The sequence below is a fragment of the Chlamydomonas reinhardtii genome, chromosome 6 (genome assembly GCF_000002595.2).
Source record: "Chlamydomonas reinhardtii strain CC-503 cw92 mt+ chromosome 6, whole genome shotgun sequence".
In the NCBI taxonomy this organism is placed as follows: domain Eukaryota; kingdom Viridiplantae; phylum Chlorophyta; class Chlorophyceae; order Chlamydomonadales; family Chlamydomonadaceae; genus Chlamydomonas; species Chlamydomonas reinhardtii.
Window position 1 is genome coordinate 3,460,875 of NC_057009.1, and position 123,914 is coordinate 3,584,788.

Consider the following 123,914-nt stretch of genomic DNA (forward strand, 5'->3'; position numbering starts at 1 on the left):
GCCGCGGACCACCATCGGCGTCGTGGGCGACACGGGAGCTGGTGAGTATCGACGACGTTACGGCAACGGGCACGACTTGGCTTGCTTGCGCGCTTCTGGCGCTTTGCACCCCGTTTATCACACGCCCACGCTCCCCCTCCCATCCTCTCCAGGCAAGTCCAGCCTGCTGAACGCGCTGCTGGGCGAGGAGGACATATTGCCCACCAACGCCATGCGCGCCTCCACTGGCTGCCCCATCGAGGTGCGGGGGAGGCGGGATGTGGGTCAGGTGGATGTTGCCGGGGCCGCGCTTTGCTTTCATCTGGGTTAGGGAGCGAGCTGATGCCCGTCCATACTCGCTAAATGCTGAGCGCCATGTATGCCCCGCGAAGCCGGAGACCTAACAACCCCAACCTTCCTGCTACGCAGGTGTCGTACTCGGCAACGGGCGCTTACCACGCCGAGGTGGAGTTCCAGACCAAGGTGTGTGTGCCGGCGCAACGGCTTCGAAAGGAGAGGGGAAACAGCATTTGCGGCTGAGCAACTCATCCCTTATCCAAACGCATCCACCTCGCAGGAGGAGTGGGCGAAGCACCTGGAGAAGCTGCTGAGCGACCTGCTGGATGAGAACGGTGTGATACAGGTGGTGCGCGGAGAGGGCACCGTCAGTGGGAGGTCCGAGGCGGGCGTGGCACAGGTGCGTATGCGTCTCCGCGCATGGGCGTATCAGCCGCGGGGGACAGGGACATCCGTTGGGTGCTGCGAGCTGTCAGGCATCGTCTCGGACAGCTGCAGGAATCTTGGACATCAACAAGCTCATTGCCTCCCGCTGCGCAGTCGATGCTGGAGGCGGTGTATGGGCAGGAGCTGATTCGCGCGCCTGGTCTGACCGCCGACAAGCTGCGCGCCCACAGCAACCGCGTCACGCAGCTGCTGGGCAAGGTGGAGCCCATTCGCCACGGCGATGCCAAGAAGTTCAGGTGCGCCCTGCTCAAGCGCGTTGCCATTGTTGGTCGATTGCTGTGATAACATTTCTCACGGTCTCCGTAGTGCTTGGGTGACACGTTTGCGGCGGCGATCTGGTCCGCTTCACACAACGCAGGGAGAAGGTGGGCGTGTACGTGGACTCGCACAACAAGGCCACGAGCCTGCAGGCCTGGCCCATCGTCAAGGTCTGCCGCATCGCGCACCGCTGGAAGGTGGGTGTCGCTGTCTCAGCCGCAGCAGCAGCGTGCACTAGGGAGCCTTGCCCTGCAGACGCCTCGTTGCGGCTATGACATCAATGACTCACTGACATAGCACATCCCTTCCGACCCCGTCGCTCCCTCTCCCCGCGTCAGCTGCTGGAGGGCGGTGTGGTGCTGGTGGACCTGCCCGGCACCCGCGACGCCAACGAGGCGCGCGGCCGCGTGGCGGAGGAGTACATGCGGCGTCTGTCGGCCGTGTGGATCGTGGCGGACATCACGCGCGCCGTGGACAACAAGACGGCAAAGGTGAGGCTGGGCGCAACATGCGGACCTGCGAGATGATGTTGTGGTGCTTCCCTGCCTTCCCCTTCCTTCTGGCCCACACGGCTCAACCGCACGGCACTGCCTCCCTGCACACAGGACCTGCTGGGCACGGACTTCAAGCGGCGCATGGTCATGGACGGCCAGGTGCATGCCATCACCTTCATCTGCACCAAGTCCGACAACCTGGACGTGAGTGTGCACGTGTCAGCGGCTTGCGTGTGAACTCCTGTGCCCGACCCAACCAAACCCTTGCGGTGACGCGGGGCAAATAAATGGCCCAGCTACGGTGCCCGCTGTGCTCATGTATCTCACCCAAATGTTCTGAGGCCGACGCTTGTTTCTACCGCTGCCGCTGCAGGTGTCCAACATCCTGAACAGCCTGAGTATGGACGAGGTGTGCGCCCGCAGCGGCACCGACCTGGTGGCGTTCCAGGAGCTGGACGCGGCCATCATGCGCTTGCAGGACGCGGAGCTGGCGGCGGAGAAGGCCACCAAGCAGGCCAAGCGCAAGGTAGGTGCAAGGGAGCGCCAAACGGGAGTGCCGGCTAACATTGGCTCGCAAACAGTCTTCTTGCAGGATGCCCGGTCTTGACGCAGGATCACATTTGCTTGGTTTGGCATATGAACAACTTTCTGTCCTCGTCCACCCGCGGCCCCTTTTGCCCCGCTTGGTTTTCACCAGGCCACGATGGCGCTGAACAACTGCCGCAAGGTGGCCACCGCCGCCAAGAAGATCCGCGACTCGGTCCTTCAGCGCTGCAGTGCCGCGGGAGTGGCCGAGCCGGATGAGCTGACTGACCTGATGCGCAAGGTGCGTGGCGCCTGGACGCAATGCAGGGGGCATGTGGGTGAAGCACATCTAAGAGGGAACTGGGTTCCGCTGTATACCGCCCGCGCAATCACCGCCGCCACCTCTGCGCGTGCAAATACTCCTTTGTACAGGCGGTGCCGCCCAAGGCGAAGGACAAGAAGGGGGACCGTGACGGCGATGAGGGCGAGGACGGCGAGGACGACATGGAGGAGGACAGCAGCGAGGTGGGCAGCAGGGGTACGAGGGAGGGACAAGGCAGGGAATTGGAGCCTGCCCACCATGGCGCATGAATGCAACCGTCACCATATGAGCAATGTGGGTTTGTACGGCGGCCCTCCAAGTGACGCACGCACGCCCCCGGTCGGGTCGCACGCCAACAGGAGGAGCTGACGGACAGCGACGACTCCGGCAGCGCCAGCGACAGCGGCAGCGATGGCGACTACTGCCCCTCGGAGGACGATGAGGCGGAGGCGGACAGTGATGACTCGGACGATGACGACGACGATGACGACGAGAGGCCGCGGGGAGGGCGCAAGCGGCGCAACTCTGGCGGCGGCAAGCGCAAGCGCGTGGGGGGCAGCGGCGGCGGCAAGGGCAAGAAGCAGAAGAAGACACGCGAGCCCAAGTGCGTGCTGCGGCCCATTCCATTGCTTGTACAGCAGTGTGCCGGTGCGGACGGGGATCGACAACTGCTTCCAGTCAACACCACAGATCAGACGTGTTCGGATTCTCATGCCTTCAGCTTCAGTGCAACGCGCTTGCCATGTACGTGCAGGGAGCTGCGCGGCAAGGAGGTGCCGGAGCTGATGGAGGAGCTGCGCAAGACAGTGGCGAGCATGCCGGCCCTCAAGTGCGTACTGTATGGCTGCGTGAGAGAAGGGCTGAATATGCGAATGGGCCACAGCGGCACGGCCCAAGATTGCATGTCTGTGTTGCTTATCATTTGCAAGTACAGGAACTTCCATAGTCAAGCGCCGAGCGCGCACATCTGTGCCGTCCACCAACCCAACTGCGCTTTCCTCACCGCCCACCATTGCTGCCGCCTCCTGCCTCCAGGGGCCAGCATACGGTGGCGCTGCAGGAGCTGTCCCGGGCCGAGAAGGCGCAGGCGGAGGCGTCACAGCGGCTCAAGAAGCCGCAGGTGCAGATGCGCACCATCTGCGCGGTCGCGCGCAACGACTACAGCCGCGAGCGCCTGCAGGAGGACTTCCGGGAGGGCATCACCGAGGTGGGTGGCGGCGCGGAGCCGTGGCCGCGAAGTGCTTAGCGCTATAGAGGATGGTTTTTGCTTATACTGTGAAGCCTCCTCTGTGCAGCGGCCCTGGCCCTGCTTTATCCATGGCTGCGCACTGGTGGTTCCCACAGATGCTGCAGCAGTCGGGCGACCAGGACGGCGCAGCGCCGGCCCTGGACGTGGACGCGATCGACCTGCCCGTCTTCTGCGTGTCCTCGCGTGAGGCCCAGAAGCTGGAGGGCATTGTGCGGCGTGACCGCAAGGCCAGCGTCTTCTCCAAGTAAGTCCCACCCCGCCTCTGTAAACTCAGTACCTTCAGAATCCCCGAACTCAAACCAACCCCCCCCCCCATACACGTTCAAATGGTGCCTGGCATGCACATTCGCAAGGGCACACAGAGGACAGCGAGTGCAAAACGCTGCGCGACTTGCTGTTCGAATGTGAACGTATGCGGGATGATTCTCGACGCTCTTGCAGGCCGTTCAGGCCTTCCGTGCCTGAGATCAGGAGCCCCGCATCACCGCTTATAACCCACCCAACACGGCCTTCCACCTCCCTGCAGGCTCTCCGACACGCAGCTGCCCAAGCTGCGCTCGCACGTGACACGCACCGCCGACGCGGCTCGCGTGTGCGCGCAGCGGCGGCTGGCGCAGGACGTGTACGCGACCATCGACTCGGTGGGCCGCATCCTGCTCAGCCAGGTGTGTTTGTGGGTTTGTTGGTGGTAGGGATGAGCTGGCTCGGCAGGAGGGCATCGGCACGGCTCCGAGTGCTTGTGGCGGAACTCCTTGCTCAACCCTTAGCGTATGTGCTCTTGTGCCGGCCTGATAGCAGCCCGCCATCCCTCCGCCACCCTTTGCTTCATGCTGGACAGCGGCCGGACGGCGCGCCCGACGTGTCGGCGGCGGTGCAGCGCTCTGTGGGCATGTCGCTGGCGGCGCTGCCCCACCGCCTTGACGACTGCCTGCGGCGGCAGGTGCGCGCATGCCGTATGTTGTGCAGCAAGGATGAATGCCTGTAGTCTTGAAATTGATCGCGCTCCAGCAAGGCCCCGCTTGCATTACGGCATTCCCGCAGTCCACAGGCACGGCACCGGTTAGGCCTCTGTGCCATTTGCGCACCATGCCTTCCATCCCCTGTGCCTGCAGGTGGCGCAAATGTTCCACACCTTCATCACGACGGGCCTGCAGCCGCAGCTGCAGCTCGGCTCCGACCTGGCGGTGGAGCGCGCCCCCGCCGCGGCCCGGAAGTTCGAGATGAAGCCCTGCGACCCCACCGCCCGCATGGTCTGGAGCAGCTACCGGGTGAGGCGAGGGTGACGTAGCTGTCAGCAACGGCTGCCATGCTGCTGGTGGCCTGTGTGGGCACCACGTACCGTGCTCGGTGCCATTGCGGTACATGTGCCCGTCAGTTTCGCGACTTGTCCTCGCAGCCGCAAGGTCTTTGCACCCGCACGCGTGCCCTGTCATCACACCACCTCGCGTAACATGACCAATCGCAGGCGGCGCTACGGCGCAACGGCGTGTACATGAGCGGCTCGGTGGGCCAGATCAACTGTGAGTTCCTGGTAGTGCAGCGCGCACGGCTCATGCTGTAGGCAAAGAGGAGCCGTCGCCACTCCGAACCCCGCGCTGCCGCACCAACAGCCCCTTTTCCTAACGTTACAACACAGGGAACGGCGCGCTGGCCCAGCCCATCATGGACCGCATCACTGCCACCTGGGCGCGGCTGTTCCAGGCCGAGCTGCCGCAGCTCACAAAGTAAGTGGAGGTTCGCAACCAACTACGCTACCAATCCGCAGCTACGGACGCCTGTTGCTGACATTCAATAGGCAAGCTCGCCCACCACTTTCGGTGTGTCCAATGCCTAGTAAACGCCGGTCCCTGCCAACCCCTGCGCCTACAGGGCCACGCGGCTGGCCATCCTTTCGGAGATGGACGCCTGCGTGGAAGCGGCGCGCCTGGCGCTGGGGGCGGAGCTGGCGCCGCTCAGGGGCGGCGCGGTGCTGCTGCCGGCGCAGCTGGACCGGCTGGACGAGCTGTACGGCCAGGTGTGTGGGTGTGGGTCTGCGCTGTGTGGCGGCCACTGCTGGGTGCTGGTGTGGTTGGCATTGGGGCCAGCGGCAGGGGTAACATCCCATGTCCTCGGTTATCCTGTCCGCTGCGTAATATGGTACTGCCAGTGTGCGGGTGGGCCTGCCTGCATGCCTGCGGCAGTTGCCCATGCGCGCATGCCTGCGCCCTCCCGCCTGCATGCGGCAATCGCTCGTGCTTGCGCACCTCCCGCCTGTGCACGCACAGGTCCGGCGCGACCAGGAGCGGCAGCTGGCGCAGGCGCTGGAGGCGCTGCAGTCGGGCCTGGTGGAGACCAGCAAGGCGCTGAGCCAGGACGTGGTGGAGCCGGCCGTGTGCACGGCTCTAGGCGAGATCTACCTGGCAGCCGCCAACGAGCGCGGGCCCGGCTCCTTCGCGCGGGTGCGTGCGGCGGGTGGCCCGGGGCTTCGGCATGCTTGACAGCCTGCGTCGCATTTCCGGGCGCATGAGTGCCGCATTGGGAAAGCCCTTTGGCTGAGCGAGTGTCGCAACTTCCGCGATGCCCCTGCATGGCCGCAGATGAAGGAGCACATGGAGAAGGGCGTGGCGCGGCTGGCGCGGAGCATGCTGCCGGCGGCTGCACGTAAGCAAGAAGGGCGGAAAGAGGGGTTCAGTCTTGTACTGGGGTAGCACGTGAGCCTGAGCCTGATTCTGCGTATAACGTTCTCCTGAAGTGTGGTCGGACTTCGGCGTTACCGTATCCCCTACAGAGGCGCTGCTGGACGAGGTGCAAAAGCTGGTGGCCAAGTTCGGCGACTCGGCTGCGGCCGCTACCAATGCGCTGGTGAATGCGGTGCAGACGCGCTTCGAGCTGCTGTGGTGAGTCCAACAGCTTGCGGGCGAATGCAAACTGCTGCTTGTCCCTACCCTAGACGCCATCTGAATCACGATTTCACGGCATCCCAAATACGCAACAGGGACGACGCGCCCGCCGGCTACGAGGCACGCTACGCGGCAGCGGCACAGCTGTCGCAGCTGCTGGAGCGGGCTGTCAAGCTGTGCACCCGCGCAGGCGTCAACTCCCTGCCGCCGGCCTTCGTGCTGCCGCCGCCGCCTGCGCCACGGGTGGCGGAGGAGGACGAGGAGGAGATGGAGGAGGGAGATGAGGACGCTGATGAGTACTACGAGGACGAGGGCGAGGACGAGGACGAGGGCGAGGACGAAGGCGAGGACGAGGGCGAGGGCGAGGCGGAGATGCATGACGAGGAGGGGGAGGAGGAGGGGATGGGCGACGCACACGGGGAGGCTGATGAGGAGCTGCCTGCGGAGCACCACGCGCGGGCGGCCGGTGCGGCTGCGGGCGGCAGCGGCGGCAGCGGCGGCACGGGCGCCGGCAGCGACCACGGCGTGCAGGCCATTGACCGTGAGCTGCGCGAGCTGATGAAGGCGCTGGCGGAGGCGGAGGTCGCGTACATCGAGGCCGGCGAAGAGCTGACGGCCACCATCGCGCGCATGAAGGTGGCGCGGCGCGACGGCGATGAGAGCTTTGACACCGCGGCGGCCAACCTGCGGTGCAGCCAGCTGGCGGCCCAGAGCACGCAGGCGCAGTACAAGATGGACATCCTCCACATGAGCATTAAGCAGCTCGAGGCCCAGCGGCGGGCGGCTGCGCAGGCGGTTAAGGCAGCCGCGAGCGGTGCCGCGGCGGCGGCGGCTGTGGAGGGCGCGGATGCGGTGATTACGCTGCAGCTGGTGCGACCGGGCACCAAGGGCGCGGCGGAGGCAGGCGGCCAGGCATCGGTGGGGGCGGAGGCCGTGGGCAGGGCCTGATCGGGTACTGGCGTATGTGCAGCTGATCCAAGGCGGATGAACTGACAGCTGCGACGCGGCTTTCGAATATTGTTAATATGGCATTCCTGCTAGGAGCATACGCATGCGCCGGCCAACTGCCGGATGCATCCTGCAGCGTCCATGTCCCGCATTCGTGAATTAAGGACTGAGAATAAACGTTTAGGAACCAAGGAGACTAGTCCTGCTAAGAGCCGGAGGATCATTGCACTGAAGGCGTAGAAAGCTGTTTGCGATACGAGGGTGTATTTGACGGTGTGTGTCTGGGCAGGACTGGTAGTGCGGCCACACGTGTAGGTGTCCTGCAGCGCGCCGCTAGTATTCTGGTGGCACATACTGATCACCACGGTGCAAGCCACAACAACCGCAACTTTTTCACGGGCCGGGGTTTCACAGGCTTAGGGTATCGGATGTCACAGAAGCTGCCAGGGGCAACCTCGAGCCACACAAGTGACACGATGCACTGCATGCACGGGCGCTGCCACCCTCATCACTGTATTTATACCGCCATCCCTTCTACCACCAGTCGGTTACAACAACACTTCAAATGCAGTCGCTGCGCATGCAGCGTAGTGCCACGACGGTGGGCCGCTCGCGGCCCATCCGTTTTGCACCCCGACCACTCAGCGTTCGAGTTCAGGCTGCCGCGGCACCATTTGCGACCAATGGCACCACTGATGCTTACAACCGCATCAAGGGCATCAAGGTGCGCCTGCTGTTTGAACGCGAATGTTTTACAAGACATTCTTGTGCGGGACTTTCATTAGGCGCGCCAGCTGCCTAAGCGTTACGAAACTATGAGATTTAAGACGGAACTTGCGTGGCGCAGGTCTACCGCTCGTCGGACGGCGAGCTAGTCGACCTGACCTCGCTCTGGGGCCCCAACGAGCGCGCTGTGAGTTTTGTTGACATTACAAATACTGTTATGGAGCATGCACTTTCAGCGCCATGGTAGTGGGCTGGAAAACTGGGGTTCGTGGCCCAGTGGCGCGCAGGGCGCAGCGCTGAACCCCACACACCCGAGCGCCACAACCCTACGCTGCCGACCCATTTGCATTCACCTGCAGGTGGTGGCGTTCGCTCGCTCGTTTGGCTGATTCTTTTGGTAAGTCCCTGACCCACTGAGGCGGCATGCCGTGTCGGTCCAGCTGTCCGTGAGCAGCTAGCCCTAGCCATGCCTTGTACTTAAACCCTGTCCTACTTCCTATCCACAGCTTACCTTGCTTCCTAACGGCATCCCCTCTCCCATCTCACTATCTATCAAAGCTGGGAGCTGGCTATCCAGCTCCGTCGTGATGTGAAGCCGAAGCTTGATGAAATGGTGAGCGGCCGGCTTTAAGAAAGGGGCTGTCGCGGTGAACAAGGCAACAGAGCTTGCAGGAGCGATAGGGCAGGCACACCCGCGCGTGATTGCATGTCTATAGGAGCCTGCCTGCTATTATGCGGCTGCAGGCAACGGCTTTGTGGGAACTGGGAGGGAGCATCGCGTGTCTGCAAAGTTTGTGCTGATACTACTGCAGGCCGCATCTGCCCGAGTTGCAAACCCCTCGCATGCCCAAACCTCCACCGTCGCGTCCGCCTGCAGGGCATCAAGCTTTTCCTGGTTTCCATCGGCACACATGCTCGCTCCAAGGATTTCGTGGAGGTCACTGGCTTCCCCGCGGAGAACCTGTTTGCGGGTGCGTTCGAGCCGGCCTGTCTTCTGTGTCTAGGTGTCTAGGTTTCCTTATCGATCGCAAAGGTCAAAAGGCAGGGCAGCAAGGGGGGCACACCCCGCTTGCCACTGCCAGCCAGCCTCATGTCTCCATCTCCCCATGCCTCCAGCATCCCAGCTGCTCATCCTCAGAGCCCCTGCCAAACGCTTCCTCTCCCCTTTCGACCCCTGTGACCCCTCTGACCGCCCTGACTCCATCTCCTACAACTGCTGTAAGCCCCTTACCTCCTTCAACTCCCTCTCCCCCCCCCCCCACACACACAGACCCCAACAACGACCTGTACACGGCGCTGGGGCTGATCAAGGGCGTGGGCGCGACGTTCCTGTCTGTGGAGACGCCGCTGGCCATCAAGCGGCGCATGGACAGCGGTAACACGGCCGACCTGATGGACATCCTGCCGCGCTGGCAGCCCTGGATGCCGCCCAAGAACGAGCAGGTGGGGTTGGAGGTGGAGGTCACGGTTGAAGGACAGATTGCTCAGGGGAGCTGGGTTGGGGGCTTGGGTTTATCACGTCGGCGACAACGTGCGTGGCGGGAATGCGGTGTTGTGGGTGGTGCGGCGGCGGATGACGGGCGCGGGTGTGGTGGTTGGGAGGGGGGTCACCAGAGCGCAGAGCCTCGTCGCGCGCTGCACCGTGAGAGTGCACAGCGCCTGATCCTGCCGCCGCAAACGCACACGCCCGCATCCACAGGGCCTGCAGCAGGGCGGCATGTTCCTGTTTGACGGCGACCGCACCGTGCTGACTCACTACGACAAGGGTGAGGCCGGCCGCGTGTGTCTCATGGCCGCGCCCACATTGTGCGACTCGCATGCCTAGACGTCTGGCGAGCACATGTACCAGGATGCGCGCGTACCGTATGCTCGCTCACGCGCACATGTGCAATTGTGCATGCCAGTGCGCCGTGAGCCTGACACCTGCTCCGCTTTCCCTCCTTATCACCGTTACTGCCTGAGGCTGACCCTGCCGGTCCCGCTCCCTACCCTCTTCCCCGCCCACACGCCAGCCACCTCGGACCACGCGGACCTGTCGGCGTTGTTGGGTGTGGCGGGCCAGCTGGCGGCGGACTGCGACAACGCCTGCGAACTGCCGCCGCCGCCGCCGCCGCCGCCCGCCCGGAGGTTCTAAGCGGCACGTTTTGGGACCAGGGCGCTTGGTCCACGGGATGTGTGCGTCGCCTCGACAGTTCTTGTTCGAGGCTGTGACGCATGGGCGAGGACTCAATTCGCGTTGGCAGTAGCGGTGTTTGAAGGGAGTGAGCAATGGGAGGTGAGGGCAACGGGTGTGAATGGCGATATCAAATGGGTCAGGTGCCTGTCGTGTGTGGCGGCTCAAGTGCTGAACGCCGCAGGAAGCGATAGAGACGCATAGAATGACGGATGCTGCCTTAATGATGGTTGGACGGGCGTTAAGCGCTCCCATTGATGGCGTTTCAGGGCTGTTGCCTGTCTTGGGGGGTCAAGCGCGCGGCTCCGTGGCTTGCTTACATGACGCCGCCAGGTGCGTGCCACCACACAGCAGACCCGCGCACACGCGCGGGCTGCTGCGCACCTGGCGGCTGAAGGAACCCATTCCACAACACGGAGACCGCGCGCGTCTTGGCGTCCCCCAAGCTTGGCACTGGCCTGCACGCCTGCTGCGGATGCATGTTGTGTGGGGCGCTGCTTTGTGGAGCAAGCCTACTAGAGCTAGAGTAGGCCGACGGCGCTGCAAGCGGCACGCCCCTGGGGTCCAGAGCAGGGTGTTCGTTCTCCACGTCACTGGCTCGTGAACTGCGTCAGCAGGTCCCTCTTGTAACCAATGCAATCTTTGTGGCAACCAGGGGAGGTGCGAACCAAGCTGCGGCTGTGCCACTGACGAGCTGCTTTGCAGTGTCGTCGCCGTGACCAGCTCCCCAGCATTGTAAGCTGCTGCGCCCCAGTGCTGCTGCTCATGTCCTTGCCCCTGTGCCCCATCATTCTTTCACCCCATTGGCCGTGGAATCAGATAGTCTTTTCGCATCTTCATCATTACGGATTCCCAGCTCCACCAGTATCGAGTCCGCGCGAACAGCAGCGCACAAAAGGCCAGGCACATCCCAGTCAAGCGCCTCCCTCGCATGATGTGTGCACCATGCACCGGCCCCAGCCAAGCAGCGCATCCTGCACACGGCGCAACTGCTTATCAAGCACGTACGCACACATGCACCGCCACCCACACCTCCGCCACGCCCAGGCCCCGTTCTGAGTGTTGTTGAAACTGACAAAACATTACGCACCCCGTACTCCGTACTCGTACATACGCCAAGTCCCGTGGACCCTGTGCCAGCTTTGCAGGTCCAAAGCATACGTGGCGGGCCCATCTCGCGTCGTGCTCCCAAAGCCGCCACAGCAGTACGGTACTTGCCCCCCTCCAACGTGTCTCGGTTGCGATTGCGCAGCTAGCTAACTCCGAACACAACACACACAGCACACCTATCGCTTTTCCAATCAATTGTAACTGTCAGTTCACTCTGACTAACACCGCTACCGTCGCTCGTTGTCCGGCCGTTCACACACCGATACTAGGCCCAATACGCGTAAAAGGCCACAATTCTGTCCGGAGCCACCCAAAGCACCCGGTCTGCCTTTTGCCCATCTGCACTCTGCATCACAACGTCACCGCCCCCTCCGCGCGACAGCTGCAGCCCCCGTCGCTCAGCAGCAACATCAAGCAGCCCGGCCAAACAACCCCGGCCGGCTGGGAGGGACGCTGCAGCGCCCATTGGCTGCTCCTGACGGCCCTTGCTGCGCGAGCTCTTGCTGCATCCCAGACATCGTTGCCAGCTTCGCCAGCCCTGACAGGCGGGCTCAATCCGGGCCCACGCCGCAGCGTGGGCCCAGCCGCCGCGTTGCAACCCAACAGGCGGGCCGGCCTTGGCGTGGGCCCGTACCGACTGCCAGAGCACGCCGCCCGTGCGCCCACTGCTGTCTGCGCGCGGGAGCCGGCGGCGGCCGCCAGTGAGCCCCAACGCCGCCGGGTCCGCCTCCGCCCCCCTGTTGCCGCGCCGCCACTGTCCACCCCACCGCTGCTGCCGCCTCCATCCCATGGCCACCGCCCCGCCGCTCCACCGCTCCTCCAGCAGCTCCTCCCGCGCTCCCGTCGGCACCACCCGCCGCTGCCGCTGCCCACCGACGCCACTGCCCCCGCCAACGTCGCTGCCGCCGCCGCCGCCGCTCCAGCCGGCCACTGTTGCTTACTTGCGGCCGGCGGTGGGCTGCTTGGGCTTGGGCTTGACCTCGTCCTCCTTACACGAGTGCAGCATGATGTATGGCTTCATGGTGGTGGGGTTGTACTCGGCGTAGCCCTTGCTCCAGTCGTAGCTGAGCGCGTAGCCGTAGATGAGGCCGGTGCGGTCGAAGGCGCCGCAGGTGATGGGTGCGGGCTGGCCGTTGGGGTACATGGCCTTGGCCTGCGCCTTCAGGCGCTGCTTGGAGTCCTTGTCCCAGAAGTTGTAGGTGCCGTCGGAGCCGGCGGTGACAAATGTGCCGTACTGGTTGTGGAAGGACATGGTGTTGACCGAGTAGATGTCGGTCTCCAGGCGGTGGCACTTGAAGGTGAAGTTCTTGTCCTTCTGGTCCTGCTCGCTGAGGTGCGACACCGCGACGCGGCCCTCGATGGAGCCGACCAGGAACCCCTTTTTGTCTGGGAACACCGCGACGCAGCGCGTCTGCCATTTTAGCTGCGACGCGAGCGTCTTGATCTGCTGCGGCTGGTTTACAAACAGCGCGTGCAGGCTGCGGTCCGCCGTGCCGATGACCAGCAGGTCCTCCCGCAAGTCCATCGCGTACACCCGCTCCGGCAGCTGCCCCGTGTGCGCTGGCGTCGGCGAGCGAGTGTCCCAGTAGCGGAACGTCTTGTCCCAGGACCCGGTGATGAGCAAGTTCATCTGCGGGCACCACGCCACGGCCTTGACGGGGGCGTCGTGCATCGCCACCTGCACCGCCTGGTTGCTGGCCAGGTCCCACAGCCGGACCGCCTTGTCGCAGCCCGCCAGGAAAATGCCGCTGCCGTCATTCTTCCAGGCGCTCGCTAGCACTGGCTGAGTGCCAGCGTTCTGCGCCTTGGCAAAGGTTTGCCCTTGCTGGTTGTATTGCCACACGTAGGCGCTGTTGTTCCATGACGTGACAGCAAAGAAGTCACTCGTTGGGCTAAACGTCAGGCTGCTGATGGAATCCATGTCGCCTGGCGCCGGCACCTCCAAATCGCCATTCGGGTTGTGCGCAGGCTTCGCCTGGGCCTGGGCTCCAAACATGGTTGTCTAGTTCACTCAAATGACGCAAACTAAAGAGTAAAGGGAAGGGCTCCGGGGCCCAAGCCCGCGAAGGTCACGATCTTAAACCAGTTCCGGTCCTCGAGAACAAGTTGTTATAGGGGTGTAGATATTAGCACTGTAACAATGCAGCTTAAGGGTGCAGGGGCGAAACAAATGATACCTAGCTAGTTTTGGGCCATTTGGCGGGAGGGCGGGAGCACCAGCCTAGCCCAATGCAGGACGCGCGGCCGCTGCGGGCCCGCCAGCGCCCGGCGATGCCGTCCGCGACAACCGCACCGCACCCAATCACCATAGGCAAGCAGACTCGTGCATGTAGCATTAACAGTGAAGCAAGTACGCTCGCGGGGTGGGGCACTGGAAAGCCTTTGACCATGGAGGGATGTCCTCGGCATTAGGACTTGGCCAGGTGCATCCCATAAACGCTTTTGCATGTTTCCACTGGCTTATTGCGGCACACTCGGAGCTCATCGTATGCTGCAGCGGGCCTTGGGGGTGTGGGAGCCGCCGATGGGGGGGGCGGGGTGACGGACAAGACTGTAGGCACGGCACGGATGCGCCCGATGCAGTGACACGGCGGACTCCAGGTCAGCTCTCGAACCCCACGGCGAGTCTCCTACTCCTGCAACATCTCGGTGCAAACCACAACGATACTAAATAGCATTATTCCCGCGACTTGGTGCAAGTAGGGTCGCGACGAGAAAACGCGCGCCAGTAGTAGAGGAAAAGTCGCGGAGCTTGCGAAATGCAACCCGGGGCCTGGCTGCTAGGGCTATCGGCCCTAAGACGCCAGGGATCGTCCACACGGCACCGCACGCAAGCGTTGCTGTGCCGCGCGCGGCTGTCGCAAGCGAATGCATCGTCAGCCCCGAGCCCTAGGCCGCTGCTCGCGGCGCTGGGCTTCGCTACCTCCGCAACGGACCCCTCGCCAATGGTGAAAAAGCTTCTAGTAGCCAACCGCGGTGAAATCGCTTGCCGCATCCTCAGCACGGCCCGGAAGCTCGGCGTCCCAACTGTCGCGGTCTACAGCGAAGCAGACCGGCGCGCCAAACACGTGGAGTTGGCGGATGAAAGCTTCTGCATTGGCGCCGCGGCGGCACGTGACAGCTACCTGCGGTGAGTGCTGGGTTCCTGGGGAGCAGCCGTGTAGTATGTGTGTGTGCGTGTGTGTGTGCGGAGTGTCTGTGTGAGACGGCAGTGAAGGCGGGGGGTCGGGTTGGGTAAGGTGATGCGCTACCCCTCGCTACCGTGTTTCTCCTGCATCAACGTGCGCCCTTTGCTTCCCCTGCCCACTCCCATCCCCATCCCTCCCTCCCAACTGCACTCCCCCTCTTCCTCTTCCCCCTCCCTCCCCCCTTCCCTTCCCCAACACCCCAACCCCGCAGCGCCGACGCCATCCTGGACGCGGCCCGGCGCTCTGGCGCCGACTCGGTGCACCCCGGCTACGGCTTCCTCAGTGAGAACGCCGCCTTCGCCGAGGCCTGCGCCGCTGCCGGGCTGGCCTTCGTGGGGCCGCCCGCTGAGGCCATTCGCGCCATGGGAAACAAGAGCCGAGCCAAAGAGATCATGCAGGTGTGTGTGTGGGGAGCGTGTGTGTGGATGCGTGGAGGGGGGAGGCTAGGAAGGGGCTGGCCCCGCCTGTAGCACACAAGGCAACGCCACACACAGGCGCACGCGCATACGGTGCCCTTTAACCTCGTGCTTTCCTAACGCACTACGCAGGCGGCGGGTGTGCCAGTGGTCCCCGGCTACCACGGCGACGACCAGAGCGAGGAGCGGTGAGGGGAGGGCGAGGGGGGGAGAGCTGGGGAGGAGGGCTGGGGGCCGGACGAAGAGGATGCGCTTTTGTCCTACACGAGAGTTCTGATCTTGTCGAGCTCACCTTAGGACACAGCAAGTTGGCAAGGCTTACTGGCGACTGATATGGCAGCAGTGGATGCCCGGCGAGGAGCCGCCGCACCCAATATTTCGAAACACCCCTCTCCACCCTGCCAAGTTTGCTTCTGATACGTTATCACTCATTGAAAACAACGCGAACCACCCTCCTTTCACTTCTTCATCAATCATGAATGTAACCCCCGCCCTGCCGCTCCCCGTGCCGCGCCTTGTCCCCCACAGCCTTGTGGCGGAGGCGGGCCGTGTGGGCTATCCGCTGCTGGTCAAGGCGGTCAGCGGCGGCGGCGGCAAGGGCATGAAGCTGGCCACGGGGCCCCACGACCTCTGGGAGGCCATCACGTGGGTGGTGCGGGGTGGGGGGAGGTGGGGGACGGGAGGTGGGGCGAGGGCAGGGAAAACTAGAGGGAGCCGGAAATGTCAGTGCGCCCCCCTTGTCCGCCCCCTGCCTCTCCCCTCTCCCTCCCTCCCTCTCACCCCCAAACCCCCTTGTCCCGCCTGCCTCCCCCGTGCCTCCGCCCTCAGCTCTGCGCGGCGCGAGGCGCTGGCCTCCTTCAGCGACGACCGGCTGTTGCTGGAGCGCTACATACAGCGGCCCCGACACGTGGAGGTGCAGGTGGGCGCGGTGTGCAATGCACAACACACACACACACACACACACACACACACACACAAACACACACACACACACACACACACACACACACACGAGCTGGAGCGAAAACCCTTGCCCCGTGCATCTCCCGGATTGATTGTTGACAACCCTCTGTCAGCATCACGAGTCAGCACCACAACCACCGCCCTACCCCACCCTACCCCACCCCACCCTCTCCCACCCCACCCCACCCTCTCCCACCCTCTCCGTTCAGGTGTTTGCCGACGGGCACGGCGGCGCCGTGTACCTGTTTGACCGCGACTGCTCGGTGCAACGCCGCCACCAGAAGATCATCGAGGAGGCGCCCGCGCCCGGGCTGCCCGAGGAGTTCCACAGGTGCGTGGGTGTGGGTGGACACACGCAGCCACACCACAGCCGGCCGGTGCTGCCGCTGCAGACCTGACGGCGGCCAGCAGCTAGCTAGCAGCAGAAGGCAGTTCCACTCGCTGCGCATGATCAGGCCGCACAAGCCGTCTCACGCATGTCCTCTTGCTCACTTGCCCTCTCACACATACGCCCCCACCTCACCCCACACGCCCTCACACCGACGGACATACACACACACATATGCCCTCACACCCACACCCACACCACACACCCACACCCACACCACACATACACACACACACGCACACGCTCCCAACCACACGCGCCCAGGCACATCGGCGAGGCGGCCGTGCGCGCCGCCCGAGCCGTGGGCTACCGCAACGCCGGCACTGTGGAGTTCATCGTGGACACCGACAGCGCGGAACAGCAGTTCTACTTCATGGAGATGAACACGCGGCTGCAGGTGCGAGGTCGGGGGAGGGGGAAATGGGGGGGGTTGTAGATACCAGCCCAAACTAAAACCGAACCAAGCTAAAACGAGCGGAGCACAGGCAGAGGCAACAGTTGCAAGTGATAATGAAAATGGGATGGCGGCCGAGGCGTCGGGGGATTGAGGCGGCAAGGGCGAGTGTGTGTGCGTGTGTGTTTTGGGGGGCCTCGGGGCAGCAGTTCTATTTCATGGAGGTGAACACATAGCTGCAGGTGTGGCAGGGGCTGGCCGACTGGCTGGCCGGCAGGCAGGCGGTGGGCACAGAAAGGTGCCGGGCAGTGGGCGGAAGGGTTTTGCCAAGGGGGTTTCCTCGCTGCCACGCTGATCACGTGGGCACCCGCACCCCGCGCGCCGCAGGTTGAGCACCCCGTGTCGGAGGCCATCACGGGCCAGGACTTTGTGGCGTGGCAGCTGTGCGTGGCGGCGGGCGGCGCCCTGCCGCGCAGCCAGCAGCAGCTGCAGGTGCGCGGGCACGCCTTCGAGGCGCGCATCTACGCGGAGAGCCCCCGCAACAACTTCCTGCCGGGTGGGTGGCGCGCGTGTCGCCGTGTCGTTTCGCGTGTCGTGCATGAGAGAGATGGGGGTTCGGGTTGCCCGCGCCCAACCAAGTAGGCCGCAATAGTCAAGGGAGAGGGAGGGCATGCTGTGTTGGGGAGGGGCGGACAAGGAAGTCGATCGTGCCACGCGTGTGTGTTTCGTGTGTGCTTTGGGAGGAGGCTAAGGGTAGGGGTCCGGTGCCGGGGTGCTTGTTACACCGTATGCAGTGCCGCACGGCTTTGCCCGACTGCTGTCGCCCCATTGTGTGTGACCCACGCGACCCATGCGGAGCCTGAATGTGGCGCGTGTTTGCGTCTGCGTCTGGGTCTGCCCGGCACACAGGCGCGGGCACGGTGCGGCGGTGGCGCACGCCGGCAGCTGCCGTGACGTTTGCCAACGCCCCCGTGCGCGTGGACAGCGGCGTGCGGGAGGTGAGGGGATGTGTGGGGCAGGGAGCAGCAGCCCGTGTGTGAATAGCATTGTGGAGACAGTTTGGGGGCGGTGATGATGAGGCGGGAAGGGGGGTAGGGAGCGACTCGGGCATACGGGGGAAGCAGGCGTGGGAAGCAGGAGGACGCGAGTGCTTTCTGTCTGTCTGTGTGTCTGTATGTTTCCGTGTGTACGGCACCGCACCTGGCTACCTACCGCCTCTCCGCCCACCTTCCTACTTGCTTTCTACCTGCCTGCACTTGCATCTTCACCCTGCCTCTGCCCTGCCTCTGTCCCCCTGCCCTGGCCCCTGCCCCTGCGTCTGCCTGCCTGCCTCTGCCCCCTGCCGCAGGGCGACGCGGTGGGCACCTTTTACGACCCCATGATTGCCAAGCTGGTCACACACGGCCCCGACCGCGCCACAGCACTGGCGGCGCTGGTGGAGGCACTCAAACAGACGCAGGTGCGCGGCATTTTTAACATGTGTTAAAGTACACTAACACATGTGTGTGGTAAAGAGCACAAAAACTAACATGTGTGTGTTTGAGTGTGTATGAGAGCACGTGCGTGCGACACGTTTGCGCGTGAATCTGGTTGATAGTTTGTGCGCTCTCACTTCTGCCTATCCTCCCACTCACGCTGCCAACACCCTGCCCACGAACACACACACACACACACACACACACACACACACACACACACACGCCCCTCCACATTCACCTCCTTCACACACACACACACCGTGTGCGTGCCCCCCCCCCAGGTTGCCGGCCTGCCCACCAACATCCCCTTCCTGCTGCGCCTGGCCACCCACCCCGACTTCGCCGCTGCCACCCGCTCTGAGCTCACCACCGCCTTCATAGCGCGGCACAGGGACACACTGCTTGCGCCGCAGCCCGTGCCAGACGAGGTGGGTGGGTGTGTAACGGAGCACAAGAAAGGAAGTACGGTACGCAGGATTAAACTTGCGATGCTGTGCGATGCTCGCGGTGTTTGTGGGACGGGGCTCACTGTCAAAGCCCAGCGAATAGGTCCCATCCCTGCGGAGAGGCCAGTGGGGAGAGGGAGGGGACTGGGGCATTTGCATGTCGGTACAAGTAAGCACTCTCAAACACCGTCACAAAGCTGCCCCTTGCGCTGTGTCATGTCATGCCGGGCACACCACCACACACCAAACACACAGGTGGCGGCGCTGGCGGCTGTGGCCCGACATCTGCTGGCGGTGCGGCAGCAGGCGGAGGCGGAGGCGGCGCAGGGCCTGTCAGCCCGTCTGGGGCCCTGGGGCAACGCCGGTGGCGCCGGTGGCGCCGGCGACAGCTGGCGGCTGTGGCACAACCACCGGCGCGCCTACAGCCTGAGGCACGCTGAGGGCGGTGCGGGCGGCGCGGAGGCGGCCGGCGCCGAGCTGCACCTGGCGCTGACGGTGCTGGGCGGTGGCGACTTCATGGTGGGTGGGCTTTCTCGCGCATTGAAAAATTTGTTGTGGCTGCCTGAGATTGCTGTGAAGGATGGTCAAAGGGCCTGAGGTACTAAGATGTTGCTGGTTGGGTTGGCAAGACGTGGTAATGGGTCGGACACTCGCACCTCGAACTCCTGCGTACCACCCCACTTAGTGTGTACTCACTCCCGCTCTGCATGGGCGTCTATCCCCCCTTTCGCTGTACTCGGGCATGCAACCCCGCCCCGGCACCCCTGCAGGTGGAGCGGACCTCGGCCTCCCTCGAGGCCGCGGCGGAGGCGGAGGCTGCCAAGGCGGCCGCCGCCAAAGCACACGAACACCACCACCATCATCATCACGGGCACAAGCACGCCTCGCACACATCACCTTCCTCTGCTACCGCCACCGCTACTGCTGCTGCTGCTGCTACTGCCGCTACACCTGCGGGGCTGCGCGTGCGCGGCGCCAGCCTGTCACCTGACGGTGGCCGGGTGGTGGCGGAGGTGGGCGGGCGGCGGCTGGAGGCGGCGGTGCTGGGCAGTGCGGCGGCGGGCGGCGGCGGCGGCGTGCCGGTTGAGCACACACTGGACCTGTGGCTGAACGACGGCGAACACTTCCACTTCACGTGCGTGCTGGGAGATAGGAATTGGAAAATGGGGAGTGGGATTGGAAAATGGGGAGTGGGGAAGGGTAGTGAGAAAGGGAAAGGGGTGGGAGGCTTGCGCGTGGATGAAAGGATGCCCAGATGGGCGCATGCTCTTGTGTGAGTGTCCTGCGATCTGAGTCTCTGAGACTTGCCAGAATGCTCTCTCTCTCTGGTGCCGGGGTGACGCAGGTGGCCCGAGGCCACATGGAGTCGCAAGGCGGGCGCGGGTGCCGGCGGCGCGGCGGGCGGCAGCGTGGCGGCGCCCATGCCGGGGCGCGTGGTGGCGGTGATGGTGGCGGAGGGCGACGCCGTCAAAGCAGGTGTGCGCCCGCGTGCTGCTGCAGACTCCTTACCGAATGTTTCTGCGCGTGGCTTTAAAACGCCGCCGCATGCGTGTGCACAACAGCACCAACCGAAGCCAAAATGCACACGACGCCCCAACCCCAACCCCAAGTACAAGTATCGTGTTGCGTGCGCAGGCGCGCCGCTGGTGGCCCTGGAGGCGATGAAGATGGAGCACAGGGTTGTGGCGCCGCGCGCGGGAGTGGTGGAGTCGGTGCTGGCGGCTCCAGGTCAGCAGGTGGCTCAGGGGCAGGTGATGGTGGTCATGCGGCCGGAGGGGCAGGCGGCGGCGGCGGCAGGGGGCAAGGAGGCGGCGGCGGGCAAGGAGGTGGCGGCGGCGTGAGGCAGGATTGGGTTTGGGGTGGCGAAAGTGAGCTTGTGGGCGCGTGGTGTATTGTTTTGCGTACTGGAGGAGCGGAGGCGGTGGCTGTGGCTGTCCTTTGGTGTGGGTGAGCAAGCTCGTGTCAGGCTCGTCGGCGCTAATGCGGTACTGGGCCTTCACCACAATCGAACAGTTGGTGTTGCAGGTGGTTGTTTGCCCGTGCCCCCGTACGAAAGGATAAAGCGTCTGAGGGTATAACGCCTTGCTGTACTTTAGCACAACTGTGGAGCTGATATGTTGGCTTGTTGGGTACGCACGAGGGCTAACAATGGAGAGTGCTGCGGCAACAAGGCAGCAACACGAGTGGGGCGCGCCCATTAAAATGGGTCGGGATAGACGAGACGTGTGCGGACTGGATTGCAGCGCAGAAAGGAGGGAGTGAGATATGCGGAGGTTTTAATTTAGAAAATGCAAGAGTGGCACATGCGTAAAGGGTGGTTTGAGTTCGAGCTTCGTGGACACGCGACGGGTAAAATAGGAGGGTGTGGGGACGGTGGGCCACGGTTGCGTGCCTCCGCATTGGCAGTAGCGCACGTCAATGGGTCGGGATAGCTGTGTGTGCGATGGGACAGTGTTGTAACGCTGGTACTTCCCGTTCCTGACAACTTCGAAGGGCCTTTTCCCGTCGTTACAAGTGTTTAGGTCAGGGGTTCCCCTGGTTTAGGTTGGTGAAGTCCCGCAGAGTGGGTCGGGATAGCTGAGACGTGTGCGAACTGGACCTCCCAGCTCGACGCGCTGGCTCGCCCTTTGTGGGAATCAAAATAAGGCGTGGTACGTAGGCGTGGTACATAGTGCAGCAACACCTCCTCCGCCAGCCAAGATGCGTAGGCACGGCAGCTTAGATGCCTGGGGCCTGACCACCCGTGCCAGTCAAGATACGTGGACATGGCACCCCAGATATAAGGTTCTAGCCGAGCCAATTGCAGCGCAGAAACTGTAAAAAGAAGGGACTGAGGTATACGAGAGCTTTTAACAGTAATCCAACTTGTGGGGACATGTTGGATTCGAATTCCATGCCATGAATATTCTGTCCCTTAATCCCTTTCCTGCCACTTTCCTGCCACTTTCCTGCCACTCAACCGTCATCACGATGGGCGCAACCAAGTCGTTGCCGGTAATCGGCGAAATTCTAACTACGTTGGAGTCAGGTTGGCGCGCCGGAGCTGGAGTTGTCTGCGCTGCCGTCGGCCAGCTCGAGGCCGCTGACAAACTCTTCAAAGCAGCTGGAGAGAGCTGGAACGAGTACTCGCAACGGTCCGCCATCGGCGCCACGGTTCGCACGGTCATGCATGCCGTTGCAGGCGAGTTCGGCGAGGTGCCAGGGCTCTGGGAGAAGGTCTGGGCGAGCCACGGAGAGCTGTGCAACAGCCTTCCCCTTGTTGGCCATGCGAAGGTGCGCGGGTGCGGTAGTCCCACGTTGAGGGTGCGCGTCCGTTTCGGGTATAACGTCAGTGCCGTTGCGATGCTGCTATGGTCGGGCACACGTGCTCATTGCCTCCCCCTTACGTATTTTCGTTGCCTGGTCGTTCAGGCCATTGCCTTCTACGCGGCGGGCCGTTCTTCTGAGGGCGACGCTTGCATGCGCGCTGCAACCCGGTCCTTGGTTGTCCTGGCAGCAGGTGCGATGGGCCACGGCCCACCTCGATCGATTGTACCTACAATACGCACGTGTCCTGAGAGAGTGGTTTTTGGAAACCCAAGGGCACAACTCCAGGGCAAGCAAAGCAAGGGCAGACCGGGGCCCCATATTAACTTCTTGCGCCGCGCGCTGCCTCCGCCCGCTTCAGCCGTCACCGCGGGATACCTGGGGGCAATGGCCGCCGGCATCGCCACGGACTGCGTGACAACAGCCATTGACAGTGCTTGCAAGCGGCGCTTTGAGCCCAGGTGCGTGGGGCCGAAGGTTTTGGTAGCAAGCGGTCCCCGGCGCAGACGAGCATGGCGCACGCTTTGCTAACTTCCCTTCTTCTGACCTGCGCGTTGTTTTCCTCTTCTCAGCGGCCTACTTGGCGCAATCAACTCGGCCGTGCAGAGCGGCGGCGATGCCCTCGCGGTGGCCGACTGCCTTCTGGCAGTGGCTGCAGATCTGATCAACGCCCGCCGCCCGCTTGCACGCCACGCCGCTGCTGCGATGCGCGCCAAGGCCAGCGAGGCGTACCTGTACCGTGCTGCCAACACGGCGGAGGTGGCGGAAGCGGTGCGGAAAAATACGCTGGTGCCCGCTTTCGGCGCAAGAGGTGCGTTATCCAACCTCGTGCCTTTCCACGTGTGCTGTGGGAACCCAGCGAGGCCCCCCTCGTATCCTGCCGTGCCTGACATTGCGTGCATCCCTTGCTACACCCTGCTTTAGGCCGGCGCGCCAGCGGTCGCGCCGAGACGTGTGTGAGCGAGAGCGTAAAGCACACTGCGGATTACCTGCCGAGGCGGCAGAAGGCGCTTGATCTCGCCTATGAAGAGGGCAAACTGCCGGAGCAAGTGGAGCTCAAGGCGATGCGGCTGACTGTGGGCAAGTGAGATGGGGCTCTGGAGAAGCTGGGGATGGGATACGCCACAGGATAAGCCATGAAGGACAGGCGGATCGATGCGGTACGTTCATGCAAGCACCCCTCACACACGCACGCAGAGCGGAATGGGAGCGCATCAAGGCGAAGGCTGTCCCGCAGGAGTTGGCCAACGCCAACAAGGACATCATTCCCAACGTCTACACACGCGAAGTATTAAAGGACACTGCAGCACCGGAGCGCAAGGTGTGTGGTGGCAGGAAGCAGGGTCGGACCATTCAATAGCGGGCTGCTTGGGACAGTCTTGGAAGAATCCTCATTTGCTCGTTATTTTCTGTGGTGCTGATAGGTCAACGTCAACATCAAGAATGCCAATCTGTCCGAGGCCCAGAGCGTGGTCAAGAAGGTCGAGCAGGTGCGGAACTTGCAGGGGTTACAACAGTGAGGTCCTGCGAAGCCGCCACGCGTGATGCCCTCGTGTCCGTAGTGCTCTATAGCGCATTCTGCCCGCTGCATATAAACGGTAACCTGCTGCCATATGTCCCTTCCTGGTGGCCTTCGGTGCCCAGATCGACCTCAATGATCCCCATCACTTCCGGTCGGGACCCCGCAAGGCCCTGGAGCGCTACGGCAAGCACGTCGTCCTGGGGGCCGGCGGAGAACTTCTGCTCATGCGTCACCCATCCTACCACCAGCCGCCGCCGCCGCCCACGCTGGGGCGGGGCTGGGAGCAGCGGCTCGACGTGTTTGGGATTTAGGGGTCGCAAAGGATGGCGCTTGCGGCAACATTCAAGTGGTGCGCCCGGAGGGTCCCTACCTTCTGGACAGCGAGGCGAGGCCCATTGCATGTATTAGGGGAAGGCAGCAACAGCCTGTGCATGTAGTACAGGTAAGGCTGCGGATATCAGGGACCAGTTTGCGTAGTACAGTTTCCTTTTCAGGAAGTAAGTGCAAGGACCTGAGACGCTTCACGGGCTACACTCCCAGGCGTGCGTGGTGAGCGGCAGGTGCGTGAAGGGCATATTGGCAAGCCCAAGCATCAGTCACTGGCGGAGAAAGTCGGGGACGTAGTGGACTGCTGTGTTATGCTGGGTTATGCTGGCATCAGTTGCGTAAATGGCCATAGCGACGACGTTCATAAGCAGCAGTGTGAGGTTTGGGCTGGCAGTTCGGTTGGCTGATCTGGACCGCATGCTGCATTGCAGCTTTGTACAACTGTATTGCGTCCTTGTGTAGGAGGGGCGGGGCTGTGGGAACGGCTTGGGCGAGCGGACGTGAACTGGGTACAGCGGCGGCGCGGCAGAGGAACCGGAGTCGGGCCTGTTTTTTGCGTAGTGGTATCGCGTCTCGGGATGCGTTTTGGTAGTACGGCGGGTGGTGTTGTCGGCAGGACCCGGTGAAGCAAATCGAGTACGGTAAGCCTTGTATGGGGCCACTGCTCCATGTACGCAGGTTGCAGGCAACCGAAGTACATGCGGAGCTCTGCGGGATGAGACAGAGGCGTAGACCAGGGGAGGCGTAGACAAATAGGCGGACCGGCGTAGCGGAGTGCTTGCTCGCTGCTGGTGATTGAATGTTGCCTTTGCGTGGGATGCAGTATCGATGCCGAACTTACTTCAACCACGTCCTCGACACCGCCTACACAACCAGCGCCCCTGTGCACTTAAAACACCCATCCGAGTGCAGAGGGAGGTGCGGATGCGCGAGACGCGGTGGCGGTAGGTGGTTGGCGGGACGGGATTACGCAACGCTGTTATTCTGAACGGTGGAGACCTAGGCACACACACGATTTTGAGACTTATAGTATACCCTGCAAAGCAACACGAGTGGGACGGCGCCCATAAATAGGTCGGGATAGACGAGACGTGTGCGGACTGGATTGCAGCGCAGAAAGGAGGGAGTGAGATATGCGGAAGTTTTAATTTAGAAAAAGCAAGAGTGGAACATGCGTAAAGGGTGGTTTGAGTTCAAGCTTCGTGGACACGCGACGCGTAAAATAGGCGGGGGCTGAGGGTGTGGGGACGTTGGGCCACGGTTGCGTGCCACCGCATTGGCAGTAGCGCACAGAACAAGAACCCATTTGCCAAATAATACTTGTAATGTTACTTACATGACACACTGATAAATCCTGTGAAGAAACACTAGTGTTCCTTGGGGTAACGTTCACAGTTTGCAACATCGTTCGGAGAGCGAGCGCTTACCTGTTACCAACATGACCGGCGATAATTATGCTGCATCGTTGGAGGACATACAGGCAGCGCAAAAACGAATCGCGCCCTTCGCACACGTCACATCAGTCCAAACATGCTCTGCACTGAACGAGCTAGCCGGCGGGAGACAACTATTCTTCAAGTGCGAGATATTTCAGCGGACGTAAGTTTAGTTTCTAGGCTGTTGCCGTCTAGCGAACCCCGGAAGGTGCCGCTGGCCATACTTGAGTCGCACGCGAAGTCTGCAAAGCTAGCGCGAGTGATCTGCCTCAGGGGACAGTGCCTTTCCGTAGTGTGGCGCCCAGCCGTGCGAGAAGAGCCTGCACGTGCAAACCACCGGCACGCCGCGTGTGTTTGGGGGCAAGTGCCAACCGCCATCTGCAGGGGCGCGTTCAAGTTCCGAGGGGCGTGCAACAGCGTGCAGCTGCTGAGCGACGAGGAAGCCAAGAAGGGCGTTGTCACGCACAGGTGCGACAAAGCGAGGTTACGGGGGGAGGCAGGGACAGGGCGCCGGCGAGACAGGCTGTGGCCACCACTCTGTACTGGCCCCCGCCGCGGGCTAACGACCAGGCACTCGGGCCCTCCGTCGTGCAAGGCTGGGCAAACAAATTGCACGCCCAACCCCCTCCCCCCCTCCCCCCCACACACATACACACACGACGCTGGCACGCGGCGTAGCTCCGGCAACCACGCCGCGGCGTTGGCGCTGGCTGCCAAGCTGCGCGGCATCCCCGCGCACATAGTGGTGCCGCACACCACGCCGCAGTGCAAGGTGGACGCGGTGCGGGCGTACGGAGGTGAGGTGGCGCGGCGGCTGCAGGCCGTGTGTGTGTGTGTGTGTGTGTGTGTGTGTGTGTGTGTGTGTGTGTGTGTGTGTGTGTTTGTATCGGGCCGGTGGTGGCAGGCGGGGCCTCGGGAGGAGCACTATTGCAGGATTCTGGAGGGTGTGCACCGCATAACCGCATTGGCATTGGGCTCGTGTGTCAGGAATCGGAGCAGTCCGCCAGTGTGTCGCGTGAGGGCGGATTCTTCAAGGGCGGCGCAACTGGCGACCGGCGGCCGCCGCCAGGTTGGCCGGCGTGCCGTGTGTTACGTGCTCAGGTCGTGGACATGGCTTTTGAGGTCCAGCCCTGCGCACTCCAGGCCTATTGCTGCTTGGCGCCCAACGCCGCCAGCTGCATGCAACCCATCCATACCACGCTCAGGCCACACCCCTGCCACGCGCATGCCGTGCTCGTGCCACTCCCTTACCAAAACCCATGCCGTACCGTCACCCCGCCCCCGCCCCGATCCCTCCTCCCCAACAGGCACGTTGTACTTCTGCGAGCCCACAGTAGACGCCCGTGAGGCCAAGTGCGCCGAGGTGGCGGCGACCACGGGGGCCACGCTGGTGCCGCCGTACAACTACGGCCCCGTCATTGCGGGGCAGGGCACCATCGCGCTGGAGTTCCTGGAGCAGGTGGGGCGAGGGGGGTGGGTGGGTTAACGTTGAGCCAATCCCGTAAGGAAACAGTCGCGTTGCAAGGAGAATTGCAGTGGGGGGAGCGGGACGAGGGTGGGTGGGGCGAGTGGGGTGGGGAGCGAGTGGGGGGGGGGGCGAGTGCTGGGTTTTACGTTGGGGTTGGGGTTGGGGTTGTGGACACGGAATGGGGAAATTGTTAACAATAGATAGACTACTTGATGCAAACACATGCTTGGGGCTGCGTGGGCGTGGGCATGGGCAAGTGTTGTGCCAACATGTGTGCGCGTGTGCTGTGATACGCGGGAGGTGCTGGGCTGTGGTGGTGAATTGCCAATGCAAGGGGTGCCGGCCCTACCTCGGCCCTCCTGTCCCTGTCTCAGCTCTGCGCTCCCTGCCTGGGGGCCCTGCCCTCACTCCTACACACACACACACACACACACACACACACACACACACACACACACACACACACACACACACACACACACGAAGGTCCCCGACCTGGACGCGCTGGTGGTGCCTGTGTCGGGCGGCGGCATGATCAGCGGCATTGCGCTGGCAGCCAAGGCGCTCAAGCCGGGGATAAAGGTGGGGGCTTCAGGGGTTGGGGCGGCGGGGTGGGGGCTGCAGGGGTGGGGGCTGCAGGGGTGGGGACGTGGGGTGGTGGCTGAAGGGGTGGGGACGTGGGGTGCGGTCAGTGCCAAGCCGGGATTGCAGATTGGGGGAGGGAGTTATCGCCAATCCCAACGAAACTGAGTCCCAGAACCGGGGGTATCCGTAGTCAAGTCCAGGCCGGGGATACAGATGGAGGGCGGGGGGTGGGTCAGGTCAGAGTTCTGCAGCGTGGGTGTGGTAGCCGCCTGGGCACTGTGCTGCGAACGCGGGGCCACCATGGCAAACCCAACCCGCAAGGCCCTCACCCGGCACCGTCACCGCCTTTGCATTCCCACCCTCACCTTAGCGTGCAGTCCAGCGCACTTCACTTTCATTCTTGAAACCCTCACCCCTTTCTCTGCCCTCACCGCTCTCACTTCCCTCGCCTCCCCCACCCGCACAGATCATTGCCGCGGAGCCGGGCGGCACCAACGGCGGCGCTGACGTGGCGCTGTCCAAAATGGCGGGCTGGGTGGTGCCGTGCGCCAAACCCAACACCATCGCGGACGGGCTGCAGGGTACGTGCTGCACAGCCGCACAAAGCCATGCGGCCGCGCGAGCCTTGCGCCCTTGGCTGCCAGGGTGTGCGAGCTGGGGGAGGGCTGTGGAGCCAGCGGCTGCTTCTTTGCGGAGCTGGAGAGCTCCGGAAGTCCGAGGCGATACGGGGTTGTATCCACACAGGGGATCACACGGCAAATCCCCGACCACTCCGACCACTCCACCCATCCCCACCCCAATCTCCCGCGCGCCTCTACCTGCTCCGCTGCGCTGCTGCTCCGCTGCTCCGCTGCCCGGCTGCCCTTGCGCCCGCAGGCCGGCTGGGCGACCTGACGTGGCCGGTGGTGCGTGACCTTGTGGACTGTGTGGTGGTAGTGGACGAGCAGGAGATTGTAGGCGCCATGCGACTCATCATGGAGCGGATGAAGGTGCGGGGGGCGGTGTGTGTGTATTTGTGTGTAGGGGTGGGGTGGGGGTTGTTTCGGCCATTCCCAGTGGGAATCCAACCGCACAACGGCGCATGAGGTCCAGAAGAGGCGGGCTGAAGAGGAAGGGCGCACACTGCTGCATGCAAGGGATGGAGCAAGTCGGGGTGGGTTGGGGTGGGGCAAGTTGTGGTGGGCACGAATGTACCGGACTCATCATGGGTCCAGGGCACTTTAGCACAGGACTGGAGTGAAGTGTTCACAGCACGGCAAAGAAAATAGGAGCCTAGGTTGGTCAGGGAACGCACTGAGTCCGGACATCCCTACTACCCGGCCTTTTCAAAACGGTACCCCCGTAAGCCCGTGTCGGAATCCACCGCCTCCCGGGCGCACCCTCCATCCCGCCTGCACCCCCGCCTGCACCCCCGCCTGCACCCCCGCCTGCACCCCCGCCTGCACCCCCGCCTGCAGTTGGTGGTGGAGCCAAGCGGCGCGGTGGGGTTGGCGGCGGTGCTGTCGCCCGCCTTCGGCGCCAGCGCGCAAACGCGCGGCTGCAAGCGGGTGGGCGTGGTGCTGTGCGGCGGGAACGTGGACCTGGGCGCCAGGGGACTGTGGGACTGCTGGATTCCCAAGAGTGCGCGGCGCGAGGACTGAGGGGCTGAGGGAGCGTGGGGCGCAGCCCCGAGTGATTGCAACGAGAGGTTTTTGTGAGGCGGGGCTCTGCTGCGGAGAGGAGTCAAGCGTGTCGGAAGGAAGCGAAGAGTCATGGGGTGGAGGCGGGTCGCGGGATCGGTGGCGCCGCCGGCCTGTCCTCGCCGAGTGCGGTCAAAGGTACCACAGGCAGTCAGGAGTCACACACGGCCATGGGAGCCGGGCTGGGGATGAGGCTGGGGGCTGGGGATGAGGACGCGAGAGCAGCGGCCCGCGCGCACCGTGCACGCAAGCTGGCAGTGGCACCGCACCTGTGTAAAGTCGAGGCAGCTCTGAGCTTTCCCTCCTCAAGCACGTCACCGCTCTGCATGAGTGTACGAGTGGATCGAGACCTTGCTTCAAACATTTATGTTACACAGGCATACTCGAGTAGGTTCAAGTGACGCGTAATCCCATAACTCGTTCGAAGCTCTAGAGTCACGGGCGCATCGTTACATCGTGCGCCACAGTCGGCGACTCAGCGCCAGGACACCGTGGGCCCCAACCCTTACCTCCATCCTGCAACCCCTTACAACTGGTCTGGTAACACTCCCGGCGGTATCCAGCTCGCGCCTCGCGGGCTTCGAAAAGTTCCCGACACCGGTGCACATCTTATTCACAATTCCACATGCCGCCGGCATAGCTCGCGTGTGCGCCGTGGAAGTACAGCTGTACGGCAAGCCCGGCGGCCTCCACTCTCGAATGGGGTCCATTCCTGCCGTTCCTGGTCCTGGGCCCCTGGCGCCATTCGTGCAGGACCGCGTGACAACGCCGTGACAACGCCCCAAACAGACAAATCCCAACGCGACCCTAAGATAAGTGCGGCAATCAGCAAACAACTGCAGCAAGTAGCAAACAACGCGCGGTGGCCCTTGCAAGGCACAACCTGCCTACCCAAAAATCACTTCGATCAAACGCGAGCAAGCACCCCTACGGCAATGACCACGGACCCCCAAACGTCACATCCAGGTCCCATCTCTTGTTTACGACACGACCCCTGCTACCAGTCGGACACCCGGGGATATCTGATGTTGCCTGCATCCTTCCACACATGTTGCTCTGCTCCCACGCTCGGCACTAGCCCTAACCCACCTTGTCTGCAGTGCAATTTGCTCAGACATCAGGACAGGGCAATTTGGCGTAGATTATTTCTGCAACAAACCAATTTCAAGATCCAAGAGCACTAGTAAAGCTCCAAGGTTACTAAACAAGTTCAGCACAAGGCCACGCCCTTTCCCGCATGTGGGGAAGCGTCGCTGTAAAATTCTCTGGAAAGAATACCACCTGCTGCTCAACAACACAATCTGCGCGCCTGTGCAACCGCCGCGTGTGTATGTACACACACACATTCGGCAGGGTACCGCCTTCTCTTTGCGCTTTCCTAAACCACATTATTGGGTGACGAGTTGCGGACCCCCTCTCCATGCGCATTCCTGTCGTATATACGACAACAAATGACCGGTGTGGTCGTACAAGGTGTGCGACTGCAATGGTCTGGGTTCGCTTCCCCAACGGTTCTGTCCTCCTGCCGGCCTTCCTCCACAAATACAAATTGGCCATGCCCACACCTCAGCACCAGCGGCCGCATCAACGCGCGGCACCCTTGGCGCCACCGCGGCGCTGACCATGGCTCCGTTTGTGCGCCGGCCGCGCCGCGGCCGCCTGGCCCTCGCCGCCTCCTCCAGTTCCCGCCACGCCCACTTGCTCCGCAGCAGGCGCAGGCGCAGCCTGCTCGCCGTTGCCGGCACCGTGGCCGTTTACGACGGCACCGGTGCCGGCGACGGGCGTGACTGGGGAGTCGGAACGGCGGGACATGGCGTCGGCGCTGGTGGCGGTGAAGAAGGAGCAGGTGGTGGCGGTGCTGCTGCCACCCTCGCTCTGCTCGCCGTCATCCTGCCAGGCGCCCTGCTCCTCGCGCTCCAGCGCCCCGGCATTGGGGTCCGGAGCGTACACAGCAGCAGCACCGCGGTTTCCTGTCGGCGCCGCCTGCACTCCTGGAGTGTGCTCCGCAGCCGCGGCCGGCTGCTGCTGCCCCTGGCGAGCGAGCCACGCGCGTCCCGCATCCGCCGCCTGCACTGCCTTCGCGTCTGCGTCCGCTTCAGTCGTGGTCTCCACCCTGCCTGCAGCAGTAACGGGTCCCGCCGGCGCATGTGCTCCCGAGATGGGCTTTGCAAAGGGCGGGCTGGCCTCCGCCGGAGCCGGCGGCTTCTCGGCGGGCGTCGGCGTGGTCGGCGGTTTGGCAGCGGTGGCCTGAGGTGCGGAAGCCAGAGCCGGGGGCTGAGGGTCGGCAGGGGCAGTGCTGCTGGCAACGGCCGCGGGCTGTTGCTGCGGTTGCTGCGTCAGCAGGCAAGCGCGGCGCGCCTTGCGGTTGCGCCCCGTCAGCAGGCCCGCCAGGTCCCAGCCCACGCTGAACAGGCCGCAGCTGATGCCCCACAGCGCGCCCAGCAGGTAGCAGGCGCCCAGAAGCGCGCCGGACTGCAGGGTGGGAGCAGTACATACCATGGCGGGTGTGAGGTGCAACATCAGGAGGGTTTGGGTGTTGCACTACCCATACGGAACGCTTAACCCGAATCGCTTTACGTCTCCAGAGATGTTGCATCACCAGCACGGTGGCTGACAGTAGGACAGCTGCTGGGCACGGAATCCGCGAACGCTCGAGTCATCACTGCGACGCTTCGCACGCTTAGCGCTTGTGCCACCCACCAGGTGGGACGGCCACGAAAGTAGTCCTACAACATCGCCCTGAGGCGCAGCGGCTGGTGCGAACATTGCTGGAGAGGGCGCAGCGAAGGACTGTGCAAACTGCTAAGTCTGGGTTGAGTTAAACCCGCGGTACTATTGTTACAATTATGTATACATTGGATACAGAGAGGCAACAGCAGGAAGGGCAGCGTGCGGAGCTAGTTGAGGACGTGCATGGACGCATGGAAATAGAAGAATCGGTCGCTCAAAAGTCAAAACAGAGGCTTTCGACGGCAGGTACCTGAGACTACTGTATGAAGAGCTGTGCATAGGCTGGTTGCAAGTGTGGCATAGATAAGTCTGCGTCAAACCAGCCTTCCAAAGACTTCTTTTCCGGCGTTTCCCTCAAACTTGCACCCCGCAAGCATATAATTTAAGCTTAGGTGGAATGGCGCGGCCCCTGCGCGTGGGCCTCGCGATTCTTTTGGCGCTGGCATCATCGACCGGCGTGAATGCTGCCAAGTGCTACCAGTACCTTTCGCAGCAGGACTATCCAACATGCTTGCAGCTGGACTCCAATCTCGTCCTGCATTATAGGACTGTGATGGATGATGGTGAGGCTGCGCAGGTGTTGAAGACAGTGATGGACGCAGGGGGCCCGGTCAGCTGCTGCAGAAGACTCAGCGCAGTCCGAGCAGCGGATTCTAGTTGTTTAAGAGCATGGTTTGGGCTGCTAGGTGTACTGCGTGTGCTCCAGCCCGGACGGGCTATGCGACCCTGGCCGGCCAGCGCAGCGAGGCTCCCGTCGCCGAGCTGTCTACCCACCCTCCCCCCGCCCCCAAAACTCAAACCCCGACTCCACCGCCTTTTCCTCACGAATATGAATGGCAGGCAACCCGAGCTCATGCCGGCGCAAACGTGCACTCCTGCAGTCCACGCTTGGTGCGAGCGCAAAACTGCCCACTTCCGCCCTGTGCTGTTGCCCCGCGCACCCGCCCCACCACCTGCAGGCGTGGAGACCCTGGAGCTAGCGCCCGACGGCGACGGCTACATGTCCTGGGTGTCCATTGGGATCTCGGACGTGGGCATGAACGTAAGGAATTTGATGGCAATCGCACCGTGGGGTCGCATGGGCAGGCACTACGGGTACACCAAGGGCTGCGGGACGTTTCCGGGGGTGTTTGCGGAGGTGGGTCACAGAGTTCGTTCGCTGAATGGCGACCCAGAACCTCTCGCCACTTAGCCATGTCCGTGTGCTTCATACTTCTTGGCTCGCGCGTGCAGGGTGTGGACATGAACGTCATCATCCGCGCCACGGAGGGCTACAACTGGATTGCGGCGTGAGTGTGCGGGGTCGCGCGCTGTATTGCGGTATTGCTGTTATTGAGTCTCATCCAGCCTGGGCTTGCCATGCACAAGGCTGCGCTCCCCGGCTGCGAGGTAGCAGAAGGCACAAGAAGACCGTGCACCGGAGTTATGTCGCCGCGCTTGCGTGTGCCGCATGATGCTTAACCCTGGCCTTCCCAACTCAATCCACATCGCACCCTGTCCACCTCCCGCTCTCGTCATGTCGTGCACATGGCCCACCCCATCCACCCGTCCATCCATCCATCCATTCATCCATCCATCCATCCATCCATCCGTTCATCCATCCATCCACCCGTCCACCCGTCCAGGGACTACTTCACCGCCAACTACTCCATGCCCATGCTGGACATGGAGCAGAACGCCGTGCTGGTGAGAGCGCGCGTGGGCGGCTGCCGGGTGCTGCCGGGTGCAGCTGCTGCGGCTGTGGGTGGCACAGAAGGGCCTACGCAGGGCGGTGATGAGCGCGCCGCGGCAGGGCGACTAGTGCCGCCACATTTCGGCAGAGGCGGGAGGGAGGAAGGGGGGGTGGGCTGCATTACACCTGCAAGCCGGTGCAGCCGCCATCGCCCCGGCGCTGCCCACCTGTGCTGCCCAACCCAGTACTCGCACACGTGGCCTCCCCATACCGGACCCACTGCTGCATCCTGCGCGTCCCTAGGTGGCCTCGCCCGACTTCGACAAGGACAACCACACGCTGGCCATCTGGCGGCGGCCGCTGGACAGCTGCGACGCCGAGGACGTGCCGGTGTTCCGGGACGTGGAGCGGACCATCATCTGGGCTTACAACTACCGCAGCATCTGGGACACGGACAAGGTGTGAGCGTTGGAGGGGGCAGGGCGGGGTGGTGGGGTAGGGTGGGGTGGTGCGGTAGGGTGGCGGGGTGTGGGTGGCGGTGTGTGGGTGGGGTGGGATGGTCGGGGTGGGATGGGGTGAGGGGGTGTACGCGGCATGCACAAGCTGAAACAGGAGGTGCTTGGGCATCGGGTCACGGCGCTTTGAGGGCGCGGTGGCGTGGGCGGCTGGGCGTAGGAGGGTGTTGAAGGCGGGGGGCAGAGGAAGGGCGGCGTGCGCAGCACCGCTATGGGACACAGCGGGGGCACGGCGGCAGAACAGGAGCAACCAGGGGCAGGCAGAGGCTTGAGCTCAGGGGCTGCGCCCGGCCGGGCAACTGGACGACGATGTGGGTGGGGCCGTCCGGAGACGCCGGCCGCCTCCCAACCAGCTGGGACCAGCACGCCGCCTCAACTGTGCGGCAGGGCGCCCCAGGGCCTGCCGTTGCACCCCCTCGCCTTGCAACAACCGGCAAAAAAACACGGCAACACCCTACCCTGTCGCTCCCTCTCCCTCTCCGCTGCGCCGCGCCGCCGCCGCTCCGCCCCTGCAGTTCTACCTGTCGCACTACACGCGCGGCGTGATGACCGGCGTGCGGCTCTCGCCCAGCGGCCTGCTCAGCTCCAACGTCACCACCGCATCCGGCGGCGCCGTCAGCGTGAGCAGCCTACGGCCGCCGCCCGCCCCGCGCGGCCGCTGGAACGTGAGCATGCCGCCCGCGCCCGCGCCGCCGCCGCCGGCGCCCGCGGAGGTGCGCATGAACCTGACGGTGGCGATGCCGGCGTTCGCGGTGCCGCAGCTGAACAGCAGCGTGGCGTGCGTGAACCTGGCGCTGCCCAATGACACGGCCTACCACGTGGTGGCCTACCAGGTGCGTGGGGGAGGTGGGGGAGGCGGGGGCTGTAAGGGGAGGCGGGGAGGGTTGATGGGGTGGGGGAGGTGGGGGTGCGGCGGGAGGTCGGAACAAGTCCGAAAGTAGTTGAGGCGCGGAAATGTGGTGGTAGGGACGGGAATAGGCAGCGACGGCCCGGGGCGCCTCCTGTGGGGCGTGCGTGTGCAAGGGCCATATTGGGAGGGCGGTACGGTATACAGCCGGGGACCGAGAGGTTGGAAGACTTGGAACACACGCCTCAGGCCAGGGCTCCGCCCCAACACCCCGCCACTCTCAGCCTTCCCCCGCTCCTCCTGCCACCACGGCTCCTCGCGCCGCAGGGCTTCAACACCAGCTCCTACGTGCACCACATCGTGGGCTACGTGTGCGCGGCCGGCGTGGTGCCGCCCACCCTCAACACGCCCTACATGTGCGGCCCCGGCCAGACGGTGCTGCCGGTGGGCTGCGAGACCGTCAACTACGTGTGGACGCCGGGGGCGAACGGCTTCACGGCCCCGCCGCAGGCGGGCTTCGCCATGGGCGCCGGCTCAGCCACCTTCCTGGTGCTTCAGGTGCACTACCTGAACGTGTTCGCCGTGGGCCAGGTGCGGCGGAGTGAGGAGGAGCGGGGAGGGGTGGGAAAGGAAGGGGAAGGGTCCGGGGGACCCAATGCACCGGACCCTATGCGAAAGAGCGAGGAGCGCATGGCCTACGCTTTGGGGGAGGGGAGGGAAGGGAAGGGACGGGTTCGCAGTTCAGGCGGCGGAGCAGGTGCCGGCGACCGCGGACTGCAGCAGACTGATGCTGGGTGATACACGCTTTGAGCAGAGCCCACACACTGAAGCCCGCATCAAAGCCCGTTCACGCTTCCCCCCCCCCCTTCTCCTCCCTCTCTTTCTCCCCCCCCTCGCGTCTACTGCGACTGTACCTGCCTACGACTTCACTTCTTAATTAATCACGAATGCAACCCCCCCCCTCCCAGGTGGACTCGTCCGGCCTCAAGCTCACCTACACCAGCACCCTGCGCAACAACAGCATGGGCGTGCTCACACTCGGAAACACCGACCTGCGCATCCCCGCCGCCGCCGACTTCTACACCGCGCTGCCCAACATCTGCCCCGCCTCCTGCACCTCCAAGCGCGTGGTCGCGCCCGTCACGCTCGTGTCCAACTTCTACATGATGAACGGGCTGGGCGTGTCGGCGCTGACGCGTCACATCCGCAACGGCTCCGCCATCCAGCCCGTGGGCCGCATCAACTACTGGGACTACGGCTACAACGTGAGATTAGGGGGGGGGAGGGGGGAGAAGATTGGGAGAGGGGGGAAGGGGAAGGGAGGGCCGGAGGGGGAGGAGGGGAGCGCGCCGTGCCGTGTTGGGGCCGTGTTGGGGAGGGTGTGCGGGTGGCGCGTGCACCCGCGTTTGTGCCCAACGGGTGCAGGCGGGGAGCCCTGAGGAGATGGCCTTCCGTGTTCCGACCGCAGGAACCAAACCCTGACCCTCCACTGCTTCCTCTGTCCCTTCTTCCATCCCCTCCACCTCACCCGCCTCCACTTCATCCCCCTCCACCTCACCCGCCTCCACCTCATCCCCCTCCACCTCACCCGCCTCCGCCACCCGCCCGCAGCTGTACCAGACGGTGTTCCCTAACAGCCGCACGCTGCTGGCCAACGACACGCTCATCAGCCTGTGCTCCTACAACAGCACCAGCCGCACGCGCGCCATGACCTTCTACGGCCTGCGCCCGACGGACGAGGTGCGCGCGGGGGGGGGGGAGAGGGGGTGCTGCTGCGTGAGCGTGTGGGGGAACCAGACCCAAAGTGCGCGCCTGGGGCCAGTCGTTGTCAGACCATCTGAGACGCAGAGCTCGTGACGGGGATGGCGCGTGTTTGCAGGGCCGCGGTCCAGTGGACTCCTCCTGCCAGGCCCCACGTGAACAACACGTAAACAGCACGCGCCCACAACGCGCCCGCGCATGCGCTCACAGCCTCCATACGCCTACAAACCCGTCCCTGACCATGTGTACACTCCCTCCCTCCCTCCCCTCCCTCCCGCGCAGCTGTGCTTCAACTACCTGACCTTCTACCCGGTCAGCGCCATGCCCGACCTGGACTACTGCGTGGCCGACACGCGCAAGAACATCACTACCTGCGCCACCCGCACCCAGCTGGCGCGCATGACTGCCGTGGGCGCCAACGACACCGTGCAACTGCAGGTGGACTCGTTGGTGGTGGTGTTGGTGGGGTTGGGTTGGGGGTGGGGGTGGTGGTCAAGGCGGTAAGGGATCGAGAGGTGGCAGTGGTGCGTGGGACGGGGAGGGGGAGGAGGGAGCTGGGAGATTGGGCGTGTTGTGGGAAGAGGTGTGTTGGGAGGTGCTGGGGGTTGGAGCGGGAGGTACCGTATGCGTGTCGGCTTCGCAACGGGGCTGTGCGTGCTGGCTGCGCCGCGGCGGTCACACCAAGAGCGAGATGCGAGACTCTCGCCGACCTTGCTGGTGCCCCTCCTATCCTGCGTCCCAGCCCTCTGCTACGCAATACTCCCTCCGCCTCCATCCGCCTTTGCGCCATTATAACATTGCCTTCTCCTAGCCAGTCATGCCTCCTAAATAGTTGTGCCTGGGATTCCCCTGCGCGCCCCCGCAGAACGGCACCAAAATGGCGGTGGGCACGCTCACCATCGCCGCGTACAAGAGCAACGAGTGCCAGCTGCACGACGCAGTGGATGTGACAGCCAAGCGCAAGCCAAACACCAAGGCAGCTGTGTCGTCCATCATTGTGGTGGGTGCTTGGGAGCCGGCAGGCGTGCGGGGCTAAGGGCTGCGTGCGGCTCGTGCGTGTGTGGCAGTGCTTTGTAGCTGCTGCATGTAAGCAAAGAAGGGCATGGCTGCCCGCGAATTGTACACAAACCGTGCCCCTGGCCCACCAGCATGCCCCCAGCTTTTACTACCGTACTTTTATACCGGAGTGTGGCAAGACGTAAAAACAAATCGCCGTGATGTGCTTGCAGGTGCCGCTGGTGCTGCTCTCCATCGGCTTCTTCTTGTGGACCAAGTACAGGTGCGCGCGTGTGTCCGTGCAGCATGGGGCAGCCGAATGAGGAGGCTGCTGCTGCGGCTGCTCCATGCCGCCCGTCCCCCCCTCCTGGCTACGCCTCAACTTCTTAAATAATCATGAATGTAAACCCCCCTGCTTGTGTACGGTAGACAGCATTGTATCTGATGGAGGCTTGCGAAGCATGACCCGCCATGAGCTATGCCCGCACCTGTCCGCTGCTCACCTTCCACAGCCGTATCAGTATGCCACCCATGTGATTGCATCCCCAACCCTCCTTACAACTTACATCCCTTCACAACACTCCCGTCATCACTTTTCTCTCCGCCCGCAGCAAGCAAGAGGAAATGGAGGCGCTGCTGGCCAAGGCGCGCGAGCAGGGCCTGGACGCGGCGCTGGCGGAAATTCCGGAGTAAAGCGGCGGCAGCAGCCTCCGATATGCGGTAAAAGCCGCTTCGGTGTGCTGCTACCTATCCAGGCAGTGGCAGTGAGCAGCATCTTGAGATAGTGGATGTGTTGCGATTTGCAAACGCGGCGTGGCGGAGGGCGGGGGCGAGGGTGCGTGGGTACGGGCGCCATGGTGTGATCTGGGGGGGGGGCACTGTGCTTACGAGTACGAGAGAACGCGTGTGTGTGATGACATTGGGAGTGACATCGAGAGCAGAGGGGCGCGCGAATGCCTGCACTGGCAAAGCCGCGCGAGGCTGTGAGCACTTGGAGCGAACCAAGCACTGAATCCGGACACAAGGGTCGTGGCTTACGAGGGGCTCACAATGTGGGATGGCGAACAGCAGGACACGGGCGCGATCAGTCATGTGCGCGTGGGAGTTACAGCAGCAATAGGCTGTGGCGGCCCTGCGTGTGTGATCAGGTGCGCCGCTATATTGGCAGCCAGCGCAGCCGGCGTGCACAGCGGCGGCTGGGATTCGTGTTGAGCACGTGGCCATGTAAGCGGACCGACTAGTCACGTGCTTCATCCCCTGTTTGCTACTGTGCTGCGGCCACGCTGACCTGTATGCGTAAAGCCCGCGGCGAAGCAGCCCGTTCCCAACTCCCAGCCCAGTCCCCTATGCCAGCCTCCAGGGCGCTCAGCGAAAGACATTCACAGCCTGTTCACAGGCACCCGGACCCGTATGCGTAACACAGGCACCGTTTGCTGAGCTCGCGTTCGCTGGTCGAGGTCCAGGAACTTAAACCGCCGGGCCAGGCCAGGGGAACCCCTGGGCAAGGCCGACCTGGCCGAGTCAACTGGCACGAGCGGTCAGGAACCCACAGGCCCCCGGTATCGCTGACCCTGCTGCCGAAGCGCTGATGTAAGTTCACGTCTCCGGCTGTCCGCCATGCGAACTACGCACATGACCGTCCGGATGAACACCTGGAACGGTGGAACCCTGGGTGGGTGGATGCGCCCTCCTTTACGCTTCCTTCAGCTTGCTCCAAGGCGGCCGAAGCGCTCACGGCACAGTGTATGAGTGCGGCAACTGCACACCAAGTCGGCGGCTTAGGTCTTAACTCGCAGAGTCCCGCTATCATCAATACCGTAATTTCGTTCAGCCAGACCCATAACCCATTGCCGGTGTCGGCTACCGTCACTGCTACCCGGGCGCCGCACCTGCTAGCCGGCCGCCGGCCGCTGGTTGACGCATCGTCGAGTGTCCCGTCCACAGCGGCGTCACAAACAACTGTCAGCGATGCAAGCACGGCGTTCATGAGTCCTGGGTTGCCACCGCTTCCATCCTACAGGCCATAGGGGTAGACCCTGCACGGCATGCAGGGGCAAGAATGCCCTGGCGCGGCGCATAACTCACGCGCTTTCCCAATCAGGACAGCGCCGTTGTGTTTGCACGCAGCCCTCCCCATTAGGCAACAGGCTTCTGGGGTTGCCGCCCCATGCCCCACAATGCCCTCGGGGGCAGCGCCATGCCAGCCCCGAAATGCACTCGTCATACAAAGCATACGCCCCACACACCGTGCGAGCTTGATGCTCCCTGTGCGCCGCCAAAAAACATGGTCCTAAGGTTCGCTAGCAGTCCGAAACCCGCCCCTGGTAACCGTCGTTGATGCAAAACAGAGCGTCGCTCAGAGCCTCACTCGCGGCACCCATTGCCCTGTGGCCCCATTGCCAAGTGCTGGCCGCCGTCCTCCCTGAACGCCGCGGCTCTTGCTGCACCCCCGTGCCCTGCCCCCTATAGGTAGCCACGCATCACGGGCCGGCTCAGTTGCCTCTGCTGGGCCCTCTCGCTCCCACGAGGGATTCCCTCTCACAGCCTCAAAACCCGCCCTCACACGTGCGACTTGCTCGGCCTCTGGGATGCTACCGTCGCTCTGCTGATCGCAGCCTGCCAGCCCCGCTCCGCTCCCCTGTCCTCGGGCGTCCTCCTCCTCTACACGCCTACACGCTCCTCCTGATCGCCTGCTCGCCCGTTCTCCTGCTGCTCCGGCTCGTCCGCTCACATGTCCTTTGGGAACATGTACTCCAGGCCCAGGAACCACAGCCCCACGCCCAGGCCCACGCCCACCAACACCACGATGATCACCCGCCGGATGATGCCTGCACGGGCACGTCATGGGAGTGCAGCGGTGAGCGGCTGGGACGCGGGTGACGGGAATACGGCGTCGTGGGAGTACGGTATGGCGGTGCGGGGCGGGGATTGGGTATGGAGCTGGGCGGCGGCAGTGGTGGGCAGCAGGTTGCTGGCGCGGAGGCCGAGCGGCAGCTGACACATGCAAACACTGACACGCACACGCGCACACAAGACACAATCGCATGCACACACACGTACACACAAACACACACGATCACGTACCCAGCACGGACGTGTCCACCTCCGCCGTGTCGCCGCTGGAGCTGCCCAGGATGGCGTCCAGGTCGGGCACGGCGCCGCCCGAGCCGGCGCGGCGGGCGGTGCTGCCGTACGGGCGCTCGGTGGGCGGGCGGTTGGCCATGGCGATGGCCAACTGCTGCGCAAACCGCCGCAGCTGGATGGTGATCTGTGTGTATACATGTTAGGAAAGCATGTGTGGGTGTTTGTGGTGGCGGCGGGTGGCAAGCGTGGTGCACAAGGAGAGCAGACAAAAGTTGAAACATGCTCCGCGGTGGGGAGCGCATGAGCGGTGGTGTGGTGGAGCTGTCACAGGAAGCACACACGCGCACGCGCACCTGCTGCGAGGTGACCATGGTCACATAGGTCGGGTCCTCCAGCGCCTTCTCATACTCCAGTCCGTTGCGGATGCCCTCTGCATACGCACACACGTACACACGGACGCACACATCCCTTCAAAACGCAGTCACGCACACAGGTGTGCCAGCGGGCAAGTACACAGGTCGCAGGATTGCCGCAAGACTGCGCGCGTATGGGTTGTGGCCAGGCGGGCCCGAGGCACAGGGCAAGCGCACGTGACAGATAGGAAGGCTCTCGGTTATCGGTTACGCCGCCAGACCCCCGCCCCTAGGCCCCCGCCCCTTGCCCCCCAGCCCCCGCGGCCAGCCTGCCACGCCCTCCTGCCTATCCCCATCCTCCCCTGCCATCCTCCCTCCCCCCTCCCTCATGCCACTTCCTCGCCTCTCCACTTCCTCCTGCTGTTGCTCACTCACCCCCTCCCTCCCCCGCGCCCGCTCACCTCGGAGGGTCATCTGCGCCAGCTCCACATCCCCAAACGAGGCGTGCACAGCCGTCACGCCAAATAGCGCCGCGCGCTTCTGCTCAATGGTCGGCTCCTGCATTCATGGGTTATGTGTTGAAATTGGTTTGATGCGGACTACCAGAAGTGCTGACTACCGGCCTTATTGCAAACGGAAACGTGGCGCCCAAGCCCAAGCCCGCGGTAGTGGTAGCCGCATGCGCATGGCTTGCCATGCAATTTGACACAAGACCGCGCCGCCCCAGCCACACGGCCCTAACGCTGCTCCTTAACCCTCCCGTGCCGACCCCGCGTCCACCTCGTTCAGGGCCGCCTCGTACAGGTTCATGGCCTGCAGGCGGTCACCCTCCTCGTACTTCTTCTTGGCCTTCTCCAGCAGCTCACCCGCCTGGCGTTAGCAGCACAGCGCCGCGGAGGCGCAAGCGAGGGGCGCGAGCGAGGCGGTGATGTGTTGAAGGGTGGTGGACGGGGGGATGGGCTGGCAGGGATATGGCAGGGCATCTTCCCCAGCCCGGCACGGGCATGCCAGACCACATCTCTTACCTTGGCGCTTGCCTGAACCGTCACCGCGCGGCATCGGCCCACTCGGCGAGCGGGAAGCGCACCACATCCTGCGTGTCGGCAACGATCCCCCAATTCAGTCCATGAAAAAGATAGCAGTGAGGTGTAAGATTTGCTTGTAATCGGGTTTATCCAAGACACGCACCAGGAACGCGAGCTGGTCTCGCGCTCGGCCGAGACGCTGCACCAAAAGGTTGGATCCTTTGTAGCTGCATGGCTGATGTGATGTATACTTACAAAAACCGGGGGGCCTACATCAAGAGACTTCATCGATCGCACGAAACAGGACATTCCGCCATGTGCCCGCAAAACAACGCGTCGACCAGTATTTCAATCTTCATCTCCGCCGCTTAATCATTTGACTGAAACGATTGCTGCAACCCTGTCTTTACGACCCACCCATCCATCCACTCGCGTGGAAGCTCTCCGCCCGTTGCCGCAATGCATAGATCGCTCGGTCATAGCTCGCCAAATCAATGGCGGGGGCAGGTGTTGGGGCGAACTGTGGCCCCGCCGCGGTGCCGCGCCGCGTCCACGCTGCGGCTTGCGTGTGACACGTCGGCTCCGCAGCGCAGCGCTGAGCGCAGCGCACCCGACGATTGCAGCACCAGCGGCCGTGACTGCGATGGTGCGAGTGAGACATGGACGCATACCGGGCGACGGGCATTTTCTCGCCGCCCTCACTTCCCACCCAAGACCCAACAGCTGGCGCGGCGGCAGCTGCTCCTAGCCACCGCCTCCGCCTCCGCCGCGTCTGTCGCAGCCGCCGCAGCGCAGCTCCTGTCCCCAGCCGCCGCCCTCGCCATCCCGGACGCCTTTGCGCCCATCCCCTCCTCCCCGCCCGCGCCCGCGCCGCTGCCCAGCGCCTCAACCTTCCTGCAGCCGCTGCTGCCGGCGCCGGCCGCCGACCTGCTTGCCCAGCTGGAGGGCCGCGCGGCCATCTACCAGCCCGGTGTGGCGTGGGCACTGCGCAATGAGGACAGGCAGCTCTACTACCCGGCCTGGCTGGAGGGGGAGTGGGAGGTGACGGCGCGCTTCGCCGCCGCGTCCTTCCCGCAGGGCCGCCAACTGCTTGGGCGCACCGTGCCAGGCGTGCTCAAGGTGAGGAGGCGGCACTGTCAGGGTTACGCGGGATTGGGCGGGACGGGGCAGGCTTCCAGGCCTAATTTGTGTCTGTGTGTGATGGAGAAGCTGAATGCGTTTGGCGCAGTGGCATACAAGGCCTCGGGACTTGGGGCGGGGGCCGCGGCTGGGGTTAGGCGGCGATGGGCGGGGCGGGGTGAGGCGGGGCGGGGTTTCAGGCACTACTATGAGTAAGCGTGTATGGTGGCAGCGATCAGCTTCCAATGTCCTGCTCCGCCTGCCTGCTACTTCGGCTGTGCAGGGCAGCATGACTGTGGCACTGCCGGACGTGGGCGCGGCCATGGACAACGACGTGCGGTACCGGGTGCGGTTCGAGCGCGACCCACTTGGAGGCGGCCGCGTGGTGGCGGACAGGTGGGTGTGGGGCCCGGAGGCGACCTGGAGTCGGCAGGGCGGGAGGACATGGGGACAGAAGAACGAAGACGCCAGGACAAAAGGATTAGGAAACAGAGGCAAGCCCCCGGAAGCACTGGCGTCATGCAGCTCGTGTAGGTGTAGGTCCGGTGGCGTAATCAGCTGTATCAGTGGTTGTGGCTATGGCGAGCGAGCTCGCGATTTGCGTCTGATCCCCACAGCGCTGGTACGTGTGCGCCAAGCCACGTCAGGCGCCGCTTACTGACACGCTGACGCACCCGCTGTGCCGCCTCCTGCGTCTTGCCTCCTGCCACGGTCTCCGTACCGCCCTTCGCAACGCCATCCGCCACACCACGTCCTTCACCACGCCGCAGAGTCTTCAACGCCAAGGAGCTTATGGTGCGTGCGTGGCAGAGCGGCGGCGGCGGGGTTTGAATACGGTAGTTGGCGGCGGTAGATGTGGGGATTAGGGGTGGTTGCATGCAACCCTACATAAAGGTGGAGGGGTCAGGGCTGGGCATGCGGGTGCCAGCAGCTGCCGCGTTCGGTCGCAGTGGCGGTCAGGGCCAGCTTCCTACTGCCGTGTTGCAGGCGCACCAGCCTTTCAGCCCTCCCGCACAGCTGCACAGGCATGCCCACTTACCGGTAGTTCGCGAACCTTTCAACTCTCCACGGCCCCTTCCGTCTCCATACGTTTACACGCCCCACCTGCGCTGCAACACGTTGGCCGCACGACCACGCGGCCCACACACCCCGCCCAAACACCACACGCCACACGCCCCCTGGCCCCCAACCCGCAGGACGCCTTCTACGGCATGGCCGTGACGCGGCGTGTGGAGTACGACCCGCGCAACCCCACCCGCATGACGCTGGTGTGGGCGACGCCGCGCAAGGAGACGTCCGTCATCTCCGAGGACCTGCGCAAGGCCGAGCTCATCATCAACAACCGCCTGTCACAGGACCTCGGATCAAACCAGTTCATCTGCGGCGAGCTGTTCCGCCAGGTCACGCAGGCTGCCTCCCAGGGCTTTGTCTTTGACTACTTTGTGATCAACAAGTTCACATTGTTGTCGCCCGGAGCAGCGGCTGTGGGAGTTGGGGGAGCTGCGGGAGCAGCGGCAGCAGGCGGGGTGCAGGCGGGCGCGGGGACGGGGTCGGGGGCGGGGGCCGGGTTGGGTTCCAGGGTTCGTGTGCTGCAGCGTGTGGGCGCCTTCCTGCAGCCCCAGGACGCGGCCTACTTCGAGGCGGGCGGGAAGGCGGTGGCGGCGTACGACTACACCTACGACTACGTGCGGGTGGCGTGAGGGGCCGTGACGTTCCGCCGGGGGGGGGGCAGGATGGGGTATTGCTCGGGCGGAGCATAGGGGAGGCGGTGGGTTCGTGTGGGGGTGGCGGGTGGTGGGGGTAGCTTGCTTGGGGTAGTCGCGGAGATGGGCGGTGACGACAGAGGAGCAGACGGCTGAAGGAAGTGCTCGTGATGGCTGACAACCGTGGCGGGCTGAGTGTGCTCTGCGTTTGTAATTGATTGGACATGGATGTAGCTGTCGGCGCGATGGCCCTGGTGGGGACACGGACGTCAGGTGTACTTGCGTCAGGGCCATCGAGGCATCGAGCAGTCAGCAACATGGTCGCTGACGCGGGGACCGGCTAGGCGGCTAGGCCGCCAGGGTTGCCAGGTGCTTGGCGCTCTCCTGCGTTCAGGGTTTTCTGCGTCTGAGACTTATTAGGGGCAGATGGAGTCATAGAGGAGTGGAAGGTGGGGATATGGTTTGAGCCTTTGGCAAGATTCCCGGAGCAATCTCCGATTCCCGGAGCAAAGCGAAGGGATGTGTCGCCCTCAAAACTGTCCGTGCGTGCGTCTGTGCGTATACGGCACAATCCCGAGAGCGCTTGCCCTTCCGCTCGCCGCGACCGCGCGGCCGCCGGTGATATGCAGTGTTGTAGCACTCGCATTATAGATATGCACGATATTAAAAATGGGGGCGCGGCGCTGGCCGCGCGCGGAGAAAAAAGGTCGCGACGGTTTCGCGAGCACAAAAACTTTGCGAGCGGTCCCGCGCGCACTCCGGCGCGAGCTCGCGCCGATATGTGCATAATATGAATTCAACATATCATTTACTGATATACAATTGCATCAGCGGGGCGCCGGGCGATCGGAAGAGCGAGTTCGGGAACGATGCTCGGCAAATTTCCAGAAGCTGCCTCGCGCCGGGCTGCTCGCCCGGCCTCCAACCCAACGCCGCTCGATGTCGAGACATGGATAGAAGCGTTTGGGCCGCTCAGCGGGCTCGGGCAGCGCGGTTCACCGAGTCGGCATTTTTAACATTTCCCGCGCCAAGGTCTGCACCGCGGCCCCACGAACGTGCCGCTGGGTCGCAAATGCTGCGAAGATATCTGTTACAGCGCGTTAAGGTCACTCGGCGCGCACTCCGAGCACTTGCGCGCCTACACACGCCTTCCCCTTTCCACCCGTCCACCCCATGGGCACCCGCACACAGAACAGGACACCCACAACACCGCGCGCCCTCCCCGCTGCCTGCATTCCGTGCCTAGCCCTCGACAGCGCTCCCAGGCGTCCGGCGGCAGCCCGTGCCAGCCAAGGAAATGCCCAAACCCACCCCCACACACGCCCCTGCACCCCCACCCTCCCCAAGTGCCGTCCAACCTGCCCCAACCTCCCCCCCCCTCCAATTTGCTCCGGGGGGATGCGTCAGCATCCCGTCATGTTCCCGGAGCAATCTCCGATTGCGGAGGGATGTGTCGCCCTCAAAATTTCACTGCGTGCGTCCGTGCGTGCGTGCGTGCGCGCCGTACACTCGCCCTTCCGCTCGCCGGGGGCGCGCGGCCGCCGGTGATATACAGTATTGTAGCACTCGCATAATAGATATGCACGATATCAAAAATGGGGGCGCGGCGCCGGCCGCGCGCGGAGAAAAAAGGTCGCGACGGTTTCACGAGCATAAAAACCTTGCGAGCGGTCCCGCGCGCACTCCGGCGCGAGCCCGCGCCGATATGTGCATAATATGAATTCAACATATCATTTACTGATATACAATCGCATCAGCGGGGCGCCGGGCGGCCGGGAGAGCGAGTTCGGGAACGATGCTCGGCAAATTTCCAGAAGCAGCCTCGCGCCGGGCTGCTCGCCCGGCCTCCAGCGCAGCGCCGCTCGGTGTCGAGACATTAATAGAAGCGTTTGGGCCGCTCAGCGGGCTCGGGCAGCATAGTTCGCCGCGTCGGCATTTTTAGCATTTCTCGCGCCGAGGTCTGCGCCGCGGCCGCGCGAAGCTGCCGTTGGGTCGCAATTGTTGCGAAGATATCAGTTGCAGCGCGTTAAGGTCGCTCGGCGCGCATTCCGAGCACTTCCGCACTTGCACACGCGTTCGCCTGTTCCCCGTTTTCACCCCATGGGCACCCGCGCTCAGAACAGGAGACCCACAACACCGCGCGCCCTCCCCGCTGCTTGCGTTCCGTGCCTGGCCGTCGAGAGCGCTCCCCCAGGCGCCCAGGCGCAACCTGTGCCAGCCAAGGAAATGCCAAAACACGCCCATGCACACGCCCCCGCACCCCCCACCGCCCCCAAGCGCCGCCAAAGCCGCTCCCGCCCCCCCCCCTCCAAATTGCTCCGGGGGGATGCGTCAGCATCCCGTCATGTTCCCGGAGCAATCTCAGATTGCGGAGGGATGTGTCGCTTCCAAAACTGTCCGTGCGTGCGTGCGTCTGTGCGTATACGGCACAATCCCAAGGGCGCTTGCCCTTCCGCTCGCCGTGGCCGCGCGGCCACCGGTGATATGCAGTGTTGTAGCACTCGTATTATAGATATGCACGATATTAAAAATGGGGGCGCGGCGCCGGCCGCGCGCGGAGAAAAAAGATCGCGACGGTCTCGCGAAATTAAAACGTTGCGAGCGGTCCCGCGCGCTACGCGGCGCGAGCTCGCGCCGATATGTGCATAATATGAATTCAACATATCATTTACTGATATACAATCGCATCAGCGGGGCGCCGGGCGATCGGGAGAGCGAGTTTGGGAACGATGCTCGACAAATTTCCAAAAGCTGCCTCGCACCGGGCTGCTCGCCCGGCCTCCAGCCCAGTGCCGCTCGGTGTCGAGACATTCATAGAAGCGTTTGAGGCGGTCAGCGGGCTCGGGCGGCATAGTTCATCGCGTCGGCTCGGCAGAAATTCTGAAAACTGCCTCACGCCGAGCTGCGCGCCCGGACTCCAACGCAGTACCAATAAATGTCGTAACATTGTTAGAAGTGTTTGGGACGCTCGGCGGGCTCGGGCAGCGCAGTTCACCGCGTCGGCATTTTTAGCATTTCCCGCGCCAAGGTCCGCGCCGCGACCGTCCGAAGCTGCCGCTGGGTCGCGAATGCTGTGAAGATATCTATTGCAGCGCGTTAAGGTCGCTCGGCGCGCATTCCAAGCACTTCCGCACTTGCACACGCGTTCGCCCGTTCCCCGCTTTCACCCCGTGGGCACCCGCGCACAGAACGGCGGCCCCACAACACCGCGCACCCTCCCCGCTGCTTGCGTTCCGTGCCTGGCCCTCAAGAGCGCTCCCAGGCGTCCGGCGGCAGCCCGTGCCAGCCAAGGAAATGCCCAAACCCACCCCCACACACGCCCCTGCACCCCCACCCTCCCCAAGCGCCGTCCAAGCTACCTCAACCTCCCGCCCCCCTCCAAATTGCTCCGGGGGGATGCGTCAGCATCCCGTCATGTTCCCGGAGCAATCTCAGATTGCGGAGGGATGTGTCGCTTCCAAAACTGTCCGTGCGTGCGTGCGTCTGTGCGTATACGGCACAATCCCAAGGGCGCTTGCCCTTCCGCTCGCCGTGGCCGCGCGGCCACCGGTGATATGCAGTGTTGTAGCACTCGTATTATAGATATGCACGATATTAAAAATGGGGGCGCGGCGCCGGCCGCGCGCGGAGAAAAAAGATCGCGACGGTCTCGCGAAATTAAAACGTTGCGAGCGGTCCCGCGCGCTACGCGGCGCGAGCTCGCGCCGATATGTGCATAATATGAATTCAACATATCATTTACTGATATACAATCGCATCAGCGGGGCGCCGGGCGATCGGGAGAGCGAGTTTGGGAACGATGCTCGACAAATTTCCAAAAGCTGCCTCGCACCGGGCTGCTCGCCCGGCCTCCAGCCCAGTGCCGCTCGGTGTCGAGACATTCATAGAAGCGTTTGAGGCGGTCAGCGGGCTCGGGCGGCATAGTTCATCGCGTCGGCTCGGCAGAAATTCTGAAAACTGCCTCACGCCGAGCTGCGCGCCCGGACTCCAACGCAGTACCAATAAATGTCGTAACATTGTTAGAAGTGTTTGGGACGCTCGGCGGGCTCGGGCAGCGCAGTTCACCGCGTCGGCATTTTTAGCATTTCCCGCGCCAAGGTCCGCGCCGCGACCGTCCGAAGCTGCCGCTGGGTCGCGAATGCTGTGAAGATATCTATTGCAGCGCGTTAAGGTCGCTCGGCGCGCATTCCAAGCACTTCCGCACTTGCACACGCGTTCGCCCGTTCCCCGCTTTCACCCCGTGGGCACCCGCGCACAGAACGGCGGCCCCACAACACCGCGCACCCTCCCCGCTGCTTGCGTTCCGTGCCTGGCCCTCAAGAGCGCTCCCAGGCGTCCGGCGGCAGCCCGTGCCAGCCAAGGAAATGCCCAAACCCACCCCCACACACGCCCCTGCACCCCCACCCTCCCCAAGCGCCGTCCAAGCTACCTCAACCTCCCGCCCCCCTCCAAATTGCTCCGGGGGGATGCGTCAGCATCCCGTCATGTTGCGGAGGGATGTGTCGCCCTCAAAATTTCACTGCGTGCGTGCGTCTGTGCGCCCGTACTCCCATGCAAAACGCGCTCGCCCCTCCGCTCGCCGCGGCCGCGCGGCCGCCGGTGATATGCAGTGTTGTAGCACTCGCACATAGATGTGATAGTATATAAAAAGCGCGGGGCGCGGCGCCGGCCGCGCGCAGAGAAAAAAGGTCGCGACGGTTTCGCGAACATAAAAACGTTGCGAGCGGTCCCCCGCGCACTCCGGCGCGAGCTCGCGCCGATATGTGCATAATATGAATTCAACATATCATTTACTGATATACAATCGCATCAGCGGGGCGCCGGGCGGCCGGGAGAGCGAGTTTGGGAACGATGCTCGGCAAATTTCCAGAAACTGCCTCGCGCCGGGCTGCGCGCCCGGCCTCCAACCCAGCGCCGCTCGGTGTCGAGACATTCATAGAAGCGTTTGGGCCGGTCAGCGGGCTCGGACGGCATAGTTCGCCGAGTCGGCATTTTTAGCATCTCCCGCGCCGAGGTCGACACCGCGGCCGCGTGAAGCTGCCGCTGGGTCGCAAATGCTGCGAAGGTATCAGTTGCAGCGCGTTCAGGTCGCTCGGCGCGCATTCCGAGCACTTCCGCACTTGCACACACGTTCGCCCGTTCCCCGCTTCCACCCCGTGGGCACCCGCGCACAGAACAGGAAACCCACAACACCGCGCGCCCTCCCCGCTGCCTGCGTTCCGTGCCTGGCCGTCGAGAGCGCTCCCAGGCGTCCGGCGGCAGCCCGTGCCAGCCAAGGAAATGCCAAAACCCACCCCCACACACGCCCCTGCACCCCCACCCTCCCCAAGCGCCGTCCAAGCTGCCCCAACCTCCTCCCCCCCCCTCCAAATTGCTCCGGGGGGATGCGTCAGCATCCCGTCATGTTCCCGGAGCAAAGCGAAGGGATGTGTCGCCCTCAAAACTGTCCGTGCGTGCGTGAGTGCGTGCGTGCGTATACGACACAATCCCGAGGGCACTCGCCCTTCCGCTCGCCACGGTCGCGCGGCCGCCGGTGATATGCAGCGTTGTAGCACTCACACTATAGATATGCACGATATCAAAAATGGGGGCGCGGCGCCGGCCGCGCGCGGAGAAAAAAGGTCGCGACGGTTTTGCGAGCATAAAAACGTTGCAAGCGGTCCCGCGCGCACTCCGGCGCGAGCCCGCGCCGATATGTGCATAATATGAATTCAACATATCATTTACTGATATACAATCGCATCAGCGGGGCGCCGGGCGATCGGGAGAGCGAGTTTGGGGACGATGCTCGGCAAATTTCCAGAAGCTGCCTCGCGCCGGGCTGCTCGCCCGGCCTCCAGCCCATCACCGTTAGGTGTCGAGACGTTGATAGAAGCGTTCGGGACGCTCGGCGGGCTCAGGCAGCGCGGTTCGCCGCGTCGGCATTTTTAGATTTTCCCGCGCCGAGGTCGGCGCCGCAGCCGCGTGAAGCTGCCGTTGGGTCGCAAATGTTGCGAAGATATCAGTTGCAGCGCGTTAAGGTCCCTCGGCGCGCACTCCGAACACTTCCGCGCCTGCACATGCCTTCCCCTTTCCCCGCTTTCACCCCGTGGGCACCCGCGCACAGAACAGCGAGCCCGCAACACCGCGCGCCCTCCCCGCTGCTTGCGTTCCGTGCCTGGCCCTCGACAGCGCTCCCAGGCGTCCGGCGGCAGCCCGTGCCAGCCAAGGAAATGCCCAAACCCACCCCCACACATGCCCCTGCACCCCCACCCTCCCCAAGCGCCGTCCAAGCTACCCCAACCTCTCCCCCCCCTCCAATTTGCTCCGGGGGGATGCGTCAGCATCCCGTCATGTGCGGGGGTAAGTGGGTAACCATGCACACGCGTGCGACGGTTGGCAGCACCTCCCCTCGGACAGGCCCGAAGCCCGCGCACGACCTGCCAACTTGCTCACGGCCCTTCCCATGGGTATAAAAAACCTCAGGCGCTTCATTTTTTTGCCTGGGCTCCGGCGGGCCCGACCCGGCCCCGTCCGGCCTGGGGGAAGCCGGGCCTCGACTGGCCTGGACCGGCCTGGGATCCAAACGCAATGGGGCCCCCATAACTAGCCCTATATATAGCCCCTGCCCTCAAGCCTCCTCTTCCTTCAAACAACCAGTTTACGAACAACCGTCTACAACTGTGAACAAACCTGCTCTCTAACGATTCAAAAGCCTCCCAACGCCCTCTGCCTGAAAGCGCTCGCAATTGCTCTTTTGCCAATCTCGCCCTGTAGGCCCGGCGTTCTTCAGGCTATTGCCCTTTCTAGCTTTAAAGGAAAGACTTTGAGTAGTTAATCCATCCACCGCTCGCGACTACTCGCCAGCTTTCCGCTCGCTCGTTCCTGAACGTTCCCAGCAGCATGCTCAAGCGTGCCCCGGCCTCTGACGACGTCCGGCCCGCCCTGAGGGCAAGGACCAGCAGCATCCAGCCGAACGCAATCAGGGCCGGAGCTCAGGCGTCCAAGCCATTCGTGCCGGCGGCATCCGCCACGAGCTTGGACCACATCGTGCGGAGCATCGACTTGGAGGGCCAGCGCGCCTTCGTCACCGCGCTGCAGAGTGACGACGCTGTGCGGTTGCGCTCTTGTTGCCGTGTGTTGCGGAATGTGGTGGACTTCCACATGACCCGTGTGCACATCACTGTCGCGGAGCCCGGCGCTGACGCCCCGGGCTCCCGCGCACCAGGGTATGCCCCGGGCACGCCCCCCGCCCCCGCCCCTCCTCCTCCCCCGCCTCCCCCGCCGCTCATGCTGGCCCCACACGCCGCCGCTCCCCATGCCATTCCCTATGCCCATGCTGTTGCTGCTGCTGTTGCTGCTGCCCCGCTTCCCCCGCCAGCACCTGCTCACGCCCTCCCCGGCGGGCTGCCCCCCGCCCCCCTCCCTCCCTCCCCCAGCCCCCCTGACCGGCACGCCGACTGGTGGCACGCCACGCTCCCCCGCCTCGTCACCTCTGCCCTCACCTTCGCCGCCAACAAATGGACTCACCTGTCGCACATCCGCCTCGACCTGCACGCCGCTTCCCTCGCGCCACCAGACGACACGCCGCCTGCCGCCGCCGCCGCCGCCGCCGCCGCCGCCGCCGCTGCCGACCCGCTCGGCCCCATCAACGGTAGCCGCGGCGTCAGCGCCCGATACGCAGCCGCCTTTGCCGCCGCGGCCGCTGCGGGTGTGCGCCTGCCCGGCGTGACGTCGCTGCAGCTGCGGGTCAGCAGTGCCGAGCTGTGGGCAGTTGCGGCGGCGGAGGCCGCGGCTGCCGCGGATGAGCGCCGCTGGCCCATGCCGGTTCCTGAAGCGACAGAGGTGGCGGCGGCGGCGCTGCGGCGGCGGGCGGCGGCGCCACTGGTGCTGAGCCCTGCGCTGGCGGCGGCGCTGGCGGCGCTCTTCCCGCGCCTGGCTGAGCTGTCGTTGGTGGGCCCCTGGGCCAGTCCTGACAAGAGCGAGGCGCACCTGCTCCACGCCCACGTGGACCCCTTCCTGCCCGTGCTGCAGCAGTTGCAGCAGATGCAGGACGTGCACAGCCGCCGAGACCGCCTGCGTGCCGCCGCCGCCGCCGCCTTCGCCGCCCTCTCCCCCGCCGCGCTGCCCGCCCTGACGCGACTGCGCCTGCCCGTGCGCGTCGCGGCCAGCCGCCACCTGCGCCTGCTCACCGCCACTCGCGCCCTCACCATCAGCGGTGAAGACCTGCGCCCGCTGCCCTCCCTCGCGGTGGAGATGGCGCGTGTGTCTGTGGGCGGCGAGGCCGGCGCGGACCCGGGCCGGCCCACTCGCAGCCAGCTGGCGCTGCAGCCGCTGACGTGTCTCGAGGAGCTGACGCTGACGCACGTGCGTGTGCATCGGCTGCTGGCTGCGGGCGGCGGGGCAGCCGAGCGACCGGCCAGCCTGCAGCGCATCCGCCTGCTGCAAGCTTCCTACCTGCTCCCTCCCGACGTCCCGACGGCTGCCGCCGCCGCCCCTGACGCCGCCGCCGCCGCCGCGCTGCTCCGCTCCGCCGCCGCCACGGAGCTCCACATCCACCACCTGCTGCTGGACTGGCCGTCGCGGCTGCTCAGCGTGGCAGTGCTACAGCCCAACACCGCACCCGCTGCTGCCACTGCCACTACTGCCGCCGCCCTCGGCACCAGCACTGGCGTCCTCCGCCTGGGCACCACCGCCGGCAACAGTGCCAGCCGCTGCCGTCGCCGCCAGCGCCACCGCCTCGGCCGCGGCTTCGGCCGCCGTGCCGGTCTGGGTGGCTTTGATGACTTTGGTCCGGGCTGGGAGCCGTCGCCGCCGCTGGATGTGCCTCAGCTGGCGGCGCTGGTCCGGTCTCTGGCGGCGCCGCTGGGTCTTGACGTGCTGCACGTGGACGCCGTGGATGTCACGTGCCGCCAGCACTCGGAGCACATTCTCACTGCCGCAGTCGCCGCCGCCGCCGCCGCCGCGGGTGGTGGTGGTGGTGGTGGTGGCGGTGGCGCAGGTGCCGGCGGCGCAAACGCCCTGCCGGTGCTGGAACGGGCGTGGCGTGTGCTTGAGGCCTTTGCCGCCGGCGGTCCTGGCGCAGTGCTTGCTCTGGAGCCGACACCTGCTCCACCGCCCCCGCAGCACCAACAGCACCAACAGCAGCAGCAGCAGCAGCAGCAGCAGCAGCAGCAGCAGCAGCAAGAGCCCTGGGCGGCGCCCATGGTTGAGCCTGTGCCGGTGGCAGGCCAGTTGCCGCCGGCTGTGCTACCGGCTGCGTTTGCGGCCGGCGATCTGCCGCTGCAGCTGCCGCCGCTGCCGCTGCAGCTGCCTGCTGCGGTGCTGCCGCCACACCTGCTGCAGGACCATCCAGCTCCCGGCCCTTTCATGTTCAACATACCTGGCCCGGCCATGTTTGTCTTCGCCCCTGCTCCTGGCATGGCCGTCCAGGCTGCCCTCCCCGTCCTCGCCCCCGCTGCCCTCGCCCCCGTCGCCGCTGCCTTTCCTCTCTTCGCCCCCGCCCCCGCCGTCGGTCAGTTTCCTCCTCCCGCCGCCCTCGCCGCCGCCGCTGCCCCCTTCCTCGCCGGCCCCTTCGCCCCCGCCCATGCCCCCGCTCCCATCCCCGCTGCCGCTGCCGCCCAGCCTCCTCCTCCTCCCGCCGCTGGCCCCGCCCCACCACTCCCTCCCCTCCTGGCCAACGTACAACTCGCAGCCAACATGGCCGTCCATCTGCTAGCCCCACCGCCGCTGCTGCCGCCGCCACCCCATGCCAACGGCGGCCCAGCCGCCGCCGCCGCCGCCGCTCCCCAGGCTCCCGCTTAGCTGCAGGGGCAGGAGGCGGCGCGTGCGCAGTTGCTTCACCTTCGCCAGCAGTACAGTCGCGGAGATGTCGCCACCATCGCAGCAGCAGCCACTGCCGCAGCTGCGGCCGCCGCCACTGCGGACCCAGCCGCCGAGGAGGCCTCCCTCCTTGCCGCCGCCGACACCGCCGTCGCCGTGGCCGCCACCGCCGCCTGCACCCTGCCCCTCCCCGTGGCTCCTACGCTCCCCGCTGGCGCCGCGCCTGATGCGCCTCACGCCGCCCCATCTGCCGCCCGCGGCGCCCGCGCCCGCGCGATCCAGCCTCCTCCTCCTCCCCCTCGCGAGCGGCTGCTGTTGGGCCGTGTAACCACTGACCTGTCCCTGGCCTCCGCCGTGCGGCTGCAGCGCCTGGTAAAAGGCTGCGGCGGCGCAGGCGGCGGTGCGGTGACGACCGTGGAGGTGGTGCCCGACAGCATCAGAGGCAGCACTGACGGGTGTGTGGAGCTGCTACGGCTGCTTCCCAATGCCGCACCCGCCCCTGGACCTGCCCCCAGTGCTACTGCTGCCGCCGCTGCCTCCGACAGTCTTGCTACTGCCAATGCGGCGGCAGCGGCGGCGGCGCGGCGCTTGCCTCGCCACCTAGTGCTGAATTGCGCATCCGGCTTTGCTCTGAGTCATGCTCATCAGGATTTGGAGTCGGATCCGGATCAGCACCAGCATCCCGCCGGCCTGCCGCCAGCCGTGGCGGCAGCATTGATGGGTCTGCGGTGGCGGCGCGGTGGCATCGATGCCCGCAGCCGCGGCCGCAGCCGCCGCCTGCCGCTTGACCTTGTGGCGGCGGCGCTCGCCACCTGGCCGCCGGGGGCCCTGCAGTCCGTGACGCTGCTGCCTGGTGCGGATCGGGACTGGCGCAGCGAGGGTGACACCGATCTGACTCTCTGCGTCGGTGAGCAGCTGCAGGACCAGGCGCGCCGTCGCCTGCACCGCCTCCACCCAGGCAGCCTCGATGTGGACGGCAAGGCCCGGCGCCTGCTGCGCCTGCTGTGTGGCGCAGCACAGCTACTGGGCCGCAGTGGCAGCGGCACCAATGGCGGTGGCGGCGGCGGTGCCATTGACACAGCCGCTGCTGCTGCCCCCTGCACTTCTCTCGCCCCTGCCCCTGCCACTGTGTTCCCTGTGTGGCTTGCCCGCCCACCCAGCCTGCAGTCCGGCACTGCTGCCACCGCGGCCGCCCACACTACCACGATGTGTGAGGCTGTGGCGGAGGTGCTGCCGCGCCTGCTGCGGCTGCTGCCCTGCGGCTGGTTCCTGTACGTGGGGCGCGGCAGCGAGCAGGAGCTGGCGCAGTGCTTGGAGGTGGCGGCGGCTGCCGCGGCGTCAAGTGGTGACCCTCGCGCCCACGACAGCCGCCTGCGCTACAGTGGGGCCGTGTGGATGGCGGTGCTTCCTGAGCACAGGCGCCAGGGCGTGTGTGTGGAGGGCGTGTTTGCCGGCAGGCTTGAGTGCGTGGGCGAGGGCCGCTGCTGCAGTGAGGGCGGCGCCGGTGCAGTGCCAGCACCGCCCGCCGGCCCGCAGCAACAGCAGCAGCAGCAGCCGCCGCAGCAGCAGCAGCTACCGCATGTGCAACTACCGCCCGGCGACCTGGCGGCGTTTGCAGCGGCGGATGTGGTTGCGGCGGCGGCGGAAGATGCAGCAGAGGTGGAAGGGGAGGTGGAGCTGGCAGGCGAGCCTGCTGGTGTGGTGGGCATGGAGCTGCTGCCTGCCGGCGACCTGGACTGGGCGGATGGAGATGGGGATGGGGATTTGGATCTGGACGCGGCCCTGAATCTGGATTTCCCGATGATGATGGCAGCAGCTGGTGGACTTGATGACAATGACGTGTGGGGAGCTGCTGCCGCCGATGGCGATGGTGACGAGGTGGCTGTCGGCGGCGGCTCTGTCGACCTGATGGATGTGGACGACGGCTGAGCCGCAGGAGCAAGTGGCGTTTCCAATGACATGGCTAGGCGCTGGCTGCGACTGTCTGCAAGGAGATTCCAAGTTGTGTTGTTGACTTGCTGTGTGCTGCTGTACCGTCTGCACCTGGATGTTTCCATGGAGACTCCCACTTGTGTACGGTGACTGACTTGCTGCGTGCATGTTGCGCCTGTGCGTAAGGAGATTCCCGATGTTGTGTTGCTATGCAGCTATGGGCATGCCGGGGCTGTTTGCAAGGAGATTCCATTAGGCTGGCATTTGTCAGGTCGAGGCCTGACGCTGTTCCGTATTGACGTGAGAAACTGAGATTGGGGACAGACCCCTAACAACACTTGGCAAAACGCCGGCCATTGTAACTGTTGATGCCAAATTCATGTTCCCTCCTGGCCTCCTTGCTGTCATGGGGTTGGGCTGGCTGGGGTTGGTGCACGGTACGGAGCATGTGCCAGGCAGGGTCGTGGCCTCGTGGGAACTGGGCAGAGATGGGGCCTGAGTAGGGTAGTGATTGCAGCCAGGGCTCAGCATGCGGACCTGCCAACGTGCTCGCTCGCTCACAGTCAGCGAAGCTATGGGTAGGTTCAGGCTTCAGCGGTATGTGATGTTAGAGGGTATGCGGAGGGTTGGATGCGAGGCCGTATGGTTGCGATATTACAAAGAAGGGACAATCCGACCAAGCAAGGGTGCCCAGCACCCAGGTCAAGAGGGACCATCTCCGGCCCGAAAGGAAACCACCCTCCCCCCAGTTGGCTACCGACCTTCCACAACCGTGCAACAGGTCTTCGCGTAAAGCGTGTCTCGGCAACTGCACGGCCGTATGGGAGAGGGGGAGGGGGGGGGGGACGAACGAGTCCCTGCGAGTCGGGCAGGGATGCGCGCACCCGAATCCCGGTTCCGACTTCGGCGGGGCGCCAGACATGAAAGGCAGCACCTCTGCGTCTGTACTTACCTGTGCATAGATGGAAAACGCATCAGTATAGCCGCTCACCACAACAAGATTAACTAGCTAGCACCAGCAAGAACAGGCGAAAGACGGTCACGCAAGAAGTGAGCCACAGCCCTACCTAGCGTGTCTACGCATATAACTCTGTATAGATGGTTGCCAGCAGCAGCGCCGAGGAGCAGCCGCGCGTAGTCTCGTTGAGCTCGGCCAATCGGCAGCAGCTCTCGCGCGCGGCAGTCTGCTTCGGTGCGGTAAGCATTAACGACCGTGTGCTGCTGGCACACGGGCATCGTAGTGTTGGGCGTCAATTTGCCAACGGCTGGACCGGATACTTAAACCCTTGTGCTCGTCGGGTGCCTTTCCTCCCCGTTGCCAACCGCCTCCCCCGCACCCCGCACCCTGGACAGTCTATGGTGGAGGACCCGATCCTCATGTGGGCAACGGACGGCAAGAACCCCGCCGGCTCAGTAGGCTTCTACACAAAGATGGCGGAGGTGGGGCCGACGTGGCGTGCACATTGCAGCAAAGCGGCCAGGCGGTGGCGGGGTGTGACCCGTGCGTGTCAAGAACGCGCGGCCAAGCGAAAAATGCAAAACGTAGCGCGGAAGTGCAGGCAGAGTCCTTGAAAAGCTGAAAGGGGTTGGAGGGGCCAACACGGGCCTACTACGCCAAAACCTGACTGACGGCTGGCAGATGGGAAGACACGGGTAGCAGGAGGGCTTTAAATGGTGATGGCAAGCACGCGTCAGGCACCGCCCAGCTCATCGTGTAGCATCGTTGCCATGAAGCCGGCGAGGGAAACAGCGGTGCCCCTCAAATCCATGCCCACTGACCCCAACACCACGCGCCGCACAGGTGTTCTTCAATGCGATGGCGGACCGCAGCTGGTGCTGGGCGTTGCAGGCGCCAGCCAATGCCAAAGCGCTACCCGGTGAGCTTTAATCTAGGCGAAGGTCGGGGCATCACAGGCATCTCCGGTCAATTACCATCACATGGTGCCGCGATTCCCTAAGTTGCTACTTTACATACCAACAATAGATAGAAATATATATGAGAGGACAGTGTTCGCGCATTGCAAGCATTAGGTTATACTTCCACGAAGGGTGCGCGACCCACCATCGCGCGCTCAGCACGGGGCCCAAGGCCCTGCCAGAGGGGCCACCACCGCTCGCCGGCGCCATCCTAAGCATACTTACCTGGCCCGCTTCTCGAGGTGGTCACCATGGCCTCGGTTGTGTGGTCGGTCTTCACCTTGCACTTTGTGAGGGCCTTCCGCAGTCGGCCCTTCGGGTGTCCGGCAGGGCTAAATTTTTGTTAGGCTGAGGACCCGCGCTATGCGCGGCCTCGGCTCCCAATTCAGCTGTCGATCCGCCTCAGAAGCTGCCACCTAATCTCCCTTCTTCATCCCCCTGCCCATCAAATCCGCTGCCTCATTTTGCACACTTGCTGGTTGTGGGTGTGCGTTATAATGTGATCGGCGCCGTCCACTAAGTGGTGGGCGGTGAGCACTAAGCAGTGAGCTCACGACTTGCCGAGCGAAGGGTTCCGCAGTTCAGTATGTGTGCTCGAGAAGGATTCCATATGACATCATGTGTGCCTGGGTATGAGTGGGGCGAGGCGGTCATCAGAAGGGTTATCGGGCAGGACCGTCTAAAGGCTCGAGAGCCTAGCAGTGTCAGCGGAGGATTACAGGGGGCCTTCCGTTCAGGGGAACGCTGCGGTTTTGCTGCAGTGGTGGTGCATCTGGCTCCGTTTGTGGTTCGTGGTGCGTTTCCTGTCTCCTGGCCCTCTCGCCCTACTCCGCGCCCCTTCCGTCTGCCTGCTTTCCGTTAGGAAGGCGGTCTGGGTATTGAGGTCTGGTCTAATGGCCACAACACCCCTGTGCACAACGCAAGCCTCGCGTTGAAACACCTCTCTTGCTCTCCTTCGCTCTACATGCCGTCTTCCTCCCTTGTCGACGACCCAACAGGTGAACTGGACGCCCACACTCCGCAGAGCGTGTGCCTTGCTTGTGAGGTGCCGCGCGCCTACCCCTCCGACTGGCAGGTGCGCGATTGAATTCCCGAAAGCCCTGGCTGCTGGCAGCGTTGCACCTAACGCAACCCATGTTGGGTCTGGCCGAGTGCATACCTGGGTCCTGTCGTGAACAAAGAACAACCCACACGCCCTTGCGTTGCGCTGCATCCCCGGCCATTCAGCTCCTGTGCGCGGGCATGGTGGGGCTGGGCCTGCGCTCCCCCAGTTGGCGCTGCGTGCGGATGTTCCTGCACCTCACGCCCGAGTTCCAGAAGCGGCACAAGGCCTTCCACACGGTGCGGCTGACAATTTTATGGCCCTGGGGCTTGGGCATATCCCTGGGCCGTTAACGCATTACTTGTGGATGACCGCTCGCCATGCTGCGAGTCTGTAAATGCGCGGTCGGGGGCAGCCCCACGGTACATGGTTGTGCTGGGTTGAGGGCAGGCGAGCAGGGACGCACGGCTTCTGCATCCCTTCACCTGTGCCTGTTGTACCCTGGTCTCTGCACACGCTTACACATTTGCCAACTGTCCTCTTCACCCCTACCTGCCAACCCGCGCAATGACGCTGCCCCTCCCCTACGCATGCACAGGAGCACGGGCCCTTCGTCTACATCGCCGCGTTCGGTACCCGGCCCAAGCTGTGGCGCCGCGGCCGCGGCTCCCAGCTCATGTCGGCTGTCCTCAAGATGGCAGACCAGAAGAACATGTGAGCCCGCCGTCGTGTCCGCGCCGCAAGCGCTTTGTTGTGCTGTCTTTCGACCGTGTGACGCCTTTGTCCGTGTGCGTGTGGGGTATGCGCGCACCTTTGTTCGCCCGCACTGTCCCAGGGCTGTGATGAGCCACCGCTCGGCCACACCTCTTGATCACGCCCGCTTGGTGCCACGGAATCTCACAGCATCCCTGGTGCCCGCACAAGCTCTCACCCGTCCTCTTGGGGCCTAAGACCTAACGTACCGTGAGCGACTGTCACAGGCCCAAACCTCCCTCCCGCTGCATCCCTGCCCGGCCCCTGCCACGCCCATTGTCCCGCTCGTTCTCCCGCTACAGGCACTGCTACCTGGAGGCCAGCAGCGACGACAGCCGCCGCTTCTACGCCCGACACGGCTTTGCGCTGAAGGAGGAGCTCTGCGTGCTGCCGCTCACAGCCTCCGACGCCGCCGGCGCGCCGCTGCTGTACATTATGGTGCGGCCGCCCCAGGGCGCCGGTGCTGGAGGTGCGGGCGGTGGTGGTGGCGGCGCGGGTGCGCTGGCGGCCGGTGTTGGAGGCAAGGGCGCCGCTGCGGCTGGCGCTGCGGTGGGACCGGTGGCGGCGCCGGCGAAAGCGGCGGAGGTGGTGGTGACGGCGGCGGGCGGCATCGCGGCGACGGTGGCGGTGCCAGAGGCGGCGGCGGCAGCGGCTGCATCCACAGAGCCGCAGAAGCAGACGGCGGCGGCGGCGGCTGAGGCTGGGCAAGCTGGAGAGCGTGCGCGACAGGGGGATGAGCAGGTGTAGGGATGCTTGTGTGCGTGGCAGTGTACGGTTCAATGGAGTCTGGGTGTGGGCGGGCATGTGGCTAGGCGCAAATGGGCCGGCTGTGCAGGGTGCTACTGCCTGCTTGCCTGCTAGGCTTCCTTTCTCCACTTATCCGCGCCGTGTGATCTAAGAAACGGGTTTTCAGGCAGTAACATTTGTACTTGTGTGCAGGAAGGGTGTCTTGACTCTGGGGCAGGGGCGGTGCCTAGAAGTCGGGATCTAGAGCGCCGTCTTTCATGGTCTGTGCGACTGTGCATACCCGGGACTCCGGGAGGGGAAACGGTCCCGCCAATGCTGCTGGCTGCTGGGAATGTGCGAGCCGGGCGTTAAGAGCGTGCGTATGGAAGGTTCCGTTAGGTAGGGGCGGGGCATGCGGCGCGTTGGGCAGGAATGGCTTGGCATGCACGGGGTGACCTGCGAGGCGACGGTGCATCGCAAGCTGAGTGTGCAACATCCCTTCTCCAATGCACAATCTTGGGTTGCTGCAGCACCGCGCTTATAGCACCAGCACTGCTGCAAATCGCACAGTCAGAGCGACTCGTGCTTGGTAGACTTTACGCGCGACAAGCAAACGGACACTTCAGAAAAGGAGCATGAAACGAATTTGACACCACACATTACAAGGCCACAACAGTCAAATAGCAGCACCACATCTAGCGATGGCGCTGCAGTCTCGACATGGCCGCGCAACTTTTCTTCACGCTTATTGGCGCGAGCGTGCGCTTAGACCCTGCCTTAGACGCCCAGTGCTGACGGTTTCAGCTGTTGCAGCAAGTTCTTCAGCGGCGGAAGGGCGCGGCAAAGCGAGCGGCCTGGGGTCCCTCACCTTTCTCGATTTCGTCGTGCCTTTCAGCACGCCGCTTGCCGCCGCGATTGCGACAGGCGTCTACACGGGGGTGAGTGCCTCAACAAGTACTTTAGTGCAGCTGATGCGCGCGCGGGGCTGTCTGGAAGGCGCAGGGCCGCCTCCGCTGCTGAGTGTCACCGTGTTGACACACCAGCCCTCCACACCTGCGCTGGTCTCGCCCCTTTCCAGTCTTCCAAACGCCAAACAAGCACCCGGCCACCCACCTGGCTGTGTGGCGGCTGCCGCGCGCCACCGCACGTCGCCTCACCAAGCGCACCACCCCGTGCGCCTTCCCCAACCCCTCTCCCCCCCCCACACACACACACTTACTCGCAGGCTGTGGGTGCGGATCTGGCCTGGCCGCTGCGCGCACTGCTGGTGGGCGGCGGGCCGTTGCTGGTGCACCTGCTGTTCCCTGCTGTGGACTGGGCGCTGGGACCCAGTAGGGCGCTGGCGGAGCGGCAGCAGCAGCAGGCGCAGCAGCAGGCGCTAGGGATCAAGGTGGGCGGCGAGGGTGTGTGTTTGGGCGGGTGGGGGCGGGTGGGCAGTACGGCTGGTTCTGCACCGGTACAGTACGTGGCATGAAGTTTATGTGTGTGAAGCGGGATGGGACGGTGACCGTGTGTTGCTTGAGCTACAACCCACCATCGCGCGCTCGGCATGGGGCCCAAGGCCCTGCCAGAGGGGCCACCAGCGCTCGCCGGCGCCATCCTAATCATACTTACCTGGCCCGCTTCTCGAGGTGGTCACCATGGCCTCGGTTGTGTGGTCGGTCTTCACCTTGCACTTTGTGAGGGCCTTCCGCAGTCGGCCCTTCGGGTGTCCGGCAGGGCTAAATTTTTGTTAGGCTGAGGACCCGCGCTATGCGCGGCCTCGGCTCCCAATTGCATTGGTTTGGTGTCCTGCCTCAAGAACGTGTACAGCTTTCGAATTTGGTGGCGTGCGCATCAAAGCGGAGTAGGGTGCAAATCGGAGGTGTGGGGCGCACTAAACAGGATCGGCCAGGGGCCTAGGGGAGAGACTTGAGCCACCATTGCACTCGGGCTCACCTAACCACCTGCGCTATGGGTCCAATGTCGTTGCTGCCCCCCCCCCCTTCCGCGCGCGCCTCGCCCCAACCATCGGCAGTCAAGGCCGCATTTTCGCATATTGACATGGTGCTGGTCCACCGCGGACTTAGGCATGGGCACTAAATGCATGTGCCTCGCAGGACCCCACACTGCTCAACTCGTGAGCGTACCAGGCAGACGCTGAGGCAGATCGGAACGCGCATGCTCGCTTCAAACGGGAAGCACGACCCACACACCTGACCCCTGACCCCCCTGAAATCCCACGCCAGAAACCCCCCACGCCTGAAAACCCCCACACCTGAAACCACCCACGCCCCCAGGCCCCCGGCGCAGACCACTTCCTCTCCCGCGCGCTGCCCTGCCTGGCCGTGGCCGTACAGCTGCTGGTGCTGCTGGCGACGTACGGGGCACTGGCGGCGGCAGCGGGGGCGCCAGCGCCGCCACTGGCAGGAGCAGCGGGGGCGGCGGCGGCGGGGCTGCAGCAGCAGCAGCTGCTGCTACTGCCACTGCTGGTCACGAGCTTGGCGCTGAGTGCGGGCATGGCGCAGGCAGCCAGGTGGGGGCGTGGGGGTGCCAGGGGCTTCCAGGGTTCCCGGAAGGTGGGGTGGGGGGTGGGGGCGATCAGGCACGGCGACGTGTGTGTATGGATGTGCGACACTCGGGTTAGCTTGGTTGCCATGAATGTTAACTTCACTGATGCTACTGCCGCTGCCGCTGCTGCTACAGCCACGAGCTGCTTCACAGCCGCCACCCGGTGCACCTGGCGGCGGCCTGGCTGTTCCTAACCACACACTGGTGGTACCCCTACTTCAGGTTGGGTGGGGTGTGGGGAGGCGGGGAGGTGGGGGTTGGGTTTGGCACGGCACACGGGCGCTGACCGGTACATGACCCCAAGTACTAGTGAAGAGCGGGGCGGTGTGTGTAGCATATGTGCAGGGCTTGAAGACACACACGCACCCCCACAAAACTAGACACATTAATGCACCCCCACCCCCCAGCGGCGGTCGCGTTGCACTCGCATCCGCATATGCATCCGAGCGCTACTGAGCTTTACGCGTACGATCAACCTACTTAGAGTAGTCAGACAAAATGGGAGAGCAGCAGCAGCAGCCTTCGGCAGGTCCACGCGCTGGAGCTGGCCGCTGGATAACACGGCCATCGGTAACAACGCGTCTACTATGCTACTGTTCCTGGCTACGCCTTCAATTCTTAAATGATCATGGATGTAAACCGCCTACACACGCGCACACAGGGCGCACCACCAGCACCACCTGGCTGTGTGCACGCCCGCCGACTACGCCTCCGCCCCCCGCGGCCTGAGCCTGGCCGCGTACCTGCCCCGATACATCGGCAGCAGCTACACAGAGGTCTGTGTGTATATGTGTGTATGTGATGTGCATATGGGTGGGTGGGTTTACCGCACTGCATTGAAGCTTGGCGCAGACGCGGGGTGGCATTGGGTGAGTGGGTGGCGCACCAGGTAGGGATCTCGTGTAGCTAGCTATCAGACCGTGCCGGCGTCCACACCGCACCGCAACGCACCGCACTGCACTGCACCGCACTGCCCGCCACAGGCCTGGCAGCTGGCGGCGGCGGAGTGCCGGCGGGCCGGCCACCCTGTGTTCAGCACACACAACAGGTGGGTTTGTGGCGCCTGTCTGCGCGCGTCCTGTTGCTTTGACGCGAACATTCATATGCACACGCACACGCTTCGCCACTGCCCTGCGCGTTTCCTTCTACATGCGCTTTCGAACACGCACCCTGCACGCGTCCTTACTCTTGTGATGCCCCTATCAGCGGCCCGCTCATCCGCCCTCTCTGTCCCGCTCGCCCTCCGCCCTCACCTTCTTCTCCCCCCACTCACTTCCTTAGCTAGTCATGCCATAAACCAACCCCCCCCCCCCCAAAGCTACGCCTTCACTTCTGCAGCAATAATGCGTGTAACCCTCATCACCGCGACCCTCCTTGGTCCGCACAGCTGCCTAGTAGCCCTGGTAGCCCAGGCCGCCCTCACCGCCGCCCTGGGCCTGGCGCTGGGCCCCGCCGCCGCCCTGCTGCACGGCGCCGTGTGTGCCGTACTGCTGACATACATGTCCGTACTGGATTACGTACTGCACTACGGCCTGCGGCGGCCGCCTCTCGTGGTGGCGGCGGCGGCGGCTGCCACTGCCGGCGGTGTTGGTGGTGGTGCTGATGCTGCTGTAAGTACTGTGGCCGACTCCCGGGAGGTAACGGGAGTCGCGCCGGCAGCTGCGGGGGTGGCGGCGGCGCCGGCAGCGGGATCGGGTGCGGTCCGTTACGCGCCAGTGACCCCCTTCAACAGCTGGTCATCGCTATACCCACTGGAGGTGCGTGTTTCAAAAGCATTAGATGCGTGTGTGTGTGTCTGTGTGTGTCTGTGTCCTAAAGAGGGCACGGCTGATTGTCGCCTGTTCGATGAGGTCGCCAGCTGCACCCCCCCACCCCACCCGCTGCCTGCCAAGCCGCACCAGCGCACGACGCTGGTGTGCCCCCGGTGTCTTCCTGACCCACGCCCTGACCGACTTAATCCACCCCGCTCCTCTCCACAACGCGCGGCCTGCTGCGCCCCCCCTACCGTCTAACACTGAACGAAGCATGAATGTAATGCCCCCCCCCCAAAACAGAACGCGCTGTTCTTCAATGTGCTCATTCACGGAGACCACCACATGACAGCGTCACGCAGGTGCGGGCTCGGGTTCAGGGTCAGGACCGGGGACTTCGTGCGACGAGGTCGGGGTCAGGGTGGAGTGTTCGGGCACACACATATGCCCGTGGCTCCGTTCATGCTTGTGTGGGTGTGCACGCCACGCCACACCTCCAGAACCACACACGCCACGCCAACATACACACACACACACACACACACACACGCACACACACACATACCCGCTGCAGCTATGCCTGGCTGGTGCCGGCCCCCTCCTCGCCCACCTTCCCCGCGCCCATCAACGCCCTGGCCCTCGCCACCTTCGTGCCGCCGCTGTGGAGGGCGGCCATGCACGAGCGAGGTGAGCGGGGGGCACCGGTGCGCGTGTGTGGGTGTGGGTGTGTGGGGGGGGGGGGGTCGGGGAGGGCCCAATTCCAACAAGCAGGTCCCGGCGAGGCCCAGAAACCGCTTTCTCGAGCACACGCACACACACACACACACACACACACACACACACACACACACACACACACACACACACACACACACACACACCCCTTCCCTGCTCCCACCCTAACCCCTCCACAGTTGACCAAGCCAACAGCGCCAACCTGCGGCACCTGGCGGCCACTGGTGTGCCGGTGGCGGCGGAGCAGGGGGCGGCGGAGCAGGGGGCGGCGGAGCAGGTGGCGGCGGAGCAGGTGGCAGCGGCCGGTACCGCTTGATTGGTGGCCGGGGCGCGTGGAAGGGTTGGTGCGGCTAGGTGCCCGGAAGGAGGGCTGGGTGGCTCATGGGATGGCACCGAAGCGATTGAAAAGGAATGGATGGCGGCACAGGAGCTCAGCTCAGTACCAGTGGGCGGGGACGCCAAGGGGCCAGGCGAGGCCAAGGGGCCAGGCGGCAAGCATTCTGCTCCGTGCCCGCGCCTTCAAACACCTGTACCATAGTAGACGGCGAGCGGATGGGTGGTTGATTGCGTGCGGTGTTTACCGGTACATAAGAGGCGGTGTGGGAATTACGATACTGTGTACTGGTAGGCGCGCACAAGCGTGAAAGCTGGTTCAAACACGGAACAACTGAAGCGCGAGTGTGTGCGCCGCTCAGTGCTGACATCTGGTCAACAATTGATAGACAAATTGTCTGACGGTCTGGCTGACAACCGTTGCACCCTGTGCACCATCATTCATAGATTGTTTGACAGTTGACCAATGTGTCTGGGCCAAGTTACCTGATTGCAGAAGTTGCGCTTTCTTGTGTGTTGACCGTACGGCGCCGGCTTGCATTGTACAGTTCGGCTTGCAATGCAATGTGTGTGCACCACTGCATACGACCATAAGGCAGGCGCAGCACTGTGGCGCAAGAGCTAGCAACAGTTGGCATTGTAGCCTATACGGCTATACCGGCGGCTATATACGGCACCCCATCTCCAGCCATTGTTGTTCCCGTTGGGACACTACTGTGCCTGCGTCTTGCGTTGGCGCGGTTTGGCCCAGCCCAGACCTTGGGCGTGATTGACCTGAGTGATTGGGAGAGTGTGTGCTGCAGCGTGTGTGTGCATAGTCTGGAGGACAGGGCCCTTGTCCTGTCCTCCCCAGCCGTTCGGCCTAGGTGCCTAGTTCCATGACGTGAGCAGCTAGGTAGGTTAGTTGATCCCGTCTTTGCGCTAGCCCTCGTACACTGTCCTGAGTGGCCGTCTCACTGTCTTAGGCGCAAGCTCAACTCATTGTTTCGGCGTGAGGGGACGCCACGTTGGCGGATGGCCTTACACCATGGGGGGAATGGGGCATGTCGCACCCGAGGGGAACTGTAACCTATGCCGACCATTGCCATGCCCCCCTGCATCTTACGCAGAAGTCAACCGGTGGACGGGCCTGTGGACGGGCGCATCGATCACCAACGCCCGTTGTCGTGCAGCTTCATCGGCTTGGGTCTCTGTATCAGTCTTAGTCTCAGTTTACTGGGCCGTACTGGTATCTTTCCTGGCCATTGACGCTATGGGCTTCTAAGAATGCCTCCCCTCCAAGATTCCCTTGAGCCCCGACACGGATTGCAGAGAGCCCTTGGAGAGCCACTTAAAATTTTGAGCTAACACCGCCGCACTCCCAGGCGGAAATCTCTCCAAGTTCTGTTCGCAATCAGGGGATGGAATTGAATTTCCATTGCCGTGGGCGCAGAAGAAAGCGCCTGCCCATCACAGCCCACTTCTTATACCCGCGCACCGCAATCGCAACCGCGCCACCTCGACCGCCACGGCACACACGGCACCACGCGACGCATGGCGAGGGTACTCGCAGCGAAACAACACACACACTACGACGAGCTGCAAGGCATGGCAGCCTTCGGAACAGCAATCAATGGTCTCTGCGTGCTGGCACGCTCAGATTGTCCTCTCGGTAACGTCGCAAACTTAGGAGGCTCCAAACACTCTGAACATCAGACCACAAACCCGCAGCCGCACACGCCCTGCTGATGGGCACAACACAATGATAGGCATCACCTCCCATCAGGAAAGAGTATCGAGAAGAATAACCGCGCCCGAATCTAGGAACGACATGCACCGACATGCACCGAATGCCTTAGTATGCAAAACTGCATGAGACATGGCTGAAAGAACATGCCTGTGAGGGCCCGAGGCACATTGAAATTAATGCTGCAACATGCCCATCATGCGTTCTTTGGACCATGCGTTCCGGTGGCCGTTGGGTCAGAAACCAGACGCACCAGGCGTACCAGGCGACCCTGCCACTGGTCCGGTGACTCCGGTCGTGCCTTCATACGTGCAAACCGTGCCGCCAGCTAGGCGGCAACGGGGTTGTGCAACAAAGAAACTGAAGCGCAAAACCAATTCAACAAATGGAATCAAGCGGCTGCCCGAGTTGCAGCAATCGATTGACGCGTTCCGTGTGGCGGCGGCGGGCCGACCGAGTCGGCAACGCCTCGCAACTTGCAATATAGAATCTTCTACGCGATTGATCGCATCAAAAATGTACCAAGCGCTGGCTCTGCCACATCTCTCACCCTCCAAAAGCCCAAGCCTTCCTACGCAGCGTCCCGCGCGGGCTCCGTCTGTGTGGAGGCATCCGCCTGCTCCACCACTGGCGCCGCAGCGACAACGCCCACCGCCGGCACCACCGCCACCGCGTCTGGCGGCGGCGGCGCCACTGGCGGCTGCAGCAGCTGCACCTGCACCCCCACCGACTGCAGTGCCGGCCGCGTGCCGGCGGCGGTCGCCGTGGTGGTGGTGTGGTAGCTGGGATCCGCACCCACGTCCTCGTGCTGCGTGTCGTCGATGGCGGAGCAAGTCGACACCAGGGCCTGTCCCAACCGGCTTGTGAGGTGTGCGCTGGCAGTGGCGCTGCTGCGCCGCCGCGACGTGCTTCCCACCAACATGCCGAGCACCCCCGCCCCCGGCCCCGTGCCTGTGGACCCTCCCGCCATTCCTGACAGCGGCAGGCCGACCGCGCCGCCCTCCTCCCGCCAGATGCAGTTGTACAGGTGTAGGCTGCCCACGCCTTTGAGCTCGACGCGGCCGGCGCTGCGCGCCTTGAGCGCCTGTGCTGCGTGCTGCCGTGCCGCCGCGGTGGCGGCTGCGGCTGTGGCCTTGACGGCGCGCCAGGAGTCCTCACTGGCCATGACGTTACCGCTGAGCGCCTTGGAGGCGATGCGAGCCGCGCGGTTCATTACCCTGTGTGTATCAGTGTATGTGTGTGTGTGTGTGTGTGTGTGTGTGTGTGTCAGACAATGAAAGCGGAGCATGACCCCGCTGGTGACTTCCGGATGGGTTTGAGTGGGCGGGAGCAGACACAGGAGGCAGCATCGACAGGGATACACACTCACAAACATGCCGCACCCACCCACCCACCCACCCACCTGCCGCGGTACTCCATGCGCCCTGTGCAGGGACTGATCTGTGTGTGCACGTCCGCGCTCGTGTCGATGCCCACCCGGATCCGCAGCCCACGCATCAGCAGCTTGGGCGGCGCGCCGCCTCCACCGCCGCCCCTGCCGCCCACGCCCTCGCTGCTGCCCTCCCTGCCAAAGCCGCCTCCGCCTCCGCCTCCGCCTTCGCCTTCGCCGCCGCCGCGGTAGTCAAAGGCGTTTGCGGAGTCGCCGTCGGGTGCGGCGCCTGGGTTGCCGGTGTGCACCTCCACCACCTCACACAGCTCGTGCTCCAGCAGAGCCTCGGGCCTATGGCATTAGGAATGTACAAGGGGCAGGGAGAGGGTCAGCATCGTGCGTGCGGAATGCACGAGCAAGCCACGGGCATGTGTGTGTGTGTGTGCGTGTATGTGTGGTGTTGAAGCGCACAAGGAGAAGAACACACAGAGGCCGTGTGCACATGCTTGGGTGTGGATGGCGCGCGCACGTGAGGTGCGGGCAAATCGTTCACGTGCCACGGCTCCCTCCCACCCGACACCCGCACCCGCACACACACGGCGAGGACTGCTGAGCCTCCCACACGCGTCCCACCACGCGTCCCACCACACCGACACACCCACCAGTCCGCCACCAGAAGCCGGTCCTTCACACTGAGCGCGAAGCCCACCGCCTCCGCCGCGCCCGCAAACGCCGCCAGGCACAGCCCGCCGCCACTCAGCTCGACCAGGTAGCCACCCCAGTCGCCCAGGCAGCGCTGCACCACGCCACCGTAGGTCAGGGTGGCCTGCCCCGTGACCTCCTGGTTCCAGGCGCTGAGCGTGGCGTGTCCGACCGCGTACATGAACACGACAGTCACGCGGCCCACGGGCGCGTCGAGCGCGCCCAGGCAGACCTGTGTGGGGAGAGGGAGGTCAGGAGGGCGGGAGGGTAGGTGGGGAGGAAGGAGGGCGAGAGGGAGGGCAGGGTTGGTAAAAGGATCGGTACAGCCAAACGGTAGGGCTGGCCTTGAGCGACCCACAAACTCTCTCTTTTCCGCCAGCAATCTTTAGTGGCCAGCCGCAACCCTAGCCCGCACACGCCTGCCCTCGCTCCCTCCCAGGCTCCCCCCCCCCGCACCTTGGTGCAGCCTCGCAGCCCCAGCGGCCCCAGCAGCGGCAGTCGCCCCACCAGCGCCGGCGGCAGGGCCTCATACAGGCTCACCACACCCGGCACAACCATGCCCATTCCGCCGCCGCCGCCGCCGCCCACGCCGCCGCTGCCCACACCGCACACGCTCGCGCCCGCCATTGCCAAAGTGGCGGCGCTGCCAGCCGGTAGGCTGTAGTCCCCGGCGTGCAGTAGCACCAGTGAGGAGGTGGCGGCGGGGTCGGCGGCGCAGGCGGCACGTCTGGCGGCGGCTGCGGCGGCGGTGCCGCGGCTGGCGTCGTCTTCGTCGTCGTCGAGCAGCGCCAGCTGTCGAAAGGACTCTGCGGTGAGCAGCACCATACCGCCCTGTGCAGTGGTGCGAGGTGCAAGGCGTGGGTGCGAGGCGTGGGTGCAAGGGGGCATATGTTATGATGTTGTGTTGGCCAGTGAGCGCGTACTGCCAGCACGCAGTGACCGTGCACACGAAAAGCCAAAACACATGCTCCAGTAAGTGCTTTCCACACAGGCGGTTCGTCTCATGTCACGCTCATTATTGATGATTATGCCCTCCCCGCCAGCGCGCTCCCACCTGCGCGGCATCGCACACGGCCTTTGCCGCGGCCAGCGGCCTGCCGCCGTATTCGGGCTTGCCGCCGGCCGTGTTGCTTGGAAACACGTCCTCCGGCCCCACCCCGCTGGTCATGCCCATGCGTACGCGCAGGCCTCGGAACACACATATGCTGCGGCCGCCGCAGCTGCTGCCTCTGCTGAGCGTCAACGCCGCCGCCGCCGCGCCCATGTCTCCCAATGCCAGCTGATCCGAGGTGAGCGTGCGGCGAATGCCGCCGCCCCTGCTGCCTTTGGCGATGGCGCCGCCACGGGTTGAGGGGCTTGTGGCGGCTTCCACATCATAACCCTCCGTCGGGCCAGCGGAGATGATGGCGACAGTGCCGGCCGGCGCCGCGGACAGCGGCTCCGCAACCACCGTCCACACTTCTTGCAGCTGTGTAATAAACGGCCGCCCACCTGCACCGCCGCCATTGCCACCGGCACTGCCGCCAGTGCCGCCGCCAGCGCCTGCCTCCGCCGCCACCTGCTGCTGCTGCTGCTGCTGCTTGTGGCTGTGGCCACTGCCGCCGCCGCCGGCAACACTGCCGCCGTCGGCGTTGTTCGAACCTGCCGTCACCGACGGCACTCCGCCGCCGTACACATCCAACACGCTGCGCCGCCGCCGCCGCGCAGCGGCCACGCCGCCGCCGCCGCCACCTCGCGGCCCCAACAGGCTACCCGTCGCGCCCACCGCCGCCGCCCTCAGCCTCAACCGCCAGTTGCTGCTGCCAGCCATTCCTCGCGGCGACGCCGCGCCGGCGCTCGCGCCGCCGCCGTGCCCATTGCCGTCAATGCCATACAACCTCTGCAGGTCCTCATCGCCAAGAAAGGGACCTCCCACCAAACTCATTGCTGACGGGCTGGGCTGTGCATCCGCGGCGGTGGCTATCGCCGGCGGCGCCGCCAGCGCGAGCGGCGAGGGCAGCGTCTGCGTCATCATGGCTTCGCGCTTGCACGTGACCCACACCGGCCGGGCGCCCGGCAACTGCGGCAGCTGCAGGAGCTGCTCGGGCCAGGGCTGGTCGAGCAGCGTGGCCTGGGCCTCGGTGCAGAAGCGCACGGCGGTGACGGCGTCGTGGAAGGCAAGGAGGAACGAGTCTGTGAGCGAGGGGGGGGCAGAGGGAGGCCGGTGAGGTCAATTTGATGGACCATGTTCGGCAACCCGTGTTACTGCCAGTGGCAGTGCGGCAGGGTGGGTGCCTCAAGGCACGCATGCATGTGTACCGCATGGTGTGCCTTGATGACTGTCATTGTTTATCAGCCGCGCTCGTCAAAAGCCACACGCAGGCCCGCACGCCAGCGGCTGCTGTCCTAGAGATCACAGCCCCGATCCGACTTACCACCTGGCGAGGGAGGTAGACGAAGCGACAGCACACATACAGGTGTCGGTTCATGCGGGCAGGAGGAGCAGGACGGCAAACACCCATCAGCTTCCTTAAACCGCAAAGGACTTTCGGATGCAGACCCAAAACACGATTGCAAAAAGCACCCGCCGACCTGCTGATGCCATCCAACACGAACTACCGACCCAAGGCCCCACAGCAGCCCACCGTGAAGGCAGCGGGTCGGTCTCGTCAAAGCAACCTACCCACCCACCCTCTGTGGCGAACTCGGTGCCGCAGTGGCGGCGCGCCGCCTTGCGAATGGCGGCGTGGTGCAGCGACAAGGCCGAGTTCATGATGTCGCTGGGCAGCGCCTCCCAAGCCGTGGTGCTACCCTCCACGTCCGTCACAACTGCATGCGTGCATAGGTAGGTGCAATGGCGGCAGGGCGCAGCGCGTGAAGGTGAGAAGCATGCATGCAGCAGTGGAGAGCAGAAGTGAAACGGCGGAGGGAAGCAGGCGGGCGCGCGTCCTGGAAGCAGAATAATGCTGCTGGATACGGCAGGTGTACTGCACGTTCTGGGCGGCTGCCTGCATACGTGCTCAAGGCCGGCCAAGCTGTGCCGCCGGGGATGGATGCTAGCTGCGCAGCAGGCCTGCAGTAATGTGTACGGTATGCACACGTGCGGTATGAGCAAGCGCGGACGCGCGCACTCCTACCCAGGGTTGTCTCAGGTCCGGCCCGTGGCGGCGTGAGGCGGCGGCGCCTCGCGTGCAGCCGGCCGTGCGCCGCCGAGCCCATCAGCAGCCACAGCAGCAGACCGGTAATCCCCAGGATCAGCAGCGAGCCTGCGTGTTATTTGCCGTAAGACGCGCGCAAAGACCATTTAGCTAGGCATTCACAAAACGTTTGTTGACATTTGCGCAAAGCTTGGTGCAATGCACATTTGCCGCATCCACGCTTTCTGAAGCACTCTTTGGTGTTGTACTCGCAGCAGCCGCTCACCAAGAATGACTGTGGGCAGGATGATTTCAAGTTGGTGCCCGCTGTGGTCGCCGCCGCCGCTGGCGTCGGCGGAGCGGTTCTTGGCGGCTGCCGCCTGCAGCTGCAGCACTGCGGTGTTGTAGCACACCGCCGCACCCAGACTGGTGATGCACCTGTCACACACAGCAGCATGGCAGGTACGAATAATGATGACAGCCGCACGCGGCGGTGGGGAGGGCGAGGGTGAGGGTGTGCGCGTCAGTCGCTTGAATGCTTGGCGTGATCGCCGCGGGGGCGGCATTCGCATAGGTGGGCGTAGCTAGCTGCTGTGTGCTGCTACTGCCAGTGCTAACATCGGGCAACACATGCGGCATTGCAAAATCGCTGTATGTGATATGCTCGCTGCCAAAGAATCTATCTACTCACTCGTCTGTTGCCATGGCCGCACAACCCCTGGTGGTGTTGTAGTAGTAGGCGTCGTAGCCGCCCGCGCCCTGCGTTGTTGTTGTTTTTGTTTATGTCGACGCGTATGTGGTTTAGCACAGCGCAGCACAAGCGAACAAGGCACGGGAGCAAGGGTAGACAGGTGGTACTATTGCTGCCATGCACACCCATGCCAGGTGATGACCCTGTTCCCGGCGCCAGGCTGTCACAGCAGCCCCCACCAGCAGCACGCGCCAACGCCTACGTGTATGCGCTGCGATACACTGGCAGGAGCGCATCGGCCATTGGCACCACGGCCCATGCTTACACCGACCCCTACCTGGAAGTCTGCTTGTATCGGCACCTCCACGTATACGTCGTACTGTGCAACATACACACACGAAAGAGAAACACACACGCATGACACATGTATGGTGACATGCACCCGTGCTTGCACACGTGCGGCCGCATAATTTGGAACAGTTCTCGCAGTACGCATTGCTTGGTTTGCGGGGGTGGTGGCGGTAACGGTGGAATGTAAGACAGGTGCAGAAATGCACGTTGCAGTTGCGGCTGTGGTAGGTGGTGGCACGCAGTAACTCACGTATCGGGCGCCGTCGGGGGTGCTCATGCGGCTGCCATTCGCCAGCGTGTAGGTGTACTCGTGTGCAGGCCATATGGCAGCGACCTGGCCGATCACGGGCACATGTGATGAGTGTTAAAGGAGCTTGCGGCGACGAGCATGCGTACACACGCACTGCATCAGCCAACCAAAACGCCCTGTCAGCAACACCGCGGCGGCCAGCACCAACAAGCACAACCAGTGCTGCAGTGCTGTGCAGTGCTGTGCAGTGCAGTGCTGTGTCCCCCGCGCACCATCCACACCTGAAACTGCCCGGCCGTGGCGTTGGCTCCAACCGCCGGTGGCCCGCGGCTGTTGCGCGGCACGCGCGAGATGCCCGGCACGATCACCGCCGCCCGGACGCAGTAGGGGAACTCCAGGATCATGTCGTTCATATACAGCCGCGCCCCCGGCGAGTACCCAAACACGTCAAAGTCGTTGCCAAACTGCGATGCAATGGCGGCAGTGGGGGGACGGGGGGTGCAATGGGGGTTGGTCGCAGCCAGAACGGGAACTGGGCGGCAGGGGTCACCGGCATCATAAAGATCTGAGGCGGCGAAGCACAGCAGCTGCGGTGTTCGCCGCCAGTCCATCCACTGTGCACAGCCACACACCCGCCCCACCTGCCCAACCACCGTGCACCCTCCTACCTTGGATCTAAAGTTGCGGACCAGCACGTGTTGCCACGTCATGATGACGTCTGCGGCCAGGGCCAGTCGCCGGTACGACCTGCAGATGTAAGTAGGTGCCCCGCAGTCACGGGAGATGGAGGAGGGTTCAAGGGATGGGGGAGGTTTGGCTGGGGCACTGCCGGGTGATGGAAAGTAGAAATAGAAGAGGAAAACACCCTGCCGTGGGCAAGTGGTGTGTTTTAAGAGAGTGGGGGTAGATGAGGAGTCGGGCCTTGCCCGTCTCATGTACGCCCCCACTACCGTACCGCTGCGTGATGGTCGATCTGAGGTCAACCGCGGGAACTGATAAACGGCTGCGACGCCCTTCAGTTCCTGACTTGCGCCCTCCTGCCTGAGCCGCCTGAGCCGAGAGAGGCCCCAGCCCCGCAGCCCCTGCACCTGCACATGCACGCAACGCCCCGCCCACAGCCCGCCCGCCCAGGCGCCCTGGCACCCACCAGGCCAGGTCAATGACTGGGAAGGCCTCGGGGCGGCCCGGCACGCTGCCCACGATGGTGGCGTTCTGCCGGATGCGCATGGCCACGGACTGGGTGCTATCCGGGAAGACTGCGTGATGACCGGTGCGGGAAAGCAATGAGATACGGCGGCGGGGCGTGTTGGTTTTAGGAGCAGGGCCACGGGCAATAAAGGGTGAGGCCTAGCAGCGCCGCCTGCGTGCTGCGCGGGCGCGTGTTAGCTGCCTGGCCTGCCGAACAATCCAGCACTAGTGCACACGCTGACAGGGAATCGGGCCACAGCCCTAGACAGGCGGGGCCGTAACTCAGACGTCGCCAAAAACCCAGCACCTGAAGCCGTGGACAGAACGCGGGACTGGGCACTCACATGCCGGGCTGAGCACAATATCCGTGGTCACGACGAGTGTGTGGGGCTCCAGACCATCCGGCGGCCCCGTCAACCGCTCCAGGGCCGCAATCATATCAGTTGCATTTGCGATGATGCTGACGCTCCGAAGGCCGAAGGCCGGAATCATGTGCGCCAAGAATGCGCACACAGCGAGCAACACGCGCCAGCCCGGCATGTTGGCTTTACAGGCCGTCATCTTACAGTTCAGCCGCCTAGGCGCTGCAGGCCTGAAGGCCCCGCGTGCGCCTGGTGCTGCCTTCAAAAGTTTTGACGCAGAGATTCACCGCGCAAGCGTGTGAAGGCGTTGCCGTTCCTGTATCATAATATAATAGTCTAGTGAAGTGCGAATTCTTAGAGCCAACCCCTTCCCGGTTACTGTAAAAGTGAGCACCTGCACTGGTGTCGCGTTAATTTGAAATATTAAATCACGTTATGGTATAGTTCAAAGCGAGTTTCTAACATGCATGTCCTCCACACTGCGATGTTACGATGTATTGCCGCGCAACAAGCGTCACGGATCGATGCAGTCCGGCAAAGCGATTTATGTTGCTTGTGTGCGTGGCATCGTTTGCATTAGTAATCGTGATAGCTCGTCGCTTCGTCTTTTCTTGGTATGTGGGCTGGCCGCCCAATGCTCCGCGCACCCGCGCCTGTGAAGGCGGCATTTTCCAGCACAACGCAAGACACCGTATAAGCATTTGAAGCAGTGCGTCAAAGTTCATCACCTGCGTTTCACCCGCGGAGGATCAGGGCTTTCCAGGCAGGTCACACCTGAGCCCAACTCCAACTTCGCCTCCGGGTAAGACCAGCGCTGCTGTTGCAATTTTTAATTTCTTGAGTGCATTAATCAGTCTGTAATATAGCAGTCATCACATGTCACGTCCCTGCACTTAGCCCTGCAACTCTCTGGTCGGCGTGCCTTACGGGTGTGCCCTGCAATTCATTTCCCCAACGTCTTCGCCCAACTTCGCCGTGAACGAATTCCCGGACTGGCACGCACGCGAAATCGCATGTGTGCCTTCAGGGCGGCCGCTCTAGTGCTTCAGTATTTGGTCTGTGACGTGTGTCACCCAGCTTCCGGATACACGTACCGCCGTACAGCCCACCACGTGTTACCCTGACACAAGGGCGCTCCAGATGCCCGCGTGCAATGCCAAGTAAGGTCATCACGAGACGGTATATCAGAGTCAACAGCCGGCGCTAACTACATCAGCCACGCGCCCACACGGCAGCACCACCAACAGCAGGACATGTGAATGACACGTGCAGCACCACGCAACCAAATCCTGCTTCAGCGGCGGAGCGAGACGCCCAGTATTCTCAACCCCCTCGACCCCGCCCAAGACCCCGCCTACAGATTGCTGCCACACAATTCACGGATTGAGGCATCTACCGCAAAGACCTGAGTACCGCTCCATCGGCCTATGCAGTATGCGTTACAGATCACGGCCCATAGCATGAACGGTGCCTCAGGCCTAAATGCTATGACGTGAGGTACTCTAGTAACAACCAAAATCCTTTTGGTCGCAACCGCTCGCGCCTCCTTCAAGCCTGACGCCTACCTCCCAATCACAGGGGCTGGTCACACGTTCCCAAGCTCCCAAGCTCACGCAGCAACCACACCTTCCCTCGTCTTTGCGCGCATCACAGCACCACCCCAACCCTCAAGCCCCAAACCCCTGACCCCCGACACGGCCCAGTCACTCACGCTCCTCACTGGCCATTCAGCGATGCCCCAGTCGCCAAGCCCGGCGCCGGCGCCGGCGCCGCACCGCCGTTCATGGCCGCATGCGCGAACGCGCTCGCTGCAGTCCCGGACGCCGGCGCCGCCGGTCGCTGCTGCTGCGACATGCCAATGCCCAGCCCGGCTGCCATGCCGCTAAGGCTGCTCGTGCTGTCGTACCCGCCACTACCCGCACTGTTAGCCATCATGAGCGTGCCGTACGACCCGTGGGAGCCGTGCGTGTGCGCGTGCGGGCCGCCGCCGCCCTTGCTGCCCAGGCCCAGCCCGCCGTGCGCCGACGGCGTGCCGGCGGCTGCGCCTCCTGCGCCCCGCAGCAGCGAGGACGTCTCCTGGGCCGCCACGTCGCTGTCCTTGTTGTGCTCGCTCTGCTCCTTGAGCTCCGCCAGCCGCTCCTGGATGCGCGCCTGGCGCAGCAGGTCCAGCTTGCGCAGGCCCCTGTTGCAGGGTGCGGGGGGAGTGTGGGGAGGTTACAATCATGATAATTTAAGAAGTGAAGGCATAGCCAGGCACAGTAGTATAGCAGACGCGTTGGGGGAGTGGGGGAGTGGGAATGAGTGGGGGAGAGAGGGGTAGGTGTGGTGTGTGGGAGTGGTGGCAGTGGTGGCAGTGGCGACCAGCGCCTCGACTGCTTTCTACTGCCAGCGGACACTGGCGTGTGAAAGTACGGTAGCAATCGGCCCCGAGCCGCTCCGCGCAGTGACAACACGGTATCTTTGCGCCAGCAGCCGCGCAACACCCGACGCCCTTATTCCCTTGTGCCTCCTAACACACATGACGCCGACACATGCACACGACTGCCCAGCAGCCACGCCGCCTACCTCCACAGCGCGGGGTAGTGCTCGCACAGGTCCTTGATGTCCTCCTCCGGCAGCCGCAGCATGTCGCAGGGGCTCTTGCAGAACACGTTCTCGCGCCGCTTGATCTTTGTGCCCACCGCCTCGGTGCCCACGCCCACCTGCGGCGCGTGGCGTGGTGTGGCGTGCACACGGCGACGTGAGCAACAGGCGGCAAGCGCGGCACATGAGCTAAACATGCAATGGCGCAGCTGCGAAGCCACGCAAGATGAATGCGCGCCAAGCACCAGCGCCAGAAACCCAACTACAACCACGACCACAAGCCGCTCCAGGCTGCGCCGGAGCCCCTACCAGACCCCGGAGGCGACGCACCACGGCCCCCAGCCTGCACAGCCCCCAGCCCACCGGCCTCAGCAGCGGCCTCTCACCTCGCCCGACGCGTCCGCCGCCACGGCCGCCTGCTGCTCCTGCGCGAGCTGCCTCAGCACGGAGCCCTCCCCGAACACGGTCACCTCGGGCACCACGTACAGCACCGTCCGCTGGTCCGCCGCCAGCACCTGCAGCTCGCCCTGCGCGTGCACAGACGTGTGTGTGTGTGTGTGTGTAGGGGGGGGGTGCGTGTGTGTGTTTGTGCGTGCAGTGTGTGTTGGTTGGTGCGTGCGGTGTGTGTTGGTTGGTGCGTGCAAAGGCACGGCAGGGGCGTGGCAGGGGCACGGCTTGGTCCAGGGCACGGCGAAACTACACAACACCCACAACCACCATTGACACCACACACACACACACGCCCCCACCTGCAGCAGGATGAAGACGTCCGCGCCGCTCTCGCCGCGCATGTACACAAACGTGTCGGCGCTGAAGTGCGTGGGCTGCAGCCGCACACACAGGTCCGTCAGGAAGACGTCGTCCTCTGACATGGCCTGGGGGGAGGGAGGAGAAGGACAACAGGTTAACAGGGGGAGGAGGAGGAGTGGGTTTATGTGGACGGCGAGTGTGGGTGCCATACCGCCAACCTGCCCAAGCCTTCTTGTGTGTCGAGGTTGGCAGATGTGCCAGCACAGCAGCAAGAAAGGCCGATGCCGGATGCATGACCAGCCGTCACACCCCAGCACGCAAGGCAGTAGGCAAGCCGCACCACGGCATCAGCACCACCACCGCCACCGGTCCCTGCCCCTTATGCTCACCTGCAGCAGCGGCACGTTGGCGATGGTGGGCAGGTATAGGTGGCGCAGGATCTTGGCGCGCAGCTCGAAGGGCAGCCGCGCCAGCACCGCCTGGCGGTCGTAGGCGCGGACCTTCTGCTTCTTGAAGTAGGTAAGCACCCTGTGAACGGGTGATGGGGTGTGTGATGGGGTGTGTGATGGGGTGTGTAATGGGGTGGGGGTGGGGGTGGATGGGGTCATGAGTTGATAGTTGATGAATGGCAGACTGATGGTAGGTTGCCGGCTAGATGGGGTGCAGGCATGGGTGCCGGGCAGAAGGGGCCTACGGTGCACCCGCAAAGGCTGGCGGCCGCAGCCCTGGCCAGGTCCGGGCCCTGATTCCTGCCAGTCGGTAGCTTCGGTTGCGTTACCGGCAGTGCGCGCCTTGCCCCACCACGACGGCGCCCAGACAAGCCTGACGCCCGCCCGCCCGCCCGCCAACACAACGCCCCACGTAGCCGCAGCGGCCCCGGCTCTCACTTGCGCGCCAGCGGCCGGGGCAGCTCCACATCCTTCATGAAGGCCGACAGCTCGTGTAGCTGCTCGCCGCGGGCCACCTGCGTGTGCGTGTCAGCGTGTGTGCATGCGTGTGTGTGTAAAAGAAAGGAAACGAAGCGCGTGTGTGTGCAAGTGTTTGTTTAGAGCCCACATAGTGCAAGGTGTTGCAGTATGTCCAACACATGCAGTGACTGCGGTGCAGCACCCGGTGCCGCGACGCCGCACCTTGTCTGCATCCAGGCGGCTGACGATGGACGCCATGCGACCGAAGCAGAAGGACAGGAAGAAGCCGCCGATGACCATGGTGAACATGCACCAGATCTGAGCGGGAGTCATGTGTGTGGGGGGGGGGCAAGGATGTTTGGAAAAGCGGGTCAGGGGGGGAAGGTGGGTTTGTGGGGAGGAGGACGGCAATGTGTACTGGGACGAGAGCAGCGGATGATATGCCCGGGGGGAGGGGGGGCTGCATGGTATGCCCCTGTCATGCTCTCCTGCTGCGGGGCAAAGTGCTCATCCACCGCCCGTCCGCCCGCCGCGCATGCCCCACCGCCACCGCTCCGTGGGCCGCCCACCTTCTCCGCGATGGTGGTGCCGTAGATGTCTCCGTACCCCACGGTGGTCATGGTGGTGTAGGCCCAGTACATGGAGGTGATGTAGCTGCAGGGGAGTTGGGCGGCGGCGTGGCGGCGTGGGGCAGTTGGTAGTTGGCAAGGAGCTGACGACAGGGATTTGGCAGAAAGAAGACGAAATTGACTGTTCGGAGAGAGCCGGAGACATTTCAAGACGCCGGGCCCCGTTGCATGATTTGAACCGTGATGGGTGAAGGGACTGCCGCCACCGTGCCCACGCCTTCCTGGTCTTCAAGTGCCAACCCCCACCGCCTCCCGCACTGCAGCTGCGCCCCCCGCCCCGCTCCTACCGGTATGGGAAGCTGAAGTCTGTCTTGCAGCGCAGCTGCGGCAGCTGGTCGCACTTGGGGCAGGCCACCATGAAGTAGAAGTCGGGGCACATGTACCAGTAGCCCGTGGCGGGGTCCTGAATGGGGCGGGGGCACGTGGCAAGGGGATGTCGGTCAGGCCAATGAGCACCGCGCAATTCTGCGCATGGTGTACACATTGCCGGTGGCAGGACCCACGCAACGACTGCGACTGCCGACGGGCCGCTGGGTGAAGCCCCACGACGCTGACGCCCCCGCACGGAAGTCATGGCAGCACACGCCACACACACACACACACACACACACACACACACACACACACACACACACACACACACACACACACACACACACACACACACACACACACACAAACACACACACACACACCGCAGCCCCACAGCCCCAACGCCACGCAGCCCCAGCGGGTCGTGTGTGTGCGCCCTCACACCTGCGCGATGAGGTCCGAGGGCGTGGGCTTCGTGCCGTCGGGCGCCAGGTCTATGCGATTGGGCATGACCACCTGGTAGTAGCCGCCCATCTTGTCCATCACCCACGTGGTCAGCTCGCCCTCATTGATCAGCCGCCGTTCCTCTGCGCGCGTGTGGCCGGCGCGGTGTGGCGGCAAGCAGGGTTACAGGAGGGTTGGGTCCGATCCCCGAAGCCCAAACTCCGCAGCAGGTGTACGGTGTACGGTGTACAAGGCGCGTGCGGTGCGCGCGGCAGCACGCACACGTCAGCGTTCATCTCCCGTCCCGACAACATCGCACCCTATTGACCGCCGGGCCGAGCTCCGGCACGGATCCGCCCCGCGGGCGCCCCGCTGGCGCACACGCACCGTTGGTGTACCACCGCGGTCCGCTGAAGAGGTAGAAGAAGCAGCCGGACAGGTGGCCCAGGTACACAAGCACGATCAACAGCTCCAGCAGAGACACCACCCAGCGTGCCGCGTAGAACTCGTCCTGCGGGGGCAGGCGGGGAAGACGGGTGGGGTAAGTGGTGGGGTGGGCGTTCGGTGGCCATTGGCATAGAGGAAGCCAAGGCAGGCGGCGGTGTGCGCCTGTGTGTGTGCGGCACAAGGCAAAGCGAGCGCCGTAGCCGCGGCCCCGCGCAGACGCGCCTATCGCATTCGAAGCGCCTGTCGCAGAGCTCCTCACCTGGATCTTGCCCAGCACGGTGCTGATGGACAGCACGTTGAAGTTCTTGAAGATCCACAGGATGCGGAAGATGCGCAGCAGGCGCAGCATGACGATGAGGCTGGCGGCGGAGTCGTTGGTGATGATCAGGTCGCAGTTGCCGCTGATGCTGCAGCCCCACGTGCCCTGTGAAGAGGGAGTGCATGGGGGCAGTGGGATGGGGGGCACGGGAAGTGGCGGGTTCAGGGTGGCGGGTTTCGGCACGGGAGGGGACGGCAGGGGCGCAGGGTACCTTCCCGAGCCACACACCTCAAGAGCTAGCATGCGCGCAAGCCAACCCGCCAGCCTAGCCACCTTGACCTTGACTCTTAAGCAACATGTCATGTCTCGCCTTTGCCATCGCATTAGGACATCTCAACCCGACCTGCCATCCAACCCACAGCAACCCCGCCCCCTGGTCTGGGCCCCACCGTGTCTTTCCAGAAACCTCCCCTGCCGCTGCGCCCGCACCTCGATGCCGCGAATGACGTAGTCGCTTGGGAAGGTGGCGAGCAGGTCCACCACGAACCAGGTGCGCAGGTAGCGCAGCGCGATCTTCTTGTGGTTGGTGATCAGCTCGCCCGTGACCGGGTGCTGCGCGGCCCCGCGGCGTTGTGCGTGAGGGAAAGTGGTGGTGTTGGATGATGGTCGCGGTAACTGAAGAACCCAAGGCATGTACCATACGCAGCGGAAACATAGTCTTCACTCCCCATCGACACTTCGGAGCGTTGCCTTGGGGAGCCGCGCCCACGGTGTACACAAGTGCGGTGTCCCGTACACCGCGACCAGCCAGCAACCCAATGTCCATGCTTCACGCCTCGACGTGTGCACCCCCGCATGTGCGTCCTCGGCGCGATGCAGGGGCACCTGGGCCCGCTACAGCCTCAACACCAACGAGCGCAGCCCTTCCCAAGCAGCTCCGGATCGAGCTACTCCTCCAGCTTGCCATCGCCGGCTGCACTGGCCTTAGACTGCCCTTTCCCCGCCAGACCCCAGCCCCATCCCGGTCCCGACCCCGGCCAGCGCCCCGGCCCTGGCCCCACCACCATTCAATCCTACACACGTTACGCACACGCCCAGCGAGCCGCCGCCCCGCCCCACCTCGTAGGCTGTGAAGAAGTTGAGCACCAGGTCTGTGTAGAAGAAGAAGTCGATCAGGCCCTCGAACCAGAACCAGAAGCCCGTGGCGGGCTTGTCAAAGCCCTGTTCGGTGGGCCGAGGTGGCGCATGGAAACAGGGGTGTGAGCTGGGGGTTTATGTGCCCGAGCCCAGTGACAAAGCCCCATCATCACCAGGAAGGGGGGGGGGGGGACGCAGGGGCTTCGGCACCATGAATGGGATGCAAGTGTGAAGGCAAGAGGCGTGGAGAAGGTGGCCCGTGGCGGCGGCCCCAGTGCCCGGAGCTCGGCACCCAGTCACCATCTGCTCTGTCGCGGTCATGTGTCTAACGTGCCCTCACAAACAGCGCCACCGCGCTCGACGACTCCCACATTTGGCTGCTAGGTGCATTGGTTGTCAGGCACGATACGGCATACCACCTCATCCGCACCCAACCCAGTTTGTTGAGCTCGGGCACACAACCCCGCGGCCCCGCCTCACCACGCGCACGGGCGTAACCCAGATGATGTACAGCACCACGAACAGCTGGACGTTTATCCACCTGCAGGGCAAGAGCACAGGCAAAACAGCAATGGAAGTAGCTTCTTTGTGTCACGATAACACATGAGGTGGTGGCGTGAGGGCAGAGTCGGCAAGGATCCCTGGCGTTGCGCCAGCCAGCTGCCAGGCCAGCCAAGCCAAGCCACTGCGTGGCGTGGCCGTGGGCCAAACCCGACCTTCCCGCCAGGCAAACCCCAGTCCACAATACTCACATCTTCCTGAACCTGGAGTCCGGCAGAATAACCCATTGCTTTCTCTTCCGCATTTGAGTGTGGTGCTGCAAGGGGTGCGGGCAGGAGTTAGAACAGCGGCCTGGAGAGCAGACACAATCAGCGCCGACGGCCGGGGGCAATGTCCTGTCGCCGCACCTGCTCATCCTGGAATGCTCGCATACCATCGCCATCACGCAAATCCACCAGCTCCAGGTCGTCGGCTTGTAGCTCCTTGCTCGAGCGCGTTCTGCGTTCGCAGAGCGGTCACCCGATGAAGCATTTTGGCTTCTGAACCCGAATTAGGACAACCCGCTCGTTCCACGCACTTCGGCTTGTAGTAGTCGCTGTACTGGTAATCGATATCAGAGAGCACCGGCACCTTCTCTGTGGAATTTCGGCCTAGCGACGTCGCTCCCAAACGAGTCTCGTTCCCCTCGAAGCCATCCACGCGGTTCCAAGACATAGTCGGCATTTATACGCAGTGCCGGTTTGGCCTGACTAAGGCGCAGTCGGTCGTCAGAGGAGCATTCTGGGTCAATTTTCAGACACTCGTGGGAAAAGTGGCAGGGGGCCTGGTCACGTATGAGCGTGTCTATACAATAAGTTACAGGAGCTTGCATAGATAGCGTATTACCCCGAGCCGGCCCTCAAAAGACTCTCAACTGGATCTGGGCACGGCACGTGGGACCCCGCGCAAACCGCCCGTCGCCCCCTCAAGCCGCCGCACGCCCAACTGTACTTCACCAGCACCCTCACCAACTGTCCCAAGCCAGCCTATGGTCACCAGAGCACATCGCCGGGCGCCCGGGCTCCAAACCACGTCCGGCCATCCCGCCGACCGAAACGCCGCACATGCAACGCGATGCACGTTGTCAAGAAGCCCGCGGGCAAAGCCCAACACCGACAAGCTCCGGCGTAGACGACTGCAGACTCCGGTTTGCTAGTGCAGACTCCGCCTCCTGATGGCCGCAGCACCAGACCCGCAGCACCAGACCCCCACGCACCCCTGCACGCTGGCCACCGAGCTCGTGATGACAAATGTTCCCCGCCGGTCACGGGAAAAGGGGCTGAGCCCCTCCACAGTCTGAGGCCGAACAACCTCATCGCCCGGACATAGCCGGGGTCGGTTTCCACAGGCACATAGCCAAACCAGGTGCCTAGCAATCGCGATGCCACAGCAGAGCCAACCACAGCCAGACATCAACACCCCCAACCCCCAAACCCCTCCCCCAGCCCCGCAGCCTCTCAGGCGCTGCCGTAGCGCGTCCGCTCCTCCTCCTTGTCTGCGGCCTGCAGTTCCGGCATACCGGTGCCGTGTGGGTGAGGGCCACACGGTGCGGAGGAGCACGGGCCATGCAGTTCCGGCTTGGCTCCAGGCCCTTGCAGCCTACACCGCTTCCTTAGTCATCAGGCCACCGCCAGACCGCCTGCTGCCTTGATTGTGTCATGTGTCAAAAAGAGACAGCCCACAGCAGTGGCCTGTCTGCCCGCTGACTCCTGATCCGCACATCCACCAGCCCACGCGACCCAGTCAGGCAAGCCGGCCGGCCTGCCCGCCCCCCCTTTCCCCTCCGCCCACACCCTCCCAGCTCACCCGCAGCAGGGAGTCCACCACCCGTGTGGCCTTGTCATCCTCCGCCTGGTGGCGCGGGCGGTGGCGCGGGTGTGCACGAAGGCGGTGTGAACCTTTGAGCGTGTTTGTGTTTGTGTTTGCGCGCGAGTGTGTACACGGTGAAGCACGCACGCTCTCGCACCCTCGCGTACACCAACTTGTGCTGTCAGGGGCCCGCAGGCCTAAGCAGCCCCCGGAAGGCCGACCCGCCCGCGGGGGAGGGGCAGCCCGCCCGCCCGCCGGCACTCCGCACTCAGCGACTCGGCCACGCACCTTGCTCTCTGCCGGCAGTTTCATTTCATCAACCTGCGCTGTGGCTGTGGACAGCTTCTCCACCGCCACCGCCGCCCTCTCTGGCAGCGTCTCGCGCGACTGCTGCTGCTGCTGTTGCGCGCCTGAGTCGCTCATTGGCTTCTTGAGTTGCTAGAGCTTGGTTGGGTGTTGTTAGGAGTGTGCTGGAAGGAAGCCTGCCTGTGTTGACTGTGTTCGGAGTCAGGACAGTCGACCCATCGGGCCCATTCCCACGGCACCCTGAGTCCCTAGCCACCCGCTCTGCTCCGGCCGTTAGTTGTTCGCAGGACCAATATAACGTACGATAGCCGCACGTCTGTCGTCTCAGCCTCTGCTGCTCCCTGAGTGGCTGTCCCTGCCGGCTGCGACACGCACCCTTAACACCCATTTGAGACACGGCAGCTGGTAGGCACGGCACGAGTTACAGGTGCAAGCAGGGAAGACCGTTAGTGTGCATGATGAGCGTCACACGCACCACGCACATCACGCTTTCCTGCCTGTCGCCCACAAGTCACCCAAGGGACCTTCGTGGAGCACACGAACGGCTTCCCTGCTTGCACCTGTAACTGGTGCCGTACCCGCCAGCTATCGTGTCTCAAAACGGTGTTAAGGGTGCGTGGGGGTTGCGCGATTTCCGGTTGGTAAGACCGGTAAGACCGGCGGCTCACCGCAGCAGGTATGCGAGGTAACTTCAGGTAACATCCGTAAACCGTCGCTTTGCTGCATCGCATACACTGTCTTTGCGCAACGTTTTCCTTGTGCTCTTTAACACAAGTCACCCACCTCCCGGCATTCACTCAACTCTTCAACCTGGTCTTCTGCCGTCGCTGCTGCTGCCCTTCACGCGCACAGCTCGCGCAGCCTCGCCCACAACCCTACCCCCATGCCTCAGCCTTGCTAGCCACCTACCACGATGCGCACACCCCACCCGCCGCTCCCTGCTCCAACCCACACACCACCACATCAACAACACTCCGCCGGCCATCCAGCTCCACAGCTATCCCCTTCCATTCTTAGCCCTCCTCTCTTCCCACCCTCCACAATCTCCATCCTCATCACACGCCCTACGCGTCCTCTACCTTCTCGGCCATGTCGCGCGCCGCCTCAAAGCCCGGGTTGGCGCCGCTGCGCTCCACCTGGGCCGGGTCCTGGGTGTCGCGGCCGGGGGCCTTGTCCGCCAGCACAGCGGCGGTGTCGTCCGCAGCGTTGCGGACCTGGGCGGTGGGGGGGGGGTGGAGCAGGAGTTTGGGGTGGGATGGGGGGTTGTTCATTACCCCAATCCCAAAGAAACCAAGACCCAGAACCAGGGGGTGTTGGGGGAAAGTTGGGCAAGGCTATGGTTGAAATGGGTTGGTGCGGAGGGCGGGGATGCTTGTTACTACTAAGCGATTTGTCAGGGCTGGCACGCCACGCACACGCCACACGCCAAGCGCGATGCAACCCGCCAATATGCCGCCCCTCCCCGCCCGCCCAAATCCCAATCCTCACTAGGCACTGCACCCCATGGTGGCCACCTTGTCCGCCTCGTCGCTGACTGCCGCCTTGGTGTCCTTGTAGGCGTCCCCAGCGCGGTCCGACACACCCTGAGCGGTCTGGGGGGACGGCATAGGGTATGCAGAAGAATAAGCTCAGACGGGAGACAATCGTGGAGGCAAGTGAGCTGGGGCTAGACACTTCAAGACATGGGAAGAGCGACAGGCGGCATTATTCGTGGTGCGCAGCTCCACCCGGTGACGGCAGTGGTGTTGCTGGTGGCGGCGGTGGACTGGCTGCGCTCGAACACTCCCACGTGCGCGCGCGCGCACACACACACAATCACACACACAATCACACACACACGCACACAACCACAAACACACACACACGGACACGCCAAATACGGTACACACACAGGCACACACCTCCTTGGTGCGGTCAATGAGCTCGTTGGTCTTGCGCTCCGCCGCTGAGGCCAGGTCGTGTGCGTCCTCGCTGGCCGAGGTCTTGGTGCGGTCCTTGTCGTCGCCGCGGCCGCCGGCGTCGGCGTCGGTGCGGGTGCTGCCGGTGTTGAGGAGGTCGCTCTTGGCGACGCGGTCGGCGGTCTCGTTGGCTTGGTCGCGTGCGGCGTTGAGCGTGTCCCGAGCCTGCAGCAGGGGAAGGAAGGGGGCGGGGGCAGGGGGCAGGGGAAGGAAAGGATTGGTGAGGACGGGTACGTACGTACATCAGGAAAGCGGCGTTAAGGCTGGGGCGCTAGGCTTCAGCAGCCGGTGAGAGAAAGGATGGTGGGGTTGGAGACTTGGAGGTGGGGTTGGGGGTTCGGGCGCGTGAGGTAGCCGGCCCGAGGGCTGATGACACCTTGCCCGCTAGCGGGGGATAGGACAGGATATGCGAATGATTGCGCTGGTAAAGCATAGCTTGGCTAGCAGCAGCCCAAGACCCGCCGCCTCCTGTTCCGGAACTCCCGCGGCGGCCTGAGGCGGCTTGCAACTCAGCTAATGCTCTTGCCAACCCGCGGCTGCCTGCTGCCTGCTGCTGCCTAGCCAGGAGCACCTACCGCTGCTGCACCTAACTCAGTCCCGCAGTCACCACGCACGTCAATCACTCACCGCGTCCTGGCCCGAGGCCAGGGTCTCCTTCACTCGGTCGCCGGCCTCACGCGCGGCGTCGGCGAGCTTGTCCATGATGCTTCCCTCAGACATGTTGATGTGGATCTGCTGTTTGTGTTAAAAACGCTTCCGTATGGCAGGTGGGCGAGGAGAGGGTGCGTGGCAGGGTGGGGCGAAGCTTTTATTTGCCGGTCCCGCCGCGGGCCCTTTGGCCCATTCCGGCGCCCCCGGGATCCCATCCCAGGCCCCGGAAGCTGCATACCTGGCCCTTTTCCCCAGCCGAACGCTCCTAGCTCTATCTCCGATTCTACTTAACTTACAGACATAACAAGAGCAGCGCATTATGGACCGCGTGCTGGACGCGGGCGCAGAGGCGCTGGAGTCGCTGGGGGCCCAGCTGCGCGCGGGCGCAGAGGGCCTGAGGCGGGAGGACCAGCAGCAGCAGCAGGCGCAGCCAGAGGCTGAGGCTGAGGCGCGGCGGACGGAGGGTCATCAGGTGAGAGGCGCACGCGGCGGTGGAGTTTTCAACCTTGACCCCCGGGTCCCTTCAGTGTTTTGCGGACCGCCGCCGGGGGCAAGCAGCCATTGATCGAAGATGCTTTAGGGAAAACGAAATGCGCAGCCAGCCTTTTCGCTTTCCACTGTCACACTCGGCGCACGCACGACACGCGCACCTAACGCTCCGCCGCCCCCACACTCTCCCCGCCCCCGCTGCCGCCACAGGTTGTGGCTGCGGACGGCAGCACCACCAGCGAACTGTACGGGCCGCAGGGACTGAACGCCACCGCCCCAGACATCAGCAGCAGCAGCAGTGGCGGCAGCCAGCCCCGCCGCCGTGAGGCTGCTGCTACAGCCAGCGGCCGGGAGGAGGAACCGCGGCAGCAGCAGCAGCAGCAGCAGGCACCGGCGCAGCAGCAGGACGGCGGGGAGGCCGGAGTGGGCAGCGACGGCGGGCGTGGTGGCGGCGGCGGCGGCGGCGGTGATGGCGGTAGCCTGGGTGAGGCCATGCGCGGCGCGCAGGAGCGGCTGGCGGAGGAGAGCGAGGCGGTGCGTGGGGTGGGGTGGGGTGGGGTGCGCGCCTTGTCGTGTGTTGTGCAGCGTGCGCGTGTGCGTGTGTGAGTGATGAGTGGGCGTGAATTGCGTTGTCGCGTTCGTGAGTGGCGATGGTGGGAGGCATAGGCAGGCGTATGCGTGTCCTTTGTGTTTGTTTGTGGTTTGCCTCACGCTTACGCTCTCACGCTAGTCGCGGACCTACCTCCTGCCAACATGCGCACAGACCCACCAAACACCACCTCACCTCCACGCGCCCCACTCGCTCACGCTCCTAGCATGATTTCCGTCACGGACTTAACTTGCCACTCACTGCCTGTCTGCAGCTGAAGCAGCGCTTCTCAGGAGGACAGCAGCCCGCGGCGCCCAAGGGCAGCGCCGCCGCCGCCGCCGCCGAGGAGGCCGCCGCCGCTGAGGCCCGGCCTGTGGAGGGCTTCTCACCCGAGCTGCAGGCCACACTGGCGGAGGCCAAGAGCCGCATCGACGCGGAGACCCAAATGGTAGGCCCGGGTGGTGGTGGGGGTGCGGGTGCTCGTGCAGGTGCGGTTGCGGGTGCGGTTGCGGGTGCAGGAGCGGACGCGATAGCGAGTTAGGTGTGCACGTACGTGAAGGCGTGCGCTTTCTTATGACCCGTGCTTGGCTTCTTGGGCCAAGGGCCCGGCGTCATGGTGTCCTCTCGTTCCCCCGCCGCCCCCCTCCCCCCTCCCGCACACGTCACACGCCCCCGGCCCCCTCTCCTGCGTGCATGTCACGCAGCTCAAGGAGCGTTTCCACATGACCTAACCACCGGACGACCAGACGACTAAATGACCTGATCACCGGCCGACGACCGGACGACCGGACGCCCACGACATTAGCTGTCAGCGGGGCGGCACCCGTGGGCGCGGTAATGATGGACAATGTGGCTTGGGAGGGGCGTGAGTGCTGCTGTCTAAGGAAGATGTTAGCAGGTGCCCTGTTGAGGCGTTGAGCTAGGCGTGCCAACTACAAAAAGCGCACGCCGTACTCTGGGCCGGGTACTGCTGTAGCCATGACGTCAGGACTATCAAGATAGGGCCAATTGAACAACCACACCAGGTGTGACGGCACGGTGTGATGGCCTCTAGATGGTAAGGGATGCATCCCGCGTTGCTAGGCTGGCACGGGCGACTTGCTCGGACGTGTTGCAGTGAAGAATGGGAATGTACGCGTGCCTGTAACCACGGCTGACGCACTGCCTGGCCGAATCTATGATTGCGTTTGTGTCGTGGGAGACACAAACGTACGTGTGTGTACGTGAGAACCGAGAATGGGTGTGTGATGGGACAGGGTTCAAGGCAGGTTGGAGAGGTCCCGTAGGGTGCAGCTGATGCCCGTACCCTCAAGCAGACGGCAAACAGTTTGCAATGGCAGAGCAGAAGTGCATGGCTGATCGAACGCCAGAGTTACTGTACCGACAAGTTGCTGGCTGGCTGGAAGTTTGCTGATGCGTGAGAACCGAGAAGGGGTTACGGATGTTATTACAGAACCCACCACCAACAGTGCCTTAAGGCCGGGGCACCGACCGGCTTCTCGCTCCATCAGGGTTTGCATGTTGTACAGCGTCGTCCGTCGTGCGCGCTGGTAAGCAGGTTAGGTCACAAATTAGCCGCCAGCAAGCACTGTTGCTGGCTGACGTTCAAACCATGTGCGTTTTCACACCACTATACGGGTACGTTCAAAGCCTCCCAATCTAGCCAGCCCTCAAAACGACAAAACTTCCCCGGGCAGCCACCCAGAAACAAACAGACACACTCGCAGCAATGATGTGCATACAGTATCAATCAGTATGAGACAAACACCCCGTTGTCGTACGTGTGTGGTCGCCACTTCGTCCAATACAGGTAGGTCACACAGTCACCGCGTCATTCTCCGGCGCTTCCAGAGGGCGCACATCGTCATCATGCTCGTAACTATGCCGTAAACTGTAAAGACCAGCAGCCAAGCGACGCGCAGGCTACGCAGTTGACGCAACTCAGGCACCTAGCTGTACCTGGTGCAGTACAGGGGCCCGTGCCGTCCCGCCTTCACTGCTCCTGCTTGCTCGCCCACGCGCCCGCCCGCCACGCCTCGCCCCGCGCCGCGCCGCACCACACCAGGCCGCATGTCCTGCTCTAGTCCAGCATGAGGCAGCAGCAGCACAGCGCCGCCAGCGCGCCCAAGCCGCAGCACCACTTGGCGCTGTCGTCGGAGTGGTGGCCGTGGTGCTGGTTGTAGTGGTGGGAGGGACCCGAGGGGCCGGGCCCCTGGATGTACACCGGCTGCGCGTACGCCCTACGTGTAGGGGAGCAGGAGCAGGAGGAGAAGCGGGGGCGGGGGTTTGGAGACAGGCGGTTTGGCATCACATCATACAGATACAAAACATGCGGTCGCGCCTGGCACGGGGTCGGCGTGTAGGGTGTGACGCGAGGCTTTACGATGGCCCCGACCGGGGGAGGCCCCGCAGGCGCTGCCCCGGCGGCGCTTCGGACAGCCTGTGCGCACGTCTGTGCCTCCGTGCGCAAACACACGGATACGCGGGCTCGAGCTCTCACCCGGGAGGGCCGGGGGGCGGGTAACCACCGGGGTAGCCTGCAGGTGACGAAAGCACAGGGCGCAGCGTCAGCATACGCACGCGCCACTACACCCCGCCCTCCCAGAAACCCCTGTACAAGCAACGGTTTTGGCCTGTGGGCCGATGGCACCCCACAAACCCGCGATGCATCACTGCAGTATCGCACACGCACCAGGCGGCGGCGGCGGGCCCTGCGGCGGGTAGCCAGGAGGGGCGCTGTAGGGCGAGGGGTAGGCCGGCGGGGCACCATACCCGGGGCCAGGAGGGGGGTAGCCGGGTGGGCCCCCGTAGGATTGCGCCGAGGGGTAGCCGGGCGGGGGTGGGTAGCCCGGTTGGGGCGGGTAGCCCGGAGGTCCAGCGGGATAGCCTGCGCGTGTCAGCGAGGCACTGGGCGTCAGATAACGGTGAGCGTGGCCCGGTGTGGTCATAGAGGCGGTGGACCCAGGAGCCTTCCGATACCCATCTACACACCTGGTACGGCCTTGTTCGGGTCTGATCCGGACGAGTGCAGGGGGAGGGAATTCATCGGGAAAGAAGGGGCACGAAGGTGGTTACGCGCGGGTTACGAGTTACGCCCGCTGGTGGCTGGAAAGCCCACGGCTATGCGGCAATATCACCCCGGCCTGAGACAGCATACGCCCCAACCAGGTAAATGCGACGCCTGGCAACGTGGAGCGCTCGCAGCTTTGGATTCACATCCGTGCAGGTGGTTCGGGCGCGGACACGCAAAGTCTGCCCGCTGCTTTCATCCCGGCTGTAGAGGTAAACGCAGCACAATCTCAAGCTGCCCCCGAGGCCCGACAGCAGCTGGCCGGCGAAACGACAACGTCAACGCCTGCATCAACTCGTCCACGCACGCAGCATCGATATCCAGGCTCGACTTACCCATTACGTGGGTGCTATGTGCTCTTTGCGCCGAGAATTAGGCGACCAGTCCAGTGCAGGTTGACGAAAAGGCCAGCAGTCTCCAAGTCAAACACGCGCAATAGGGCTTGCGCTTGGTCGATAACCTCGTTGAGTATATCGCAGCAGAGGCCTCCCGTCCGCAGTGGTGTGGGTGTGTGGTGCAAAACTCTAAGCTGTTCCCTATCACAGCCAGCGCACACGACAAGCAGCAAGGAAACAAAATCTGTGTAAGCAGCGGCTGGAGTTCTGATGTAACTCATTAGGAGCTGCACGTAGATCCTCGCCTTCTCGTCAAGCGCGTGCCCCCACCTCCCAGTCTGCCACCCACCACTTCACACCTTTGCTTCCGCGTCCCCCGCCTGCCGTCACTGTCACAACCTCCTAACGGTCTCCTTACAAACCAACGCTTGCCTGACCCTATGTCTACACGGACGCACTTGGGTACGCGCATTCAGGGGCCGCCACGCACCTTCAGCCTGCTTCCTCTCCCCCTCCGCTCTACGGCGCAGGCAGCCCTGGGCTCCCTCTGCCTCCCCTGCCTCAACGGGTCCTTTGAAACCTCTTCACTCACCCCGTCCAAAACCGCCGCCCCGCAGCGCTGCCATTGCAGAATATCACAGTAGTACCGCGTGTGGGTTTTGGGACTTCGAAAATCCACCAACGCTTCGTTGCCTGCCTAGCATCCAGGCACCGCCGGCGCGGTTGGCCCCGCAGGGTGCTGTGACTGCTTCACCACACACGTGCAACATCGCTTATGGCAACTTCAAGGTTTTGCACAGCCTCCGGGTTCTATTAGCTGCATTTGCGCTTGCCTGATGTGGAAACAGGTCACCTCAGCCCGTGCTGCCCTGAACCGCCACAGCGACCCAACCATGCACAAAACAAAGCATGCAACGCATGCTCATGCACCGTATGCATGCGTGACCCAGCTCGCAGCTGTGCATTGGCGCCAATGTATAATGCATTTGAAGTGGCGTCGTGCGGCTGCGACTCAAACTGTGCTAAACTCCGAGGAAACCATCCCTCATCCCTCATCCCTCACCCATCCATCCGCACACGCACGTTCTCTCTCCTTTCGCCCCCACCCCGTCACCCCTTCACCGCCGCCGCCCGCTGCCGCAGCTCTGTGCTGCTGATGTCCATCCGGAAGTCCGCCTCCGTCAGACCCAGCGGGAACAGATCCGCCATCTGGGTCGGCACCGACACGTCAGCCAGGGTGAGGAAGCGGCCGCTGGCGCCGTCCCGCCGCCCCGCCACCACGAAGCTGCAGCCCGAGTGCCGGAAGCTGCGTGCGCAGGGTGGGTGGGGTGAGGGGATATGAGGGTTGGTGATGAGAGCGGGCGGGGGTGTGGAGGAGGCGCGTGGAAGCGGCTCATGAAAGGAGTCACTTGGAAGCATTGCGGGATCAAGTGAAAAACGGCATGCAACAGGCACTGCGATGGGGCAATGTACAGTATAACGCCCCCGATTTCCTGGAATCTCCGTCTGTGCTGCTCGCCTCCTCCACCCCTGGGGCCCCCGCACCCCGTCCCCACACCACGGCCTCACCCCGAGTAGTCCAGCAGCATCTGCATGAGACTGTCGCCGTGGTATTTGGGCATCACCAGCCGCACCGCCGTGTCGTACCCCACCACGAACCTGAGGGCACATAGCAGGACCGAGACGAGGGAAGGAGGGGGAGTGGAGGAGGAGGGGAGATGGACGAGGAGCGGAGGGGGAGGGGTTACGTGCCCGAGACAAACAACAAAAGGTCTCATACAGTCATCAGAAGAAGCAGCGGGCAACAGTTGTGTTAAAAAACGAAATAAAAGCCCGCCCAGACGACGCCGGAGTTACACGCAACAGTTTTGTGCGTGTCTTGGTTGCAAGGGCTCCAACGCCGATGGTCCGCAGTAGCACCAGGCCCAACCCTCCCGCTAACTCCAGCTCCCACCGCCCCAGGACTCGTTTCCTCCCTGTCTCATCCTCCGCCGCTCACCGCGCGGCATGCAGCAAGCCGGCCTTGTCGTTGAAGCGCGGCGCCCTCGTCACCACCACCGGCAGCCCCGCCGCCACGAATTGCGCCACACGCGCCCGAATCTCATCGAGCCCCAGAAGACCCTGGCGCCAGGGGGGGAATGCAGAAGTGGGGAGCGCGGACGTCAGTTCCAAGGCCAAGGGAGAAGCGCGGGGAGGTGAAGGAGGAGGCGAGGGGATCGGTGATCAGTCGAAGCCAATTCCAAAACGCGGGGTACCCGACGCTCTGCTAACCCGTAACCGCCCTCACCCAGCTTTGCTTTCTCGCGAAAGAGAGTGGAAAGGAATCCTTCCCCCGCTGCCTGTGCTCCGCTAGTTTGGCTTGGTTTGGTTTAATTTGGGCTGGTAATTACAACCCCGCCCGGCCCTGCCCACCTTGTCGGCGTTCTCCACCGTGAGCTCGAAGGCGCCCTCCAGCTGCCGCCCCGCCGCCTTGCTGGCCGCAGCCACCGCAGTCGCCAGCAGCTGCTTGTGGCCTTTAGGGGTGATGTGTGTATGTGTGTGTGTGGGGGGGGGGGGGGTTGGTAGGGGGTTGTCGATACCAGCCCAAACTAAACCGAACCCAGTGGGGGTAGCTGTCCAGGAAAGACGAGCGGGATGTCGCAAGGTTGAGAGGCGGCGGCGGCGAGAAAAACGGGGAGTAGGTGAGGGGGTGGTGGCAGCGGGGGAGCAGCGAGGGGACAGCGAAGCTGTGAGATGCAAGGCCAGTAGCACCGCCTCCACACCGCCCACTGTCCCACGACCCAGAGCCCACGGCTTCGTGCCCCCGGCCCCCGCGCCTGCTATAATACTGTTCCTGGCTACACCTTCACTTCTTAAACAATCATGAATGTACCCCGCCCCCCCCCCCCAGCCAGGCCCCCCTCACCGTCGTGCAGCGGGTTGAATGAGCCGGGCAGGTACACCCGCCCCGGCCGCGGCGCGTCCACACACACCTCCGCCGGCGCGCCGGACGGCCCCCCGCCCGAGTACTCCACACAGCGCACCTGCGCCGCGGCGGGGGGGGGGGTGATGGTGGGTTTGGTGTTTCGGCATTGTCGTTGGTATTGGTGGCTCGGGGTTCCCTGCCCCCCCGGGAACGAACAACGTTACCCCCCCCCCACACACACACCCCTCACGCAAGCCTCTGCCGCATACCACAAATCATTCCGCCGTATCCTCGATGCTGTGCTGCAAGAGGCCTTGCAGAGTATCGTACAAAGCCATGCTCGTCCCCTGTTCCCCTGCCTCCCGCCCCTGTTCTACCTATTTCCCGCGCCCCCACCTCCCCAGCCAGCAGGCGCTGCAGGGGGTCGCCCGCCGCCGCGCAGTCGTCGTGGAGGACGTCCGGCGCCTGGGGGGAGGCTGTAGCAGCAGCGGCTGTAGTAGCAGCGGCTGTAGTAGCAGCGGTGGCTGTAGCAGTGGCGGCGGCGGCTGCCGCCCCCTCCCCCTGGGGCCCTATGAGTGGCAGGGGGAAGTTGGCTGCGTCCACACCGGAGGCCTCCGCCAGGATCTGACGCAGCACGTGGGGGGGGGGTGTTACACGCATTAAGTTTACGAAGTGAAGTCGTAGCCAGATACAAAGGTACACAGTAGTGGGGAGGGAGGGGTATCCGTTGATTGAGGGGAGCCCACAGGGCCTGACCGTGGGGCCACACCGACTTCACACACCCAAACACACAAGCACGCATACACCCACACGACCGGTACCAGCAGTACATTCCTTCCTGTGCGCCCTTCGTAGCACACACATACACTCACGCCCTTCACACACTGCCTCCCCCGCCTTCCGGCCCCCGCCCCCTCCGCCCGACATCGTCGGTAATGATCGTTGTTCCCCCCAAAAAATGCCTACCGTCTACCACTTCCTTAATTAATCATGAATGTAAACCCCCGCCCCTCCCCGCCCACCCGCACCTTAACAAGCAGCCTGCTGACCAGGTCGTCTTCGCCCACACGGCTGCGCGCGCCCTTGCTCAGCGTGAGCGACACGCAGCGCCGCCCGCCGCCGCCGTGCACCGCCACGTAGGCGCGGTGCTCGCCGCGCTTGAGAGGGAACTGGAAGGGGGTGTGGTGCGGTTTGAGGGGTGGGGTTGAGGGGTGGTGGTGGTGGTAGCGGGGATTGGGTTTGTTGGCAGGGGCGCGGATTGAGGAGAGGGGAGAGGTCAGCCATAAAGGGCAGCAGCGCACTGGCCCCTGGCGTCGCTGGCTTCAGATTGGAGATGCCACGGACACACCCCTTCTTTCCAGCACCGCAATCAGTTAACTGTGCCGCCCCACCCTCCCCTCAGCTCCATCTACACCCGAGCACGCCCCCACCCGCGCGCTTGCCACGTCTCCGGGCCTGACACTGATCCCTGCCATCAGACCTTTCATACCCTCTCCCCTCTCCACTCTCCACCGCCCCGCCGCCCAATCGCCACCCCGCTCCCCCTACTACTCCACCCACCACCGGCACCACCGCCCTCACTCACCGTGGCCAGGGCGCAGGTGGCGCCCACGCCCACGATGCCGTCGCCGAAGCCGCTGAGGGCGGCGGCGCGGCGGTAGGCGGCCTCGGCCATGGCGGCCGCGGTGCCGGCGGAGCAGAACTGAGCCGGCTCCTGCGTGTGCAGGTGGAGGCGTGTGTGTGTGTGTGTGTGTGTGTGTGTGTGTGTGTGTGTGTGTGTGTGTATGTGTGTGTCTCTGTGTTAAAGAGCACAAGGAAAACGTTGTGTGTGTGTGTGTGTGTGTGTGTGTAAGAGGCGTTCGTGCGGCAGGCGCGCGCACGTGTGTGGTTGGGCGGGGAGGAGATTCCTCTTCTGATTGTTTGCCAAGCTGCCTGCGTCCAGACTTGGTTGGTTTGGGCTGGCAGCTGATCGTCACCGCACCCCACCTGACAATCCGGTCGGGACCAATCGCGTACATGGGCATTTGCCTTTACCCAACCCCCATACGCGGGCCATGCCCGGTGCAGGGCACACCCACAGTGCCCCCATCCCCGCCCCAAACTTTCTCGTTGGGCCCGGCCACATAACCCCCCCCCCCTCCCGTGCCCCCTTCCCCACCCCTACCCCACCTTGCCCCCCAGCACCTCCACCAGGCTGTCGCGGGCGTACGGCACCGCCGCCTCCAGCACCGTGGCCGAGGCGCCCGGCACCGACAGCAGCCAGGAGATGGACTGCGAGCAGGGCAGGGGAGAGTGGCGAGTGGCGTGGCTTGGCGGAGGGGTCACGTGGGGGTGTGGTGAGATGTGCGTGGTTGTGGTTGGAAGTGAAGCAAACAGGGCGGACGGGGCGCAGCTTAGACTCTTAGCGTGTTGTGCCAGCTGTAGAAGGATAGAAGCAAGCGCATACTACAACGTGACCACGGTGACACGCGTGGCAAATCTGCGGCACCTTGCCCCGCTGACCCCGCCGTTTTCCTCCTCACCTGCACCGCACCGCCGGTTGTGTACACGACTGCCTTTGTGCGACTGGCGTGAATTCGCTTGATAAGCGACTCGACATCCGGGGGAAGCTCCTGGGCCTGAGCAACCGCCTGTGGCGCGGCGGGCCCGCGCACAGCATGCGATGCCGCGCGAACACTGCCCGGTGCTGCTGCCGCCCAGCGCAGACTGGCGCATTGCGCCTTAGGCAGCACACGCATGATGCTGCCGGTGACTAGGGAGGTCGTGGCCCGGAGAATATGAAGCGGGAGAAGAACTGGTTTTGCAATGGCGCGCAACACTGACTTCATGAGATAGTTTCAACTATGAGCAGAAGCGCGCCAGTGCCGAACGCACAGCGGCTGTTTTATTTTTTTGCGGGGAGTGAGTCAACGAGTTTCCTTTCGAATGCATTTCCGGGCCCAATTCGTGCTTCCTACTGCGCTCTTTATGTGGACTAGCCCCTGAACCCGCTTTACCTACTAGATAGCTCTTGACTCCATGCTTGGACAGCTCAACAAGGCTGCCCGTTTGGGCCGGCCCGCTCCTGCAGCTCGACGGGCCATGCGCGTGCGATGCGCAGCTGTTGCCGCGCCGACACAGCAGAAGCTCATTGCGCTGGACTTTGATGGCGTGGTGTGCGACTCGGTCGGGGAGAGCAGCCTGTCCGCCTTCAAGGTGCACACCTCGAGCTGGCGTTGCGTGCGGGTTTCGGGCTGCACGAGGCCTTCTGAGCCGTCCGCCAGGGCACAGCTGGGGGCCCTGCATGCAGTCGCTGCAGCACTGACGCAATGACCTCATGAATCAACCTGGGATCGTCAGGCCGGCTGGCTTCAGTACGAGTGTACATACGGGCAGAGGGCGGCACAGACGCCGCCTCACGCGGGACTTGCTTCCGTTTGCCACTTAACCGCCTCCCCACGCATTCTCCTCCCCCTCCCCCCCTCACCCTCCCAACTCCCATACGTACACACACATACACCCCTCCACGTCCCTAGCACCCCAACCAACGAACCAACCAACCGCACACGCACACACGCGCCACCCCCAGGCCGCCGCCATCCTGTGGCCGCACATCTTCGAAACACCCGCTGCCGAGTCCCGCAAGGGGGAGCTGGTAGAGAAGATGCGGGCCGTGCGCCCCGTGGTGGAGACCGGGTGAGCGCCGGTGCTGAGCCTGCTGGGCCGGGGGGGTCGTGGGAGGGGGCGGGCAGGGCGGTCCGGGTGTGGGCCGGAGATTGCGCGGCGCCGGAATGGGCGTGTGCGAGTGGCGTCATGGCGTGTCGAGCGTGTTTGGTGTCATAGGTTTGCAATGGTGGAGTGAAGCTGGCTGCCTGCCCTCAATCTCACATCTGCATGGATGATGAATCCCGCCGCGCTCCCAACCGCCACGTTGTCCGCATGCCAGCAACACGTTGTCCGTGTGATGTGGACAAGTTGCCCCAATGACGTTTGTTAATGTGTGCGTGCACAGGTATGAGAACATCGTTCAGATCCGGGCCCTGTACGAGGGCGTGTCGGTGGACGACATGCTGAGCAGCTGGGAGCACCTGCTGCCAGCCAAGATGGCGGAGTGGGGGCTGCAGCGAGGAGACGTAAGAGAATGCGTGTGTTTGTGTGTTTGTGGGTGGGTGGGGCGGTAGTTGCGAAGAAGCGGGCGCAGCGGAGTAGCGGGCGTGGAGGGGGTTACATTCTTGATTAGCTAAGGAAATGGTAGACGGCGGGGGAGTGTTTTCACCTGCCCACGCCACTTCTCCCGTCCGAGGCCACAATCGTCCAAAGCACGGGATTGAGAACACTGCCCTCCCACACCCATGACCCACATGCGCACACACATACACGTTCTTGTGCTTTCTTAGCACACCCCTACACACGCGCGGCCCCCCTCCCTCCAGATGGTGGAGTTGTTCGGGCGGGTGCGTGACGACTGGATCGCGGCCGACCTGGCTGGCTGGCTGGCGCCCAACCGCATCTACGACGGCGTGGCGGACCCGGTGCGCACGGCGCTGGCGGCACACCACGTGTACATCGTCACCACCAAGCAGGTGAGGCCGCGCGCGTGTTAGCACAACGAAACCGGGAAGCGCCCATGCGTGCGTGTGCGTGCGTGTGTGTGTGTATATGTGTGTGTGTGTTCAAGAGCAGAAGGAAAACAAAGCGCAACGACTGTTTGTGTTAAAGAGCACAAGGAAAACGTTGCGCAAAGACAGTGTATGCGATGCAGCAAAGCGACGGTTTACGGATGTATGTGTGTGTGTGTGTGTGTGTGTTTGTGTGCATACCTGCTGCTGTGAGCCGCCGGTCTTACCAACCGGAAATCGCGCAACCCCCGCTACTCTAACCTCGAGGGGGGATTAGTGTCCACACGCTCTCAAGGGTGCAAACCCATGCATGTGCTCACGGTACCGTGAGGCCCAGGCACTCCTACGATTCCTAGCTCCGCGTCGCTACTCCTGGCCGCTAGACTGTTTGTGTGTGTGTGTGTGTGTGTGTGTGTGTGTGTGTGTGTGTGTGTGTGTGTGTGTGTGTGTGTGTGTGCGTTTGGTGCTGGGAGGATGAGCTGTGAGGCGCAGCCGGGACTTGCAGCGGTCGCGGCAGGCGGCTGTGGGCACAGGGAGGCCCGCCTGCCCGAGCAGCCCAGTGCAGCCCACCGCAAGCGAAGCGTAAGCGGAACGCCACCGAACCCGCCACAATCACACCCCACCGCCAGCCGGGCCAGCACCCGCCACAGTCCCATCCTCGCCACAGGCGCACCATCACTGACAGCCACCACATGCAACCCTAACTCGCCACCCACCGCCGCACCACTGCGTGCCCGCACCCACCGCCACAGGCGCACTACACAGAGATCCTCTTGCGCGACATGGCGGCAGTGCCCTTCCCGGCAGGTGGGCAGCGCAGGCAGCGCAGGCAGCAGCGCGGCGCGTTGGCGTGGGCATTGGGGTTGGGGCCTGCTGCTGGGCTTGCAGCCGCGCCGTCTTGCTCGCAGCCCGACCTGCCAATGCTGCCGTGCTGCCCACCCAACCCCCGTGGGACCCCCCTTGCCACCACAACCACCACAACCACAAGCACCACCACCACCACCACCGCCACCACAACCACAACCACCACCACAACCACCACCACCACCACAACCACAACCACCACCCAGCCATCTCATAACCAGCAGCCTGCCAACCCCTCCGTCTCGTCCTCCTCCTTGTCCTCCTCCTCCCCACCCCCTCCGCCCTATCTTCCGACTCCTGCTCCTCCTGCTCCCCCAGACCGCATCTTCAGCCAGACCGTGTCGGGCCGCCCCAAGGGCGAGGTGCTGGCCAACCTGGCGGCGGCGCACCCGGGCGCAGCCGCCAAGATATTCGTGGAGGACAAACTCAGCACGCTGGAGAAGGTGGCCAAGTGGGTGCCGGGCGGGTTGCTGGGGGGGGGTGCTGGGCGGGGTACTGAGCGGGGCGCTGGGTTGGGGTGATGGGTGGAGTCGTGGCTAAATCTGAGGCTGAAGCGGGTTGAGGACTGGTTGCGAGGGGCGTTGGCCCGGCTGCTTGGAAGAGGCGGAGCTCTCAGGACGAATAGCGGACGCGAGACGTTCACACGAACAGCGGCGCTTTGTGCATGTCCCGAAACACAGAGGCCTTTGACACCTATTCCGCCACTACCGCCACCGCCGCCGCCGCTGCCGCCCTCACTGCCTGTCTTCACCCTTCCACACGTGCGCAGGGACCCCTCCCTGTCCGACTGGAAGCTGTTCCTGGTGGACTGGGGGTACAACACCCCCGCCGAACGCGCCCGCGCCGCCGCCCACCCCGCCATCACCGTGGTGGACAAGCAGCAGTTCGTGGAGCTGCTGCAGCCCTGAGAAACAGGAGGAGGAGAGGGAGGAGGAGGCATGTGGAGGGAGGAGGCGGAACAGGAGGAGGAGGCGGAGGCATGTGGAGGGACGTCTGGGGGCTGTGTTGCGTAGTTGCGTCACTCACTTCTGTCGCCTGGTGTGATCTTGTACGCGTGTGTGGTGCTCCTCGGCGTGCGCTTTGGGTGATGCTGATTGCTTCGTGAGTTTCGGGCTTGTGTATGACTGTATGGTCCAGGTGAGGAAAAGCACAGCTGCAGATTGTGTGGTTGTGCGTGTGATCTGATGTCGTAAGAGAGAGGTCATTGCGATGAGCGCTATGGTGGTAGCCTCAAGAAGTGTCGTGCAACATGAATGCCAAGTGACTGGGTGCGGTAACTCGGCTCGGCGCATGTAGGCGACGTTGACGGCCGTTGCAGGACTGCTGCAGGACTCGTATGGTGCTAGTTTGAACTGCGCTACTGCGGTGTGCATGGGTGTGTTTTGGTTCCGTGCATACCGGGTGCGGGTGCGGGTGAGCAGCTTGTGTGGGGATGAGGCTGATGGTAGGACTCGACATGGACTATGTTACATTCAGATCAGAGTGCCTGCAGCGTTGGCATTCCACACATGCATGCCCCGCGCCGGCTTAGTCCCTGGGCAACACACCTTTCCTTCATTACCCCGTACAGCCCTGACTGCCTCCCAGGCCAGCAATACAGCCGTACCTATGTACTCAGGCTGTACCGACTATGTACTCACTGCATTTCACCCCAATCCCAAACCCATAACTGTAGTAGGGCTGCCGGCATAAGACAGCCCCAATGCGTGTTCTGCAGCAGGGGTTCCCTGTTCCGCGGGGTTATGTACTGAATGTGGCGTAGAACCGCAGCGGTTCGCCTGCACCAACAGTGACACATACTCTCCTTGTCACCGCCTGAAGCCCTGAGCTAGTAGACTACTTGAAGTGCACCGTGATGGTGGCGCGTCGCATGCTGTGGCACCAGCCCGGGAACGCCGCGCACTGCATCAGCCGCAGCTCATACCCGCCTGCTCCCCCTCCCCCGCCCGCCGCCGCTGCCGCCTCGCCGCCGCCAGCAACCGCCGCCCCGCCGCCGCCAACCGCCGCCGCCCCGCCGCCGCCGTACACTTTCTCATTCAGGTCCTGCACGACCGCGCTGTCCGGACCCTGCACGACACGGTGCGTCTGGTAGTTCCGGTCGGCGTGGCGGTTGGTGAACAGCCGCCCCGGGTCACCCTGTCGCAGCGGCTGGCCGTTGGGCGGCCCCACCAGCACCAGCTCGCCCCAGGTCCAGCTGTTGCGGTAGCTGCCACGGTCGGAGGGGTAGCTGCTCCAGCCCTGTGGTGGTTGTGTGTGCGCGTGTTTGCGCGACGGAGGGTGCGTGAGCGAGCGTGCGAGTGGGCGGCACCGCAGGCGGTGCCAAGGCCGCGAGGAGGTTGCTGTAAGTAGCGTAGCTTGCGACGTTCCGCACTTCCGCCAAGTCGCTTGGCCTGGCCGGGCTGGGCTACCCCGCCCGCTACCGCCGCCGCGGCACAGAAATGCCAAGCGGTGCTGCCCCCGTGCTCCAACGCCCGCGTCCAACCAGCCGCGCCCGGTCGCACCTGGTCGTGTGCCTCCGCCTCCACCGCCACACTCGTCACCTCCGCGCGGCCGCCAGACATGGCCGGCAGCGGCGCACACAGGTAGGCGCTGCGGCCGTTGTGCTGCTCCCGCTCGCCCTCGCGAGTGAAGGTGAGGCACTGCCGGAACCCGAGCTCGACCAGCACCCGCCTGCAGCACACAGGCGTACCGTACACAACAAGGCGGCGGGCGGGCGGGGGCTTAACGTTGCGGTGCACGGCCCTCGCCCGACACCCGCTACCAGCGCAGCCCTTCACAACAGGCCTTGGCCCCCGTGCAGCCCGCCTTCCAACGCCCCTACACACCGCCGTCTGCAGCCCACACTGCCCCACCTGACGTGCTGCGGCTGCGGGCTGCACGCCGCCAGCCACTCGCAGCTGCACAGCGCCGCCACCAGCGCCTCCAGCTGCCGCGGACCCATCACCACCACACGGCCCAGGGGACCGCTGTCCTCCAGGCGGGGGCCACCACCACCGTCACCACCACCATTACCACCACCAGCATCAGCGGGTGCAGCAGCCGCGGCAGGTGCCGCGCTGCCCGATGCCGGGGCGCCGCCGGCGCCGCCAGCGCCGCCAGGGGCTGACGATGCAGTTAAGCAAGGAAGGTGCTGCAGCTGCGCCTGCACGGGGAACAGATGCAGGTCAGTGGCGGTCAGACGGGAGCCGGGGCCAAGGTGCCACACACATCACACAGAGCAGCTCAGCCCATCCTGAACGCCTGCAACTGCTGTTTCCTCCTGCCCCATCCTGCTGTTATTTCAACCCCGCTGGCACCAACCACGGCGTTCCCTAGTCCCCCTCCCTCCTTCCGGCACGCACCTTGCTCAGCCTCCTCTCCCTGTCCTGCCTCCTCAGCTGCTTCCGGCCGCCTGCCTCCACAAACGCCTCCAGCGCCGCCCTGTCCGCCAGCACCACCCGCACCAGCTGCAGCTCCGCCACCACCTGCAGGAAACTGCTACAGCCCAGGAAGTCAGCCGCAGCCGCAGCCTCATTTGTAATTGCGGTTGCGTGACCTGCCAGGAAGGCGGAGAGCCAAGCACGCCAGGCCGGGCCTGCTGCTGCCACTGCTACTGCCGAGCCCCCAGCTGCTACTGCTGCTGCTTCTGCCGCTTGTCGCTGCAGCGCCCACTCATCCAGCAGCCGCAGCCCCAGCGGCGTGATAGCGGTGGGTACGGCCGGGACCACCACTGTGCGGGCAGCTGCGGGGGTGGCGCTGCCGGCGTGGACGTCCTCCCCGACCAGGTCTAGCAGGTCCCGCACCACGGAGCAGGTGAGCGCCAGGGCCAGGGACAGGCTCACGTCACGGTCGGGGGCGCCAGGCTGCAGCGGGGGGGAGCGGGTTGGTAGCACAACAGGTGAGCAGCGGGCGAGGACAGGGCGGATGCGGACGTACGTGCCGAGCAAGGGTGCTGGGCAGCTGGGGAGTGGCGGCACGTCGGCCCTTGTGAACAGTTGTGGTTTACAGATCTGCTGAGGTGTGACGGCTCACCACTTGGTCGGGCTGGCGAGGCGCGAAGGCGAAGGGCGGTGCAGAGGCCGCAGGCTCGTCTGGCTCGCTGGCTGCAGGCACATCGCCTGCGGAGCCAGCGGGTCGGGCCTCGCCTCGGCTGTCAATGTATCGGGGCTCCGTTTGCCACTTATCCAGCGTTTGAGGCTTTTAAGCATTTCACGGTATGGTCTGTGACCAGGTAAGGCTGGACTGGGTGCCGGGCGCGACGATGCACAAGACGCGACAAGCGCACGAGCCTTCCTGGAGTCAGTACCCTTGGGATAATATGGGAGCTGCAAAGTATAAGTGGAAAGCTCAGTGCAATTAATGGAGCGCTGACTGAAGCGTTGTTTAAGAACCCACCCGGACGAAACCGGAGTCCATTGCGCGCACGGTCTGGTGCGTGGCTTGATGGCGCGCCCATTTCATATGTGCCTTTCACTGACGTCCATAATCTGTTTACGTGGTTGGGGACCTGCGACAGTGGGCCAAACGGCCGGCAAAACACAGCACCAGACAGCACCGCCCCTGGTCCGGTGCCGCGTGAAGGAAGGGAACATGTATGGCGCCATAGGGGGTCCCTGTCCCTTCAATTGTAATTCGCATCCATAGGGGGTCCAGCATGGGTAGGGCCTGTACCAAACGACAAGTACCATTTCTTACTGCATTAGGATATTAATGTACTATATAGGAATGCGTTGGGGCCGCGGGTGGATTGTAACGCGCGGGCACCGCGGGCTCACCGACAAACCCTGCCGGCCCGTTGGCGCAGCCTTTATGTCGCGACGCTCTAGTTTTGCAGATTGGTTCCAAATTTTGCATTATCCAGCATGAAGAGGCGTGCCCTGGGGTTAGCCTCCTTCAGAAAAGTGCGAGAAGCTGCATCATGCACCCTGGTCTCTCCCCCCGCCAAGATTACTCACGTCAAACAAAGCACCAAACAATTGGCTGCATACTTTGTGACCTAGTGTAGCGGCGCAACACAATTCAGGCAGCCTTGACTGGGTTTTCTAGAACAAGTCTTGCCAAGTGGCGCCGCGGCCTTCGTAATCAAATGACTTACAGACTCTGTTACCCGGTATAGCTATTTATAACGCGACCAGGCGAACTCTGCGTAGTCGCGACTATCTCTTAAATAAGAAGCGGTGTTTGAACTGGCTTGACTAGCGTTTGGATGGCAACCAGGCTGGTTGCGCTGCTGACAACTATGGCCGGCTCAGGAAGTGCGCAGGCGCAGCCCGGGAAGCTGCCCAAGCAGCCGAGCGGCCGCGTCATTCCCGGTGTTGACAAGAGCCAACTTGCCGGCCTGCAAGCACGTTGCCTACTGGCCGCGTGCATTGCGCTAGCCGGGTTTTTAGTTGTTATGCTGCCAATGCTGGTCCTCCTCGGGCTCTTCATTGCGCCCGCCTGGGTCTGCCTCGAGGTGCGGCGGCGTTCGCTGTGCAGCGCTGTGGAGGGGGATGGGGCGGGGGCGGCAGTGCGAGGACGACAGAATACGCTGCAGATTCTCCAAGCAGGAAGTGGAAAGTGGCGCATGCACTGTCTCCGGAGCTTTGTTATGCTGGGGGCGGGGTTTGTAGGATTGGCAACGTGTGCCTGTGCACCTCTCGCCAAGCTACCTACCTGGCCGGGGTAGTCACGGCCGTTGCGCGCCCGTTTCCAAATGCAGGCGGCATTCTTCGTGTGGTGGCAGAGGGCTTACGCCCACCTTAACCAGCAACCCAGTCTGCACCGTCCGGCGGATCCCGGTGAGGCGCGGCACAGGGAGCTCCCAACTGCGGTGCTCACAGGAGCTCCTGCTCTTAGTATGCCGTCGGCGGCTAGCGTGTGCGACCGCAAATGGACACGTAGACGTCAAGAGGAGCAACATACTTAGGGGCGCCGCAACCCAACTGTACCCACTCCGGCTTTCCCTTGCAGAGCATGCCCGCCGCGTGTTTGACCGGTTCATCAAGGACCAGGCAAGCATCTCCAAGTACATCTGCATCAAAAATGTGCGTGGCTGTGTCTCACACATGGGCGCAAGGCTGGGCGGATGGACCGCACAGCGTGCTCGGGAACGCAGTAGCTGCAACGGGATGTGGGTTGGCGCCTTGGCGGGAAGGTCCTGCACCTGCATGCCCAATTGTGCCGTAATCTCAGCGTCGCGCCTGCGCCTGCCTGTTCTCCATGCCGACGCCGCCACCACAGATGCTGTCCAAATGGTATTGGGGCGTGCCCGCGGACAAACTCACAAAGCGCGACGTTGAGAGCCTGTGAGTCGCGGCCGTGTTTTGCAATCGGGGCAAGGAGGGGGCATACGGGCAAGAAAGGGCAATACTTGAGCAGGCAGGTGCGCCTGCGCGGCTCTGCGCGGCAGTAGCTTGCGTGTACGGCTAAGCGTCCGCGTCACTGGCAACCAGTCCCCGTCGTAGGACCCGCCTGAAAGAGCCGCACCCACCCGCCTTCGCTCCCGATCTACAGCCTCCTCTGCATAAACCCACAACCAACATGCGTACCGCCTTTACCGTACTCCCTCCTCCACCTCCTCCTCCTGGCTCCTACTTCCCTTCCGTCCCACAGCCTGTGCTACGGCTTCTGGTACCGCAGCCGCGAGCAGATGCGGGCGGACGGGCTGGGTGACGTGGCTGACTCGCTGGTGGCGGAGCTGGAGGCGGCCTGGGGCGTCAGCTTCAAAGACGACGCCGACGCCCAGCCGCACCCCATGATGGCGCACCTGTGGCAGCCGGTGCGCGCCTTCTGGCGGCCGCTGGGCTTCTACGTGGCCATTGAGCTGCTGGTGGGGCTGAAGCACGTGATGCTGCTGGCGGCGGGCTTCAGGCCCTACATGGTGGGCGGCCTGCGCTACTACACCTACGGCCTGCCGCCGCTGACGCCCGCCCAGGCGGCGGCGGAGCTGGTCGCGGTGCAGGTGGGCACCGCCAGGCGGGAGCGGGAGCAGGAGGGCCACCGCCAGGAGCAGCAGGCGGCGGCGGCGGCGGCGGCTTCACAGCGCCGTGGCGGCGCCGGGCGGCGCGAGGCGGAGGCCACGTCAGCTGCGGCGCCGCTGCTGTTCCTGCACGGCGTGGGTCTGGGGCTGCTGCCCTACCTCAACTTCCTGCTGCAGCTCAGCAGCCTGGGCCGGCCGATGGTGGCGGTGGAGGTGCGGCACCTGTCCATGCGCGCCTGCTCCGAGGTGCCGGAGGAGGACGAGGTGGTGGACTGGGTGTGCGCCGCGCTGGACCGGCACGGCGTGGCGCGGATGCACGTGGTGGCCCACAGCTACGGCACCTTCATGGCCAGCCGGCTGGTGCAGCGGCGGCGGGCGGCGGTGGCCAGCCTCACGCTGCTGGACCCGGTGTGCTTCATCATGTACAGCGGTGGGTTGGGTGGGAGTTAACTCTGAACCAAGCCCATAAGGGTTGAGTGGGAGTGGGGCAGTGGGCTGGTGGGTGGCTGGCTGGGTGGGTGGGGCGGACGGCAGGCAATTGGCAGGCGGGTGGGTTGGGCAGAGAGGCGGGTGGGCCGAGCCCCGGCCGCGTTCTTACAACCTTGCACTACAACCGCCGCGACCCACATCGCCGGCCTGTCCCGCCGCACAGGCAAACTCATCTACAACTTCGTGTACCGCAACCCCTGGGCCGGCGCCTCCTTCCTCACCTGGTTCATCGCTCGCGACCTGGCGCACTCGGTGTCCGTGAGCCGGCGCTTCTACTGGTCGCTGCTGAACTTGTGGCCCGACCAGCTGCCCGACCACACGCTGGTGGCCATGGGCGCGAGGGACGAGCTGGTGCCGGTGCCGGTGAGCGGGGGGAGGAGGAGCGGGGGACGCTGGGGAGGCGGGTGCGCGGGGGGGGGGGGCTGCGCAGTGAGTGAGCGGCGGCTGGGTAGGGTGGCACGGGGGCTGCTGTGTAAGGCCTGCCGTGCCTCACCACCATGCCGCGCCATGACCACGGCAACCCCTCGCTGCCACCTACTTCCTGTGCACCTGCTCCCTAACTACCACCCTGCCCGCCTGACCTCTTTACTCTCCACACCCATGTCGTGTCCTGCTGCCCAACCTACCCAACCTGCAGGAGGTGCTGACCATGCTGGAGGCGCACCCCGACACACGCGTGCTGCTGCACCGCAACCACCGCCACGCCGACTTCATCAAGGACCTGCGCTGGCAGGCGCGCATGGTGCAGGAGGTGGCGGAGCTCATTGCGGGTGCCTGCGGCGGCGGCCGCATAACGCACGCGCGCAGCGACAGCGCCAGCAGCTATGAGGTGATGGCCGGGCTGAACGGCGGCATCAGCGGCGGCGGAGCGAAGAAGACCAACTAGCTGTTGCGGTGAGGTGGAGAGGGCGAAGGATGGAGGCAGGGGATGGAGGAGGGGACATGTGGCGGAATGGGGCTTGCCGAAGTGCCGTGCCGCAGGCGGACGGGCGGCGGGCTTAGGCGTGTTGCGTGGAAGAGCGTATGGGGAAGGAGTGGGCATGGCTAGCCCATAGCGCTGGCAGAATGCAAAGGCCGGGCGTAGCATATTGCGGTGCATGAAGATGAAGTGTGCTTGATCCCTTTGTATTGCTGTATGGCCTTGCCGGGGCAGGGCGTGCTGCCGCCACTGTGAAAGAAACAAGTGTTGCAACGAGGCCGTATATGGCGGTGCGTGTGTGTGCGTGTGTTTGATGCCTGGACGTGTGCTCGGCATCGACGCTTCAGGAAAGCCGATGCAGAGTCAACGCGCTGGGGTGTCCATGTGGATTATATTATGGGCCCGCGTGCTCGTAACCTTGCATGCTGATTGTGTGCGCGTGTACTTGCAGTGAGCCAGGTTGGCACACGCATGAGTGTGGGCGGGCAGCTGGGGGGCGAGAGCGAAGAGAGTGACCTGGGCGGAAGCACTGGCCGCTTGCGTGTGACTGGGTGTGCCATCGAAGAGCAACGCTGATCGAGTACTCACCAATAGCACCTCGTGTGTGTGTGCGCTCGTGTTCTCTTGCGGCCCCTGGGATAAAGGTGACCTGATTGATTGTGGCATAGAAATACAGAAGTTCTGCTCTCTGCTGTTGTTCTAGCTTGTGTAGCTGACATGGCGTGCTGTCTTGTGAGGTGCCCATGGCATGGTCAGCCACCGATGTTGAATCTGTGGCCCTCGATCCTGAATGTGTGGCTCTCATTCATTTGTGAGTTGTGACCAACAATTTTGTAGGCGTACCGCTTGCCTGTGAGCGTAGGGCCGGAGCATACACGCATGGTAGCGTGACTTGTGGGCGTAAGAGCAGGGGAGGCGTGAAAGCTAGCCAAGGCTTGGACCTATCTCACGATCTGACGGCGTGTCAACTATAATGGGCCTGCGTTTCCTGCATTCTTGGACGACGAAATATTGTACGGGGAGTGTTGGTGTGGGGCATGAGATTCACTGCGGCTCTATGTGGCCACGTCCTGGTCGCAGCAACGTGAAGTACGGCATGTGCTGCGCGCCAAACCGCCCGTCGGGTGTTGTTCGGCGGTGCGTTGCTACCGTACGTTTTGTTCGCAACTGCGGGGGACTGCACGGCGGGGCTGTGTTGGGCGTGGAATAACACGAAACACCTTGTACGCATCATCGTGCTCTGATGACATACGATGGCTGGGCATCAGAGACAGGTGCCTAGGGCCCTAGGCTACGTCACTTGTGCAACACAAATGCCAGACGCCTGTCCAATACATACTGCAGGGTCGAATGCGGGTTTCCCGCTAGCTCATGCGTCGCTTGCACGCACGGCGCAACAGTGATTGATACGGGAAGGCAGCTGTGTAACCCGCGTCACTGCCGCACGGTTGGAAGACATACAGTGCCCGTTTGTGAACGCCTAAACGTCCGTGCGGGTTGGAGAGTGGGGGTGATGAGGAAGTGCTCAGAGCGGGGGCTAGGGCACGGTGCGCCGCGCCTCCGACGCGCGTGAAGGGTAGACGGAGCTGCCATGCCAGGGCCTGCCAGGGCCAAGTTGGGAGGTTATGTGAGGGACATCGATGTGCGTCGCGGGTTTGCTGCTCCTTCACCTCCACACTTCAAGCAAGACGTCGAGTCTGAGGTCCGGCCGGGCGAACTGGAGCAGAGTCAGGCGACGCGAATGCAGCGGTTACCGTTACATGGCAACAGCCAGCAACAGCCGCTGTACTCCTATCCCATTCCGACGCGCCCAAAACCACCTCGTTATCGACGTGCTTTAAGAAACGCAGTTGTTGATGATTAGGTTGGGCTCGATACTCTAAGAAGAGCAAAAGGAGGGTAGTTGTGAAGCTTACACACGGCGACGCAGCACTCCGCCGGTGAACGACTTGATGCTGCCGTCAGCGTCCAATCTGGGCTCCGACTGGATTGCAACCGTGGGCGTTTGCCCTTCCGCCGACATGGCGGCGGCGCATCAGCAGCAGGCCCTGGCGGGCTGGGCTGTGCGACAGTGGCTGCCGGAGATGTTGCGACAGCAGGTGCAGAGGGACGCGCCCAGCGTCGAAGCTGCGTACACGTCAACCGTTGTGATTTTTGTGGCTTGCAGGGGCCTGTGGTCACCTGCAGCTGGTGAGCAGCTGCGAGGCCGCAGCGTCAGCCGACCCGCCTGCTAGCTAGCAGGGCGGCGAGCACAACGCCAACAGCAGCGGATCACACAATATTTTGGGGCTGGTGGGTGCTGCTGGGGCTCTCGCTTATATTGTCCAGCGAGCTGCCGGGTGGGCCGGAGGCTTGCGATGCCGCAGCCAGCGTGGGGGGCTGCAAAGGCGGCGCTTCATTCGGCCGGGGGGAGCAGTCGTACCGCGTCAGCGGCGCCGGGGCTGCCGCTGCCGGCAGGAGGGGCGGCGGCTGGGGTCAACGGCACCACCAGGCGGCAGCACCAGCAGCAGCGCATGCTGCAGCACATGCGTGACATGTCCGTGCACATGGATGCAGGCTGGGCCGCGACTTTGGACGACGGTGCGTGTGGATCTTTTCCACTCCGTGCGGGTGCAGACAGAAGCGGCAGAGCCCCGTCTCAGTGGCGGCGGCTGGACGCGCTGCGACCACGGCTGCCGCGACTGCTGCTGGTGTGGAGCTGCCGCCGCCGCCAGCCGTCTTCGTGATGCCGACACGGCTGCTGATGCAGCTGGGCCCCGCGAGCAACCCGCACGTGCTGCTGTACGGCGGCGTGCCGTTGGCGCCGGGCGCGGAGCAGGTGGAGGCGCTGCTTGCCGAGGCAGGCCTGGTGCTGTGTGGCAACCCCGCATGCAGCAGCATGGAGGATTGGAGGGCGACAGCGAGGCAGCGTGCATGCATGGCGGTGGGAGGTGCGGCGGCGGCGGGGCAGCAGCAGGGCGGCTGGGGCGCCGCCCGCGGGGGCGGATGCGGACGCATCAAGACGTGCTCCCGCTGTGGCGTGGTGCGGTACTGCGGCGGCGCGTGCCAGCTGCAGCACTGGACGGAGGGCGGGCCGGGGCTGCGGGGGGCAGCGCCGGGGCGGGCAACCGTGGGTCGCGCCCAGCCGCCCATATTGAACTCGCCCCAGATGTGCGCGCCCCACATACATAGTTGCGATTATACTGGCGTGCGGTGCAAGCAATGCAAGAAGTCCACCTCGTTCAGCATTAAGAATTGGGGCCTGCAGGAGGTGCAGGAGATGACTGGCCTGTGCGGCAGTGACTGAGCGCAGACCGGCTCGCCTGGATTACACTGGAGGCGCGGGCGTTTGCGGGCTGGAGGGCGTGGCTGATTGAGTGTGGGGGTAAGTGATCAGACGCACAGACACATGGTTGTGAGGTGTGCATGTTTGTACTGCCGAGTGGGGCGTTCGTGTGAGGGTGCATGCTGCCGTGCTGCATGCGAGCTGTTATGCTAATGGATACAGCAGGTATGGTGAAGCAGGATCCGCATGGTGAAGTCGTGACAGCGCATGAAGGTTGCTACCGGGTGTGTGGTTGGCGCAGAGACTTGCGCATTACTGTGACGGGGCGGCGCCCTGCCATTGCTGCTGCAAGTGTTCGTTGGGGCCGCGCCCAGGCCTCCGGTCAGTGTGTTTGCGACAATGCGTAATTGCTTATGTACCGCGAGTTGGTGGCTTGTGGTATGATGGAGGCGCGTGGTGGGTGGTGGATACGCTGCGCGTGCTTTGGCTGTGGGAGTGCGAGGCAACGGTGGCAAAGTTCCATTACTGTGTGGCGTACGGGTATCCCCAGACCCGCACATTAGGTAGAGTTTATCAGTCAAAGGCGCAATGGCGACGCGCGAGTGCAATTTTGGCTATGACGAGTGGTGTGGAAACGAATGCGTACGTAGGCCAGAGCGGATGGCGGAGTGGGCTTGCAGGCGGCACGAGAGTAGGCAGTCAGTAGCGCAAGTTGCGAATTCACATGTTACCTCGTAACCGACGGTAAACGCTGTGGACGGTCGCGCCCATGGCTGGCTGACGGAAAGCGGCTGCTGTATTGGGATGGCTGGGCTGGACGACGGCGGCCAGGCGTTGCTTGGGACTACCAGAAAGGATGCGCCCGAAACCAACCTGGAGAACACCAGCGCCACCGGTGCCCAACACGACATGTATGGGAGGGAGGGAGGGACAGGAGGCGTGATGCACTGCCGCGTAAAAGCTATGGCGCTAGGCGCGAGGCAAGCAATGGCTATGGGATTAGGGCGATAGAACACGCAGGCGTTCCTGTACCTGTCTTCAACAAGCCGAGCACGGCTTACGCGAGGCCCCGTGGTATGCCAGGCCATGGCGCCGACGCAGCCCAGCTTTGCGCAAATCCTATGTCACGGGTGCTTCCATCTGGCTGGCCTGGGTTCACGGTGCTGTGACTGCCATTGACGACCCCGGCAGCTCAGCGTCGTCTGCGGGAGCACGCAGAGGGCTACCTGCAGCAGGCAGCGGGGCGGCCGCGCCCCCTACACTGGATCCCAGTGGGGCCACTAGTGGCGCCGCACGGCCCTTGCTCCAACCACGCTGCAGCCACGCGTCCTCACCTCCGGTTGTGATGTTGGCATGTTCGCACTGCTCGCCACTTCCGTACACTTCGGGCTCCCTTTCCTGCGTGCCTTGCCGCGCCCTGTTCTTGCCCTTGCTTGTCACGCTGTCGCCCGGCCATTGCTTGCTGCACGCTGCTCGCAATACTGGGGTTGTCTATCATCGGTGCTCATCCGTGGACGTCGGTCGCCTGATTGCAGGTGCGCTACCACTCAGCATCATGGCGACACCGTGATTGGAGGGCGTGTCAGACTTCACCGTAGTGCTAGGCACGTACCGTACCCGCGCACGATCACCGCGCATGTAAATAAAGTCTTTGGCTGAAAAGTCGAATTACCGCGCACTTATGAGGGGGTGCGCGGTCCTGGGAACAAAGTCTGTTGGGGGTGCGCGGTCCAATGGAAAAACCCGGATAGGGCGAGCGGAAAGCACGTGCTTACGCCAGCCTTCTAGTTTTGTGCGCAAACATCCAAATTAGCGTACATCCTTCGCTATTGTTTTATTTACTACAAAACACTGGGGGTTCAGGGCTGTGGCGAAGTGGCGTTGCACTGTGCCGGCTGAGACTGGCGGTGGCGCGCTGAGTGGCGCGGGGGTGAGGAGATGCGCGGGGCTGTGGGCCGGTTCCGAAGCCAGCACCGTAGTACCGTACAGTACTGCGCAGTTTACTGGCTGCGCGGTCTTGCAGGAATGCTAAGTAGGGGGGTGCGCGCTCCCAAAAGAATACCGGAACAGGGGTGTGCGGTGCAAAAAATAAAAGTTGACCCGGGAGGGTGCGCGGTGATCACGTAAACGTACGGTACGCAGCCATGGACGCATGGACCCATGCAGCGGCGCCACTACTCACCATGCCTGACCGGCGCCAGTGCATACTTCCAGTACCATCTCACCCATTTTCTGCAGCCAGTCAGCCTTCGTGTCAGCCCGGCCGCAGCTAGGCAGCCACCCTGGTTTGTTTTCCGCGGCCGTCCTCCACTTGACAACCGCCTTGCCGCATCCTTCTTTCTGCCGTTCTCTTTCCTCCTGTTCTCGCATGTCCTCCTGGCTCACCGCGGATGCCTGGCTGCGTTCCAGGTGGGTTTATTTTGTGGGTTTCGCGTTGTCGCGAATGGCAGCCTAGTCGCGCGCGAGCTGGTACACGTCAGCCCTGCCCGGACCGGCAGTCTGCTTCACGCCAGTGTAACCATTTGGTGCGCCTGCTGTGGAGCCGCGTGGGGCTGTCTCATCTCCAAAGGTAACAAGCAACCGCACTTGCTGCTAACTCTAACTTCTTTCTTGCTGCTTGCTAGCCTGGAGCACTCGATGGCGTCTAGCATTTGCATTCACACTAGCTTTCATTTCTCTGAACGTAGGGTAGTGTGGTGCGCAACAGGTAGAAGGATGCGGATGTTACAGAGGGGACAGTCCCAGCTCCCGAAGACGCCGAGCCATCACATGCTATCAGGTAGAAGGGGTAGAGGCGGGCACCACTGACCCGCTGGAGAAGGCGTGCTGAGAGAGCTGTAGTCTGAGAGAGCGTTTCGCAACTAATTACAGCCAATGTGCGATGCAGTGCGGCAAACCAAAATTTTGGGATCAGGCTTATTTGTATCTGCACAGGGCCACTTTGTTTGTCTCAGGAAGAGGAGGTGGAGTGATGGCACCTACAGTGCCATCACTCCACCAGTGCACCTACCTGTAGTGACATGTTCGGTTATGGAAAATGCTTGAAAAAACGCAACACGCACAAGCGAACATGACGTTGTAGAGCCGAGGCCAGTGAGCTAGCACAAGCAAAAAGAAAAGCGTGAGCATGAGCAGCGACCGCAACTGCTACGTTACCTTTGACGAGATAACCGCGCGCCAAGCTGCGCCACTCCGGCGTCCTAATGCTTGTGACTCTCAGCTGCAGGGCTCCTATCTTAATGTCTCCAGACATTAAACGGCCATTTTGGCCATTTTCCAGACAAACGGAGGGGGGGGTTCACGCACGCTTTTGAACAAAACAAGCGGTGTCTGAGGAGAGGCAAACTCTACCATAGTGACATATATATTTTGTAGAAAGTGAGGGAATGTCATGGTCCTTTAGGAGATTTTCGGCGATATGACGAGGATGAAGGATACCCCGATCAAGTCTTCCTTTTTGCAGATGCGCAGAGCCGGTGACGAGGATTTGCCGGGGATGCCACATTTTAAGGTATAGCATGTACGCCGCGCAGGCAAGCGAAGGCTCAGAGTTGCTTGGGGAAACGCGCTGCGACATGCCTGTGCATATGATCGCATTTGGACTTGTTCATTAGTGTTGCACTGCGTGAAACAGATACGAAAGCCGCCGTTTACAGTTGCGAAAAAGCGAAATTGCAACATGTCAAGATGTCTAGACATTTTACATGGCTTCCACAAAGGCACTTTGTCTAGACAAAAAAATCGTGGATTTGGGGGCCTGTTTGTCTACCCCCTTGACAAAAATTTCCGCTCCAGAGGCCAGGAATGTCTGGGTCAAGACATTCCCCCGCAAACAAGATACGACCCCTGCTCAGCTGGTGTATACGGCTGTCAGAGGCTGGGCTGGCGCAGACTGGCCGCAGACTACCAAGCGAAGGCTGCGATGCGTTGTGATAACGCAAACCCCAAGAGACCCACCTGGAACACAGCCAGGCATCCGCGGTGAGCCAGGAGTAGTACGTACATGCGAGGACAAGAGGAAAGAGAACGGCAGAAAGGAGGGTGCGGCATGGCGAGTGTCAAAACGTTGAGGCCGGCGCACGTTCGGTATGGCGGGAGGAGCGTCCTACTGGAGCAAGCCCACTAAAGCTAGAGGAGGCGGACGGCGTTGCAGGCGGCACGCCCCTTGGGTCCAGAGCAGGGTGTTCATTCTCCACGCCACTAGCTCGTGAACTGCGTCAACGTCCTGCGTAACCAATGCAATCTGTATGTGAAAACATTTCATTTCCAAAAACTTTGGCCCGTTTGGTTCTTAATGAGATTTGAACCCATGCAGAATTCCTATGTATCTCCCAGACTCCGACATCTAGGCATTCCTCACTGATGAGATGATCAAATAGCGGCCGCTGCATATATACATACTTAATATTCTGGCTTCAATGCACAATGTGAATCCCGCCTTACCAAGGATTTGAGGCCGCGGTTGCACCATTCTCGCTGCGCCCGAATTTTCCCGCAATAGGTATTAGGTAATATGTAATAGCAAATACTAACACGTAGCTGTCACTCAGCCCAAGAATGCCAATGCGACCACCACTACCAGGCCCACGTGTGGGGGGATGGCGGGGAAAAGGGGGGAAAGCAGGAGCATCATGGCGACACCGTAATTGGAGGGCATGTCAGACTCCACCGTAGTGCTAGGCACGTAGGGTAGGGTGGTGCGAAACAGGTAGAAGGGGTAGAGGCGGGCACCACTGAGCCACTGGAGAAGGCGTGCTGAGAGAGCTGTAGTCTGAGAGCGTTTTCAGTACGGCCAATCAAAATTTTGATACCAGGCTTATTTGTATCTGCACAGGGCCACTTTGTTTGTGCACTCCGCAATGAGGAATGTATATTACATTTATTTTACATTTTATTTAAAAAAAATCCAAAATATTTGCCCATTGTGAGATTTGAACCATTGCGGGTTCACCAAATTTGTTGATTTCCCGGGGGCCAAGAATCTACGCATTCCTCCATGATGTGGGTGTCATAATAGGGCCTCTACGTGTATATATACCTAAGATTCTGGATTCAGTGCATTGCCGCAACGCATTGCCTAAACACCCTTGATGCTGAATGGCCAAACCTGATGCGGACGTGTGTGAGGGACAGGGTTTAGGCAAGTTGGCGAGGTCCCGTAGGGTGCAGCTGGTGCCCATCTCCCAAGCAGGCGGCAGACAGTTTGCAGTAGCAGAGCAGAAGTGCATGGCTGGTCGAACGCCGGAGTTACTGTACCGACAAGTTGCTGGCTGGCTGGAAGTTTGCTGTTGTGTGTGGTTTGCTGATGCGCATTCCGCATGTGGTCCACAGCTCATGTTTGAACCAATGCTGCCAACTGGAACTTGTCGTGTAATTGCTGGTGTGTGGCCGGGGCCCCTATCTGATATTTGTGACATATAATTGGCATATGAGCAGGCCCTGCCACTAGCTGTGCGTGCGCTGGCCCAGGCATGTCCACGTGCGTGCGCATGTCCCACTCCGCTTTCCGCTCTGGTCTACGTACGCATTAGTTCCGCAACACTCGTCAATGTCCCGGCCGTCACTGCAAGGGGCGTCAAAGGACTTGTAGTGTGAGGTAGTCATGCGCTGTAGTCGTGTATGCGTCAGGGATCCAGCGCAGTGGCGGCAAGCCAGGGTGGTTGGGTGGAACCCCACGCGCAGGTGGAATGCAGGGGGTGAATCAGGGTGGTGAATCCCTCTTGCACCCCTGTCAAAAACCATGGGTGCTCAACACAACCCCAGCCCTTTGCTGAAACTATTTACCCACTGCTTATGCACAAACACCTACCGCTACGCAGTGCCCCCTGTCGGGTGATATCGTGTGTGCGGCACGGCGCAACTACCTAGGCCCCCGGGGCGTGACAGGGCGTGCCGCTAGAAGCCTGTGCCCGTGTGCCGGTGTTACTGCTGATGGTTTGTCATCCCCTGCATGGCGGGCTGCATGGGCCTTGCCGAGGGGTTTATAGCACTCAACCGCGACCTGGCTCGCCGGTTGAGTTGCCACCAGCGCAAGCTAGCAGAATGACTATCACTCTGTGACAACTCATACCCAACCCACGAGCCTTGCATGCCTCTGTTCCTTACTCCGCCGCCTTAGTCTGCGTCGGTCTGCCTAGGCCCCGCAGCAGCAGCCAGCCAGCTCTACGCTGAACAGCAAGTGTTATAACACGAACCTGGTCGTCCCCGTCAGCGGCTAGGATTGATCAGGTTGATGGGTTGACCCCCTGGACCGGATCACGGCAAGCGGCTGGGGACATCCTACGTGTAGCAGGACGCTCGAGTTCAGAGAACCTGAATGCTCGATACCAATGTAGCAGCAGGAACGCCGTAAAAGGACTTGATGATGAGCTGGGGCTACCCTTAGAGTAGGGACTTACGCGCCGTCAGGCCTTCCTCCCACAACTACCCAATGCCCTGCGATTTCATCCCTTGGTGCGCGGAAGCAGAGGAGAGGACGGAGCGGGGAGCGCCGACTCGGAAGCGGGTTTGCGGTAGAAGGCGCTAAACATGAACTAAGGAGAGAAAGACCGGCTCAGCCCCGTCTCGATCAGGGATCAATACTGAAGTATCAATATTGACTGGCCGGAACACTGAGCGCAAAGGTTTTGCAGTTGAGATGGCCTGTACGGCCTTGACGTTCGGTATTTTCGGCGCAAGGGGGGCCACCGCCGGAAGCAATCGAAGCACTGGCAGCCGCGAGCCAGGACAGCGCGGCGGCGGCGCCAGAAGCGGGGCCAATTCCATATGAGCATGGGCCACTGGCGGCACATGTCAGGCCTGGAACGACTCCAGCCAAACCGCCCACAGCTTGCGCCAGCCCTGCAGGCGTACGTCGGCGGCATCCCCACGGCGGCGACCGCGTCGGCGGCCCGGTTTGAAGAGCGCCTGCGCTACCTCTTCGCCAGTGGGGCGGCAGGGCAGGCGGCGGGGCAGGCGGCGGGGCAGGCGGCGAACCGCGACGTCTCCGCCGCCAACGTGATCCGTGTGCTCCTCCTGCTGAAGCTGATGGGCTTCGAGCGGCCGACCAAGCTGCAGCGGCCGCCATGGCCGCCGGCGGAGGCGGGGCCGGGCTGAGAGCCTGAACGGCGCTAGCAGGGCGTGGGGCTGAGGGTGCACGTGTCGATTGGCGGCGAGTGACGTGACTAGTTTGTTAGCTGCGGGTTAGCACGGACTGTGCACCCCACCCAACCGGCCACGTCCGGATTTGCGGGGATGCCAAAGGCCCCCAACATAGAGGCGTGTGCTTAGTAGGCGCCCGCGTCAAGGTGGCTGGGTTGATAACGACCCGGGATCAGCCCTTTTCCTGCCATAAGGCAGCCACCTCCTTGTTAGCCATCACAACGCCGCACGGCCGCAGCTCGGCAGCTCAGGGCCCCACAACCGTCCCTGCGCCTTCGCACAGCTGTACGGCTTGCCGCTCACGGCGCCGCCGTCAGCTTGACGCCTGCCGTTTTTTGGGCTGAGCCCCCTGAGCGAAGCGATCCAGGGGGGGCGAAGCCCCCCAGGATTGCCCCTGTCCGTGCCTGCCTGCCTGCCTGCCTGCCTGCCTGCGTTGACAAAAAGTGCCAAACTGGTGCAAACCGCGAGCGCCACGTATTATAAATTGCTATTCCCTATTGTAGAAAAATAGGCGGCAGGGAAAACTCGGCTGGAGCGAGAAGCGACCTCGCGAGTCCATGGACATCTTGACTTTCGCGAGGTCGCGAGGTCGCAAGGAAAGCAGCCCTGTCACGCGGATTCCACAAAGGAAGAGTTGCCAACTTCAAACTTTCCCCTTCGCACCCTTGTAGCCGTAGCACAGGCCAAACAATTCTGAAGTCCGCCCAACCTTGCCCGTGTTAGGGGTGTGGGCCGGCTCCCACACCCCTAACGTTCATAATGGTTCAAACTAGCACCCGTAAGGTGTCGCTGCGAAGCGTTTGCAAGGACGGCCTGCCTGCGTTGACAAAAAGTGCCGGCGGCTGCGTCAGCAGGTCAGGCAGGGGCTCTGGTCCTTGGCTCACGCAGCCACTCACTCACCCGGCCACTCGCTCAGCAACGCACTCACTCACCCACCTTCACTCACCCACTCACCTTCACCCACTCACTCACTTACTTCGCATTTCAGGTCAGGCAGGGGCCCAAACCGGGCGCTGCTGCGTCTGCTGGTGGACAAGTACGCCCACCTGGTGGTCTACGTGGACGAGTACTACACCAGCCAGGTACGCTGTGGTCTTCACAAAGCAATGCGCACAACGCTCAATGCACACGTACCTTACCTGGCGCAAACCTATCTCTGTGTCTGAGCAGGTGTGTGCGAAGTGCGGACGGCGCCTGCTTGGTAACGGGCAGCGCTGCCTGGAAGTTGTGATTCCGTTTGGTGGCTCGCGTGCCCGCGACGTCCAAGTGTGCCAGCACTGCGGGACTGTGTGGGTAAGTGGGATGGCAGGTTTGGGGCGGCAGGTCGGTTTGGAGATGACGACACGGGATGACACGGGATGACACAGGGCGGTTTGGAGATGATACGGGGTGACACACGGGATGACACACGCCCTGTTTGCATGTTGAACTGCAGGGCCGCGACGCCAACTTGGCTACAAACATGCGGCACGCGCTGATGGAGATGCTGCTTGGCAAACCGCGGCCTGCAGCCCTGCGACCTGCTGGCGGCGGTGGCGGTGCAGGGCCTGGCGGCGGCGGTGGCGGTGGCGGTGGCGGTGGCGGTGGCGGCGGTGCAGGGCCTGGAGACGGCGGTGGCGGCGGCGGTGGCACCGCGCCTACCGGCGGCAACAGCAGCGGCCACGGCGTTGGGCCCGGTGGTGGCGGCGGCACGGGCGGCCCTGGGCCCAGCGGCAGTGGCGGCGCGCATGTTCGGAGCAGAGGGGGCAGGCAAGGCCACGTGGAGGAGGACAGCGCGGCGCCGCCTTCAAAGCGGCGCCGGCGCGCAGGTTGAGACCTGCCGGTGTTGTCTGGTTAGCGACCTGTGCTGACGAGGATGGCGTAGCGGGCAGTCAGCTGCAGCGGCAAGGGTGTTGAGAGGTTTTCCTTGCTGTCTGGTTGGCCTGCTGCCTGCTGCACTAGTGCTTGATAGCTGGGCGCGACTGGGCACATATGGCGGGCGGTGCCTGTACAAACCGACCCCGGCTATGTCCGGGAGATGAGGCTAGTATCGGAACCTTCGGCCTCAGACGGAGGACGTGGCGTGGCGGCACAGCCCACTTTTCCCTTGCGAGGGAGAGCCACCTTTTCTTGTCCATTCCGGTACGCACGCCGCGCCTCCCCATCACGTACGGCCTGTCACACTCCCACGTGCTGCATCTAGCGTCCCTAGCACACGCATGCACACAACCCGCCGGTGCTGCGTATAATGGATAGTAGCAAAAACAGCACGGCCGCCCCCTCTACACACACGTACGCCATGCCTTCCCAACAACAGCACACCCGTCCCCTCTACGCAGACGCACGCCACGCCTTCCCATCACTACCCGTCACAGTCCCACACGCTGCTCCCAGCGTTCCTAACACACACGCACACACAACCCGCCGGTGCTTCGTCCTATGCTAAGTAACAATAGCAGCACGGCCGCCCCCTCTACGCACACGCACGCCGCGCCTGCCCATCAAGGCCTGTCACATTCCCACGTGCTGCATCTAGCGTCCCTCAGTGCTCGTATCTTGTAGATGCCGTCAGGCACCCGGCATATACACATGCGTAGATGACCCTGGCCGCGGCATCTACACTTAAGCCCCCAAGCCCCCCAAAACGTCTACACTTCCCCCATTTTTGCGCCAAAACCGGCCAAAACCGTCTACACTGCGTGCGTAGATGCGTGGCACCCATCACGGCCAGTCACACTGCAATGCGTTGCACGTAGTGCCCCTAGCACACACGCGCACACAACCTGACCGTGCTGCGTCCTATGCATAGTAACAGTAGTATCAGCACAACTGCTATCTACGCACACACACACCACGCCTTCCCATCACGGCCTGTCACAGTCCCACGCACCGCATACGCAAATGGTAACCTGCCGGTCTTGCGTCCGAACGCTGCAGTGACAGTATGGCTGTGTGCAAATTGTTTGACATAGATGGCCAGGTTGCGATATGCGACATGTGACATAGCAACATACGACATACCCACATACTACTCGCCCACATTTGCATAGCAGGTGTGTGCGAAGTGCGGACGGCGCCTGCTTGGTAACGGGCAGCGCTGCCTGGAAGTTGTGATTCCGTTTGGTGGCTCGCGTGCCCGCGACGTCCAAGTGTGCCAGCACTGCGGGACTGTGTGGGTAAGTGGGATGGCAGGTTTGGGGCGGCAGGTCGGTTTGGAGATGATGACACGGGATGACACGGGATGACACAGGGCGGTTTGGAGATGATACGGGGTGACACACGGGATGACACACGCCCTGTTGAACTGCAGGGCCGCGACGCCAACTCGGCTACAAACATGCGGCACGCGCTGATGGAGATGCTGCTTGGCAAACCGCGGCCTGCAGCCCTGCGACCTGCTGGCGGCGGTGGCGGTGCAGGGCCTGGCGGCGGCGGTGGCGGTGGCGGTGGCGGTGGCGGTGGCGGCGGTGCAGGGCCTGGAGACGGCGGTGGCGGC

At 63.5% G+C, this 123,914-nt stretch overlaps 25 protein-coding genes across 31 annotated transcripts in view; 14 read left to right on the top strand and 11 right to left on the bottom strand.

The window, feature by feature from the left end:
* Positions 1-7,927, top strand: part of CHLRE_06g278095v5 (uncharacterized protein) — a 10,188-nt gene extending 2,261 nt beyond the window's left edge. The window contains exons 5-29 of one of the 2 annotated variants that reach the window (XM_043063053.1): positions 1-41; positions 153-241; positions 409-462; positions 557-676; positions 817-959; positions 1,082-1,178; positions 1,320-1,472; positions 1,587-1,679; positions 1,849-2,001; positions 2,173-2,301; positions 2,433-2,525; positions 2,682-2,926; positions 3,077-3,151; positions 3,358-3,529; positions 3,667-3,815; positions 4,098-4,236; positions 4,410-4,511; positions 4,684-4,839; positions 5,037-5,091; positions 5,208-5,295; positions 5,441-5,585; positions 5,836-6,009; positions 6,148-6,211; positions 6,339-6,447; positions 6,546-7,927. The exon at positions 1-41 is cut by the window's left edge and continues 130 nt beyond it. In XM_043063053.1, the coding sequence (XP_042923759.1) occupies positions 1-41; positions 153-241; positions 409-462; positions 557-676; positions 817-959; positions 1,082-1,178; positions 1,320-1,472; positions 1,587-1,679; positions 1,849-2,001; positions 2,173-2,301; positions 2,433-2,525; positions 2,682-2,926; positions 3,077-3,151; positions 3,358-3,529; positions 3,667-3,815; positions 4,098-4,236; positions 4,410-4,511; positions 4,684-4,839; positions 5,037-5,091; positions 5,208-5,295; positions 5,441-5,585; positions 5,836-6,009; positions 6,148-6,211; positions 6,339-6,447; positions 6,546-7,398 (3,691 nt within the window). In that variant the 3' untranslated portion in view covers positions 7,399-7,927. The remainder of the gene's footprint in view (positions 42-152; positions 242-408; positions 463-556; positions 677-816; positions 960-1,081; positions 1,179-1,319; positions 1,473-1,586; positions 1,680-1,848; positions 2,002-2,172; positions 2,302-2,432; positions 2,526-2,681; positions 2,927-3,076; positions 3,152-3,357; positions 3,530-3,666; positions 3,816-4,097; positions 4,237-4,409; positions 4,512-4,683; positions 4,840-5,036; positions 5,092-5,207; positions 5,296-5,440; positions 5,586-5,835; positions 6,010-6,147; positions 6,212-6,338; positions 6,448-6,545) is intronic. The other variant, XM_043063052.1, reaches the window with a different exon arrangement.
* A 62-nt stretch (positions 7,928-7,989) lies between these two features.
* CHLRE_06g278096v5 (uncharacterized protein) lies at positions 7,990-10,939 on the top strand. The gene is made up of 8 exons (XM_001698063.2): positions 7,990-8,122; positions 8,246-8,311; positions 8,484-8,521; positions 8,683-8,737; positions 9,002-9,095; positions 9,395-9,567; positions 9,824-9,890; positions 10,137-10,939. The coding sequence occupies exons 4-8, from the start codon at positions 8,735-8,737 to the stop codon at positions 10,256-10,258; spliced, it is 459 nt and encodes a 152-aa protein (XP_001698115.2). The 5' UTR covers positions 7,990-8,122; positions 8,246-8,311; positions 8,484-8,521; positions 8,683-8,734; the 3' UTR covers positions 10,259-10,939.
* Positions 10,940-11,117: 178 nt separating this feature from the next.
* On the bottom strand, positions 11,118-13,559 carry CHLRE_06g278097v5 (uncharacterized protein). Its single transcript, XM_001697986.2, has one exon. It carries the CDS (start codon positions 13,401-13,403, stop codon positions 12,345-12,347), a length of 1,059 nt encoding a protein of 352 aa, XP_001698038.1. The 5' UTR covers positions 13,404-13,559; the 3' UTR covers positions 11,118-12,344.
* A 496-nt stretch (positions 13,560-14,055) lies between these two features.
* Positions 14,056-21,512, top strand: CHLRE_06g278098v5 (uncharacterized protein). Its single transcript, XM_043063054.1, has 15 exons — positions 14,056-14,537; positions 14,807-14,993; positions 15,144-15,199; positions 15,540-15,656; positions 15,840-15,930; positions 16,184-16,305; positions 16,627-16,759; positions 17,144-17,312; positions 17,666-17,754; positions 18,105-18,215; positions 18,516-18,662; positions 18,936-19,199; positions 19,451-19,815; positions 20,026-20,156; positions 20,316-21,512. The coding sequence occupies exons 1-15, from the start codon at positions 14,353-14,355 to the stop codon at positions 20,519-20,521; spliced, it is 2,373 nt and encodes a 790-aa protein (XP_042923760.1). The 5' UTR covers positions 14,056-14,352; the 3' UTR covers positions 20,522-21,512.
* An 87-nt stretch (positions 21,513-21,599) lies between these two features.
* Positions 21,600-25,173, top strand: CHLRE_06g278099v5 (uncharacterized protein). The gene is made up of 8 exons (XM_043063055.1): positions 21,600-21,953; positions 22,092-22,179; positions 22,348-22,447; positions 22,559-22,797; positions 22,911-23,070; positions 23,184-23,307; positions 23,411-23,476; positions 23,631-25,173. Exons 1-8 carry the CDS (start codon positions 21,651-21,653, stop codon positions 23,817-23,819), a joined length of 1,269 nt encoding a protein of 422 aa, XP_042923761.1. The 5' UTR covers positions 21,600-21,650; the 3' UTR covers positions 23,820-25,173.
* A 46-nt stretch (positions 25,174-25,219) lies between these two features.
* CHLRE_06g278101v5 (uncharacterized protein) lies at positions 25,220-29,292 on the top strand. The gene is made up of 8 exons (XM_001698060.2): positions 25,220-25,434; positions 25,656-25,739; positions 25,950-26,068; positions 26,579-26,730; positions 27,226-27,321; positions 27,791-27,905; positions 28,201-28,313; positions 28,782-29,292. The coding sequence occupies exons 1-8, from the start codon at positions 25,274-25,276 to the stop codon at positions 28,962-28,964; spliced, it is 1,023 nt and encodes a 340-aa protein (XP_001698112.1). The 5' UTR covers positions 25,220-25,273; the 3' UTR covers positions 28,965-29,292.
* A 68-nt stretch (positions 29,293-29,360) lies between these two features.
* Positions 29,361-31,839, bottom strand: CHLRE_06g278102v5 (uncharacterized protein). Its single transcript, XM_043063056.1, has 2 exons — positions 31,704-31,839; positions 29,361-31,475 (listed from the first exon to the last, which is right to left on the bottom strand). The coding sequence occupies exons 1-2, from the start codon at positions 31,767-31,769 to the stop codon at positions 30,588-30,590; spliced, it is 954 nt and encodes a 317-aa protein (XP_042923762.1). The 5' UTR covers positions 31,770-31,839; the 3' UTR covers positions 29,361-30,587.
* Positions 31,840-31,979: 140 nt separating this feature from the next.
* Positions 31,980-38,764, top strand: CHLRE_06g278103v5 (uncharacterized protein). The gene is made up of 13 exons (XM_043063057.1): positions 31,980-32,296; positions 32,693-32,775; positions 32,967-33,022; positions 33,359-33,419; positions 33,709-33,864; positions 34,436-34,753; positions 35,095-35,358; positions 35,736-36,032; positions 36,379-36,507; positions 36,811-36,966; positions 37,394-37,528; positions 37,758-37,807; positions 38,136-38,764. The coding sequence occupies exons 1-13, from the start codon at positions 32,131-32,133 to the stop codon at positions 38,215-38,217; spliced, it is 1,953 nt and encodes a 650-aa protein (XP_042923763.1). The 5' UTR covers positions 31,980-32,130; the 3' UTR covers positions 38,218-38,764.
* Positions 38,765-39,201: 437 nt separating this feature from the next.
* On the bottom strand, positions 39,202-42,259 carry CHLRE_06g278104v5 (uncharacterized protein). The gene is made up of 7 exons (XM_043063058.1): positions 42,150-42,259; positions 41,987-42,054; positions 41,742-41,831; positions 41,423-41,519; positions 40,962-41,038; positions 40,609-40,792; positions 39,202-40,352 (listed from the first exon to the last, which is right to left on the bottom strand). Exons 1-7 carry the CDS (start codon positions 42,217-42,219, stop codon positions 40,252-40,254), a joined length of 687 nt encoding a protein of 228 aa, XP_042923764.1. The 5' UTR covers positions 42,220-42,259; the 3' UTR covers positions 39,202-40,251.
* A 100-nt stretch (positions 42,260-42,359) lies between these two features.
* Positions 42,360-45,351, top strand: CHLRE_06g278105v5 (uncharacterized protein). Its single transcript, XM_043063059.1, has 4 exons — positions 42,360-43,105; positions 43,389-43,501; positions 43,876-43,900; positions 44,302-45,351. The coding sequence occupies exons 1-4, from the start codon at positions 42,446-42,448 to the stop codon at positions 44,803-44,805; spliced, it is 1,302 nt and encodes a 433-aa protein (XP_042923765.1). The 5' UTR covers positions 42,360-42,445; the 3' UTR covers positions 44,806-45,351.
* Positions 45,352-45,886: 535 nt separating this feature from the next.
* On the bottom strand, positions 45,887-47,909 carry CHLRE_06g278106v5 (uncharacterized protein). The gene is made up of 3 exons (XM_043063060.1): positions 47,571-47,909; positions 46,978-47,017; positions 45,887-46,789 (listed from the first exon to the last, which is right to left on the bottom strand). Exons 1-3 carry the CDS (start codon positions 47,621-47,623, stop codon positions 46,685-46,687), a joined length of 198 nt encoding a protein of 65 aa, XP_042923766.1. The 5' UTR covers positions 47,624-47,909; the 3' UTR covers positions 45,887-46,684.
* Positions 47,910-51,438: 3,529 nt separating this feature from the next.
* On the top strand, positions 51,439-57,280 carry CHLRE_06g278107v5 (uncharacterized protein). 2 transcript variants are annotated; one of them, XM_043063062.1, is made up of 2 exons: positions 51,439-52,016; positions 52,227-57,280. In XM_043063062.1, exons 1-2 carry the CDS (start codon positions 51,691-51,693, stop codon positions 54,589-54,591), a joined length of 2,691 nt encoding a protein of 896 aa, XP_042923767.1. In that variant the 5' UTR covers positions 51,439-51,690; the 3' UTR covers positions 54,592-57,280. The 2 variants fall into 2 exon arrangements, with proteins under 2 accessions (XP_042923767.1, XP_042923768.1); XM_043063061.1 differs by having other exon boundaries at positions 51,439-57,280.
* Positions 57,281-57,518: 238 nt separating this feature from the next.
* On the top strand, positions 57,519-61,485 carry CHLRE_06g278108v5 (uncharacterized protein). 2 transcript variants are annotated; one of them, XM_001698056.2, is made up of 7 exons: positions 57,519-57,738; positions 57,895-57,981; positions 58,343-58,418; positions 59,457-59,533; positions 59,686-59,799; positions 60,099-60,214; positions 60,556-61,485. In XM_001698056.2, the coding sequence occupies exons 1-7, from the start codon at positions 57,640-57,642 to the stop codon at positions 60,998-61,000; spliced, it is 1,014 nt and encodes a 337-aa protein (XP_001698108.1). In that variant the 5' UTR covers positions 57,519-57,639; the 3' UTR covers positions 61,001-61,485. The 2 variants fall into 2 exon arrangements, with proteins under 2 accessions (XP_001698108.1, XP_042923769.1); XM_043063063.1 differs by lacking the exons at positions 57,519-57,738; positions 57,895-57,981; positions 58,343-58,418 and having other exon boundaries at positions 59,349-59,533.
* A 73-nt stretch (positions 61,486-61,558) lies between these two features.
* CHLRE_06g278109v5 (uncharacterized protein) lies at positions 61,559-67,428 on the top strand. Its single transcript, XM_043063064.1, has 10 exons — positions 61,559-61,917; positions 62,205-62,369; positions 63,259-63,494; positions 63,665-63,751; positions 64,191-64,305; positions 64,513-64,577; positions 64,917-65,286; positions 65,584-65,642; positions 65,855-65,967; positions 66,195-67,428. The coding sequence occupies exons 1-10, from the start codon at positions 61,681-61,683 to the stop codon at positions 66,329-66,331; spliced, it is 1,584 nt and encodes a 527-aa protein (XP_042923770.1). The 5' UTR covers positions 61,559-61,680; the 3' UTR covers positions 66,332-67,428.
* A 244-nt stretch (positions 67,429-67,672) lies between these two features.
* On the bottom strand, positions 67,673-76,528 carry CHLRE_06g278110v5 (uncharacterized protein). The gene is made up of 16 exons (XM_043063065.1): positions 76,086-76,528; positions 75,701-75,809; positions 75,222-75,300; positions 74,835-75,017; positions 74,554-74,637; positions 74,290-74,331; positions 73,953-74,020; positions 73,548-73,699; positions 73,262-73,390; positions 72,816-72,953; positions 72,542-72,562; positions 71,200-72,317; positions 70,602-70,976; positions 70,106-70,377; positions 69,477-69,794; positions 67,673-69,291 (listed from the first exon to the last, which is right to left on the bottom strand). Exons 1-16 carry the CDS (start codon positions 76,300-76,302, stop codon positions 68,646-68,648), a joined length of 3,951 nt encoding a protein of 1,316 aa, XP_042923771.1. The 5' UTR covers positions 76,303-76,528; the 3' UTR covers positions 67,673-68,645.
* A 54-nt stretch (positions 76,529-76,582) lies between these two features.
* Positions 76,583-84,938, bottom strand: CHLRE_06g278111v5 (uncharacterized protein). Its single transcript, XM_043063066.1, has 18 exons — positions 84,651-84,938; positions 84,481-84,571; positions 84,325-84,389; positions 84,053-84,113; positions 83,555-83,656; positions 82,925-83,047; positions 82,436-82,600; positions 82,117-82,240; positions 81,730-81,872; positions 81,261-81,376; positions 80,914-80,998; positions 80,567-80,662; positions 80,324-80,400; positions 79,826-79,964; positions 79,436-79,561; positions 79,073-79,213; positions 78,669-78,805; positions 76,583-78,285 (listed from the first exon to the last, which is right to left on the bottom strand). Exons 1-18 carry the CDS (start codon positions 84,794-84,796, stop codon positions 77,820-77,822), a joined length of 2,403 nt encoding a protein of 800 aa, XP_042923772.1. The 5' UTR covers positions 84,797-84,938; the 3' UTR covers positions 76,583-77,819.
* Positions 84,939-84,992: 54 nt separating this feature from the next.
* On the bottom strand, positions 84,993-86,398 carry CHLRE_06g278112v5 (uncharacterized protein). Its single transcript, XM_001697981.3, has 3 exons — positions 86,210-86,398; positions 85,919-85,963; positions 84,993-85,614 (listed from the first exon to the last, which is right to left on the bottom strand). Exons 1-3 carry the CDS (start codon positions 86,342-86,344, stop codon positions 85,570-85,572), a joined length of 225 nt encoding a protein of 74 aa, XP_001698033.1. The 5' UTR covers positions 86,345-86,398; the 3' UTR covers positions 84,993-85,569.
* A 238-nt stretch (positions 86,399-86,636) lies between these two features.
* Positions 86,637-88,918, bottom strand: CHLRE_06g278113v5 (uncharacterized protein). Its single transcript, XM_043063067.1, has 4 exons — positions 88,813-88,918; positions 88,129-88,350; positions 87,742-87,819; positions 86,637-87,441 (listed from the first exon to the last, which is right to left on the bottom strand). The coding sequence occupies exons 1-4, from the start codon at positions 88,885-88,887 to the stop codon at positions 87,292-87,294; spliced, it is 525 nt and encodes a 174-aa protein (XP_042923773.1). The 5' UTR covers positions 88,888-88,918; the 3' UTR covers positions 86,637-87,291.
* Positions 88,919-89,098: 180 nt separating this feature from the next.
* CHLRE_06g278114v5 (uncharacterized protein) lies at positions 89,099-91,290 on the top strand. Its single transcript, XM_001698054.3, has 4 exons — positions 89,099-89,308; positions 89,536-89,859; positions 90,189-90,362; positions 90,619-91,290. Exons 1-4 carry the CDS (start codon positions 89,156-89,158, stop codon positions 90,643-90,645), a joined length of 678 nt encoding a protein of 225 aa, XP_001698106.1. The 5' UTR covers positions 89,099-89,155; the 3' UTR covers positions 90,646-91,290.
* A 59-nt stretch (positions 91,291-91,349) lies between these two features.
* Positions 91,350-93,558, bottom strand: CHLRE_06g278115v5 (uncharacterized protein). Its single transcript, XM_043063068.1, has 5 exons — positions 93,320-93,558; positions 92,906-92,926; positions 92,607-92,801; positions 92,415-92,451; positions 91,350-92,154 (listed from the first exon to the last, which is right to left on the bottom strand). The coding sequence occupies exons 1-5, from the start codon at positions 93,321-93,323 to the stop codon at positions 91,995-91,997; spliced, it is 417 nt and encodes a 138-aa protein (XP_042923774.1). The 5' UTR covers positions 93,324-93,558; the 3' UTR covers positions 91,350-91,994.
* A 54-nt stretch (positions 93,559-93,612) lies between these two features.
* On the bottom strand, positions 93,613-99,096 carry CHLRE_06g278116v5 (uncharacterized protein). Its single transcript, XM_043063069.1, has 10 exons — positions 98,747-99,096; positions 98,394-98,495; positions 97,810-97,938; positions 97,253-97,393; positions 96,621-96,848; positions 96,225-96,342; positions 95,732-95,832; positions 95,319-95,440; positions 94,889-94,978; positions 93,613-94,625 (listed from the first exon to the last, which is right to left on the bottom strand). Exons 1-10 carry the CDS (start codon positions 98,960-98,962, stop codon positions 94,430-94,432), a joined length of 1,443 nt encoding a protein of 480 aa, XP_042923775.1. The 5' UTR covers positions 98,963-99,096; the 3' UTR covers positions 93,613-94,429.
* Positions 99,097-99,188: 92 nt separating this feature from the next.
* On the top strand, positions 99,189-103,160 carry CHLRE_06g278117v5 (uncharacterized protein). The gene is made up of 7 exons (XM_001698053.2): positions 99,189-99,419; positions 99,793-99,899; positions 100,216-100,336; positions 100,637-100,786; positions 101,575-101,629; positions 102,005-102,137; positions 102,456-103,160. The coding sequence occupies exons 1-7, from the start codon at positions 99,306-99,308 to the stop codon at positions 102,592-102,594; spliced, it is 819 nt and encodes a 272-aa protein (XP_001698105.2). The 5' UTR covers positions 99,189-99,305; the 3' UTR covers positions 102,595-103,160.
* A 2-nt stretch (positions 103,161-103,162) lies between these two features.
* CHLRE_06g278118v5 (uncharacterized protein) lies at positions 103,163-106,548 on the bottom strand. Of its 3 annotated transcripts, XM_043063070.1 has the most exons (8): positions 106,441-106,548; positions 106,061-106,172; positions 105,955-105,990; positions 105,698-105,844; positions 105,028-105,528; positions 104,539-104,828; positions 104,188-104,356; positions 103,163-103,924 (listed from the first exon to the last, which is right to left on the bottom strand). In XM_043063070.1, exons 2-8 carry the CDS (start codon positions 106,079-106,081, stop codon positions 103,523-103,525), a joined length of 1,566 nt encoding a protein of 521 aa, XP_042923778.1. In that variant the 5' UTR covers positions 106,082-106,172; positions 106,441-106,548; the 3' UTR covers positions 103,163-103,522. The 3 variants fall into 3 exon arrangements, with proteins under 3 accessions (XP_042923778.1, XP_042923777.1, XP_042923776.1); XM_043063072.1 differs by lacking the exon at positions 105,955-105,990 and having other exon boundaries at positions 105,698-105,783; XM_043063071.1 differs by lacking the exon at positions 106,441-106,548 and having other exon boundaries at positions 106,061-106,348.
* Positions 106,549-106,638: 90 nt separating this feature from the next.
* Positions 106,639-111,800, top strand: CHLRE_06g278119v5 (uncharacterized protein). Its single transcript, XM_043063073.1, has 7 exons — positions 106,639-107,120; positions 107,367-107,445; positions 107,618-107,691; positions 107,888-107,952; positions 108,260-109,056; positions 109,279-109,478; positions 109,753-111,800. Exons 1-7 carry the CDS (start codon positions 107,070-107,072, stop codon positions 109,999-110,001), a joined length of 1,515 nt encoding a protein of 504 aa, XP_042923779.1. The 5' UTR covers positions 106,639-107,069; the 3' UTR covers positions 110,002-111,800.
* A 7,568-nt stretch (positions 111,801-119,368) lies between these two features.
* On the top strand, positions 119,369-120,620 carry CHLRE_06g278120v5 (uncharacterized protein). 2 transcript variants are annotated; one of them, XM_043063074.1, is made up of 1 exon: positions 119,369-120,620. In XM_043063074.1, the coding sequence occupies exon 1, from the start codon at positions 120,089-120,091 to the stop codon at positions 120,392-120,394; it is 306 nt and encodes a 101-aa protein (XP_042923780.1). In that variant the 5' UTR covers positions 119,369-120,088; the 3' UTR covers positions 120,395-120,620. The 2 variants fall into 2 exon arrangements, with proteins under 2 accessions (XP_042923780.1, XP_001698102.2); XM_001698050.2 differs by having other exon boundaries at positions 119,999-120,620.
* Positions 120,621-123,914: the final 3,294 nt, after the last annotated feature.

Coding starts and splice junctions, on each gene's coding strand:
- CHLRE_06g278096v5 (XM_001698063.2), top strand. Junction 9,096..9,394: donor CGCGGAGAACCTGTTTGCGG/GTGCGTTCGAGC, acceptor CCACACACACAG/ACCCCAACAACGACCTGTAC. Junction 9,891..10,136: donor GCTGACTCACTACGACAAGG/GTGAGGCCGGCC, acceptor CCCACACGCCAG/CCACCTCGGACCACGCGGAC.
- CHLRE_06g278103v5 (XM_043063057.1), top strand. CDS start 32,131: ATGGCGCGGCCCCTGCGCGTGGGCCTCGCGATTCTTTTGGCGCTGGCA. Junction 33,420..33,708: donor TGGAGCAGAACGCCGTGCTG/GTGAGAGCGCGC, acceptor GCGCGTCCCTAG/GTGGCCTCGCCCGACTTCGA. Junction 37,529..37,757: donor CTGTGTCGTCCATCATTGTG/GTGGGTGCTTGG, acceptor ATGTGCTTGCAG/GTGCCGCTGGTGCTGCTCTC.
- CHLRE_06g278102v5 (XM_043063056.1), bottom strand. CDS start 31,769: ATGTTCGCACCAGCCGCTGCGCCTCAGGGCGATGTTGTAGGACTACTT. Junction 31,476..31,703: donor TTTCGTGGCCGTCCCACCTG/GTGGGTGGCACA, acceptor CCCACCCTGCAG/TCCGGCGCGCTTCTGGGCGC.
- CHLRE_06g278112v5 (XM_001697981.3), bottom strand. CDS start 86,344: ATGAGCGACTCAGGCGCGCAACAGCAGCAGCAGCAGTCGCGCGAGACG. Junction 85,964..86,209: donor AACTGCCGGCAGAGAGCAAG/GTGCGTGGCCGA, acceptor CCGCGCCACCAG/GCGGAGGATGACAAGGCCAC. Junction 85,615..85,918: donor TGGTGGACTCCCTGCTGCGG/GTGAGCTGGGAG, acceptor CCGGAACTGCAG/GCCGCAGACAAGGAGGAGGA.
- CHLRE_06g278113v5 (XM_043063067.1), bottom strand. CDS start 88,887: ATGGACAAGCTCGCCGACGCCGCGCGTGAGGCCGGCGACCGAGTGAAG. Junction 88,351..88,812: donor TGGCCTCGGGCCAGGACGCG/GTGAGTGATTGA, acceptor CCCCTGCTGCAG/GCTCGGGACACGCTCAACGC. Junction 87,442..87,741: donor TCAGCGACGAGGCGGACAAG/GTGGCCACCATG, acceptor CCCACCGCCCAG/GTCCGCAACGCTGCGGACGA.
- CHLRE_06g278117v5 (XM_001698053.2), top strand. CDS start 99,306: ATGCGCGTGCGATGCGCAGCTGTTGCCGCGCCGACACAGCAGAAGCTC. Junction 100,337..100,636: donor GGGGGCTGCAGCGAGGAGAC/GTAAGAGAATGC, acceptor CCCTCCCTCCAG/ATGGTGGAGTTGTTCGGGCG. Junction 102,138..102,455: donor ACGCTGGAGAAGGTGGCCAA/GTGGGTGCCGGG, acceptor ACACGTGCGCAG/GGACCCCTCCCTGTCCGACT.
- CHLRE_06g278120v5 (XM_043063074.1), top strand. CDS start 120,089: ATGTCAGGCCTGGAACGACTCCAGCCAAACCGCCCACAGCTTGCGCCA.
- CHLRE_06g278114v5 (XM_001698054.3), top strand. CDS start 89,156: ATGGACCGCGTGCTGGACGCGGGCGCAGAGGCGCTGGAGTCGCTGGGG. Junction 89,860..90,188: donor TGGCGGAGGAGAGCGAGGCG/GTGCGTGGGGTG, acceptor GCCTGTCTGCAG/CTGAAGCAGCGCTTCTCAGG. Junction 90,363..90,618: donor TCGACGCGGAGACCCAAATG/GTAGGCCCGGGT, acceptor CATGTCACGCAG/CTCAAGGAGCGTTTCCACAT.
- CHLRE_06g278109v5 (XM_043063064.1), top strand. CDS start 61,681: ATGGCGCTGCAGTCTCGACATGGCCGCGCAACTTTTCTTCACGCTTAT. Junction 62,370..63,258: donor AGCAGGCGCTAGGGATCAAG/GTGGGCGGCGAG, acceptor CCACGCCCCCAG/GCCCCCGGCGCAGACCACTT. Junction 65,287..65,583: donor CATCGCTATACCCACTGGAG/GTGCGTGTTTCA, acceptor CCCCCAAAACAG/AACGCGCTGTTCTTCAATGT.
- CHLRE_06g278097v5 (XM_001697986.2), bottom strand. CDS start 13,403: ATGTTTGGAGCCCAGGCCCAGGCGAAGCCTGCGCACAACCCGAATGGC.
- CHLRE_06g278111v5 (XM_043063066.1), bottom strand. CDS start 84,796: ATGCCGACTATGTCTTGGAACCGCGTGGATGGCTTCGAGGGGAACGAG. Junction 80,663..80,913: donor GCACCACCATCGCGGAGAAG/GTGGGCGGCCCA, acceptor ACTCCCGCTCAG/ATCTGGTGCATGTTCACCAT. Junction 79,214..79,435: donor ACGTCTTCATCCTGCTGCAG/GTGGGGGCGTGT, acceptor GTGCACGCGCAG/GGCGAGCTGCAGGTGCTGGC.
- CHLRE_06g278118v5 (XM_043063070.1), bottom strand. CDS start 106,081: ATGGACTCCGGTTTCGTCCGG. Junction 105,991..106,060: donor TGGACTCCGGTTTCGTCCGG/GTGGGTTCTTAA, acceptor TATACTTTGCAG/CTCCCATATTATCCCAAGGG. Junction 104,357..104,538: donor CCGCAGCCGCAGCACGTCAG/GTGGGGCAGTGT, acceptor TGTGTGCTGCAG/GCGGGTGCTGGTCGAGCTCG.
- CHLRE_06g278098v5 (XM_043063054.1), top strand. CDS start 14,353: ATGGTGAAAAAGCTTCTAGTAGCCAACCGCGGTGAAATCGCTTGCCGC. Junction 14,538..14,806: donor GCACGTGACAGCTACCTGCG/GTGAGTGCTGGG, acceptor CCAACCCCGCAG/CGCCGACGCCATCCTGGACG. Junction 17,755..18,104: donor TGGACAGCGGCGTGCGGGAG/GTGAGGGGATGT, acceptor CCCCTGCCGCAG/GGCGACGCGGTGGGCACCTT.
- CHLRE_06g278106v5 (XM_043063060.1), bottom strand. CDS start 47,623: ATGAATGTCTCGACACCGAGCGGCACTGGGCTGGAGGCCGGGCGAGCA. Junction 47,018..47,570: donor GAGGCCGGGCGAGCAGCCCG/GTGCGAGGCAGC, acceptor TGGCTGGCACAG/GTTGCGCCTGGGCGCCTGGG. Junction 46,790..46,977: donor GGAGCGCTCTCGACGGCCAG/GCACGGAACGCA, acceptor ACCCAACGGCAG/CTTCGCGCGGCCGCGGCGCA.
- CHLRE_06g278107v5 (XM_043063061.1), top strand. CDS start 51,691: ATGCTCAAGCGTGCCCCGGCCTCTGACGACGTCCGGCCCGCCCTGAGG.
- CHLRE_06g278099v5 (XM_043063055.1), top strand. CDS start 21,651: ATGGGCGCAACCAAGTCGTTGCCGGTAATCGGCGAAATTCTAACTACG. Junction 21,954..22,091: donor CCCTTGTTGGCCATGCGAAG/GTGCGCGGGTGC, acceptor CTGGTCGTTCAG/GCCATTGCCTTCTACGCGGC. Junction 22,180..22,347: donor CTTGGTTGTCCTGGCAGCAG/GTGCGATGGGCC, acceptor CGCCCGCTTCAG/CCGTCACCGCGGGATACCTG.
- CHLRE_06g278110v5 (XM_043063065.1), bottom strand. CDS start 76,302: ATGACGGCCTGTAAAGCCAACATGCCGGGCTGGCGCGTGTTGCTCGCT. Junction 75,301..75,700: donor CCAGTCATTGACCTGGCCTG/GTGGGTGCCAGG, acceptor TTACATCTGCAG/GTCGTACCGGCGACTGGCCC. Junction 74,332..74,553: donor CCCCCGACGGCGCCCGATAC/GTGAGTTACTGC, acceptor TATGTTGCACAG/TACGACGTATACGTGGAGGT.
- CHLRE_06g278115v5 (XM_043063068.1), bottom strand. Junction 92,802..92,905: donor CCCGAACAAGGCCGTACCAG/GTGTGTAGATGG, acceptor TGACACGCGCAG/GCTATCCCGCTGGACCTCCG. Junction 92,452..92,606: donor GGGCCCGCCGCCGCCGCCTG/GTGCGTGTGCGA, acceptor CGTCACCTGCAG/GCTACCCCGGTGGTTACCCG.
- CHLRE_06g278104v5 (XM_043063058.1), bottom strand. CDS start 42,219: ATGCAGCTACAAAGGATCCAACCTTTTGGTGCAGCGTCTCGGCCGAGC. Junction 40,793..40,961: donor CCATGGTCACCTCGCAGCAG/GTGCGCGTGCGC, acceptor GTATACACACAG/ATCACCATCCAGCTGCGGCG. Junction 40,353..40,608: donor GGTGGACACGTCCGTGCTGG/GTACGTGATCGT, acceptor GTGCCCGTGCAG/GCATCATCCGGCGGGTGATC.
- CHLRE_06g278108v5 (XM_001698056.2), top strand. CDS start 57,640: ATGGTTGCCAGCAGCAGCGCCGAGGAGCAGCCGCGCGTAGTCTCGTTG. Junction 57,982..58,342: donor TCTACACAAAGATGGCGGAG/GTGGGGCCGACG, acceptor CGCGCCGCACAG/GTGTTCTTCAATGCGATGGC. Junction 58,419..59,456: donor CAATGCCAAAGCGCTACCCG/GTGAGCTTTAAT, acceptor ACGACCCAACAG/GTGAACTGGACGCCCACACT.
- CHLRE_06g278116v5 (XM_043063069.1), bottom strand. CDS start 98,962: ATGCGTGTGCTGCCTAAGGCGCAATGCGCCAGTCTGCGCTGGGCGGCA. Junction 96,343..96,620: donor AGCGCCTGCTGGCTGGGGAG/GTGGGGGCGCGG, acceptor GCCGCGGCGCAG/GTGCGCTGTGTGGAGTACTC. Junction 94,979..95,318: donor GGCTTGCTGCATGCCGCGCG/GTGAGCGGCGGA, acceptor ATGTGCCCTCAG/GTTCGTGGTGGGGTACGACA.
- CHLRE_06g278105v5 (XM_043063059.1), top strand. CDS start 42,446: ATGCATAGATCGCTCGGTCATAGCTCGCCAAATCAATGGCGGGGGCAG. Junction 43,106..43,388: donor CCGTGCCAGGCGTGCTCAAG/GTGAGGAGGCGG, acceptor TCGGCTGTGCAG/GGCAGCATGACTGTGGCACT. Junction 43,502..43,875: donor GGCCGCGTGGTGGCGGACAG/GTGGGTGTGGGG, acceptor ACCACGCCGCAG/AGTCTTCAACGCCAAGGAGC.
- CHLRE_06g278119v5 (XM_043063073.1), top strand. CDS start 107,070: ATGCTGGTCCTCCTCGGGCTCTTCATTGCGCCCGCCTGGGTCTGCCTC. Junction 107,446..107,617: donor GCACCGTCCGGCGGATCCCG/GTGAGGCGCGGC, acceptor TTTCCCTTGCAG/AGCATGCCCGCCGCGTGTTT. Junction 109,057..109,278: donor GTGCTTCATCATGTACAGCG/GTGGGTTGGGTG, acceptor CCCGCCGCACAG/GCAAACTCATCTACAACTTC.
- CHLRE_06g278101v5 (XM_001698060.2), top strand. CDS start 25,274: ATGACCGGCGATAATTATGCTGCATCGTTGGAGGACATACAGGCAGCG. Junction 26,069..26,578: donor CGCGGTGCGGGCGTACGGAG/GTGAGGTGGCGC, acceptor CCTCCCCAACAG/GCACGTTGTACTTCTGCGAG. Junction 27,906..28,200: donor CATCGCGGACGGGCTGCAGG/GTACGTGCTGCA, acceptor TTGCGCCCGCAG/GCCGGCTGGGCGACCTGACG.